The 144,179-nt window shown below is 39.9% G+C and overlaps 3 protein-coding genes and 2 long non-coding RNA genes across 10 annotated transcripts in view; 1 reads left to right on the top strand and 4 right to left on the bottom strand.

The window, feature by feature from the left end:
• Positions 1–8,382, top strand: part of LOC106092877 (uncharacterized) — a 253,719-nt gene extending 245,337 nt beyond the window's left edge. For all 4 annotated transcript variants that reach the window (XM_059365096.1, XM_059365095.1, XM_059365097.1 and 1 more), the window contains exons 6-8: positions 6,099–6,197; positions 6,257–6,367; positions 6,430–8,382. In XM_059365096.1, coding sequence (XP_059221079.1) covers positions 6,099–6,197; positions 6,257–6,367; positions 6,430–8,319 — 2,100 coding nt within the window. In that variant the 3' untranslated portion in view covers positions 8,320–8,382. The remainder of the gene's footprint in view (positions 1–6,098; positions 6,198–6,256; positions 6,368–6,429) is intronic.
• An 89,447-nt stretch (positions 8,383–97,829) lies between these two features.
• On the bottom strand, positions 97,830–99,883 carry LOC106088829 (TBC1 domain family member 20). The gene is made up of 4 exons (XM_013254523.2): positions 99,684–99,883; positions 98,803–99,584; positions 98,630–98,739; positions 97,830–98,565 (listed from the first exon to the last, which is right to left on the bottom strand). The coding sequence occupies exons 1-4, from the start codon at positions 99,739–99,741 to the stop codon at positions 98,352–98,354; spliced, it is 1,164 nt and encodes a 387-aa protein (XP_013109977.1). The 5' UTR covers positions 99,742–99,883; the 3' UTR covers positions 97,830–98,351.
• An 8,472-nt stretch (positions 99,884–108,355) lies between these two features.
• LOC131995683 (uncharacterized) lies at positions 108,356–109,758 on the bottom strand. Its single transcript, XR_009397549.1, has 3 exons — positions 109,557–109,758; positions 108,871–108,994; positions 108,356–108,779 (listed from the first exon to the last, which is right to left on the bottom strand). It is a non-coding gene; the product is annotated as an uncharacterized LOC131995683 (long non-coding RNA).
• A 5,688-nt stretch (positions 109,759–115,446) lies between these two features.
• Positions 115,447–117,186, bottom strand: LOC106088830 (uncharacterized). The gene is made up of 3 exons (XR_001221509.1): positions 116,997–117,186; positions 116,352–116,929; positions 115,447–115,901 (listed from the first exon to the last, which is right to left on the bottom strand). It is a non-coding gene; the product is annotated as an uncharacterized LOC106088830 (long non-coding RNA).
• Positions 117,187–117,305: 119 nt separating this feature from the next.
• Positions 117,306–143,822, bottom strand: LOC106088831 (guanine nucleotide-binding protein subunit alpha homolog). 3 transcript variants are annotated; one of them, XM_059365252.1, is made up of 7 exons: positions 143,533–143,822; positions 143,336–143,474; positions 143,074–143,279; positions 142,888–143,019; positions 118,792–118,931; positions 118,359–118,734; positions 117,306–117,605 (listed from the first exon to the last, which is right to left on the bottom strand). In XM_059365252.1, exons 1-6 carry the CDS (start codon positions 143,815–143,817, stop codon positions 118,377–118,379), a joined length of 1,260 nt encoding a protein of 419 aa, XP_059221235.1. In that variant the 5' UTR covers positions 143,818–143,822; the 3' UTR covers positions 117,306–117,605; positions 118,359–118,376. The 3 variants fall into 3 exon arrangements, with proteins under 3 accessions (XP_059221235.1, XP_013109978.1, XP_059221237.1); XM_013254524.2 differs by lacking the exon at positions 117,306–117,605 and having other exon boundaries at positions 117,727–118,734; XM_059365254.1 differs by lacking the exon at positions 117,306–117,605 and having other exon boundaries at positions 117,727–118,734; positions 143,537–143,621.
• Between the last annotated feature and the right edge of the window lie 357 nt (positions 143,823–144,179).

The following is a 144,179-nucleotide window of genomic DNA, read 5'->3' as shown; positions in this document are numbered from 1 at the left end:
CTGTGTCACATATATGTTTCAAATCGGTTCATAACCTGATATAGCTGTCATATAAACAGATCTGGGGACTTGACTTCTTGAGCTTCTAGAGGGCGCAATTCCTATCCGATTTGGCTGAAATTTCGCAAGACGTTTTTTATTGTTACTTTCAACACCTATGTCAAATAAAGTACAAGTCGGTTTATAACCTGATATAGCTGCAAAATAAACCGATTTGGGATCTTGACTTCTTGAGCCTGTAGAGGTCACAATTATTATCCGATTTGCCTGAAATTTTGTACGACGGATTCTCTCATGACCATTAACATACGTGTTTATTATGGTCTGAATCGGTCTATAGCCCGATACAGCTCCCATATAAATCGATCTCTCTATTTTACTTCTTGAGCCCACAAAGGGCGCAATTCTTAATCGAATTGGATGACATTTTACACAGGTCTCCAACATTTAATTTAATTGTGGTCCAAACCGGACCATATCTTGATATCGCTCTAATAGCAGAGCAAATCTTTTCTTATATCCTTTTTTTTCCTAAGAAGAGATGCCGGGAAAACAACTCGACAATTGCGATCCATGGTAGAGGGTATATAAGATTCGGCCCGGCCGAACGTAGCACGCTTTTACTTGTTTTTTTATTGACATGTGTTTCCGTTGGCTACCTGTCGGGGACGATTTTGTTACAGAAACCTCATTTTTAAGGGTTAATTAATTTGGAAGGTTAGAAAAATTTGCCAATTCAGGTATATACAATATAAGATGCGCCCATTCATAAATGATTATTGAAAAAAGTTGTATAAATAGGTATTCATTGATCGATTTTTTAAAACGTAGAAGAACAAGGAAACTTGGACAAAGAACCTAGCCCAGTTTCAAACACCATTTAGAAGGTGCAACCTGGCAATTGTTGTTGTTAAGTGAACGGCATCGGACGCTTCAAACTTCTTAAGTCCACTACCAAAGAAAGAAGAGAGAGGATCGATCTAATTGCTATAGAGTTTAAGTCTCTATGGAGCAAATCATTGAACTTCTCGCATATATCTGATAAAGCTATTTGTGTTAAACTAACAAAACTGCCATTAAGGAACAGGGGCAAATTTTTCACATATCAATGAGTGCAGTCCAATTCAAATTTAAGCTCAATGATAAGGGGCCTCCTTTTTATAGCCGAGTCAGAACGGCGTGCCGCAGTACGGCAGAAGTTGGGAAGAAGTTTTTACATGTCCGGCATGTCGTTTTTTCAAATGGCATAGTGGCTCACGCAAATGTCGCCAGTGTTAGGAGAAACAACTAAAAGCGTGCTAAGCTCCGCCGGGCCAAATCTAATATACCCTCCACAATGGATCGCATTTGTCAATTTCTATAAATGACTTTTTCAATATATAAGGGCTACATCAAGTTATTGACCGATATAGACCGCACTTGCCAAGGCTGTTAGAAGACATAGAAAAATACCACCTCCAAAATTTCAGGCAACTCGAATTAAAAATTGAGCTCTCCAGTGGCTCAGAGTGTCAAATTGGGATCGGTTTATATGGCAGCTATAACAGGTTATCAACCGTTTTAGACCATACTTGGAACAGTTGTTGGAAGACATACCAAAACGACATTTGTAAACCTAATTGGATAAGAATTGGGCCCTCTAGAAGCTCAAGAAGTCTTATCGGGGGATCGGTTTACATGGCACCTATATCAGGTTATGGACAGTTGTTGGAAGTGATACCAAAACACCACGTGCAAAATTTCAGCCATTTCGGTTAAGAATTGCGTCAAGAAGTCAAGACCCAAGATCGGTTTATATGGCAGTTATATCAACACATGGACCAATTTGTCCCATTTACAATCCCAACCGATCTACACTTATAAGAAGTATTTGTACAAAATTCCAAGCGCCTAGCTTTACTCCTTTAAAAATTAGCGTGCGGACAGACGGGCGGACGGACATGGCTATTTCGACTTAAAATATCATGACGATCATGAGATCGTTATAAACCGAATGACGAAATTAGTATAACCCCATCCTATGATAGAGGGTATAAAAACAACACTTGGAATAATTGAAAGAATTGTTTGACATAACCAAGGTAAAAAGGCGAATGAATGTTCAAAGAATATGAGAACGTATACCAACTACAAGTTGAGAGCAAAGGCCGCATTAGCTATTCCAGCGGCAAACCTGCTGTTGCCAATACCATCCACCCCTCCACGCGAAAGAGGGCAATGGTAGCGACTCTTTCCACACTTATCAACTCAGCGATACTTGATTGATCCGAAAGTAGCACTCACTCATTCGACAATAATACAGATAATCCTTGGGAGGATTACAATGCAACATCACGCGGGATAAAAAGAAGCATAAAGTTGCAAGCTCAAAGCCTCTCGTCCCACGGAGCAGCAACGATTTGCCCCCAGCTTTTCGCTGAGGGCATTGAAATCCCAACCCCTTGTCAGTCAGTAATCCACAAGTCTATATACAAGAAAGCCGCTCGGTCGAACGTGTACTTTAGGGATTTTAGTTCGACTGCTGCAAATGTTCGAAGAGAAAGGTTTCCCCACACCCAAGTTCATCAGTTGCCAGCACCATGTACTGGATCGCCTTCTTCGCGTTGTCATGGACAATGAGCTCTATAGATCGACTAGATCACCAAACATCGAGTACTTCTTTGTGCAGAAATTGATGTCCAATTATGATGAAAGCAGCCTTCATAAATGGTAAAACTCAGACTAAGAAAACACACTGCCGGTGAGACGACATGAAATTTCTTTTCCACCTTTTCCACTCGTGTCTTCCGTCATTTCACAGAGAGAAGTGATTTTCCTTTTGTAAAGTTTAATCAGATGCCTGCAGTGCACGCTGGAGCTCTTGTGGTATTCTAGCTTTTCTTTCGTTTATTCTGATTCCTGATAGCCGGAAAGGCCTTCATGGGGCGATCATTCGTTCAGTAGCCACGCTAAAAGTTTGAAGAACTACCTGTAGCTCTGAATGACTACCCAAAAGCTCTCAAATGCTTGAAAACGCACTGGAAAAAATTGAATCTCCAATCAACATTGCCGGGAGCAACCAGTGTAATGGGCAAGACTTATATAACCCCTGCCGCAACAAGGACAATCAGATTCATTCGCACCAATGACAATGTGGATATTTTTTTTCCTTGAGAGTTATGATGTTGTAAAAGGGTGATTTTTAAGAGCTATAGGAAAGTTTTTCAAAAAAACACATAAAAAGAAAAATGAATGAAATTTTTATTTGAACCGATAGTACGGTCCTTATAATTTAATGTTTGAAGATAATTTCATCCAAATGTTGACGGAGACTGCGCCTCAAATGGTCCATCCGCTTAATCCAATTTTGGCATACTCTTTCCAACATTTCGGCCGGTATCTCACGAATATGTGCTTTAGTGTTGTCTTCCAATGCGTCAATTGAAGCGGTCTTGTCTGTGAAGACATGAACTTAACATAGCCCCACAAAGAAGGTGTTAAATCGCCCGATCTATGCGGCCAATTGACCGGTCCCGAACGTGAAATAAAATATTCATCGAACTCGCCTCTCAATAAGACTATTGTTACGCGTGCTGTGTGGCATGTGGCACCGTCTTGTTAAAACCACATGCAATGCAAGTCAAGCTCATGGAAAGTTAGGAAACATCTAACGATAGCGCTCGTTGCGTTACGACCCGCATCATCCTACAATCATGATGCATTGGTGGATCTTGCAATGCTTCTGGCTAATCTTAACTCCAAAATCGACAATTCTGCTTGCTTACGAGCCAAAAATGAGCTTCGTCGCTCGATGAACTTTCTTAACAGAGCACGAATTTCGATAAAAAAATTCAATAATTTGCAAACGTTATTCGTTTGTAAGACGATTCATCGTTAAATTATAGACCATACTGAAGATGTTTGACAGTGAAACAAAACACGAAACGTGCTTGAACGTTTTAAACCAGTGTTGCCATAAAAATAATAGCTAACAATTCACCATTTATATATGGCTCTAAAGCTTGTGTTCAATGTTTCAAAGTTTTTTTATCGAATCACTTTAAATGTAAGATTTTATCTATTCTTAAATAAAAACTTATCAAAATATGATACAGGGATATGAAGTTGTAAAAAATTCATCACCCCACCATTCATTCATTGTATTGGGCTTGAACAAGCAATGCAATTTATTAGGGACTAGCTGGCCCGATGCGCTTCGCAATACCCTAAAACTGCATTTTTAAACTAATTGATTTGGTAAGTGTATTTGTTATATATACAACCAGACCTTTTATTGCGGCCTTTTTGTCCCGAACGGCATATATGATAATTTTTTGTCTCGGTCGCCTATGATTATTTCGTGGGTTGGGCAGTCGCCAGTATATTTTCCCAAATTTGGATATCAAATTCTTACTCTACGCCGGTCTGACAAAATGTACATTTGCGATTCAGTACCTCTGATACTTGACAAAGGCATTTTCTTCGAGTCCCTTATCGACAATTCTGCTTGCAATTTCCTGTTAAAGCACTTGTTGCCCAATATTAATCGCAAATACATACTCTCCTGTCAAGAATTTCATTCAAGTCCAATTTTCCTAAGACAGTTTATTTCATGTCTATGTTGTGTCGATGGATATATATATTAGGGACCCTCGACACTTGGCGGCAAATTTTTATACAAAATTCTGACTACTCTTAAATACCCTTTATTTGATATCCGAATTGTTCCAATCGGTAAACATGTCCGTTTGGGTGGGTTTTTGGTTGGGGTCATTTGACCCCAAAGTTTTACATCAATTTTGTGATTTTGAGTTATCAAAATTTTGCTTCAATCGGTGCACCCATCTCCGAGATCTAGGGTATTCAAAAATTGGAGAGGTAAAGAGATCAAATTCGTACTCTACTGTCGTAGATCTTTCCTTTTAATCCTATATTGTCCCGATCGACTTATATGTCGTAATGAAGGGTATTTAGTGTGTGGGCGCTCTCTAGACTCTTTGTTCTAAGATTATATAGCAGATTCGTAGTCTACTCCCTGAGACCTTTTATTTGATGTCAATTTTGTGATTTTGGTCATACATGCCCGTTTTGGGTGTTTTGCGATTGGGGAGGCGCCGTAGACACCTTGGACTTAATTCTCATACAAGATACGTACCCTACTTCCAATTATCTTTTATTTGATACCCATATTGATTGCCCCAATCGATAAATATGTAATTTTTGGGATGTTTCTTGGGGTGTGAGGCGACCCCAAGGGACTTGGTGTCAAATTTGTATATCAAGTTGTACTCTACTCTTAAATGCCTTTCATTTGATACTCATATTGTCGCAATCGGCAATCATGTCCGTTTGGATGGGTTTTTGGGTACTCCCATGAAGTTGTATTGACGGCTTCGAACGCTTGACATCGGCAACGGGTCTCGCTGTTGCTTTGTGTGCCCAGGATCGAATTACGGCCGGTATCCGCCGAATTTTCCATTTTAAAGTTTTATGACTGTTAGGGCAAAGATCATTAATTTTTACAATTTTCGTTTGTTTCTCTTTCTCTTGTAACAGGCAAAAACTTGAAAATTAAAAAATTCGGCAGAACCCGGCCGGTATTCGAACCTGGGCACACGGAGCAGCAGCGAGAGCCATTGTCGTTGTCTAGCGTTCGAAACCATTATTACAACTTCCAACAGATGCACAGAATCTACTGCATACCATGGGAGTAGTGTAATTTGATGTAGACAAAAAATCGACCATTATACGAAAACACATGCATTGGGAAAAGCGCAGCTAATAAACAAGTTTGTCGAGCGTGGTTAATGTGGTATTTGTATCAAAGAGGCGTTTTCGCAATAAATACGATACAAAAGCAACATACCAACGTACGGTCCTTGAAGCCGTCACACCTAATATGGTTGAAAAGTCTTCTAACCAAAGGCGAAACGCATCCCATAGCAGTTGGTGTGTGTTGCGATCTCTGGCTTTCCTTTTCCATTTGCAAAGAAAATCTCCGATCATTGAGCTCGCATCGAAAGAGAAACAAACAAAAATTGTAAAATTTAATGATCTTCGCCCTAACAGGCAAAAAACTTGAAAATTAATAAATTTTATCAATACTGTTTTCATTTCAGTATCTGGATGACTTAAAAAAGAGACGTGCGAGAATTATCATTGCAGATATTCAGAATAAATATGCAGCTATTGCAATGTGCGAGGCCTATAAACTAGAGGTAATTAATATTTATTTGGCACGTCTATTGTCAGCTTTGAAAACTTCGCTGTATTGTAGATGACTGCGCATCAAGGATATGTATGGTTTCTACCATCGTGGCTGTCGAGTGACTTTCAATCTCTTTTAGTTGAAGGAAATAACAGTTGCTCAATTGAAGAGCTGGAAGATGTAAGTACAATATCAGCACGTATATGGTTCGATTTCGACTAATAGATTATATCATTCACCAGGCTTTTGAAGGACATTTTAGCATTACACATTCCCCTTATGGAAATAATGAGACTATCATGGAAGAGAATATTTCAATTAAACAATGGAGGGAGTCTTACAGTGCCCGAGTACATGATGTATCAATGTATACAGCATTTGCATATGACGCAGTCTGGGTATATGCTAAGGCGGTAGATAAAATTTTGACAGAAAACAAAAATTCTGTCGAAACTTTTAGATCAAAATCGATGATGACTCGTCTAGTGGATGCAATTTGGGAAACCGACTTTGATGGTCTTTCAGGAAGAGTGCGTTTTGGACAAGGTGGATCGCGTATTACTGATTTGGTGGTTAACCAGTGGCGTAAAAATCAGTCAATTGAAGTAGGGAAATTCATTCCCAAGATTATAGGAACTCGGCGAAATCTTCGAACCAACGGCGGGCACTTAATTATTAGAACGAAATCTATTACATGGTTACCCGATGGAACTCCACCTGGAGATGGTACATATGATTGTAGTTTCTCGTCACTGGCAGAGTTTCTGGATATGGATTGCGAAAAGGCTTCGCTTGCATTCACTACTCTCATTTGTTTTATAGCAATGGTAGTCATATCGCTTATTTCATTTTTGTTCTGGAAACGACGTTATGACAAAAAACTAAAACGTTCAGCCAAGATAATGAAAAATTTTGGAATTGATCTTTTGTCACCTTCTCATATCAACACATTAGATAAATGGGAAGTACCCAAGGAAAACGTTGTCGTTAATCGAATTTTGGGAAAAGGGGCTTTTGGTAAAGTATATGGCGGTGACGCTTTAATAGGCCCTGAAGGATGGACAGCTGTAGCTGTAAAGACTCTAAGAACTGAGGCGTCTACAGAAGACCGACTTGATTTTTTGTCGGAAGCCCAAGCCATGAAATTGTTTAATCATAAAAACATAGTTAAGCTTTTGGGAGTCTGCCTCCAGTCAGAACCAATCTACTCTATAATGGAATTTATGCTCTATGGAGATCTTAAAACTTTTCTGTTAGCCCGTCGCCATATGGTGAATGAAAAAATCAACGATGATTCAGATATAACACCCAAACGCCTTACAATGTACGCTATGGATGTCGCTCGAGGTCTCGCCTATTTGGCTCAACAAAAGTATGTCCACAGAGACATCGCCTGCCGGAATTGTCTGGTGAGCTCCCAAAGAGTCGTAAAAATTGGAGACTTTGGGATGGCGAGGCCTACATACGAAAGCGACTATTATCGATTTAATCGTAAAGGCATGCTCCCTGTTCGTTGGATGGCTCCCGAAGCCCTGGTCCTTGGCATGTTTACTCCCGCATCTGACGTTTGGGCTTTTGGTGTTGTCCTTTTCGAAATAATTACTTTCGGATCTCTACCTTATCAAGGATTGACCAACAATCAAGTATTGGAATATGTTAAAGCAGGTAATTGTTTGGATGTTCCAGCTGGAGCAAAACCTCAGCTAGAGGGACTTTTAAAGTCATGTTGGAATAAGGATACGAAAAAAAGACCCACAGCCTCGGAAATTGTTAAATATATAGCAAAGTATCCGAGCATATTAACACCTTGTTTAGACTTCCCAATTGGCTCAGTCGAGATGACTGAATCAGAAAGCGACCAGTTAGAACTTTTGCCAAAGCCTCGACACAGTTTACAACAAATCAATGATGATGCCTGTAAATCAACAACTACTGATAAAATAAGCAGCGTTATTTGTGATGGAAAAACCAACGATCCCGTGTGTATCGAAATGGACCAGAATAGTAATAAGAGCGGCAATGGTGCGGAACTATACAACACAATTTTACCAACAACACCAGATGGCTACAGCATCATGTCCCCATTAATCAGCCACTCTATTAATCACGTATATCAACAAACGCCATTTTGAGTAATATAATAATATAATTTCATTTTGATGATAGTCTTTCAATAATAATTCGCTTCCAAATTATACATTTGTGTCATTATTTTACATGCATTGGCTTGTAATAGCCATGTTTTATTTGTCAAGTAACGATACCATATGTTAGTCGTCTCTTCATTGTAGTAAAATAAGGTTTTACGTTCATACGAAGAACTACAGTATTCGAGGTTCTTAGGATCTCAGAAAGCAAAGAAATGTATCCAAAATATAAGTAAACAGAATGAAAAACTTGCATGATATTATTGATTTTGTCATAACATATATGAAAACATAAATTAGCCGTTGAGTGGAGCGGACGTGTTTTGACTTCACTCCTCAAAGGGAACTATCCGTATCTCGGAGTACCTATTCCGGTTACGAAAAATTTAAATGCCTTTTTGGAGAAGGCCAAAGACCCAACAGCTGCGGTGGTGGCGTCAGGCCGTAGCATGTTGTCCTCTCCTCCTTTAGGTGTGGGTGCCTTGGCAGCTGTAGTCGAGAGCAATGCTTCAAGCGCACAACTAGTCGTCAGACTTATTAATGAGGAAGAGACGAATAAACCATAGGGATGCACAGTTCGTCCCCAGCCATTAAGTAGAGGTGATGATTCCGACTCAGATTCAAACAATGACAATGAGAGTGTCATCACAGCCGAATCGAGTGACGGCAGAAGTAAGCGATAGCTTTGCTAAGCTCACTAGCAGAGCGGGAACGCGATCCGGAATACGAAGATAAAGACAGAGGAGTATGTACAGGCAGCGCCATCGGGCGAAAGTGCAGGCTGCTGGAAGGGATAGAACTGACATTCCAAGCACTTCTACGGTTAATGATCGGATTTTCGAACATGTGTAGAACTCTGTAGAGGGTCCACCCATACAAATGATGAGCTGCGAGCATAGAGGGGACATCTTTTCGCTGTGTTTTGCATCGGAGGAATGTATTGATACCGTCAATCAGCTCGTTGGTGGGAAAGTGGACATCCCACAGCTCACAGAGGCGACGATCTTAATCAAGGGATGCAGCAGTGAATTTGCGACGGAACGCATGTTGGGATTATGGGGCAAGCAAAACCAAGATTTGGTCCACAGGGAGGAGAAGGAGGGAGGAACTCTCCTTGTGATTGGCATTGATTAAGATTCCGTAACAAGTTTAGCTAAGACTAAAGGCATAGCGCACAACGGGAGCAACGCTGTCTTTTGTCAAGATTGGGAAGACGAGGATAGGCAGACATCTTCATATTGAGACATCAGGCCGGGCAATGGTAGGTGACTCAATAAACAGGGGGCCGACAACGAGACCATCACGGCATCTCTCAATATCGGAAAAACTATGAGAAGAAATGATCCTAATACTAAAATATCAGGCAGTGCAGTGGCGAGAGACCCAATACAGCCTTACAAACAGGAACTCGACGACGGATCCATCACCGACTCAAAGATACGGAATACAGGAAAGTCAATGCAGTCCAAAGAACAGGGAACAGACGATGAGATCATCACCTACTCCCAAGATGCTCATTTACTGGAGGTCCAATGTTTGAGGTAATCCATATAAACCTCCACCGGAGCGGGGCAGCTACACACGCTCTGATGGAGAAAATCAGCAAGAGCAAGATTCATATTGCCTTAATTCAGGAGCAATGGACGACCCGGAACAAAGTTTCTGGACTGAACCATATCAACTACCAATTATTCAATGCTAACACTAGTACTCGGTACTCCCCACAGTTCTCAACATCGGATGCAACAGTGGTGAGACAGGGAGACGGTGGAGCATACCTGGAATCACTTTATCAGCTTTCCGACTCTCCGACACCGCCGGCTGGTGAGGAAAGCAAAACAGACAAGAAACGAGCTACTAATAGGGTGACATGCAAACTCTCACATTTCGGTGGGTAGTACCAAAGCGAGGCCAAGCCCTGGCAGAATTCTTTTATGCTAACGACCAAGTAACACTTAATACGTAATTGGTAACACCGCTACCTTTGTTAATAGGATTAGGGAGGATGTGAGGTTATGTTCGGAAAATCTAATCGATGAGGTTCAGGATTGGAAGGTCTCCATGGAGCATTAATTCTGAGACAATCGCCAAATTAGGTTTGGAATAGCATGGCCAGCGCTGAATCCGAAAAGCTTCCGGAATAAGTTGAAAACCAACTGGACAAAATTCGGAAGACTGCTCAGAAGAAGACTTGAGCAAGAATGTCAAAGAATAGAAGACATTGACGAAAATGTTAACAGGCTTACGACTGCACTGGTGGTGTCTTTCAAAAATAGTTATACTCTTCGGGAAAGGAAATTAGCCCAAGAAAGACCCTTGATTACCGGGGAGATTCGCAATATTGGGAAAGAGGTCCGCAGATTCTATAAGAGAGCACGTCGTAAAAAAGCGGAAGCATATTGGAATGTGTATTACATACAGCTCAAGGAATACAATAAAATGCCAGAGTGATGCTTTTCTGCGATGAAAAAGTTTCTCTCAAAAGCCCATGTCCAAACTGAAACGCTAGAAGACGACATGGAAGTGAGAGCAGATACAACGGAGGACTAGCTGAGGCTTTTGATGAAAACTCAATTTTACAGGATACGACGGGATTCACACAGACACCGGAATCTTGGATGATGTTGGTCGAAGGTTTATCATTACAGAATTAATGGTGAAGGAATCCAAACCATTTAAGTCACCCGGACCTGATGGAATATTTCAGGGATTACTACAGAAGGAGCCAGACAATCTCCAGCCCCACCTGGCCAATATTTTCACAGCGTGCCTGGGACTTGCATATACTCTGAAATCCTGGCAAGAGGCAAGGGTGATATTTATACCCAAGCCCGGCAAAGCCAGTTATGCGACACCAAAATCCTACAGGCCTATGAGCCTTCCGTCCTATCTGATCAAAACCATGGTTCGTATTGTGGAAACCATAATAAAGAGTAGGACATCTAGCGAACTGCTCAAATACAAACAGCATGCCTATGTCAAGGGAAGGTCGGTGGAGACTGCCATGAACGTGGTTGTGCATAAAATAGAAGAATCCTTTGATGCTTAAACGTGCATAAAATAGAAGAATTCTTTTGATGAAAAAAACGTACACGCTAGCGATACGCATTGACATCGAGGAGCCTATTAAATGTGCGAACCGACACACTGATCCAATCCTTAGAATAGTACCGGATGAACCCGGTCCTTAGAGACTGGATAAACCATAGGCTAAGGAACAGGTGGATAAATTGTGTTTCCTAAAACATAAATATAAGGCAAACAAGTAAAAGCGTGCTAAGTTCAGCCGGGCCGAATCTTATATACCCTCCAACATGGATCGCATTTGTCGAGTTCTTTTCCCGGCATCTCTTCTTAGGCAAAAAAAGTAAAAGTGTGCTAAGTTCCGCTGGGCCGAATCTTATATATCCTCCACCATGGATCGCATTTGTCGAGTTATTTTCCCGGCATCTCTTCTTAGGCAAAACAGGATATAAGAAAAGATTTGCTCTGCTATTAGAGCGATATCAAGATATGGACCGGTTTGTATCACAATTGAATTGTTTGTTGGAGACCTGTGTAAAATGTCAGCCAATTCGAATAAGAATGCGTCCTTTGGGGGCTCAAGAAGTAAAATAGAGAGATCGATGTATCAGGCTATAGACCGATTCAGGCCATAATAAACACGTATGTTGATGATCATGAGAGGATACGTCGTACAAAAATTCAGCCAAATCGGAGAATAATTGCGACCTCTAGAGGCTCAAGAAATCAAAATCCCAGATCGGTTTATATGGCAGCTATATCAGGTTTTAAACCGATTTGAACTTTATGTATATTATATCATAACAAAACACGTCGAGCAAAATTTCATTCCAATCGGATAAAATTTGCGCACTCTAGAGGCTCAAGAAGCCAAGATCCAAGATCGGTTTATATGGCAGCTATATCAGGTTGTGGACCGATTTGAACCATACTAGACACACTTGTTGGATATCATAACAAAACACGTCGAGCAAAATTTCATTCCAATCGGACAAGAATTTCGCCCTCTAGAGGCTCAAGAAGTCAAAACCCAAGATCGGTTTATATGGCTGCTATATCAAAACATGGACCGATATGGCCCATTTACAATACCAACCGACCTACACTAATAAGAAGTATTTGTGCAAAATTTCAAGCGGCTAGCTTTACTCCTTCGGAAGTTATCGTGCTTTCGACAGACAGACGGACGGACGAACAGACGGTCGGACGGACGAACAGACGGACGGACATGGCTAGATCGACATAAAATGTCGCGACAATCAAGAATATATATACTTTATGGGGTCTCAGACGAATATTTAGAGTAGTTACAAACAGAATGACTAAATTAGTATAACCCCCATCCTATGGTGGAGGGTATAAAAATGTCACAAGGCAATCCACAAGGGGGCATTTTATCGCCACTGCTTTGGCTGACCACCATAAATGAACCAGTCTGCTACGCAGACGATGTAATAATACTTCTAAGTGGTAACGTTTCGAACCGGCTTTGCAGAAGGGCCCTGCATATAATATATGACTGGGCTAGACCAGAGAAAACTGAAAAACTACTGTTCACGAAGAAGGCGAAGGTGGGCCTATTTGACGCACTACGTTTCCTCAATATAACGATTTAGATGTCTGACAAGGTCAAATACTGAAACTGAATTGGAAGTGTCACATTCAGGAGCGTTTTGAGAAGGCACACAGATGTTGGACACTGTGTAGAAGGACCGTATCAGAGGATAGTCCAATATTTACTTACGCCTCAGCAACGTTCGGATTATAAAACACGTTCAGAGAATATGTCTTGGCATAGGCGGAACGATGAGAACCACTCTCACTAGGGAAATGGAACATCTGGCCAGTAAACAGGCCATAGGGCAATAACAACCAATACGGTAAGATCACGAACAATCTTTGAAGGAGATTAAAGCCTTCTCGGAGGATGGCACGATCCGCTTCGTTTGGTTGCCGGTCCATAGTGGTGTAACTGGGAATGAGAAAGCAGACGATTAGGCAGTGAAGGCTAGGGAACTGTCGTCAATAAACTTGGTTTACCCGAAGCCTTTCGGGTCGACGCAGTCCGAGTTAACCCTGCAACCCTGTGGAACAGCGAAACGGTCGGTAGGACGGCGAAAATCCTATGGGGAATCCAGATCATAAGAAGACGAGGCTTTCGCTCAAAGGAAGTAAACAGAAGGTCAGTATAGCTTTTGGTGTCATAACGAGACACATGGGACTATGAGCTCACTTATGTAAAATCGATGCGGCAAGTGATAGATGTGTAGGGCATGGGGGGAAGATGATGAGACGTTGGAGCATTTCCTATATCATTGCCTAGCTTTCGCGGCTATAAGACACCGACAATTAGGTTGGGACACTAAACCAGAAAAGAACCAACTTAGGGGCGTGGCATGGAGAAAAATTGGGGATTTTGTAGGTTAGGTTTTAAGTGGCAGTCTGCCATCAGACTCACTTAGACGTTTTCGTCCTTTGTGATACCACTGAAACAGTAGTTTCTACCGTTGAACCATCCAGATCGCTTTAAAAAGCCCAATAACTTGCGAATGTTCACATCCGCAAAATCAGACAGGTTCTCAAAGAAATGAGAACCTGAAGTGGAACTCCTTCTAATCGCCAGTGCGGGACACACACACACACACACACAGGTGTTCTATAGTCTCTTTTTCTTCGATGTCCTCACAGCCTCTGCTAAAGTCGTTGCTAGCATTCATTCATTCAGTCTATCACCATGTTTTCCAATTAGACAGTGACCTGTCATGACGGACACAATGACTGAGACATCTGTTCTATGACAGCAAAGCGGTAGACCTCCCCAAGTCTAGATTAAGGCACATAGTTTTGGAATGCTCACAGCATTCTCTTTGTGACTGTGTATCATTCGATGTCCTTTGGCACCCAGAACAGGTGAATTTTGAACTGTTCAGCCATCTCGTTGAGAGTCGGGGGCTATTTTTGTGTCCAGAAATACGTTATCCAGGAATTTAGTGGCTGTCTGAGAAGATTTTTATGCCAATCATCGTAATGACATTATATCTTAGCCATTACACTACTTTCTTAATTGCAAGGTTCTCTGCTTGATCCACACTACAGTGGTCGGGTAACCTCTTTGATATGACCAGTTCTAGATCTTTAGAGTACACCCAACCCAAAGCCCACCTGGTCGTTTAGTTTGGAACCATCCGTAGTCTAAGTAATTTCTGTTACCAGGGATATCGTAGTTCCAATCGGTTCTACCAGGAATAGTGGTACAGTATTTTTTATCAATATAGTAGTCAAAAGAATTGTATAAGGTGGTACAACAAAAAATTGCCTATGAACATTTAATTAAAAAACAGGAAGAAACTTTTCACATTTCAATGAATCGTGTCCGATTCAAGTTTAAGCTCAAGGAATGGGACCTCCTTTTTAGGAGGTGCTTTTTTCAGTGCGACACCTCAAAGGGGAGAAGTTTTTACATGACTTATATATATGGCATAGTACCTCACAAATGTCGCTAACATTAGGAGGAGATAACCACCACCTAAAATTTTTTCCAATGTTCTCGCCACGCGTTTCGCATCACTGGCGGACTTGCTTACCTCTGCGCTCCAATGACAAGAAGTTGACACGACTCTTCCAATACAAGACCATTTCATCGATCATTAAAATATTGGGCTCAAATAAAAGGTATAGGAGCGTTAAAGAGGCCGCTGCGGAGCGGGTTCGTTTCCGGTTCGTTTTCTATAAAATGAAGAATTTCAAAAAAATCTATTAATAACAGGAACTGGGGGAATAACTTATGGCCGTTCCATAAAATGATGACCGGAAAAAAGGTAGTGCAAAGAAGTGTAATTGATAAGAAAGTTGTAATTTTTATGGTGTAACAAGCTGATCGGTGTGATTTTGATTTTGGATGGTGGTTTTGGGGTTACGGGGGAGCCTTTTCCTTCTCCCTGACTATATTCGTAAAATGCTCCCGAAAACCTTTCATTTAAGTCACATTTTGTAATGATCGTCCAAGACACCTTTTTCAGGGCGTTTTGGGGTCAGGGCGGAACCCCAATTACTTGGATCCATTTTTTTAAAAAACAATTCGTACTGTACTCCTGAATTCCTTTCAATTGAGTCCCATATTGTTACGATCGGTCCACTTTTATTATTTACTTTCAGGTAAATGGTGAGGGACCGCCGTAATCTATATATATATATATATATATTATATATTATATATATATATATATATATTATATATTATATATATATATATATATATATATATATATATATATATATATATATATATATATAGCCTATTACTCCTCCCGGAGCCTATTGCACTCCGCCCCCCCAATCTTTGAAAATTTTAAAGACATCGTTTCAGCCGTTTGTGAGTCTATACGGAAAAAACAAATTTGCACACCCACAAACGAACAAACAAACACAAATTAATTTTTATATATATAGATAGAGGCCCAGCGGAGCGGGGCGGATTCAGATAGTATATATATAAATGAATTTGTGTTTGTTTGTGGGTTTGTAAATTTGTTTGTTTGGTATAGACTCAAAAACAACTGAACCAATTTCTTGGACATTTTCGCAGTTTGTGGGGAGTGGTGCGGAAGGGGCAATAGGCTACTTAATTTGATATCGCAAGGGGTGCGGACCCTCCCCCTTACCCAAAAAGTACCACCCAAAAATAAAGTAGACCAATCGTGACAATATGGGACACAAATGAAAGGTATCCGAAGTAGAATACAAATTTGATAACTGAAGTTAGATCCAAGGAACTGGGGGGCCGACCCGACCCCAAACCCACCCAAAAATAGGTTTATTGGACGATAATGACAATATGGGATTCGAATGAAAGGTACTCGGGAGTAGATTACGAATATGGTCAGAAAATAACCTAAAGGGACACTGCGTGATTTAATTAATGTGTGGGGACACAAATAAATGCAAACCGCCATAGCCCCGAAATTCTGACGTTCAGCGTGATAACAGGAGTTGCAAACCTTAACGTTAAGGTCATCGATGGGCAAGACCAAACGACGTGTTGCTAGGCACCACTTCTTTGTTCAAAAGTTTTACATGGTTTATATTGACTGGCAAATTAGTTCTTTACCACAGAAAATCATTTAATGTAGTAATTTGATTTGATTAAAAAAATACTAAATGATGACTATTTAGTAGGTAGGCACCAGGTAGCACTAACATTTAAATTAGCGCCATCTGGCTGTCTTGGATTGGATTTACTTGATCCAATTGGATTTAGCTGATCCAACAGCCAGTAATGAGGGGGCAGAGTGCTAAAAATTAATTATCCAGCATGTATCTTTGTTATGACAACCTATCGATCCATTGAATAAAGAATAATAAAATATAGGAATTTCATTCCGGTTGTTTGCGGTATTATTTTTTAAATTTTCCACTCAAGACAGCGTTTAAGGTAGTTTAATGGCCAATCTTTGCCATAAAAAATAAAAGATATAAATACAAACAAGTAAGAGCGTGCTAAGTTCGGCCGGGCGAATCTTATATACCCTCCACCATGGATCGCATTTGTCGAGTTCTTTTCCCGGCATCTCTTCTTAGGCAAAAAGGATAAAAGAAAAGATTTGCTCTGCTATTAGAGCGATATCAAGATATGGTCCGGTTTGGACCACAATTAAATTATATGTTGGAGACCTGTGTAAAATGTCAGCCAATTCGAATAAGAATTGGGCCCTTTGGGGGCTCAAGAAGTAAAATAGAGAGATCGATTTATATGGGAGCGGTATCGGGCTATACACCGATTCAGACCATAATAAACACGTATGTTGATGGTCATGAGAGGATCCGTCGTACAAAATTGCAGGCGAATCGAGAAGTCAAGATCCCAGATCGGTTTATATGGCAGCTATATCAGGTTTTGAACCGATTTGAACCCTCTTTGACACAGTAGTTGGAAGTAAGAATAAAATACGTCATGCAAAATTTCATCCAAATCGGATAGGAATTGCGCCCTCTAGAAGCTCAAGAAGTTATGAACCGATTTAAACCACACTTGGCACTGTTGTTGGATATTATAACAAAATACTTCGTGCAAAAATTCGTTCAAATCGGATAAATTGCGCCCTCTAGAGGGTCAAGAAGTTAAGATCCAAGATCGGTTTATATGACAGCTATATCAAGCTATAGACCGATTTGATCCATACTTGGTAGAGTTGTTGGATATGATGACAAAACATGTCGTGCAAAATTTCATACCAATCGGATAAGAATTGCGCCCTCTAGAGGCTCAAGGATTCAAGACCCAAGATCGGTTTATATGACAGCTATATCAGGCTATAGACCGATTTGAACCATACTTGGCACAGTTATTGGATATCATAACAAAACATGTCGTGCAAAATTTCATTCCAATCGCATAAGAATTGCGCACTCTAGAGGCTCAAGAAGTCAAGACCCAAGATCGGTTTATATGACAGCTATATCAGGTTATGGACCGATTTGAATCATACTTGGCACAACTGTTGGACATCATAACAAAAAAAGGTCGTGCAAAATTTCATCCCAATCGGATAAGAATGGCGCCCTCTAGAGGCTCAAGAAGTCAAGACCCAAGATCGGTTTATATGGCAGCTATATCAAAACGTGGACCGATATGGCCCATTTACAATACCAACCGACCTACACTAATAGGAAGTATTTGTGTTAAATTTCAAGCGGCTAGCTTTACTCCTTCGGAAGTTAGCGTGCTTTCGACAGACAGGCGGACGGACAGACGGACGGACGGACAGACGGACGGACATGGCTAGATCGACATAAAATGTCGCGACGATTAAGAATATATATATTTTATGGGGTCTCAGACGAATATTTCGAGTAGTTACAATCAGAATGACGAAATTAGTATACCCCCCATCATATGGTGGAGGGTATAAAAATTTCTCTAGAAAAACTAAATTTCCAGAAAAATCTTACTAGTTAAAATGTAAAAATTTTAGAGTAAGAATAAGAAATATATTTTTCACGTGGTGAGAATGAAGGCACAGCGATGCGGGCAGAGCTCAGCTATTTATATATTGTATATATAAATGAATTTTTATTTGTTTGTGTGTCCCATATAGACTCAAAAATGGCCGAACAGATTTTCTTAAAATTTACTTCATTTTTTGGAGTACCCTAAATTTCAAAAACGCCGGATCTCGGAGATGGGTAGGGCGACCTAAAAATAAAAAAATTTATACCAAAATCTAAAGTGGGGTGCCTAGGAGCGCAACCCACCCCCAAAACCCGGCAAATGGATTTATAGACCAATCACTACAACACGGGACTCAAATTAAAGATATTTGCGAGTAGAAAAGGAATCTGATATCCAATTGTGGAACTTAGTGTTTCGTGGGGCACCCCACCCCAATAAAACCCCCCAAATTGGACATATTTACCGCCCACGGTAATATGGATCTTACATGAAAGGTCTTTGGGAATAGAGCACGAAATTGACTTTCACTGTTGGGACCACGTTAATTGGAAAATTGGAATACATTTTCAACAATAATTGGAATACATTTTTAACAATACATTTGTAAATTTGTTTGTTCTTGTTTGTCCGATTTCTTTGAAATATTCACAGATTGTGGGGAGTGGTCCGGAAGAAGCAATAGGCTATATAATATTTATATATCTCAAGGGGACGGTTCCTCCCTCATTCCCCAAAAGTACAATCCAATAAAAAAGTGAAACGATCGAGGCAATATGGGACTCAAATGAAAAGTCGTCGGGAGTAGATTACAAATATGGTCAGGAAGAAGGAATAGGCTATATTGGAAGGTGCAGACCCTCCGCCGTTACATCAAAAACACCACCCAAAATCAAGGTTGACCGATTGGGACAATATGGGTATCAAACGAAAGATATTGAAGAGTAGAATACGGTATTAAAAGTTGGGTCCAAGGAACCCAGGGGCCACTCAAACCCCAATAGTTCCCCAAACAAATATATTGGACGTATGGGATTTAAATGAATGGTATTCGAGAGAAGATTACAAATATGACATAACAAATGATGTCTAAGTATTTGCGGGTCACCCCACCCCCAAAACGACACTAAAAGGAGAATTTTACCCGATCATAGCTATATAAGACTCAAATGAAAGGCATTTGGGAGTTGATAACGAATATGACATTAAACATTGTGTCCAAGAATCTTACCTCCAAAATTATTTGACCAATTAAAACAATGGGGGATGAAATGCTAGATATTTTTGAGTAGTAGTACTATGCCATGTAAAACTTCTCTCCAAAGAGGTGTCGCACTGCAACACGCCGTTCGAACTCGGCTATAAAAAAGGAGGCCCCTTATCATTTAGCTTAAACTTAAATAGGACTGCACTCATTGATATATGAGAAGTTTGCCCTGTTCCTTAGTGGAATGTTCATGGGCAAAATTTGCATTTTATCAATGTTATAGGAGTTAAGCCACTCCAAGCGAGTAGTAGCACTAACATTAAAGTTAGCGCTATCTACTGGTTTTTTTTTCAAAGGCTGTTTTCATATGAATTTAGTTGATCCAATTGAAAACTGTCAGTAAATGGCGCTAATTTGGAGAAACCACCATTAACAAAGAGAGGGCAGAGTGGTAAACATATTTTTTAACTTTCCCAATCTAAGACGGGCCATAAAAATAATTTTCAAAAACACCAGATCTTGGAGATGGGTAGGGCGATTTAATAGAAATTTTGTTGGCACACTTACATTTTCCTAAAATTAAAAAATCCGCCAAATGGATTTATAGACCAATCACTACAATATGGGTATCAAATTATAGGTATTTGAGAGTAGAAAGCGAAACTGATATCCAATTGTGGGACTAAGTGTTTCGGACATATTTTCCTCAAAACGGACATATTTACCGACCATGACAATATGGATCTTAAATGAAAGGTCTTTGGGGATTAGAGCGCGAAATTGACTTTCGCTTTTGACCAAATTGAAGTACATTTTCAACTGAAATTGGGCAGAAATTCCAAATTGAGAGTACTCCTCTCCAACATCGCATTATCGGGCGCAGCGAAGCGGGCCGGACTCAGTCTAGTCTTATATTTAAAAATCAATTTGTGGTTGTTTGTTTGTTTGTTGATTTGTCTGTAACGTATAGACTCAAAAACTGCTGAACCGATTTTCTTGAAATTTTCACAGATAGTGTATTATGATCCGGTGGTGAAAATAGGTTACTACATTCTTTGATTTCTGAAGGGGGGCGGACCTTCCTCCTTACCTTAATTTTCAGGAACGCCAGATCTCAGAGATGGGAGGTGCGATTTAAGCGAAATTTGGTGTGATCTCTTATAGTAACTTAAAAACAAAACTTTGGTATGCAAATTCCGGGTGGGGTACCTTGGGGGGACGACCCACCCTAAAACCTACCAAATATATATATATATAGACCGATCACAACAATATGCGACTCAAATGAAAGGTATTTAAGATTAGAAAACATAACTAATATTCAATTTTTGGACCAAGTGTTTGGGGGCCACCCCAACCTCCAAAACACCCCTAAATCGGACGTATTTACCAACCATGGCAATATGGGACTCAAATGAAAGGTATTTGCGAGTAGAATACGAATTTGAAATCCAAATGTGGGACCAAGTTTCTGGGGTCCACCCCTTTCCCAAAACACCCCCCAAACAGCACTTATTTGCTGAACATGGCAATATGGGGCTCAAATAAAAGGTATTTGAGTGTAGATAACGAATGCGATATCCAAATGTGGGACCAAGTGTTTTGGGAGCCACCGTCTCCAAAAACACCCCCCAAAGAGGACAAATTTACGACCATAGCAATATGGGGCTCAAATGAAAGGTCTTTGGGAGTAAAGCACGAGTCCGATATCAATATTCGGGAAAAATGCCTATGGCGCCACCCAACCCCAATAACACCACCCAAAAAGATGGTATTTACTGACCATTGGAATATGGGGAGGAGAACACGAATCTGATATATATTTTCAGGGGCAAGTCACTGAGTGACCGCTCCATCCCCCATAACAACCCTCAATAAGACATGACAACCCTTAAGGCCCATGACAATTTGGGCCTTAAGAGAGTGGAGTTCGATACTGATAGTTTTTAGGGCCCAAACCGGACATATTTGCTGAATTTTGCAATAAGAAAACAAATTTGATACCTAATTTTGAGACCAATGGCAATAAGCGGATCAAATAAATGATATTTTAAAGTGGAGCCCGTGTCATATGAATGGTTTTGGTGAATAGAGCACGAAATTGATACCCACTTTCGGGACCAATTTGCTGGGGTCTACCCCTTCCGCAAAACACCACACAGCAATTATTTACTGATCATCGAAATATGGGGCTCAAATAAATGTATTTGGGAGTAGAATACGAATGTGATATCCAAATGTGAGGCCATGTATTTGGGGCACTTCCCCCTCCCAAAAACGCCCCCAAAGAATGAGTGCAAATTTACCGACCATGGCAATATGTGGCTCAAATGAAAAGTATTTGAGATTAGAAAACAAATTTGATAACCAATTTTGAGGCGAAGTGTTTGGGGGACGCTTCATCCCATAAACTTCCCTAAAACCAATGGCAATATTGGGCTTAAACAAATGGTATTTGAAAGTAGAGCACTATGCTTATATTTTTACAAGGCTATGTTTTTTCTAAATCGGACATGCATATTTACCGACCATGGCAATATGGGGCTCAAAAAAGAGGTATTTGGAAGTAGTCCACACTCTGGGGGCACACACCACCCCCTAAACCCACCAATCACCACACTACGGGCCTTACCACTCTCAAAATCTCCATGGGAATATCGGGCTCAAATAATGTATTTTAAGAGTGGAGTACATCTTACATTCAAACATAAACGACACTAAACTCTTCGAGCGAATTCTTGGTACAATAAAGATAATATGGGATTCAGATAAAGGCATTTACATTGTTTTGCTATTAGTCAACCAATATACACATACTATTTTTCGTAGAATGGTATATTACTGAAAGCTCTTTAATTGTCGAAAATAAATTTAGCAAATGTAGTTTTGTTCCATATAAAGTAAAAGAAGGCGCAGCGGAGCGGGCCCGGTTCAGCTAGTATTTATATAATGAGAGACAATTCGGGCCATTTTAAATTTCAATCACTTAAAAAAAAATTTGGCCAAAGAATGTACTTCTATATTCTGCGAGAATAGGACATGCTCCAATAAAGTGGTATGCGTTTTCTGGTTCATTTATGTTACATATCCAATAAAGAATACTAGTGTTGTTATTATTTCTAGCAAAATTTTTGGCATTTAGGTCTAGTAAACCGCCCCTAGCTCTAATAATCAAGCCAGTTCCATGAGTATACAGGTGTTTTGTAAGTGTAGAAATCTGGTTTTATTGCAAACATATTCTAATGAAATTCTGAGTTTATTTTATTACCACAAAACTCATTGCGTTTATATGTATTAAGAGCTCTAATAACATCGTTCCAAAATATACTAAGTTGTATGTTGTTGTTGAAAGGAGAGTAATCAATATTTTAATGTATGTTCGACAATTCATTTGCCCTGTAAATATTCAATTCGATAACTTTTTCTGCAAGTATGCGTGGCAATCTTTGCGGGCTTAAACGCAAAACGGTTTATATAACAAAAAATTAATTTTAGAGTGGAAGTATACAGGGTGGAAAGAACAGTTTCTAGGTGAAACATATAATTGGGTGATTTGTTCGGTAGATATACAATTTTTTAACGAAAAAACGTAACAATTCTTCTACACATTCATACTTCTGGAACCCCCAGATTTGTACTGCGTAAAACAGTATGGATCTAGAGCAAGCACTGAAAATTTGATAATTATTACTTCCTGTTATTTTATAGTGAGACAAATATTTTGACGTGATAAGCTTGTTTTCTAAATGGGCATTGAATGGTTAATTATGTGATAATAAGACACCAAATATCATCAATAGCAGTTTTGCTGTTGTCGCGTTCACTTCCCCGACTTTCCGATTTGATTCGCGTATTATGATGTACGTCATGTCTTCGTTGATGAACGAGCGGAATATGGTAAAGGGATACTATGTGGTTCCTACTGGTCCCGGAAAACAAGCAAAGTCGCTGTGCATTTATTGACGATTTCATGAAATTTCAGTACACAGCGGACTTTTTACATGTTCCTTTTCCACTCATTTAAATCTCAATAGAAACTAAACTATTGGTCAGATGGCTTTAATTTTTTTTTTTTAAGTTTCTAGATAATATTTCCTTGTAATACATGTGGGGGTCGGGTATACTTCCAATGGACCATCAAGGACCATCTCCCATATAAACCGATCTTCCGATTATGATTCTTGAGCCCCTACAAGGCGCAATTCTTATCCGAATGAACTGAAATATTACACAATAGCATATTCTTATTCAATATTCTTTGTTTGTCTTAAAAGAGATACTGCGCATAGAGCTCGTCAAATGCGATCCATGGTGGAGGGTATATAAGATTCGGCCCGGGCGAACTTAGCACGCTCTTACTTGTACCAACTGCCACCGACATTTGCGAATAACACCGGAGTACGAAAAAAGCCACCGGTTTGCAGTTCTCTGATATATTAGCATACCCAAGGTCCACTTCGCTACATTTTTGGTTGGTATTCGAGATGACATTACAGTGGACTGCAAATTGCCAAAGTCTACAAATTTTAAATGCCATATTATGAAAAATAAATGGAATAACTACGCTTAAATTTTGTGTGCCTATATCCACGAATATCAAAAATTGTTGTAGTCGATTAATATACATAGTCAAGAGCTTTAGCTAAATTCGTTACGAGAGAACTATTTTGTACTTTTAAGAACCTTAGTGTACGAATTTCAAAGACATTTTCTAGTAAGTAAATGTTTAGCGTTAAGGTGTAGCTGCATCCCAAAGTCAGAGCTCTAGCTCAATCCGTAATGAATGTACTATTTCGTACGTTTTAGTTGAATTAAAAAAAAACTTCTAGTCTCCCAATAAATACTGTCAAAGTGTAACTGTAACACAGTTTTGAGTGTTGTAGCTCAATCGGCAAAGAATGCACTATTTAGTATATACTATCCATCTGTAACTGTATGCCAATTTTGATAGCTTGATAGCTCAATATGTAAATCAGAAAGTACTATTTTAAACGCTTTAGTACCTAAAAAAATTTATAGTCGCCCTATATATACTGTCAAGGAGTAGCTGTATCCAAAATTTCAGAGCTCTAGCTCATTTCAAAAAACGTACCATTTTGTACGTTTTAGTACCTAAATGAACAAATTTCAAAAATATACTTCTAGATGCCCCCTATATACGGTTATGATCTACCAGTTTAGATCAATTTTTAAAAAAGTACCATTGTGTGCGTTATAGTACCTAATTGTACGAATTTCTAGTCTAGTCTAGGCCCGATATATACTATCAAGGTGTATCTGTATCCAACATTTCAGAGCTCTTGCTCAATCCATAAAGATAGTACAATTTTGTGCGTTTTAAAACAAAAGTGTACGTATTTCAAAAAATTGCAGTTGCCGAATTTATACTGTGAAAGGGTACCTGTATCCCAAAATTGTCAAATTTTTAGTTCAAATTGCTAAGAAAGGACCATTTTGTACGTTTCAAAACCTAAATGGATGAATTTCAAAAGATCTTCTAGTAGCCTAATATATACTTTTAAGGTTTCAATTCAAAAACAATAAGTACGTTTCCTTCCATTTCCGGTATGATTTGTTACGACATATTGTATTTTCGTCAAGATTGTCGTATTTGTCGTATTTTTATCAAATTGGGTAATTCTAGATATTGCCGTTTGCTATTTCGTACTATTTTGCACTTTTTGGCACCAAAATGTAGCCATATTTCAGACCTCTACCTAAAGATGTAAAGAATTGTGAATGTATCATTTAGTCACCCATCTAAAATCTCCTAGTTGTACCTACATACCAAATTTCAGATCTCTAGCTCAATCTGTAAAGAATGTACAAAATGGTACCAATTGCGGAACAAACGTGCGTTTTCTCCCGTTACCAGTAATATTTTTCCGTAAAGAGAGTACCAAATGTTACGCTCCGTCTTTTGAGTCCAGTTACATCCTCCTAGCCCTTCCCGTTCGCGCTGGGCAAGCGGTCCCCATTTTCATACTATTTGGTACTTTTTAGTACCTTAACGTAGGAATATCACCAAATCCCGTCTTATTTTGCGCCTACGACCCAAGAGCATGATCCTAGTTTTAGCCGTTTGGGCTGGGAAGTGATCATTCAGTAAGCCAATCAGTTGATAACGCATCTCTTTAATATTTATGTAGAGACGAGCACGACCCACGGCCCGCTTCGCCCCTACTGCTGCCACTTATGTAGTCAACTTTGAATTTACGGTGATTTGTCATAGCAAAATTTAATTGAGCCCCAGGTACACTTTTTAAAAATAATTCCAACCTCTCATGATCGGTGGAAATTACCCCCAGAATATTTCATTTTTTCTGATTCGTTCTACCTCTCATTTGAGGCTTGCGATCAAGCTACTTTCTCCCTTGTGGTTTTTTGGTGGAGGGGCAACCTCGGACAAACCCCCTTTTGTTAATATCGGAAGGTTGTCCATACGTTTGGACAACCAAACCAACAATACAATCTGATTTTTTAAGAACAAGTAAAAGCGTGCTAAGTTCGGCCGGGCCGAATCTTATGTACCCTCCACCATGGATCGCATTTTTTGAGCTCTTTCCACGGTATCTCTTTTTAGGCAAACAAAGGATAATAAAATATTGAATATTGGAGACCATAGTAGAAGTCATTGTGTAAAATTTCGGCCAACTCTAGTAAGAATTGCGCACTTAAGGGGCTGAAGAAGTAAAATAGGGAGTTCGTTTTATAGGGGAGCTGTATTAGGCTATAAACCGATTCATGCCATATTCGACACGTATGTTAAATGTCATTGGAGAACCCGTTGTACAAAATTTCAGTCAAATCGGATAATACTTGCGCCTTTTAGAGGCTCAAGAAGTCAAGATCCCATATCGGTTTATATGGCAGCTATATCAGGTTATGAACCGATTTAAACTATTCTTAGCACAGTTGTTGAATGTCATAACAAAACACTTCATGCAAACTTTCAGCTTAATCGGATAATAATTGCGCCCTCTAGTGGCTCAAGAAGTCACGACCCCAAATAGGTTTTTATGGCAGCTATATCTGATTATGGACCGATTGGAACCATTCTTAATTCAGGTGTTGGAAGTCGTAATAAAACACGTCGTGCAAAATTTCAGCCAAATCGGATAGGAATTGCTCCCTGTTGAGGCTCAAGAAGTCAAGACCCCTGATCGGTTTATATGGCAGCTATATCAGGTTATGGATCGATTTGAACTATTCTTAGTACAGTTGTTGAAATTCATAACAAAACACCTCATGCAAAATTTCAGCCAACTCAGATAATAATTGCGTCCTCTAGTGGCTCAAGAAGTCAAGACCCCAGATCGGTTTCTGTGGCAGCTATATCAGGTTATGGACCGATTTGAACTATTCTTAATACAGTTGTTGGAAGTCATAACAAAATACGTCGTGCAAAATTTCAGCCAAATTGAATAGGAATTGCGCACTCTAGACGCTCAAGAAGTCAAGACCCCAGATAGGTTTATATGACAGCTATATCAGGTTATAGACCGATTTCAACCATACTCAGCACAGTTGTTGGAAGTCATAATAAAACACCTCATGCAAAATAATGAAACACCTCATGCAAACGTCATATGTAGTCTTTAGCCGAAGTATATGCAATCGACTGACCTCCGTGTCAAACAACACCGAGGGCCTAGACCACGAACATTACTCGCCTCTATAAAAACCTCCCAGTAAGTGCGCTCTTAAAAGTCAATCTATCGCTTCATTTCAGTAATCAGTCAGTAACGCGTTTTCTTTAATATGCGAGTATGTATGTATGTAGTGCAGAACTTAGCATGTCCCATAGGCGGACGCTGAACGCACGGGTTCGAATCCTTGCGCGACCACCAGAAAAAATGTTCAGCGGTGGTTTTCCCCTCCTAATGCTGGCAACATTTGTGAGGTACTATGCCATGTAAAAATTCCTCTCCAAAGAAGTCTCGCACTGCAGCACGCCTTTCGGACTCGTCTTTAAAAGAAGGGGCCTCCTTATCATTGAGGTTTAACTGCACTCATTGATATGTGAGAAATTTTCCCCTGTTGCTTAGTGAAATGTTTATGGACAAAACTTGCATTTGCAGATAGATAACCAATCCTGCAACTATTTCGTTCATTGAATGCATATAAATACTGTGACTGATCAGAATCGTTCACAACTGGATGTCTTTTAAATTTCCACATTCATTTTTACACCCAATATGTTCGTTGTCTAAAGGCTCTATTGCACGGCATATAGTTGTCTTTAGACATGTAAAATGTATTACATGTCGAGTGATACAAATGCAACTAAAAAAATATGAAAACGACTTTCAAAATAGCACATGTTATTTTTTCGAATAGAGCTACATATTACTTCTAACAAAAACATAAAGAAATCATCTGTTTTCACAATTTTATGATTTAACCAGATTTCTCACAACTTTAAGAATTTTAACGCGTAAAAACGCAGCTTTTGCTCAAATTTTTGGGTTATATCATACGGAAATTACATATAATTTGACAATTTTGACAAACATTTTAAATTACATGTGAATACAAAAAGTGGCATGTCAATAGACAACTACATGCGCTGTAATAAAGCCCTAAGTTGTGTTTACCTTTTACAGGCACAATATAATTAATGCAAATGCACACATCACTGTCTGTATCCAACAACACTAAGCACACGAAATGGCATAAAGTGAAAGTTGTTTTGAACCACGAATGAGTAAAATTGGAACTAAAATTTAAATTATTATATCTCAGTAAATTTTGACCGGATTTTGGAAAATTTGGCATCTGAAGAAAGCTTAAAGCAAGAAGAATCCGTTTCAGTTGGCCTCACTTCTAAAGCTTCATTTGTGCAGCTATGAATTGACATACAATTTTGGCAAGAAATATGAACGACACATTTCTAGAATAATAGAAAAGTGACTTTCAAAAGAATGCCATAAGGGACAGAATTCCCCAAGTGAAAAAATTTTCTGAAATCGTTTTGGATATATCTGGAAGAATTTTTTTTTATATTTTGGTACGTATGGAAATGTAAGTGTGAGTACTATTCCGCCATCTTATCAGCTTTTCTGTAGCTGGAACACACACCCATAAAATGGAGGCCTACATTTTTATAAACTTTGAGTGCAACATTTTTCACATTTCGGGACGAGATTAAATCAGAAAAGTGGGTTTTAAATGAAAGCCCTAAGGTAGCAGAATCCGCCAATGTCATGATGTTGAATGAATTCGTTTGGATTTCGAGATATTTAATTTTTTTTTTAAATGGGCATGAGAATCTGTTTTAATCTCCTCCGGAAATGTCCAAAATGTGGCCCGGAAGTTTATTAAACTGTAAGCCTCCATTTGGTGGGTGTAAGTTTCAGCTACTGAAAAGATGATCACATGCTGGAATAGTACTCCCCTAGATAGCAACATTTTGAAAAACTCCTTCAAGAATTGTCCAAATTACGGTTCAAAATTGTATGTCATTTCACAGCTGTTTAGACTATAGAAGTAAAACCAACCGAAACGGGTTTTTTCTCGCTTTAAGCTTTTTTTGGATGTAAAAGTTTTCAAAATCCGCTAAAAATTCCCTGACATATTTCTTTATGTTTCAATCTCACCCTTTACTGACTGGAACAGGCCTAAAATTAGTTTAAAAGTTAGGTAACGTGTGTAGGGCATGCGGGGAGATGATGAGCATTTCCTTTGTCATTGCCCGGCTTTCGCGTCCAACAGATACTGGCAGTTAGGTGGAGACACAATATCAGACATGAACCAACTGAGGGAAGTGGTATTGAAAACAATTAAGGATTTTGTAAGTAGCACGGAATTCCTAACTTAAAAGTTTTCCCTTTTAGCTTTTGAAAGATATACATATTTTTTTGCAAAATTCCATCCAGAGATGTTCAAACTGCGGTTCGCATGCCCATTCAGAAAAATTTATATACATACAGGGTGGCTGATGAAAGCCGCTACCAAAAAAAAATGTAATAACTTTTTTTCTATTTAATAATAATAATTTAATAATTAATTTAATTAATTAATTAATTAATTTAATTAATAATAATTTAATAATTAATTTAATAATTTAATTTAACATGAATAAAAGAAAAATGTATTCCATACACCGAAAAAAAATGTAGCAATATTCATCATTGTAGCAATATTCATCAGCCACCCTGTATATCGATTTCTGTGACAGTCAACATTACAACATTGGCGGATTCTGCACCCTTAGAGCTTTAATTTGAAAGCCACTTTTCTGTTTTAATCTCATCCAGAAATGTGCAAAATGTGGCCACCAAAGTTTATAAAAATGTAGGCCTCCATTTTGTGGGTGTTTGTTTCAGCTACGGAATAGATGATCGCATGGTGGAATAGTACTCCTCATTTACTTTCCATACATACCAACATTTTGAAAAACTCCATCCACTTTTCTGTTTTTATCTCCTCCAGAAATATCAAAAAAGTCCCAAAGTTTATAAAAATGTAAGCCTCTATTTTGTTTCAGCTACAGAATAGATGATCACATGGTGGAATAGTACTCCCCTTTACCTTTACCACACATAAGAAAATTTTGAAAAAATTCCTTCCAGAAATGTCCAAACTGTGGTTCGTATGCCCAACATTAAAAACAAAATATCTCGATTTGGATAACGATTTCGGAATTTTTTCACTTTTGGGAATTCTGCTCCCTTAGGGCTTTCTTTTGAATGTCACTTTTCTGTTTTAATCTTTTCTAGAAATGCCCGAAAAACTCCTTGAAACTTTGTTTGCTTCAATCTCACGCATTCCTGGTTCAAACCAACTTTACACCCTTTTTATTTCGATCCCCAAGAATTTTCTGTATCTCGTAATAGGTAGTTATTTTCGAAGAAATTTTTTATGTCACCCAAGGATAGCTACTATAGTGTAATTCATAAGGAGGTTGATGATCTATACCTGTTTGCAGTTAAGCGGCAGATCTAGAGCCCCGGAGTAGGCTTAGAATGGACTCCAAAGACCCAAAACTGTGGTGGTAGTGTAAGACCGTAGCATGTTGTCTGCTACTGAGACCTCGACTGGTGGAGCGGTTGTACCAGGCTCCACTAGCCGACAGATGACTAGTCAGGGGCTTTCGACGAAGGCACCCGGTCCGAGTCATAAGGACGAGGCCAAACCTCGTCCACTGCTGCCAGCGGCACAATACAAGAGTGTGCCGCTGCCAGCAGTACCTCGCACTCGATCTCAAGTGTCGTCTCAGGTATCTGATTAGAAACCTCGTTCATTCCTTCCTGGTTTCCTATCGTTGCCTCGATTATACCGCGATGGTATGAGCTGCTCCTATCCTTAATCCATTCTCCCATCGCCTTAAGTCTCATAATGGCAGTGGCTGCCTCACACTTAATCTCTGCTCCGCCTATGCCAAGATAACATATTCTCTGAACGCTTTAGTAAATAAAGCGATTAATTGGTATGGCAATTTAAAACCATGCTCAAGGAGACAGCAACCAACATCATAAGCGAATTCGAAGAGAAATTGTCCGAGATAAGAACCAATTTATATAATGTTAACACTCGCGTATCCAAATTAGAAAAAGTAGCTGGCGAGATTAACCACACCAAATCCGAATTAGATGACATTAGAATCCAACTCTTAAGCTGGAGTTACATGCCACGCGAAGCACTTATGCGTACTTAAGTAATTATATGCGCCCTCATGCGTTCTTTGGGTTGAGTTATATGCCATGCAAGGCGGATTAAATAAGGTAGTCTCACGTGAACAGCTGGTCAGGTATTAAGATGTCAAATTTTTGTTAGCTTTGTCTTCTTTCACGCATATTCTCTGCTCATTTACGCACACGTATACACACATGCACACAAATTTCTTTGTGTATGTTGGCAAAATGTCGATCAGCTTGATGACAAGATGGCGGATTGCACCATATGATTTGTGGTTGTTGTTCAAATGAGACCACCTTAATTGTCTCGCCATACATACATACATATTTTGCTGCGCATGAATTTCTAAAAAACAGCTTATTTATATAATTTCAAAAGTTAATTTCAATGGGAATTGGCAATGATGTGGTTCAATACGATTTTAATAAAAACAAGTAAAAGCGTGCTAAGTTCGGCCGGACCGAATCTTATATACCCTCCACCATGGATCGCATTTGTCGAGTTCTTTTCTCGGCATCTCTTTTTAGGCAAAACAGGATATAAGAAAAGATTTGCTCTGCCATTACAGCGATATCAAGATATGGTCCGGTTTTGACCACAATTAAATTATATGTTGGAGACCTGTGTTAAATGTCAGCCAATTCGAATAAGAATTGCGCCCTTTGGGGGCTCAAGAAGTAAAATAGAGAGATCGATTTATATGGGTGCTGTATCGGACTATAGACCGATTCAGACCATAATAAACACGTATGTTGATGGTCATGAGAGAATCCGTCGTACAAAATTTCAGGCAAATCGGATAATAATTGCGACCTCTACAGGCTCAAGAAGTCAAGATCCCAGATCGGTTTATATGGCAGCTATATCAGGTTATGAACCGATTTGAATCATACTTGGCACAGTTGTTGGATATCATAACAAAACACGTCGTGCCAAAATTCATTGAAATCGGATAAGAATTGCGCCCTCTAGAGGCTCAAAAATCAAGACCCAAGATCGGTTTATATGACAGCTATATCAGGTTATGAACCGATTTGAACCATACTTGGCACAGTTATTGGATATCATAACAAAACATGTCGTGCGAAATTTCATTCCAATCGGAAAAAAATTGCGCACTCTAGAGTCTCAAGAAGTCAAGACCCAAGATCGGTTTATATGGCAGCTATATCAAAACATGGACTGATGTGGCCCATTTACAATACCAACCGACCTACACTAATAAGAAGTATTTGTGCAAAATTTCAAGCGGCTAGCTTTACTCCTTTGGAAGTTAGCGTGCTTTCGACAGACAGACGGACGGACGGACATGGCTAGATGGACATAAAATATCACGACGATCAAAATATATATACTTTATGGCGTCTCAGACGAATATTTCGAGTAGTTACAAATTAGTATACCCCCCATCCTATGGTGGAGGGTATAAAAATTCTCTAATGTACGGAAAACAAATTTGAAAAAACAATTTTGAACAGTAAGCATATTAAAATCATATCTTTTGCGCCCTGAAACGCGTTCAAAGTTGAGAGTTGGTTAACTTCTCTCAACTATCTCTCAGGTACGTGTGTGCATTTGTTGTGTAAAGGCTTGTACTATATTTTCTTTTCGCGATATTTTTCGCCGATATCTTTTTTTAGATAAGAGATTTTATTGCAGAAAAACTTGCTGATTTCATTCAGTACGACATTCCCTCAGTACTTACGGCAAAATTTGAATAAAAATTTTTATTTTATTGTTGTTGTATCCGTAATGTTTCAAAAAAGTAATCGTGAACAAACGAGTTTTCAACGGCGAAAAACGAACATAGTACCAGCCATAACTCACACAAAACATTAATTTTTTCTCACATGCACGCGTAAGCACGCATAAGTGATGCGCGAGGTATGTAACTCCACCTTTAAGGCAAGATATATGTGAGACACGAGTTAATGGAATTGTAGCTCCCATTAAAACAATCCATCGCCTTCAAAATAGAAACAACACCAAAACCCCAATTCACCGGATGGCGTAATCATAAACAAGTAAGAGCGTGCTAAGATCGGCCGGGCCGAATCTTATATAACCTCCACCATGGTCGCATCTGTCGAGTTCTTTGCGCAATATCTGTTTTTAGGCAAACAAAGTATAATGAATTAGGACGGAGGAGCAGCTATATCAAGTTATAGTCCGATTCGGGGCTCAAGAAGCGAAATTGGAAGATCGGTTTATATGGGAGCTGTATCAAGCTATAGATCGATTCTGACCATATTGTATGTTGAAGGCCATGGGAGGAGCCGTTGTACAAAACTTGTGCCAATTCGGATGAGAGATGCGCTCTCTAGAGGCTCAAAGTCAAGACCCAAGATCTGTTTATATGGCAGCTATATGAGGTTATGGACCGATTAGGACCATACACAGTTGTTGGAAGTGATATCAAAACACTATGTGCAAAATTTTAGTCAAATCGGAAGAGTATTGCACCCTCTAGAGGCTCAAGAAGCCAAGACCCAAGATCGGTTTATATGGCAGCTATATCAGGTTATAGATCGATTTGAACCATACTTAGCACAGTAGTTGGAAGTGATATCAAAACGCTATGTGCGAAATTTCAGTTAAATCGGATAAGAATTGCGCCCTCTAGAGGCTCAAGAAGTCAAGACCCAAGATCGGTTTATATGGCAGCTATATCAGGTTATAAACCGATTTAAACCATACTTGGCACAGTTGTTGGATATCATAACAAAACACTATGTGCAAAATTTCATTTCAATCGGATAAGAATTGCGCCCTGTAGAGGCTCAAGAAATCAATACCCAAGATCGGTTTACATGACAGCTATATCAAAACATGGACCGATATGGCTTATTTGCAATCCCAACCGACCTACACTAATAAAAAGTATTTGTGCAAAATTTAAAGCGGCTAGCTCTACTCCTTTAAAAGTTAGCGTGCTTTCGACAGACAGACGGACGGACGGACATGGCTAGTTCGACTTAAAATGTCACGACGACCAAGAATATATATACTTTATGGGGTCTTAGACGCATACTTCGAGGTGTTACAAACAGAATGACGAAATTAGTATTAAAGACAACATTTTTTTCTTAAAATCTGTTTCTAGCTATAAGAAGATGCACAACAATAAGTTATTATTGAATTCTATTGGCTTCAGATCTTCATCATAATATTATACCAACGAAAACCTCTCTAATACAAATTACAAGTTCCTGCAAGATGCGATACATTGAAAGAAGAGAGGTCTTATAAAGTCTGCATACATATTTAGAGGACTTGGTTACATTAAACGTTTCGATGGTAACGAGCCAATAACAATTATTGATAATTTTCGTGATTCGGAAGAAATACCTTATACAGAAATTTGAAGTTAGACTTACAATACGAATGTTCATAGCATTGCTGATTTTTTATATCAAATTTACAACTTATTATTCTAAAGGTTATTTGTTGCTTTTTTCCTTGTCTCTCTGAGACATGGTTACACACTCCATACCAGATAGTTTGATAAACTTGGATGGATATACTGTATTCAGATCTGATTGATAAGTGTTGCAATATATGCAAGGAATACGTTAAAAGCCCAATTCTGATTTAAAACTAATCCTGAGGAGCAATCTGCCCCTTGTTTGTCAATTTCACTGAGTCAAAGACAGTGGAGAAGTTTTCGTACCGTGACTTCGCAAATTTTTACTGTTCTGCCTTAGATGAAAGGATTCAGGAAAACTATTGGAATCTGTCGATAAGAAATTAAGCTTTCATCAAGATAACATTGGACTTATGCAACAGTCCCTATTCGGTCTAAGATGAAGAAATCGGATACTAAGCAGTGGTTTTATTCCACTATTAGGAATTTTATTCGTAACAGGGACCTACCCTACTCCAGGTGGAAACGTTTTAAAACGCCTGAACTTCATGAGGAATTCCGCACGGTAAGAAATAAAGTTAATGCACTCATTAGTGATGCAAAATTACGATATTATTCATCCTAATATTATTCGGCAAAGGCAAACACGGTGGTACACGCAAACCGGGAAGACCAAAAGCCCGATGTAAAAATCAAATCGAGTTGTGGGAGACACCTCGAAACTTGGTGTCAGCGCAGAAGATCGAGGTGCTTGAAACGCTATTCTACGTTCGGCTAGTGGAACAAATATTCTTTCATAGCCAACTAAAGTAAGTAATATTATTCGGCGTTAGACACGAAAGGCAAATGGAGGGTTATAAACGATATCGGAATTAGAACATCTAAGATAATTTCTAATTACCATGGTGATATAAATGAATTGAATTAAACTTTTGTTAATATTCGGACCTTAGATATAGAATCGACTTTTTACCATGACACATAGGCTTCCGGAAAGCACAAATGTTGATTGCAGTTTTGAGTTCAGATGTGTATCACACGACGAAGTTTTACGTAGTCTTAGATCAGTCAAATTAAATGCTATTGGTCTTTATAACATTGATTCAAGATTCATTAGAATATTAGTTCCTTACCTTCTACCTTATTTTACTTTTCTCTCCAGTGCATATCCGACTATTTGGAAAAGATCAAAGATAATCTCATTCCCTAAATCGAATAGTGATTTCCGTCCGATTTCTATATTATGTTACCTCTCGAAAGTTTTCGAAAAGATTTCGTGCCCATCATAGTTGCGTTAGTGCATTATTTGAAGTTTCGAAATTAATTTGAAGTAAAATTGATGATGACAATGTTAGATTTCTCATCCTACTGGAATCTCGTCATTCAAAGGCTTTCGACTCAGTTGATCATCATAACTTATATATGAAGCTCACAAGATTTTCAATTTCAGCGATACTTCTATTAAATTGGTTTAATCATAACTTAGTAATTGGCAACAATCAGTGTACGAAGGGGATTCAATATCAGAGCCAATTCTAGTGCCCAAGGGAGTTCCACAAGGCTCAATAATTGTTCCGCTCCTTTTTTCGCTCTACGCAAACCATCTTTCTACCCAGCTGGTGCATAGCCAAATCCTTATGTATGCTGATGACGTTCAGTTATTCCTTAGCGGCTCTGTTAGTAATATTAGTGAATGCGTTGCAAAACTCATCGAGGACCTGCCCTGTCTCTATAAGTGGGCTACAGCAAATGGTTTATTTCTGAACCCCCAGAAATCAATTGTTTGTTATTCACAAATATAAAAGATTTAGTTTGCGAAACCTGGATATCACTATAAATCAACAGAAAATTGATATTATTTCCAGTGCTAAGAATTTAGGTGTGATTTTTATACCCTCCACCATAATATGGGGGGTATACTAATTTCGTCATTCTGTTTGTAACTACTCAAAATATTCGTCTAAGACCCCATAAAGTATATATATTCTTGATCGTCGTGACATTTTATGTCGATCTAGCCATGTCCGTCCGTCCGTCCGTCTGTCTGTCGAACGCACGCTTACTTTCGAAGGAGTAAAGCTAGCCGCTTGAAATTTTGCACAAATACTTCTTATTAGTGTAGGTCGGTTGGTATTGTAAATGGGCCATATCGGTCCATGTTTTGATATAGCTGTCATATAAACCGATCTTGGGTCTTGACTTCTTGAGCCTCTAGAGTGCGCAATTCGAATCCGATTTGAATGAATTTTGGCACTACGAGTTTTGTTATGATATCCAAAAACTGTGCCAAGTATGGTTCAAATCGGTTTATAACCTGATATAGCTGCCATATAAACCGATCTTGGGTCTTGACTTCTTGAGCCTCTAGAGTGTGCAATTCTTGTCCGATTGGAATGAAATTTTGCACGACGTGTTTGTTATAATATCCAACAACTGTGCTAAGTATGGTTCAAATCGGTCCATAACCTAATATAGCTGCCATATAAACCGATCTTGGGTCTTGACTTCTAGAGCCTCTAGAGTGCGCAATTCTTATCCGATTGGAATGAAATTTCGCACGACGTGTTTTGTCATGATATCCAACAACTATGCCAAGAATGGTTCAAATCGGTTCATAACCTGATATAGCTGTCATATAAACCGATCTTGGGTCTTGACTTCTTGAGCCTCTAGAGGGCGCAATTCTTATCCGATTTGAATGAATTTTGGCACGACGTGTTTTGTTATGATATCCAACAACTGTGCCAAGTATGGTTCAAATCGGTTCATAACCTGATATAGGTGTCATATAAACCGATCTGGGATCTTGACTTCTTGAGCCTCTAGGGGTCGCAATTATTATCCGATTTGCCTGAAATTTTGTACGACGGATTCTCTCATGACCATCAACATACGTGTTTATTATGGTCTGAATCGGTCTATAGCCCGATACAGCTCCCATATAAATCGATCTCTCTATTTTACTTCTTGAGCCCCAAAGGGCGCAATTCTTATTCGAATTGGCTGACATTTTACACAGGCCTCCAACATATAATTTAATTGTGGTCCAAACCGGACCATATCTTGATATCGCTCTAATAGCAGAGCAAATCTTTTCTTATATCCTTTTTTCCCAAAGAAGAAGAGAAAGGAAAAGACCTCGACAAATGCGATCCATGTTGGAGGGTATATAAGATTCGGCCCGGCCGAACTTAGCACGCTATTACTTGTTAAAAGTTCTTTAACTTGGTCAAATCATATAAATGCTGTAGGCTGGCAGACATATGAAAAACTGCGTGCAGTGTGGATAACACACTCTTATACACCAATCGAAATTCAAATTCTGTTAGCAAAGACATTTCTGGTCTGATCTAAGGGTGTGAACTTTTTTCAAACTGCGATTCGCTTAGCCAACGAAAATTAAATGTAGCATTCAACAGCATTATTAGGTATGTTTATGGTATAAGAGGGACTCAACATGTTTCTCACTTGGCTACTTCCCTTTATGGCTTGGACAATCTACTTAGAACTAGATCTCTTCTATTCTTACATAAAATTATATGGAATCAAACTCCTAAATACCTCTATAACAAATTAATATTTGCCCGATCTAGAAGGGGTAGAAGAAGGAACCTAGTATCTGAATGACAGTTTTATACAAATACCATACGTCTTTGGAATACTTTTCCTCACAATATCCAAAACATCAGCACGGAAAAATTTAAAAAAAGACCCAATTTTCTTCGAAATTATCTGTTTTTAAATTCTAGTTTTTTCTTTTAAACAATATTATTTTCTAACGTATTCTTGAGTTTTTTTTACTATATCACAACATTCTTTTGTTTGTAATTATTAAATTTGGAAAGGCAGCAGGCACACACAGAGAAAAGTTGGTACCAAACGTGCCCAACTAGTCATCAGACTAAGTAAAGGAAGAGACGGATAAATCAGAGGGATGCACAGTTCGTCCCCAACCTTTAAGTAAAGGTGGTGTTTCTGACTCGGATTCAGACAGACCGAGAAAGCGATCCGGTGCACGACGTAGGAGACAGAGGAGTATGTACCGGCAGCGTAATCGGGCGAACGTGCAGGATGCTGGAAAGGATAGAACTGAAATTCCAAGCACTTCTACAGAAGCTGGAAAAAATCAGATTTCCTGAAGAGCATAACACGGCTAAAATGCTGAAAAAGAAAAAGAAAAAGAGCTCCCCGCTTTCAAGTACTCTGGAAAACCAAGCCAGCCATCCCGCAATGGAGACTCCAGACAGTGTCCTGAGGAGGTAGACAAAGTCCTAACAGGAACGAAGGAAGCGCGATCGACCCCTGAGTCTTCTTGGGGAACTGTGACTTCCAAAAGGAGGCCATCACGGAAGGGAAATGTGGTCGCTGTGAATGGTAAGGAGCCGTCCTCTTACGCCAGAGTGGCAAGGAAGCACAACAGAGATGAGCTGAGTTACTCAGTCATCAATATCGACAGTGCATCCAGTAGGATTCCACCAGATCATCGGATCAATCGGATTTTTTAACATGTGTGGAACTCCGTACAGGGTCCACCCATACTAATGATGAGCTGCGAGTTTGGAGGGTACATCTTTACGCTGCGTTTTGCATCGGCGGAATGTATTGATACCGTCAAACAGCTCGTCAGAGATATTCACACTCCCTGGGAGGGCGCAAAGCTCGACCTGGTGAGAAAGATAGCCCAGCTCACGAAGGCTACGGTCTTCATCAAGGTATGGGGCAGTAAATTTTAGGTTTCTTGGGCAAGCAAAACCAAGATTTGGTCGTGAAGAAGTAGGAAGTCTTCCACAGGGAGGAGAAGGAGGAAGGTACTCTCTTTGTGGTTGGCATTGATCAAGTTTCCGTGACAAGTTTGGCAAAGACTAAAGGCATGGCGCACTATGGGAGCGAAGCTGTCTTTTTCAAGATTTGAAAGACTAGGATAGGCAGAAATTTTCATTCTGCGACATCAGGCCGTGCAGTGGCAGGTAACTCAACACCGCTCAACAAACAGGGGGCCCACAACGAGACAATCACGGCATCTCTCAATATTGGACAGACTAGGAGAAGCAAAGGTCTTAGAATTAAAATATCAGGCAGTGCAGTGCCGAGAATTCCAATACAGCCTTACAAACAGGAACCGGACGACTGAGCCATCACCGACTTTAAGATTCGGAATACTGGGATAGGTAAAGATCCTCATATTGAAACATTAGGCAGCGCAGCTACAGGAGACTCAATGCAACCCAACGAACAGGGAGCCGATGATGATACCATCACCTACTCCCAAGAAGCGCATTTACTTAAGATTTGGAAGGCTAAGATTCTAGTATTGGAACATCAAGCAGTACAGGGAATGGAAACCCAAAAAAGCTTAACGAACAGGGACCCGACCATGGAACCATTACCAACTTTATAAAAAGTCGGAAGACTAGACTAGGCAAAGAACCTAAAACGATGACATCAGGCAGTGCAGTGACAGGAAAGTCAATGCAGGCCAAAGAACAGGGAGCAGACGATGAGATCATCACCTACTCCCAAGATGCCCATTTACTGGAGGGCCAATCATTGAGGTAATTCAGCTAAACCTCCACCGGAGCGAGACTGCTACACTCGCTCTAATGGAGAAAATCAGCAAGGGCAAGATTCATATTGCCTTAATTCAGGTACTCGTACTGGTACTCGGCCGAGAACCCTCGTTATGTGTCATAAAAATTTTAATTATATATTTTCCCCAGAGTTGTCAACGTCGGATGCAACAGACCGTGAGACAGGGAAACGGTGGAGCATACCTGGCATCACTTTATCTGCCTTTCGACTCTTCGACACTGCCACCCACTTCGGAGCTGAAACGGCTGGTGAGGAAAGCAAAACAGACAGGAAACGAGCTACTAATAGGGTGCGATGCAGACTCTCAACACATTTCGTGGGGTAGTACCAACATTAATAAGCGGGGCCAAACCTGGCAGAGTTCTTGAATACTAACGACATAATAACACTAAATATTGGTAACACCGCTACCTTTGTTAATAGGATTAGGGAGGAGGTATTAGATGTGAGGATATGTACAGAAAATCTGATCGATGAGGTTCAGAATTGGAGGGTCTCCATGGAAAACTCTTTCTCTAACCATCGCTACATTAGGTTTAGAAGAGCACGACCAGCGCCGAATCCGATAAGCTTCCGGAATAAGCTGAAAACCAACTGGACAAAATTCGGAAGGCTGCTCAGAAAAACACTTGGGCAACAGGATTACGACTGCACTGGTGGGGTCCTTCGAAGACAGTTGTCCTCTTCGGATAAAGAAATCAGCCCATGAAAAACCCTGGATGACCGTGGAGATTCGCAATATTAGGAAAGCGATCCGCAGAATTTTAAAAAAACACGTCGTAAAAAAGCGGATTTTTATTGGGATGTGAATTACTCACGGATCAAGGAATACAATAAGATTACCAGAGCGGCAAAACGTGCCTCCCGGAAGCTTTTTTGCGAACAGGTCGATAGCGTTAATGACGCCGCCAAGATAAAAAGTTTCTCTCAAAAACCCATGTCCAAACTGAAACTTTAGTAGACGACATTGGAGTGAGAGCAGAGACAACGGAGGACATGTTGAGGCTTTTGATGAGAACCCATTTTCCACAGGAGACGAAGGGACTCACTAATAACGGAATTTATGGTGAAGGAATCATTGAGGAGCTTCAAACCATTTAAGTCACCCGGACCTGATGGAATATTTCCGGCGAAACAGGCAGACTATCTGGCGCCTCGTCTGGCCAAAATTTTCACAGCGTGCATAGAACTTTCATGTACTCCGAAAGCCTAGCAGGAGGCAAGGGTGGTGTTTATATCCAAGCCCGGCAAGGCAAGTTATGCGACATCAAAGGCCTACAGACCCATAAGCCTTACATCCTTTCTACTTAAAACCATGGATCGTATTGTGGACATCATGATAAAGAGTAGGACATCCAGCGAACTGATCAGATGCAAACAGCATGCCTATGTCAAGGGAAGGTCGGTGGAGACTGCCCTGCACGAGGTTGTGCATAAAATAGAAGAGCCCTTCGATGCCAAAACGTATACACTGGCGGTATGCATTGACATCGAGGGGGCTTTTAACAATGTGCGGACCGACACACTGATCCAATCCTTAGAACAGTACCGGGTGGACCCGGTCCTTAGAGACTGGATAAACCATATGCTAAGGAACAGGTGGGTAAACTGTGTGCCGCATGACATAAATATAAGGAATAAAGTGGCACAGGGAACGCCACAGGGGGCTTTTATCGCCACTCCTATGGGTGACCTCCTACAGACCCATAAGCTTTACATCCTTTCTACTTAAAACCATGGAACGTATTGTGGACATCATGATAAAGAGTAGGACATCCAGCGAACTGATCAGATGCAAACAGCATGCCTATGTCAAGGGAAGCTCGGTGGAGACTGCCCTGCACGAGGTTGTGCATAAAATAGAAGAGCCCTTCGATGCCAAAACGTATACACTGGCGGTATGCATTGACATCGAGGGGGCTTTTAACAATGTGCGGACCGACACACTGATCCAATCCTTAGAACAGTACCGGGTGGACCCGGTCCTTAGAGACTGGATAAACCATATGCTAAGGAACAGGTGGGTAAACTGTGTGCCGCATGACATAAATATAAGGAATAAAGTGGCACAGGGAACGCCACAGGGGGCTTTTATCGCCACTCCTATGGGTGACCACCATAAATGACCTATTACGGATGCTGACTGATAAGGGATTTGAAAACGTCTGCTACGACGATGTTATAATACTTCTAAGGATAAGGGTAAGGATCCGAACGAGCTATGCAGAAGGGCCAAAAGGGTCTTGCATATGGCATATGACTGGGCTAGACCAAGTGTTCTCAATGTCAACACAGAGAAGACTGAAATATGCCTGTTCACGAGGAAGACGAAGGTGGGCCAATTTAACGCACCACGTTTCCTCAATAAGACGACTTCGATATCTGACAAGGACAAATACTTAGGTGTGATCTTGGACAGGAAACTGAATTTGAAGTGTCACATTTAGGAGCGTACTGAGAAGACTCACAGATGGTGGGCACTATGTAGACGGGCCGTAGGGTCGAAATAGGGCCTGAATCCGAGGATAGTCCACTGGCTCTACAGGAGCGTGATTAGACCAATACTTACTTACGCCTCAGTAGTTTGGTGGACTGCTATGGAGAAATAGTGCAACATAAGGACCATACAACAGGTTCAGAGAACATGTTGTCTTTGCATAGGCGGAGCGATGAGGACCACGCCCACTAGGGCACTGGAGACTATTCTAGATATCCGACACATTGACATACAGATACAGAGGCAGCCACTGCGGCTATGAGACTTTAGGCGATGGGAAAATGGATTGAGGATGGGAGCAGCTCATACCATCGCGGTATAATCGAGGCGACGATAGGAAACCTGGAAGGAAGGGAAGAGGTTTCCGATCGAATACCTGAGATGAACCTTGAAGTCGAGTGCGAGGCACTGCTGCCATCTGCACAGTCTTGAATTGACGGAACCCTAGTATTGAGGGTGCAAAGCCCGACCTGGTGAGAAAGATGGATATAGCCCAGCTCACGAAGGCTACGGTCTTCATCAAGGTATGGGGCAGTAAATTTTGGGTTTCTTGGGCAAGCAAAACCAAGATTTGGTCGTGGAGAAGTAGGAAGTCTTCCACAGGGAGGAGAAGGAGGAAGGTACTCTCTTTGTGGTTGGCATTGATCAAGTTTCCGTGACAAGTTTGGCAAAGACTAAAGGCATGGCGCACTATGGGAGCGAAGCTGTCTTTTTCAAGATTTGAAAGACTAGGATAGGCAGAAATTTTCATTCTGCGACATCAGGCCGTGCAGTGGCAGGTAACTCAACACCGCTCAACAAACAGGGGGCCGACAACGAGACAATCACGGCATCTCTCAATATTGGACAGACTAGGAGAAGCAAAGATCTTAGAATTAAAATATCAGGCAGTGCAGTGCCGAGAATTCCAATACAGCCTTACAAACAGGAACCGGACGACTGACCCATCACCGACTTTAAGATTCGGAATACTGGGATAGGTAAATATCCTCATATTGAAACATTAGGCAGCGCAGCTACAGGAGACTCAATGCAACCCAACGAACAGGGAGCCGATGATGATACCATCACCTACTCCCAAGAAGCGCATTTACTTAAGATTTGGAAGGCTAAGATAGGCAAAGATCCTAGTATTGGAACATCAAGCAGTACAGGGAATGGAAACCCAAAAAAGCTTAACGAACAGGGACCCGACCATGGAACCATTACCGACTTTATAAAAAGTCGGAAGACTAGACTTGGCAAAGAACCTAAAACGATGACATCAGGTAGTGCAGTGACAGGAAAGTCAATGCAGGCCAAAGAACAGGGAGCAGACGATGAGATCATCACCTACTCCCTAGATGCCCATTTACTGGAGGGCCAATCATTGAGGTAATTCAGCTAAACCTCCACCGGAGCGAGACTGCTACACTCGCTCTAATGGAGAAAATCAGCAAGGGCAAGATTCATATTGCCTAAATTCAGGTACTCGTACTGGTACTCGGCCGAGAACCCTCGTTATTTGTCATAAAAATTTTAATTATATATTTTCCCCAGAGTTGTCAACGTCGGATGCAACAGACGGTGAGACAGGGAAACGGTGGAGCATACCTGGCATCACTTTTTCTGCCTTTCGACTCTTCGACACTGCCACCCACTTCGGAGCTGCAACGGCTGGTGAGAAAAGCAAACCAGACAGGAAACGAGCTACTAATAGGGTGCGATGCAGACTCTCAACACATTTCGTGGGGTAGTACCAACATTAATAAGCGGGGCCAAACCTGGCAGAGTTCTTGAATACTAACGACATAATAACACTAAATATTGGTAACACCGCTACCTTTGTTAATAGGATTAGGGAGGGGGTATTAGATGTGAGGATATGTACAGAAAATCTGATCGATGAGGTTGAGAATTGGAGGGTCTCCATGGAACACTCTTTCTCTAACCATCGCTACATTAGGTTTAGAAGAGCACGACCAGCGCCGAATCCGATAAGCTTCCGGAATAAGCTGAAAACCAACTGGACAAAATTCGGAAGGCTGCTCAGAAAAACACTTGGGCAACAGGATTACGACTGCACTGGTGGGGTCCTTCGAAGACAGTTGTCCTCTTCGGATAAAGAAATCAGCCCATGAAAAACCCTGGATGACCGTGGAGATTCGCAATATTAGGAAAGCGATCCGCAGAATTTTAAAAAAACACGTCGTAAAAAAGCGGATTTTTATTGGGATGTGAATTACTCACGGATCAAGGAATACAATAAGATTACCAGAGCGGCAAAACGTGCCTCCTGGAAGCTTTTTTGCGAACAGGTCGATAGCGTTAATGACGCCGCCAAGATAAAAAGTTTCTCTCAAAAACCCATGTCCAAACTGAAACTTTAGTAGACGACATTGGAGTGAGAGCAGAGACAACGGAGGACATGTTGAGGCTTTTGATGAGAACCCATTTTCCACAGGAGACGAAGGGACTCACTAATAACGGAATTTATGGTGAAGGAATCATTGAGGAGCTTCAAACCATTTAAGTCACCCGGACCTGATGGAATATTTCCGGCGAAACAGGCAGACTATCTGGCGCCTCGTCTGGCCAAAATTTTCACAGCGTGCATAGAACTTTCATGTACTCCGAAAGCCTAGCAGGAGGCAAGGGTGGTGTTTATACCCAAGCCCGACAAGGCAAGTTATGCGACATCAAAGGCCTACAGACCCATAAGCCTTACATCCTTTCTACTTAAAACCATGGAACGTATTGTGGACATCATGATAAAGAGTAGGACATCCAGCGAACTGATCAGATGCAAACAGCATGCCTATGTCAAGGGAAGCTCGGTGGAGACTGCCCTGCACGAGGTTGTGCATAAAATAGAAGAGCCCTTCGATGCCAAAACGTATACACTGGCGGTATGCATTGACATCGAGGGGGCTTTTAACAATGTGCGGACCGACACACTGATCCAATCCTTAGAACAGTACCGGGTGGACCCGGTCCTTAGAGACTGGATAAACCATATCCTAAGGAACAGGTGGGTAAACTGTGTGCCGCATGACATAAATATAAGGAATAAAGTGGCACAGGGAACGCCACAGGGGGCTTTTATCGCCACTCCTATGGCTGACCACCATAAATGACCTATTACGGATGCTGACTGATAAGGGATTTGAAAACGTCTGCTACGACGATGTTATAATACTTCTAAGGATAAGGGTAAGGATCCGAACGAGCTATGCAGAAAGGCCAAAAGACGGGCCGTAGGGTCGAAATGGGGCCTGAATCCGAGGATAGTCCACTGGCTCTACAGGAGCGTGATTAGACCAATACTTACGCCTCAGTAGTTTGGTGGACTGCTATGGAGAAATAGTGCAACATAAGGACCATACAACAGGTTCAGAGAACATGTTGTCTTTGCATAGGCGGAGCGATAAGGACCACGCCCACTAGGGCACTGGAGACTATTCTAGATATCCGACCCATTGACATACAGATACAGAGGCAGCCATTGCGGCTATGAGACTTTAGGCGATGGGAGAATGGATTGAGGATGGGAGCAGCTCATACCATCGCGGTATAATCGAGGCGACGATAGGAAACCTGGAAGGAAGGGAAGAGGTTTCCGATCGAATACCTGAGATGAACCTTGAAGTCGAGTGCGAGGCACTGCTGCCATCGGCACAGTCTTGAATTGACGGAACCCTAGTATTGCCATCTGGAAGATCATGTTACACGGATGGATCAAAGCTAGAGGACAGAGTGGGCCTGGAGGCTTACATTGAGAACCCAGGAAATTAGATCTGTTTTAGACTGACTGACCATAATACAATCCTGCAGGCAGAGATCCGGGCGATCACGGAATGCGTGAAGTGGTGTGGTGCAAACGCCCGGACGTTGAGTGTGAAAATCTTTACCGACAGTAAAATTGTCGTAAGGGCATAACAACCAGGACGGTAAGGTCGCGAACAGTCTTGCACTGTAAGAAGGAGATTAACGCCTTCTTTCAAAAACCATTTATTTAAACCCCATTTATTGCCATTGGTTTAGGGGAGTTTACACGATAAGGCGTCCCCCAAACACATGGCCCAAAATAGGTTATCAAATTCGTTTTCTAATATTAAATACCACGTATTGGTCGAAAATTTTTTACCCTTTGCGGGGTGTTTTGGGAAAGGGGTAATCCCCTAAATACATGGTCCTACATTTGGATATCAAATTCGTATTCTACTCCCAAATACCTTTATTTGAGCCCTGTTTTGCGATGGCCACTAAAAAATTGCTGCTTGTGGGGTATTTTGGGAAAGGGGTTGACCCCCAGAAAATTGGTTAATCTCCACATTGACATGGTCGGTAAATATGACCGATTTACGGGTGTTTTGGGGATTGGGGTGGTCCCCCAAACACTAAGCCCGGAAAATATATCAGCAACGTGCTCTATTCTCGTATATATATATATATATATATATATATATATATATATATATATATATATATATATATATATATATATATATATATATATATATATATATATATATATATATATATATATATATATATATATATATATATATATATATGTAAAATGGATGTTTTGGGGACAGAAAAAACCTATGGAAATTATGGCATACATCGCTTCGTTTTTATTTTCCCATACGATGTATGCCCATTTTTCCACTCTAACACTTCGAAATGTCAACATATATCAGATTTATTATAAAACGTATATTATGAGGACACTATTATATAAAATGTTTACTTCCGGGACATGTCCTCGATGTATACACTTTATTAACAAGTGAAAAATTTGCCACCTTTCACTCATACATTCTGATTTTCAAAAAATCAACTCTGCGTTATCAGTTAGTCGAGTCTGCAACCATACATCATTGCGTATCCATTTAGTCAAGTTTTCAGCCATTGTATTATCAACTTTGCGTTATAATTTATTCTACCTTTCAACCTTTCTCTATCGAAAAAGTCTTTTATGGATAATTTTAAACGCAAGATGGAGTTGCACACTGGGCCAAGCGGCAAAAAGAAAAATGGAAATAAATCAGCAACTTTTTATTTGTTGATCTGAGCGGTAAAAAATGTTTTAGACATTTGTAGAAGAGTACATAGGCTTTCAGGAAAATGGAAAATGTAGGTCAATATATGTAAAACAGGGTGTCAAAATTAACCACTTTCCACTTCTCCAACCTTTTAAGATTTATAACTTTTAATCTACTGTACCGATATCCATGGTTTAGGACTTTGGAGAAAGAGCTCGACGAGGTCTAAAAAAGCATGCATAATATGATAAGGATATGAACAATTTAGTTTTAAAATGTCAAAATTTTGCATTGGTTTCTTCAGTGTTGTTTCTTTATAACTTCGTCAATTTCTTAGCTATATACTGAAAGTTTCACCCAAATTGTGCCAGTATAGTATAGATAAAATAAAAAAAATAATCATTCCAATATATTTAGCGGTTTAAATATGGCATCGATTTTAACATGAAAAATATTTTGTTCTTCTAAAACTAGCAAAGTTTTCCATAAAAGATACTCCTATTTACTTGAAGTTTTCTTAAACTTTGGTTATCAAATCATTAGCATTTTTCTTTTCCATTTTCATAAAGCGGAGCCAATAAGAAAAGTTTTAAATGCTAATTTGACTCTTTTCAAAATCAAACCACCCCTTTATCTTAAAGGCAATATGGCCATTTTTTAAACCTTGCACCACTACTACGGTATAGGGTATTATAACTTAGTGAATTTGTTTGTAACACCCAGAAGGAATAGAGATAGACCCATTGATAAGCATACTGATCGACCCAGAATCACGTTCTGATTTGATTTAGCTAAGTCCGTCTGTCCATCCATGCATGTTAATTTATTAAAATCGGTTCAGATTTCAGATTTTTTTAGCTCCCATATATGTTCGTCCGATTTGGAATGATGTTGCAATAATGTGGTCATTTGCTATATGATTTTCCCAAAATGTTGGCAAGTAGTTTTTCCTTATAACACCTGACAATGTTGTTGTGTTTTAAATAAATCGGTTCAGATTTAGATATAGTTAACATATATATGTATCAATCGACTTTTGCTTTTAAGGCCATGGTCAGCGTATATCTTGACAGATTTTTTCAAAATTTGGCACAATGCATACTTTTATGACTGTTTTTTACTATGTGTGCCGATTTTGTTCGATTTAGATTTAGTCATAGCTCCCATATAAAGTTTTGTCCAATCTTGACTTATACTGCAATAATTCGATTATTTGTGTTAATTGCAACTCTTCGGATCACTAGTAAATATAATAACAATCGGTTCAGATTTAGATATATGTGCCATTTATATATATCTCCTCATTTTCAGTTTTTGGGCCGTTGCAAGCGCATTTATGAACCGATTTCCAAAATTTGGTCCAAATTCGTCACTTCAATTGTAAGCAAATTTAAATTTCGAAGACTTCGCCTATATTGCATACCCCATTTGGTGTATGGTATCAAAAGGTCGTTTTTGAACGACTTTAGACCGTCCTTACTTGTTTTTACTACATTTCAAAAGTTTCCAAAAGTTTCACGGTGATTTTTTTATTTTAACTTGAATGTTAATATGTTTCCAACAATTTAAGAAATGTCTCGCCATAACCCAGCCATAAATGAGGTCGTGGTAACCAAAATACGTTATAAATAAATTGTCACTGCTAAAAACCAAGTACTACGTCATATTTTATTGCACGTAAAGTGTGATTTTTTAAGAGCTATAGTTTTTCAAAAAAAAAAAAAAAATCTTGAAATCTTTATTTGAATCGATAGAACGATGCATATAATTTAATGTTTGAAGATTATTTCATGTAAATGTCGCCCATGACCGCGCTTCAAATAGACCAACCGCTTAGTCCAATTTTGGCATACTCTTTCCAACATATCGACCGGTATCTCACTAATAAATGCTTCTATATTGTCTTCCATTGCGTCAATTGAACCGGGCTTTTCTGTATAGACATGAGCTTTAACATAGCCCCACAAAAACTAGTCTAAAGGCGTAAAATAGCACGAAATAGGCGGCCAATTGACCGGTCCCGAACGTAAAATAAAATGTTCACCGAATCGCCTCTCAATAAGTCTATTGTTACCCGTGTTACCCATGTGGAACCGTCTTGTTGAAACCACTTGTCATGCAAGTCAAGCTCATGCATTTCTGGTCAAATAAGTTGGGTATCACCTCACAGTAGCACTCACCTTTCATAGTTACGTTACAATGCGCCTTATCGTTGAAGAAGTACGGTCCAATGATGCCACCAGCCCATAAACTTTTTCTGGATGCATTCACTCCAAAATCGGCAATTCTGCTTATTTACGTACCCATTGAGCCAAAAATTATCTTCGTCGCTCAATGGAAGAAGCGCACGATGAACCTTCTTAATAGAGCATGGATAATAAAATTCAATAAGTTGCTAGCGTTGTTCGTTTGTAAGACGGTTCATGGTTAAATTATAGACCAAACTGAAGATGTTTGACAGTGAAACAAAACACGAAACGTGCGTGAGCTGTTTAAACCAGTGTTGCCAAAAAAATTATGCTAAAATTCACCCTTTATATATATGTAAGGAACTTTAATTCTGCATCACTCCTTTTAGAAAACACAACAAGAATCATGAATATATCTCTATCCTATCCGATTTTATGTAACTGGCGACACAAAAGTCAATTTTTGAAAAACGTAAAATTTTCCAATTTTTTTTTTTGTTGCCGTCATCATTACACATAAAAATCGACCGCATTATTTACGCAATATACCTTATTTTAATGGAAGTATAAATCATTCCCAAGCTCCGAAACTTAACTAAACTCGGTGTTAAAATCTTTTTTTGGAGAGGTTGGACCGATCTGGACCATATTCGGCACAGTTGTAGATAGGTCTCGCCGTTCCAAATTTCATTGTTGGCTATTGTTGGCCAAAAACTTTAATATAGGTAGAGATACAGCGTGTCAAATTTTGTCTCTTTTGACCTCCCCAACATTGTGTAGCCTTTTGAATATAGCTACCATTAAGACCGGTATATACATTTTACATTTATATTATTTTGAATAGTATCTTTTTTACTACAGGAGACTTCGATTAAGGACTACTTATATCTTGATGTAGACCGATCTCCCGATTTAATGACTTACATAAAAGCAGCATTGATTTCCCACACACAGTGAGTTGCGATACAATCTTCGATATAATTACTGAGTATGGTCTAAGTCAGACTGTATCTCACTATAGCGCCCAAACAGACTGACCTCCACATTAAAGGTATTTTGTTCAAAAAGCCGCACTTATTGATAAATTTCGCTGAAATTTGGCACAATAAGTTGCATTAAAATCTGCGCCAGATTTGGTTCTTGAGTTAAGATTTTTTATTTAACATATTCTGAAAATCAAATGGAATTTTTGAATTTCTATTGAAATTTTTTTGAGTTTCAAATGGAATATCTGAATTTTAAAAGAAATTTTTTGTTTGTTTCTCTTTCGAGACGAGCTGAATGATCGGAAATTGAAAGTGGAAAAGGAAAGCCAAAGATAGCAACACACACCAACCACTATGGGACGCGTTTCGTCTTGCATGCATAATTTTCCCAACGAATTATTCAGAATTTATGGAGTTTCTGAATTTCAATTGGTATTTTCAGAAAAACCCTTGAAAGTGGTGTAGTAGCATATTTCAAATTTCATGAAATAAGTGAATTTCTATTGAAATATTCCGATTTTCATATTAGTATATGAATTTCAAAAGAAGTATTCTGAATTTCAACAGGAATATCTGAATATCAAATGAATTTCAAAAAAAAATATCTGAATATCAATGAAATTTCTGAATTATAAAAGGAATTTCTGAATTTCAATTAGAACTTGGAATATCTGAATTATATTTAAAAGTGGTGTAGTCTGATTTTCAATTGAAATATTCCTAATTTTAATAGAAATATTCCGAATTTCAAATGGAATATCTAAATTGCATTTTACATTTTCTGAAATTCAAATAAAATTTCTGAATTTCAAATAAAATATCTGAATTTCAAATACAATATCTGAATTTCGAATAAAATATATGAATTTCACATGGGGTGTCTTAATTGAAAATAAAATATTCTGCCTTTCAAATGGAATATCTGAACACCATATGGAATTTCTAATTTTTAAATTGGTATTTTCTGAAATACTCTTAAAAGTGGTGTAGTCAGAATTCCAATTGGAATCTTCTGAATTATAATTGAATTCGAATGGAATATTTGATTTTCAATTGAAAAATTTTAATATCTCAAATTTTAATATTTCAAAAAATTTCAAAATTTATGAAATGCAAATAAAATATCTGATCTTCAAATGAAGTATCGGAAGTTCAAATAAAATATCTGAATATCATACGGAATTTCTGAAATTCAAATTTACTACCTGAATTTTAAATGAAATTCTTAATTTAAACGGAATTTATCAATTTCAATTGGGTTTAATCTAAATTACATTTGAATTAAAATATTCTGAATTTGACCTGAATTTGAAGTTCATACAGAATTTCTGAACTTCAAACGAACTTCTGAATTACAGATTGAATTTCTCAATTTTAATTGGTATTTTATGGAGTCTGAATTTCAATTGAAATATTCTGAATTCTAATTGAAATTTCAAATGGAATGTCTGAATTTTATTTCAAAAAACTATCGCAATCTTAATTGAAATTATTAAATATAAAATATAATATCTGGAATAGAATATCAAATGGAATATGTGAATTTCAATTAATATATTTTGAAATTCAAAATATCTGAATTTCAATCGAAATATTTTGTTCATAAATGGTGATTTTTTAGCTATTATCTTTTCGACAACAGTGGTTTTCACTGCTCACGCACGTTTCGTGTTTTGTTTCACTGTCAAACATCTTCAAATTGGTCTACAATTTAACCATGAATCGTCTTGCTAACAAACAACGCTTGCAAATTAATTAATTTTATTATCAAAAAAAAGTTATCTGTTAAAAAAAGTTCATAAGCAGAATTGTCGATTTCGGAGTCGAAGATCAGAAAAAGTCACAATTTGGTGTGATTTATGGGCTGGTGGCATCATTGGTTCGTACTTCTTCAAAGATGATGCGAATCGCAACGTACATGTAAATAGTGAGCGCTACCGTGAGACGATATCTAACATTTTTTGCCCAAAAAACAAGAGCTTGACTTGCATGACATATGGTTTCAACAAGACGGTGCCACATGCCAAACAGCACGCGTAACAATGAACTTGTTGAGAGTTAAGTTAGGTAAGGACTTTATTTCACGTTCGGGACCGGTCAATTGGCCGCCTATATCGTGCGATTTAACGCATCTAGACTTTTTTGTGTGGCCATGTTGAAGCTCATGTCTATACAGACAGGCCCGCTTCAATTTACGTATTTTAAGAAAACATTAAATCATTTATTCGTGAGATACCGGCCGAAATGATGGAAAGAGTATGCCAAAATTAGACTAAGCGGATGAACCATTTGATGCGCAGCCACGTTCAAGGTTTGCATGAAATAAATTATATGGACCGTTCTATCGACCCAAGTAAAGATTTAATGCATTTTTCTGAACTTTTTTTAAAAAAACTTTCCCACAGCTTTTAAAACATAGCGCCTTATAATAATAAATATTCTGAATTTGAAATGGAGTGTATGAACATCACATAGAATTTCTGAGTTTCAAATAAAATATCTGAATTTTAAATTAATTTTCTGAATAAGAAATGGAGTTTCTGAAATTCAATTGGTATTTTATGAATTACACTTCAAAGTTGTGTAAGCTGAATTTCTGTTGAAATATTCCTAATTTTAATTCAAATATTCTGAAATTCAATTGAAATATTCTGAATTTCAAAAAATATATTCTGAATTTCAAATAAAATATCTGAATTTTAGATGGAATATCTGGATGTCGGATGGAGTATCTGAATTTTAATTGAAATACTCCGAATTTTATATGGACTTTCTGAATATCAAATGAAATTTTTGAATTTGAAATATAATATGTGAATTTCAAATGAAATTTCTGAATTACAAATGGAATTTCTGAATTGCAGTTGGTACTTGGAATATCTGAATTACACTTGAGAGTGGAGTGGTTTGAATTTCAAATGGAATATCTGAATTTCAAATAGAATATATGAATTTTGAATGAAATTTCTGCATTATAAATGGAATTTCTCAATTTCAAATGGTATTTTCTGAATTATACTTGAAAGTGGAGTAGTCTGAATTGCAAATGAAATATTCTGAACCTCAATTGAAGTACTCTGAATTTCAATTGGTATATTCCAAATTTTAAATGAAATATCTGAATATAAAGAATATTTCTGAATTACAAATAAAATATTTGAATTTAAAATAAAATTTCTGAATTATAAATGGAATTTCTGAAATTCAATTGTTAGTTTTTGAATCACTCTTGAAAGTGGCATAGTCTGAATTTCAATTGAAATATTCTAAATTTCAATTGAAAGATTCGGAATTTTAATTGGCATTTTCTGAATTTCAAATAAAGTATCTGAATTTCAATTTAAATATTTTATATTTCAAAAAAAAATTTTCTGAATTTCCGATGAAATTTCTGAATTTCAAATGAAATTTCCCATTTTCAAATGAAATTTCTGAATTTAAAATGAAATTTCAAAATTTTAAATGAAATTTCTGAATTACAAACGGAATTTTAAATTTCAATTGGTATTTTCTTAATTACACTTGAAAGTGAGGTATTCTGAAATTCAAATGGAATATCTGAATTTCATGTCGAATATCTTAATTTCAGATAAATTATCTGAGTTTAAAATGAAAATATCACAGTCCTTTCTGGTAATCAGCTGATACGACATGTTAATTTTTCTGCGCTAAAAATTTTTTCCTTAAAATATTAAATTATGGTATTTCTAATAAATAATAAATGTAGAGTTGCGTTTGTTTCCAACGAATGCCTTTCAAATATCTAAGAAATGCTACAGTTCTCGATTCGGCCAATCGATATCAAGCGCTCGATAGAGATGATATGGAATCAGCAAGTAAAGAAGATGGTGAAATTACTATAACATGAAATACGTTTCCACCAATTGTTGTTGGCCAAACTATGATCTTTTCTAAAATAATCGCTTGGTTGGGGTCGCAGTACTAGCTCCAAAAAATATCCATCGGAACAAAAGTAATTTCAAGACGACGAGATATATATGATTGAATTCGGCCGTCATCAAATTTCAAAAAAGGAAATCCGCACAATTAAATTTTTCTATGGAATCGTTGTGAAGTGGCCCAATTAAAAATAACAAAGGTCCCACACAATTTGCGAAATGTGTAATGTTTGGTCATGGCTCTAGGAATTGTCACCGAACAGTTGTCTGTCCTGCATGCGCCGGTAACCATGATCTCCCAGTTTGTACTTTGAATCAGACTCAACGCAATGGTCCTGTTTTGTATAAATATTTTAACTGTTCCAAGAGAACCTAAATAATGTGAACCATAAGGCTGATGATCCAAAATGTCCATGTAGACAAGATTACATGCGAGTTACGAACAAAATTTCCTGTGGTACACGATGTGTGTATGAATATTACATAGAACCAGATGATTTCCCTCAAGCTGGTTACAAAAACAAAGGTTTGTCTTCTCGATCAGCTGTTGATAATCCAACATGTTAATCTAGAACACAGGGTGGTAAAATTTTAGTGGGTTAAGAACCCCATATGTTCAAACAGCTGGCCGTCAATCAGCTAGAAATTTTTGTACTCAACCATTTGGCAATTGCAACCTATACTCTAACGTTACAAGGCAAGGCAGTCAAGTAGACGGTGCGGACGACTTAAAGATGATGAATTTGTTATGATGATATTTACTTTTAAGCTATTGATCGCCTACAACAGTGCAGAATAGGTATGATAAATTCAGAGTTTTAGGAATGATGTTGCGTCATGCTTTATAATTCATTCAACATAAATCAGATTCATGTTATACACAGGAATTGCCGAGACATAACGACAAAATGCAGCAATTATGCAGCTGAATTTGCTGAATTTTGCTTTTTACAACAAAATCATATGTTTTTCTCTTAAATTAAACATTTCTCAAACCTCATCATAAATTCAAGATGGAAGGTTACAAAATCTACAGTAATGATCGGTTAACTCATGGCGGCTGCGTGTTCATTGGAATTAGAAAAGCTGTCGAGCACAATTTTTTGGCTAAAGATACATTTAATTAAGGGGAACAATGTTATAATAACACCTGCTTATACCCCACATTAGAAGCCTAACATTAAATATGACTTAATAAAGTTAAATAGAAAAAATTATGATGTTTTAATTTTTGGCGACTTTAACGCACAACATACAAGATGGAATTGTGTAATGAGTAACACCGCTGGGAACGTACTTTATATTGGGTTGCCCAAAAAGTAATTGCGGATTTTTAAAAGAAAGTAAATGCATTTTTAATAAAAATTAGAATGAACTTTAATCAAATATACTTTTTTTACAATTTTTTCTTAAGCAAGCTAAAAGTAACAGCTGATAACTGACAGAAGAGTCACAAGCTGTGAAAAAATTTGTCAACGCCGACTATATGAAAAATCCGCAATTACTTTTTGGGCAACCCAATAAATATCAAAATCAGTCCTGTGTACATGTTAATTATCCTCCAAATCCTACACGGTTCGCCCAGAATTCTATTCCAACAATATCTCATCTAGAGACTCACTCAAACGCCCTTTCTTCAGACCACGTTCCCATCACTTGTTGCATACGAGGGTTGTCTTTTATATTTCGGGATTGGACAACCTTTGTGGTGTAATCTCCCAACTAACAGCTCTATCGTAAAGCTTGACATTTTTGAAGTTATACGTACTCAGTACGTTTCGACATACGAGCGATATTTGTGTTGTTTAGAGTTACATGAACGATTTTTAGCTTAATTTTCATTTTGATGTATGATTTGAACTGGTGAATTTTTGCGTCATAAAAAGTATTTTCATTGATTAGTCTTTATTAAAAAAGCATATTATAGATACGTTTCAAGTGAAACTTGAACAAAATATGTCAACCTAAAAGGGTGCAATACATGCCTCAAAATAGGCAAGTTTTTATTAAAACAATTAGAAAAACCCCGCGAGTTCTCAGCTAAGTCCCCCGCAGGGCTAATATTTTTTACTTCATATGTTTCCTAAACTCATGCACAAAATTTTTTGAACCAAACCATATTTATAGCCTCCACAGAAAATTTACTAAAAAATACCGATTTGGAATCTATTTTTGCCCGAAATGGGTATTTTGGGTATCTCTGTAAAAAGTTTTGGGCAGAACTTATTTATGGTTTATGGTGGGGCCAGCCCTATGCGAATTAGCTTGAAACTTTAATATAAGTTTCGTTTTCTACTCCCAAATACCGTTAATTTGAGTCCAATATTATTACAATCGATCCACTTTTAATTTAGGGTAGTTATTTTTGGGGCAAGGATCCGACCCGCTTCCGATATCAAAAATTTATGTAGCCTATTATTGCTTCCAGCCCATCCAACACAATCTGCGGAAAATTAAAGAAAATCGGTTCGGTCGTTTTCGAATCTCAAAAAAACGGACGAGTAAACACGCTATGACTTTTGTATATAGAGAGATATTTCTTTCTATGTTATAGTTATAATGAGCCCAATAAAATTGACCCTCGTTAAAGAGTAGATGTCGTGGTACTAAAATAGCAGAATTCGTTATAGCGCTCTGGTTTAATTGCGGCGAGTACATGAACTATTCCGATCTTAAATCTGTATGACTTTGGCAACATTGCGGCGATACTCTGAACTAGTGCAAAAATCAACCCTGAGTTAGTAACATTAAAACGGTATTTTTAGATTGAATTTCATTTTGATTTGGATTCGTGACAAAATTTACAATGACGTGCGGCAAAAAGTGTCCACATGCGATAATTCAGTTAAAAGTTATGCAGCTTAAAAATCAAAGAATGCGCAAAGATAGTTTTTTTCCATTTTTTGGTCAAAAAGAGTATTTTCATTATTTATTCTTAAATGAAACAAGTAAAAGCGTGCTAAGTTCGGCCGGGCCGAATCTTATATACCCTCCACCATGGAGCGCAGTTGTCGAGTTCTTTTCCCGACATCTCTTCTTAGGCAAAAAGTGATATAAGAAAAGATTTGCTCTGCTATTAGAGCGATATCAAGATATGGTCCGGTTTGGACCACAATTAAATTATATGTTGGAGGCCTGTGTAAAATGTCAGCCAATTCGAGTAAGAATTGCGCCCTTTGGGGGCTCAAGAAGTAAAATAGAGAGATCGATTTATATGGGAGCTGTATGGGGCTATAAACAGATTTAGACCATAATCAACACGTATGTTGATGGTCAAGAGAGGATCCGTCGTACAAAATTTCAGGCAAATCGGATAATAATTACGACTTCAAGAGGCTCAAGAAGTCAAGATCCCAGATCGGTTTACATGGCAGCTATATCAGGTTATGAACCGATTTAAACCTTATTTGACACAGTGGTTGAAAGAAAAAATAAAAAATAAAAATGTCATGCAAAATTTCAGCCAAATCAGGTAGGAATTGCGTCCTCTAGAAGCTCAAGAAGTCAAGTCCCCAAATCTGTTTATATGACAGCTATATCAGTTTATGAGCCGATTTGAACCATTTTTTCACACTTGTCGTGCAAAATTTCATTCCAATCTGATAAGAATTGCGCACTTTAGAGGCTTAAGAAGTCAAGACCCAAGATCGGTTTATATGGCAGCTATATCAGGTTATGGACCGATTAGGACCATACTTGGCACAGTTGTTGAATATCATAACAAAACACGTCGTGCAAAATTTCATTGTAATCGGATAAGAATTGCGCACTCTAGAGGCTTAAGAAGTCAAGACCCAAGATCGGTTTATATGGCAGCTATATCAGGTTATGGACCGATTTGAACCATACTTGGCACAGTTGTTGAATATCATAACAAAACACGTCGTGCAAGATTTCATTCCAATCGGATAAGAATTGGGCACTCTAGAGGCTCAAGAATTCAAGACCCAAGATCGGTTTATATGCCAGCTATATCAGATTATGGACCGATTTGAACCATATTTAGCACAGTTGTTGGATATCATAACAAAACACGTCGTGCCAAAATTCATTCAAATCGGATAAGAATTGGGCACTCTAGAGGCTCAAGAAGTCAAGACCCAAGATCGGTTTATATGGCAGCTATATCAGATTATGAACCGATTTGAACCATACTTGGCACAGTTGTTGGACATCATAACGAAACACGTCGTGCCAAAATTCATTCAAATCGGATAAGAATTGCGCACTCTAGAGGCTCAAGAAGTCAAGACCCAAGATCGGTTTATATGGCAGCTATATCAGATTATGAACCGATTTCAACCATACTTGGCACAGTTGTTGGATGTCATAACAAAACACGTCGTGCAAAATTTCGTTCCAATCGGATAAGAATTGCGCACGCTAGAGGCTCAAGAAGTCAAGACCCAAGATCGGTTTATATGGCAGCTATATCAAAACATGGACCGATATGGCCCATTTACAATACCAAACGACCTACACTAATAAGAAGTATTTGTACAAAATTTCAAGCGGCTAGCTTTACTCCTTCGGAAGTTAGCGTGCTTTCGACAGACAGACGGACGGACGGACGGACGGACGGACGGACGGACGGACGGACGGACAGACGGACGGACATGGCTAGATCGACATAAAATTTCACGACGATCAAGAATATATATACTTTATGGGGTCTCAGACGAATATTTCGAGTAGTTACAAACAGAATGACGAAATTAGTATACCCCCCATCTTATGGTGGAGGGTATAAAAAAGAGCTTAAATACCAATATATTTTTTTGTAAAGAGGAAATACAATATTATGGATAATTTTCAAGTGAAATTTGAACAAGCTATGTCAACCTAAACGGCTGCTTAAGTTTATTTAGGATGGGCCATTTATTTATTAAACAATTGGAAAACCCCTCGAGATCTCAAATGCAAAGCCTAGATCCCCATTAGCTCAAATATTTTTTTACTTCATATGTCCCCTGAACCCATGCAAACAATTTTTTGCACCAAACCATATTTGTAGCCTCTACAGAAAATTTTCTAAAAAAATGCCGATTTGGAAACTATCTTAGCTCTGTAAAAACTTACAGACTAAACTTAATTTTGGTATTTTAAATACACTTATATCTGGAAATATAATACAGAATTATTAAGATATCTTTATTTGTTTTTTTTTTTTCTTAGAAATTTTCAGCGCTATTCAGCAAAAAAAAGAATTTTGTAAGTTGGACCACAAATGATGATTTGGCAGCCCGAACAATTTTTCTTAATTCCGAGGTGACCAACTTAAGGGTCTTGCGGCGAAACGCTTACACTACGTAGGGCCTTGACCATTTGAAAATTGAAATAGTTATGTCTATCTGTTTTCATAAGGCATGTTTTCTACTAGTTTTTTTCGGTTTTATCCCGCTGTATGTTGCCTCGATCGGTCTATATGTTCGTTCAAGGTTTTTGTGGAGGGGCGAGTCCCATGCGAATTGGCTTGACCATATTTACAACCTTCACAGAAAATGTACTAAAAAATTCCGATTTGGAAACTATCTCTGCCCAAAATGGGTATTATGCGTTTCTCTATAAAAAGTTTCGAGCAGATTTTATTTTTGGTCTTTAAAATTCAAATAGTTTTCTCTATCCGTTCTCACATGGCATATTTCCTACTAGTTTTTTTCGGTTCTATCCCACTGTATGTTGCCTCGAACGGTGTATATGTGCGTTTGGGATTATTGTGGTGGGGCTAGCCCTATTCGAATTAGCTTGAAATTTTAATATGTTTTATTTTCCACTTCCAAATACTGTTAATTTGAGTACAATATTGTTACAATCAATCCACTTTTAATTTTGGTGGTTATTTTTAGGGTAAGGGAAAGGCTCCGACCCGCTTTCGATATCAAAAATTTATATAGCCTATTATTCCTTCCAGACCATTTTACACAATCGGTGGAAATTTCAAGAACAACGGTTTGGTCGTTTTCGAGTTTCGAACAAACAGACAAGGAAACACACTATGACTTTTATATACAGAGCGATGCTGCTTTCTATGTTATAGTTACAATGAGCCCCGCGTAAAAAGTAGATGTCGTGGCACTAAAATAGCCGAATTCATTACAGCGCTCTGTTTTAATTGCGGCGAGTACACGAACTAATCCAATATTAAATCAGAGTGACTTTGGCGACATTGCGGCAATACTCTGAACTACCACCCTGAGGTGGTAACATTGAAACAACAGGGTTGATTTTGTAGGTTGCTGTTTAACACGTTACCATTCTGGCAACACGATGAGCAAAAATAATATTAAAAAACCACTTATTTTTTATAGAAAACAAGTGCATATGTGAAAAACAAGTGTTATTTTAGTGATAAAAATTATGGAGAATGTAGAAAAAGTCATAAAATCGTAAAGCAAAAAGTGTCCCCAATGTATCGGTGTCCTCAAAACATCCATAATATAGACGGAAATTTTGGGGACAGTCCCCAAAGTATACAAATGTCCTCGAAACATACATTATACAGAAAAATTGTCCCGATAGTATCCATTTTACATATATATATATATATATATATATATATATATATATATATATATATATATATATATATATTTGAACCCCATATTGCCATTGGCCTCAAAATTGGATATCAAATTCGTTTTTAAATCTCATTTAAAATCCTTATTGCAAAAGTCGGCAAATATGTCCGGATTGGGGTATTGGCCCTAAAAACTTTAAGTATTTAGTTCCACTCTCTTGGCTTGAGTTGGCCTTGAAAATATAAATCGGATTCGTGTTCCACTCTAAAAACCCCCTTATTTGAGCCTCATATTTCAAAAGTCAGCAAATACTTACTATTTGGGTGGTGTTGTGGGGGTGGGGTGTCCCCATAGACACTTTTCCCAAATATTGATATTAGATTCGTGCTTTACTCCCAAAGACCTTTCATTTGAGCCCCATATGGTTATGTTCGTAAATTTGTCCCCTTTGGGCGATGTTTTTGGGGAGAGGCTGCCCTCCAAACACTTGGTCCCATATTTGGATATCAGATTCCAATTCTAAACTAAAATACCTTTTATTTAAGCCCCATATTCCCATGGTCAGTAAATAAGTCCTGTTTGGGGGTGTTTTGGGGAAGGGGTCCACCCTGCTGAAACGTGGTTCCACATTTGAATATCAGATTCGTATTCTACTCGCAAATACCTTTCAGTTGAGTCCCATATTGCCATAATCGGTAAATATGTCTGATTTAGGGGTGTTTTGGGGGTTGGGTTTGTGTTGTGGGGGTGGGGTGGCCCCATACACACTTTTCCCGAATATTGATATCAGATTCGTGCTTTACTCCCAAAGACCTTTCATTTGAGCCCCATGTGGCTATGGTCTTAAATGTGTCCCCTTTGGGGGAGGTTTTTGGGGAGAGGCGGCCCCCCAAACACTTGGTCTCATATTTGGATATCAGATTCTAATTCTACACTCAAATACCTTTTATTTAAGCCCCATATTCCCATGGTCAGTAAATAAGTCATGTTTGGGGGCTGTTTTGGGCAAGGGGTGGACCCCCATAAACGTGATCCCACATTTGGATATCAGATTCGTATTCTACTCGCAAATACCTTTCATTTGAGTCCCATATTGCCATGGTCGATAAATATGTCCGGATTGGGATATTGTCCCTAAAAAATATAAGTATTTAGTTCCACTCTCTTTACGAACCAAATTGTCTTGGTGAGGAAATACGTCCTATTTGGGGGTTGTTATGGCGGTGGGACGTCCCCTAGACAGTTGGTCCCTAATTTTGATATCAGATACTTGGTCTACTTCCAAATACCTTTAATTTGAGCCCCATCTTTCCATAGTAGGCAAACGTGACCGGCTTGGGGGTGTTTTGGGGGATGGGCGGCCACTCAGTGAGTTGGCCTTGAAAATATATATCGGATTCGTGTTCCACTCTAAAACCCTCTTATTTGAGGGGTGGGGTGGCCCCATAGACACTTTTCCCAAATATTGTTATTAGATTCGTGCTTTACTCCCAAATACCTTTTATTTAAGCCCCATATTCCCATGGTCATTAAATAAGTCCTGTTTGGGGGTGTTTTGGGGATGGGGTCCACCCCCCTGAAACGTGGTCCCACATTTTAATATCAGATTCGTATTCTACTCGCAAATACCTTTCATTTGAGTCCCATATTGCCTTGATCGGTAAATATGTCCGATTTAGGGGTGTTTTGGGGGTTGGGTTTATGTTGTGGGGGTGGGTGGCCCCAAAGACACTTTTCCCGAATATTGATATCAGATTTGTGCTTTACTCCCAAAGACCTTTCATTTGAGCCCCATGTGGCTATGGTCTTAAATGTGTCCCCTTTGGGGGAGGCTTTTGGGGAGAGGCGGCCCCCCAAACACTTGGTCTCATATTTGGATATCAGATTCTAATTCTACACTCAAATACCTTTTATTTAAGCCCCATATTCCCATGGTCAGTAAATAAGTCCTGTTTGGGGGGTGCTTTGGGCAAGGGGTGGACCCCCAGAAACGTGGTCCCACATTTGAATATCAAATTCGTATTCTACTCGCAAATACCTTTCATTTGAGTCCCATATTGCCATGGTCGGTAAATATGTCCGATTTGGGGGTGTTTTTGGGGTTGGGGTGGTCCCCCTAGCACTTGGTTCGACAAATAGATATCAGATACGTTTTCTTATCCTAAATACCTTTCATTGAAGTCCCATATTGTCGTGATTGGTCTAAATATATGTTTGGTAGGTTTTAGGGTGGGGCGGCCCCCCTAGGTACCCCATCCGAAATTTGGATACCAAATTTTTATTTTTAGGGTACTATATGAGAGCACACAAAATTTCGCCTAAATCGCACCACCCATATCCGAGATCTGGCGTTTCTGAAAATTAGGGTAAGGGGGAGGGTCCGCCCCCCTCCAGATATCAAAGAATTTAGTACCCTATTTTCACCACGGGATCATTATGCATCATCTGTGAAAATTTCAAGAAAATCGGTTCAGCCGTTTATGAGTCTATAAGGAACACACAAACAAACAAACCTACAAACAACACAATATAATTTTTATATATAAGATGAAACAAAACTATTTAAAAAGAAACGAATAGTATTTTCATTGGTATACCTTAAATAAGCAAACTTTCCAAAAACTTTTACGACCATCTTCCACTTGTTTCTTAATAATGTTGTTGTAATTGCAAGACCAAAAGCAAAACACTAGCCTTCACAATCGTTATTACTTCGTACAGATTTATTGCAATAACTTGCTATGAAAGAAGCATTTTTTATTTATTTTATTTATATACAAACTTTATTTTTGTACAAACTGTATATTTATGTAAAATTTTTTCCTTATTTATGCATCCACAAATAACAAATTGTTTTCCACCCCGGGTAAGTAAAGGGTGATTTTTTTGAGGTTAGGATTTTCATGCATTAGTATTTGACAGATCACGTGGGATTTCAGACATGGTGTCAAAGAGAAAGATGCTCAGTATGCTTTGACATTTCATCATGAATAGACTTACTAACGAGCAACGCTTGCAAATCATTGAATTTTATTACCAAAATCAGTGTTCGGTTCGAAATGTGTTCATTCACCTTAACGTTGCGTCCAACAGCATCTTTGAAAAAATACGGTCCAATGATTCCACCAGCGTACAAACCACACCAAACAGTGCATTTTTCGGGATGCATGGGCAGTTCTTGAACGGCTTCTGGTTGCTCTTCACTCCAAATGCGGCAATTTTGCTTATTTACGTAGCCATTCAACCAGAAATGAGCCTCATCGCTGAACAAAATTTGTCAAAATTTGAACACATTTCGAACCGAACACTGATTTTGGTAATAAAATTCAATGATTTGCAAGCGTTGCTCGTTAGTAAGTCTATTCATGATGAAATGTCAAAGCATACTGAGCATCTTTCTCTTTGACACCATGTCTGAAATCCTACGTGATCTGTCAAATACTAATGCATGAAAATCCTAACCTCAAAAAAATCACCCTTTACATGTGAGCAAGATCACTAACAAACACTTAGTTACAACTAGATGTTTGGCGATTGAGTTTACTTCACGTAAGAAAACGGCTTGTGCTCAACGACTGTGAATGTGCTCTTTTTGGGCGTCGTGAAATGTTAATTTGTTCTAGATGACAAATTTTTCCTAGCGAAACGAAAATTTTTCATCAATATTCTCCGCTAATTATTTTATATGGAGTTTCATCGCGAAAACCGAATATTATACCAACCTTTTGTCAGCATCTTCCACTTGTATCCGTGCGCTAGCACGGTACTTCGACAGAAGCAGTTAGGAAGACGGGAATGGTAGACGCAGAGCCGGCTTTCTTTCAAAGAGTAGTCTCTGATCATCGTTATATTAGTTTCAGCCTTGGTGAAAATAGTGCAGAAATGGTCTCTCGGCTAAACAGAAGAAAGGCGGATTGGGATAAATTTGTCTAGACCAGAAAAGAAAGTGGAAACTACGGAGGATATCGACGTAGTGATCAAGCGGATCACAAAGGCCCTGAATGACTCGCTTGTGTCAGCATGTCCTAGTGCCAAGCCTGGGGGCAAAAAGGTGGACCCCAGAGCTGGTTGGTCTAAAGAAGGACTGCAGAAAACTCTTCAACAGAGCAAAAGCCACAAGAGCACCACCATCTATAAGACTGAGCTAAGAAAATAGAGTTTAGAAAGGCCCAGAACAAATCCTGGGTAGAATTCTGCAGCTCCGTGGAGGATACATCTTAGGCCTGTAGGCTAAGGAAGATTCTGTCCTCGAGACCTATTACGGTGGTGTATATTCAGAAGTCAGAGAATGCATGGGCAATCTTTAGCAGAAGAACGCGTCAAGGAGGTGTACTGTCTCCTCTACTTTGGAATATAGCCATTAACAATATATTATTGTCTCTGGAAGAAAAAGTTTAAAAGAGGTCTCGCATGCAGATAACGTGACAATTGCTGTTAGGGGAAGTTTCCCAGCATTCAAAGATATATATTTTTGGACGCACTACGTGCAACAGCAAAGTGGGCTACCGAAAGTTGCCTACAGTGCAACCTGTCACCTTGGGAGGAGAGAATTCCTGGGTGTTTTGCTGGACAGGAAATAGAACTTCAAATCCAACTTTTTTGAAAGGGCATGAAAGGCAACTGTTGGCCTTTACACCTGCAAGAGAGCCATTGGCAAAAGTTGGGAGTTTAGACCGCATGTCATGCATTGGGTATATACTGCATTTGTCAGACCTATAATGCTATATGGTGTTGTGGTGTGGTGGGCAGCGCTCCAAAAGTCCACCTACTACTCAATACTTAACCGGCTTCAAAGGATGGCTTGTTTGTGCATCACAGCCGCACTGAGGACGACACCATCTGATGCACCGAATTAAATGCTACATCTTATGGCTGTGGACATTGTGGCTACCCAAATTGCTAGGACCACAGCGAGGTTAAGGGAGCTTTCTCATTGGTCATTTGGCGGCTACGGATACTGTGTTAGCCTTGATACAATATCCGATGTTTTGGGCAGTGTGGATTACGCCCTACCTTAGCCGTTTTTTTGATAAAAATACTGTACCACTATTCCTGATAGAACCGATTGGAACTACGATATCCCTGGGGATGTACGTGGAGATCCTTGCAATTAAGGAAGTGGTGGAATGGCTTAGATATAATGCCATTACGAAGATTGGCATAAATAACTTCTCACTAACTTACTTACTTAAATTGGCTATGACAGAATATTTCTTCCACTAGCCAAACGTCTCTGACACCAAGTTTCGAGGTGTCTCCCACAACTTGATCTTTCTATCGGGCTTTTGGTCTTCCCGGTTTGCGTGTACCACCGTGTTTTTTTTTTAAAAAGACTTTTTTGCTGGAGCATTCCGATAACATGACCTAGCCAACGCAGCCGTTGTATTTTGATGCGTGTATCTATGCTATCGTCGTCATACAGCTCGTGGTTCATACGTCGCCTATATTCTCCGTTAACGGCAACTGGTCCATATATTTTACGAAGAATCTTTCTCTCAAATACTCCAAGCACTGCCTCATCTGCTTTCACAAGTACCCATGCCTCAGAACCATATAACAGCACGGGTAGTATCAGTGTCTTGTATAGTGTAATCTTCGTCTGTCGAGAGGTGGCCTTGTTTCTAAACTGCTTACTTAGTCCATAGTAGCATCTGTTTGCCAGTATTATTCTTCGCTTAATCTCAAAACTGGTGTCATTCGTTTCGGTTACGGCGGTGCCGAGGTAGATAAAGACTGACTGTCTCAAAGTGGTGGTTCCCAACTTTCTCCATTTTCTTTATCTGCTCGGTTGTGCAAGGCTTTTTGGGCGTTGAAACCATCCATTTCGTCTTATCTCCATTTACTGCCAGACCCATTTTCACTGACTCTCTTTGATAAGGCCCAATTTTCTCATTGAGTTTAGGTTTTAATCTTTCACACAGTACGCTCGAAAGTATCATGTATGCGATGGCGAGGAGACTTATTCCTCTGTAGTTGGTACATTCCGCCTTGTCTTCTTTCTTGTGTACGGGACATAGTATGCTGAGGTTCCAATCATCGGATATGCGTTCTTCTAGCCAGATTGCGCAGATAAGCTGATGCTTACATCTTATCAGCGTGTCGCCTCCGGTCTTAAATGGTTCAGCGGGTAACCCCGTCGGTAACCCTGCCTTGTTGTTCTTTAGTCGGGTTACTGCTACTTGGACCTCATTCTGACTAGGAGGTAAACATTCTTTACCATCATCAGGGATTGGTTTTGCGGTATCCTCTTCGCCTCAAACATCGGACACTAGCAGTTGGGTAAAATGGTCTTTCCATATCCTCAGCATGTTGTCTGTGTCACTTACCAGATTTCCTTCTTTGTCTCTGCAGGTGGATGTGCCTGCACCAAAGCCATCGGTTTGGTGTTCAATTCTTTGGTAGAATTTCCGGACTTCATTCTGACTCCTGTACATCTCAATTCGCTCACACTCATGTCTTGCCATTTCCTTTTTCTTTCTGCGGAATAGACGTTTCTCCTCTCTCCTTTTCTCCCGATACCTCTCCTTCATCTGGCGCGTTGCTACTGATTGCAGGGTTGTTCTATATGCCGCATTCTTGGCGTCAGTAGCATCTCGACACTCTTGGTCGTACCATGGGTTTTTTGGAGGAGTCTTCCGGTACCCAAGTACGGATGTCGCGGCATTTTCCATGGAGTGGGCAATAGTTTGCCACTGCGCCATTATATCATCGGAACAAGGAGTGCTTCCATGAAACAGTTGGGTCAGTCGAGTGGAGTATGCTGCTGCCATTTGTTGTGTTTGCAGCTTTTCAATGTCCAGCTTCCGTGCAGTGTCAGATCGTACTTTCCTCGCCATGTTCAAACGGGTGCGAACCTTTGCTGCAACAAGGTAATGATCCGAATCTATATTCCCTCCACGGATCGATCGTACATCTAACACGCTGGATGAATGCCTTCCATCTATCACAATGTGATCAATTTGGTTTCTAGTGTTTTGATCGGGTGACAGCCATGTGGCTTTGTGAATATTTTTATGTTGAAATCTAGTGCTAACTACCATGTTCTTTGCCGCGGCGAAATCTATCAGCCTCAACCCATTACTGGACGTTATCTCGTGGAGGCTAAACTTTCCGACTGTTGGACCAAAAATGTCTTCCCTCCCTATCTTCGCATTAAAATCTCCCAGAACGATTTTAATATCATGGGCGGAGCAGCGTTCATATTCTCTCTCTCTAGGCGCTCGTAGAAAATATCCTTGGTCTGCTCGTCTTTGTCTTCCGTCGAGGCATGGGCACAAATAAGGCTGATGTTGAAGAATTTGGCTTTTATGCGGATTGTGGCTAGCCTCTCATCCACCGGAGTAAAGCTGGAGGCAAGGTGTTTGAGTCTCCGACTAACCACAAATCTGCAGCCAAATTCATGTCTCGTATTATAGCAGCTATAGTAAAGTTCGTTACCGTTTGGTGTTGACAGCTAAGTTTTCAGCACCAGGCCCGAAGGACAATGAATGATAAATGGTCACAAAGAGGGGGCTGTGAACATTCCAAATCTATGTGGCCTGATCTAGACTTAAAGAGGTCTACCGCTTTGCTGTCATTGGCTATACCAGATGTCTCAGTCATTGTGTCCCTCATGACAGGTCACTGTCTAATCGTAAAACATGCTGACAGACTGAAGGTTGGCAACAACGACTTTTGCAGAAGCTGTGAGAGCGTCGAAGAAGAAGAGACTGTAGAACACCTTCTGTATGTGTGTCCCGCACTAGCAGTCAGAAGGAGTTCCACTTTTGGTTCTCATTTCTTTGAAAACCTGTCTGATTTAGCGGATGTGAACGACGACTTGTTTCGCAGCGACTGTGGTTGTGCTTTCAATGGGCGTCTCGAAATGTAAATTTTCCCTAGATGAAAAAACAAGTTATGACGAAACGAACACATTTCGGCAGATTTTTCCGTTTGTTTTTTTTTTTATACGACGCGAAACCCGAATATTGTACCGGCCTTTAAGAGTCGTACTATGTTCTTTTAGGTGAACAAATTTCGGAAATCCGTTTTTTCACTTATTAAAACAGAGATGCCGTATTGTAAAATTTAGTGATTTGGCGTTTAAACCGCTTTTTTCGTAAAAATACCCATGGCAGCATTGGTAAAGGTCAAATGGTATGTATTTAAAAAAAAATATTCCTACATAAAATTCGATGGTTTTCATATGAAGATGCCTGTTGCTGTAGTTCAACATTCGTACCGAAGCTTTGCCGTTGCCACAAAAGCCATTGCTGAAGTCGAGTAAATGACCAGAAATCCTACGCATGGGGAGAGTATCGTACACATTAGCGAAGGTAAGTGGAGTTTTAAATTAATACTTTCCAAATTTTTATTTAAATATTTTGTGTATAGGAGTCCGCTGAAGTTGCTGCTCTACTGTCATAGGACAAAAGAATTGGCTTTATTGTAATGGAGAAATCAATGCCGATAAAAATACATGCAAAAATTGTTGACGAAACCTCGCTCTGAGAGAATACCAAGTGACAGAAGTTAAGGACGCTGCTACGCCCCAGCGCCAGGATAACAATGTTGATTTTGCTCTGAAGTCTTCTTTCATATGAAAACAAATATATTAACAGTCTTCAACCTATAATGTACTTCAACTTTTTCTAAGGTCGCAAATTGTTGGTGTGTCCATACTTCTTTTTGCGACAGTTATTAGCATGGGTATGGAGAGGAGCGTAGCACTTACGGCCACCGCCTGTTTCATCGTATGTATGCTTCCACTATGTATGATGTTCACTAAAATGCTAAGGCAGTTTCTGTCGATGATAATGGGAAGACGATGGCGGCTGTTTGTGCGAGTGAGTTGATTACGTTGTCGATGTTACTGAGCTATGTTTGGCAGCAAAGTGGGCGTCTTTGGATTTGCTCTGCAAAAAACGCAAACAAGCATACTCCTATTAAGTTAGTTTTTAAAAGTAAATTAAGAACAAAAAAATCAATTTTAATTTTAGAATACTCCTGGACAAGTCCAACGCAAGGCATATAAATGTTGCATCGAAGCAAATAATAAACGTACCTTAGAAGCTGTTGGAATAAAGAATTTGTGTTTGAAGTCGTTGTGGTGTCTTTTGTTTAGGTGGTAATGGAATTTTGGACTATTTCTGCATAATCCTGGAGGCTGTGTAAACATTATATTGACATCAACTGCTTTTGCAGAATCGGAAGTGTGCCAATAAAAAATCTTTAGTTAAAACAATTGTTTAATACTTGGTTACGGTATGCAACATTTTATCTCAGCATGTGTGGCGTAATAATAGGGAATATTAAATTTATATTCAAGATATATTTATTTACAGATATATTTATTTACAGGAAGTGGCAGTTGGCACAGGAAGTGGCAGTGGCACACACAACCAAAACTCGTTGACAGATAGTGCACACTCTCCTAAATTGGTTCATGGCTGGTATTGTGTCCCCACCTAAGTGCCGGTATCTGTTAGACGCGAAAGCCGGGCAATGACAAGGCAATGCTCCTACGTATCATCACCTTCCCCGCATGCCCTACATATGCTTTCACTTGCAGCACCATTTTTACATAAGTGAGCTCGTAGTCCTATGTGTCCCGTTATGACACCAATAGCTACACTGACCTCCTTCCTTCCCCACATGCCCTAAACATGCTATCACTTGCCGCACCGATTTTACATAAGTGAGCTCGTAGTCCTATGTGGCCCGTTATGATACCAATAGCTATACTGACCTCCTTTATGCTTCCTTTCAGTAATAGCCTCGTCTTCTCACGATCTGGATCCCCCATAGGATTTTCGCCATCCTACCGACCGTTTCGCTGTTCCACAATGTTTCATGCGCATGTATCGCCCACTCACTTAACTCGGACTGCGTCGACCCGAAAGGCTTCGGGTTAACCAAGTTTATTGACGGCAGTCCTCTGGCCTTCACCGCCAAATCGTCTGCCCTTTCATTTCCCCTTACTCCGTTATGGCCCGGCACCCAAACGATGCGGATTTTCCCATCCTCAGGGAAGTCGTTATTCTCCTTCTTACATTTCAAGACTGTTCGTGACATTACCGTCCTGGTTGTTTTTGCCCTTATGACAATTTTACTGTCGGTAAAGATGTTCTCACTCGTCGTCCTCGCGTTAGCACCACACCCCTTCACGCATTCCGTGATCGCCCGGATTTCCGCCTGCAGGACCGTATTATGGTCAGGCAGTCTAAAACAGATCTCAGTCCCTGGGTTCTCAATGTAAGCCCCCAGGCCCACTCTGTCATCTAGCTTTGATCCATCCGTGTAACATGATCTTCCATATGCCAATACTAGGATTCCGTCAATCCAAGACTGTGCCGATGGCAGCGATTGCGCGGCACTGGTTCAAGGTTCATATCAGGTATCCGATCGGAAACCTCTTCCCATCCTTCCAGGTTTCCTACCGTCGCCTCGATTATACCGCGACGGTATAAGCTGCTCCTATCCTCAATCCATTCTCCCATCGCCTAAAGTCTCATAGCCGCAGTGGCTGCCTCACACTTAATCTGTATGTCAATGGGTCGGATATCTAGAATAGTCTTTAGTCTCCTAGTGGGCGTGGTCCTCATCGCTCCGCCTATGCCAAGACAATATGTTCTCTGAACCTATTGTATAGTACTTATGTTTAACTTTTTCTCCATAGCTGTCCACCAAACAACTGAGGCGTAAGTAAGTATTGGTCTAATCACGCTCCTGTAGAGCCAGTGGACTATCCTCGGATTCAAGTCCCAAGATCACACCTAAGTATTTGACCTTGTCAGATATCGTAATAGGTCATTTATGGTGATCACCCATAGGATGGCAATAAAATGCCCCCTGTGGCGTGCCCTGTGCCACTTTCTCCCTTATATTTATGCCATGGGACACCTTTTCCTTAGCATATGGTCTATCCAGTCTCTAGGGACCGGGTCTACCCGGTACTGGTCTAAAGATTGGATCAGAGTGGCGGCCCGCACATTGTTAAAAACCCTCTCGATGTCAATGCATACCACCAGTGTGTACGTTTTGGCATCGAAGGATTCTTCTATTTTATGCACAACCTCGTGCAGGGCAGTCTCCACCGACCTTCCCTTGACACAGGCATGCTGTTTGGATTTGAGCAGTTCGCTGGATGTCCTACTCTTTATCATGGTGTCCACAATACGTTCCCTGGTTATGAGTAGAAACGACATAAGGCTTTTGGGTCTGTAGACCTTTGGTGTCGCATAACTTACCTTGCCGGGCTTGGGTATAAAAAACACCCTTTCCTCCTGCCAGGCTTTCGAAGTATATGAAAGTCCTAGGCATGCTGTGAAAATTTTTGCCAGACGAGGCGCCAGATAGTCTGCCTCTTTCTGCAGTAACGCCGGAAATATTCCATCAGGCCCGGGTGTCTTAAATGGTTTGAAGCTCCTCAAAAATTCCTTCACCATTAATTCCGTAATTATAAACCTTCGATCAACGTCATTATTCCAAGATTCCGGTGTCTTCGTGAGTCCCTTCGTATCCTGTGGAAAATGGGTTTTCATCAAAAGCCTCAACATGTCCTCCGTTGTTTCAGCTCTCACTTCCTTGTCGTCTACTTAAGTTTCAGTTTTGACATGGATTTTTGAGAGAAACTTTTTTATCTTGGCGGAGTCATTAACGCTATCGACCTGTTCGTAGAAAAGCTTCCAGGAGATACGTTTTGCCGCTCTGGTAATCTTATTGTATTCCTTGAACCGTGTGTAATACACATCCCAATAAACTTCCGCTTTTTTACGACGTGCTCTGTTAAAAATCTGCGGACCTCTTTCCCAATATTACAAATCTCCCCGGTCATCCAGGGTCTTTCTTGGGCTGATTTACTTTCCCGAAGAGGACAACTATCTGCGAAGGATCCCACCAGTGCAGTCGTAATCCTGTTGACATTTTAATCAATCTCTTCTATGCGTGGACAATCTAAATGATCTTGCCCAAGTCTTCTTCTGAGTAGCCTTCCGAATTTTGTCCAGTTGGTTTCCAACTTATTCCGGAAGCTTATCGGATTCGGCGCTGGCCATGCTATTCTAAACCTAATGTAGTGATGATCAGATAAAGAGTGTTCCATGGACACCATCCAATCCTGAACCTCATGGATCAGATTTTCTGAACATAACCTCACATCTAATACCTCCTCCCTAATCCTATTAACAAAGGTAGCGATGTTACCAATATTAAGTGTTATTATGTCGTTAGTATTCAAGAACTCTGCCAGAGCCTGGCTCCTCTTATTAGTGTTGGTACTACCCCACGAAATGTGGTGAGAGTTCGCATCGCACCCTGTTAGTACCTCGTTTCCTGCCTGTTTTGCTTTCCTCACCAGCCGTTGCAGCTCCGAAGTGGGTGGCAGTGTCGGAGAGTCGAAAGGCAGATAAAGTGATGCCAGGTATGCTCCACCGTCTCCCTGTCTCCGACGTTGACAACTCTGGGGGAAAATATATAATTCAAATTTTTATGACAAATAACGCAGGTCCTCGACCGAGTACTAGTGTTAGCATAGAATAATTGGTAGTTGATATGGTTCAGTCCAGAAACTTTGTTCCGGGTCGTCCATGGCTCCTGAATTAAGGCAATATGAATCTTGCCCTTGCTGATTTTCTCCATCAGAGCGAGTGTAGCAGTCTCGCTCCGGTGGAGGTTTATCTGGATTACCTCAATCATTGGTCCTCCAGTAAATGGGCATCTGGGGAGTAGGTGATGATCTCATCGTCTGCTCCCTGTTCTTTAGACTGCATTGACTTTCCTGTCACTGCACTGCCTGATTTCATCGTTTTAGGTTCTTTGCCTAGTCTAGTCTTCCGACTTTTTATAAAGTCGGTAATGGGTCCGTCGTCGGGTTCCTGTTCGTTAAGCTTTATTGAGTTTCCATTCCCTGTACTGCGTGATGTTTCAATACTAGGATCTTTGCCTATCTTAGCCTTCCAAATCTTAAGTAAATGGGTTATTCGTTGAGTTGCATTAAGTCTCCTGTCCCTGCGCTGCCTGACGTTTCAATATTAGGATATTTACCTATCCCATTATTCCGTACCTTTAAGTCGGTGATGGATCCGGTGTCGGGTTCCTGTTTGGCAGGGGCGACAGACCCAATACAGCCTTAGTATTGGGTCTATCGCCACTGCACTGCCTGATATTTTAGTATTAGAATCTTTGCTTCTTCTAGTCTTTCCAATATTGAGAGATGCCGTGATTGTCTCGTTGTGGCCCCCTGTTTGTTGGGCGGTGTTGAGTCACCTGCCACTGCACGGCCTGATGTCGCAGAATGAAAATTTCTGCCTATCCTAGTCTTCTCAATCTTGAAAAAGACAGCTTTGCTCCCGTTGTGCGCCATGCCTTTAGTCTTTGTCTAGGTGGATCCTCTACAGAGTTCCACACATGTTCGAAAATCCGATCGTTAACCAGACCCTACACTTGGGACCGATGATTTCGTGGAATCCTACCGGAAGCACTGCCGATATTGATAGCTGCATAAGTCAGCTCATCTCTGTTGTGCTTCCTTGCCACTCCGGCGTAAGAGGGCGGCTCCTTACCATTCTCAGCGACCATCTTCCCCTCCGTGATGGCTGTGGCCTCAGTTTGGAAGTCACAGTCCTCCATGAAGACTCGGGGGCGTTTCCTTCGTTCCTGTTCCGATATTGTACCCCTCCGCAGGACACTGTCTGGAGTCTCTATTGCGGGATGGCTGGGTTGGTTTTCCCAGAGTACTTGAAAGCTGGGAGCTCTTTTTCTTCTTCAGCATTTTAGCAGTGTTATGCTCTTCGGGAGATCTGATTCTTTTTCCAGATTCCGTAGAAGTGCTTGGAACGTCAGTTCTATCCCTTTCAGCATCCTGCACTTTTGTCCGATGGCGCTGCCTGTACATACTCCTCTGTTTCCTTCGTTGTGCCCCGGATCGCTTTCTCAGTCTGCGTGTGAGCTTAACAAAGCCATCGCTCCCTTCGCCATCGTCCAGCTGCCCTCATCTCTCGATTCGGCTGCGATGACTGTTTCATTGACACCGTCGCTCTCTGAATTCGAGTCGGAAACACCACCTTTACTTAACGGCTGGGGACGAACTGTGCATCCCTCTGGTTTATCCGAAATGTGCTTTTACTACCCATTTTTGCCGTTACAGTGAGTTGCATGAATCGCTCAACATCTAAGTAAGGACCAGGTCTGACCAAAAATGCAGCTGCCATGTAGCCCTGTTTTCCTATTGAAGTTTTTGAATGCTTAAAAGCCGCATTTCTTACCCAGAATTTACGAAATTTGGAAGAAATCCCTCAACACTCATTCCAGTTACAGTCAACATCAGAACATTCACCCTTATTACTGAAATTTGTTGCAGTGAGACCCCTTGTAACCGTATTTAGCTCCTCGACACTCATAGTTTTATTCTGCACTCTTAGCGGATACACAGAAACGACAAAAGTGAAATAACTTTAAGTCATCCCCGGCGATTTGTTCAGTAATTAACTTGGTATTTATATGTTTGAAAAACCTAACAAAAATTGAGGACAGCCCACCAACCTACCAAGAGAATAAAAACGTACCAATTTGGGAACGTTCCAACAAAGGCAACACTGCTAACAACATTGAGTTACAATGAGGTCCTCAGCGATAGCGTTTTTTTTTGTGTGTTTCATAGCGACTGTGATTTTGATTTTTTTGGGCATCGCTTAATGCAAAATTTCCAATAGTTGAAAAAACAAGTTATCGTGAATTGAAAACATTTCGGCTATTTTTTTTTAACTGTTTTTATAAGGATTGTCACCGCGAAAGCGAACGTAGTACCACCCTTTAGAAGGTAAATGCAAAATTTGCGAAATTATCGCTGGTATTATGGTCCTTTTTCACCGTTGAAACCCCATTTTTTCGTGATAACTTTTTTGAAACACTTCACAAATAACAATGATAAAATAACAATTTATTAAAATTTTAACATAAGTAATGAGAGAATGTCCTACTGAATGGAGTCAGCAAGTTTTTTTGCTTTAAAATCTATTATCTAAAAAAAGTAACCGGCGAAAAATAGAACGAAAAGCGAATATAGTACCGGCCTTTATTTGGACAATTTTGAAAAATTAAAACATTGTATACTTCCAGACACCAAGGAAATAGAAATTATCGGTTTCTTGAGTATTTTGATGGAATCATCCTCATCGGAGAGCTACGATGAAACCAACACCGTTCCTTCGAATTTGCTAAAAAGGGAAGCTGCTGCCATGGGATTGAGTGGGCATGGCTGGACAGTTAAAAGTGACGATTGTGGGATTGGAAAAGTTAATGCAAATTAGTCTGCCAATCGGGAACGGATACAGATATCTTCAATGATAACGCAGTGTCCGTAGCTGCCACATGACAAAATAGAAAGCTCCCTTAACCTCACATCAGTGGTCGCAGCAATTGGCTAGCCACAATATCCAGAAGCAACGTCCAACGTTTCTTTGTCAGTACACCAAGTGCTGCGGACAAGGGGCTTGAGAACGTTGTTTCTACATTTGTGTACGGTGATGGCATGTAAAGCAGCTGTAGTCCTATGCAGCCTTCGAAATGCATGCTCATGCTCGGCGAATGGAAATTGTCCAACGGGAGGAGTAGTCCCTCATGCGTCTTGGCTACTGATAAGAGAAGGGAGATGGGTATATACGACTTCCCCTTGCTCGTGTCTTTTCCAGGTTTAGGTAGCGGGATCACACTGCCCATCTCCCAAACTTTGGGTACTATAATAATGTTCAGACAGTCCGAGGACAGTTGTAAGGTACTCGACTCCAGGCAGATCCAGATTCTTCAGCATCAGTGTAGAGATTTCGTCTGGGACCAGCACCTTGCGCGTCTTGACCACACGGATTACATTCGTAGCTTCGTGCATGGTAAATTACGATGATTGTCCAGCGGTACGGTGATCACGGATACGACGAATGGCTCCCCTTCTAGCCTTGTTACTCTCGGGTCAATAAATTGACGTTTGCAAATTGCAAATTTTGCCCATGAACATTCCACTAAGGACAGGGGCAAACTCTTCACCTATGTTTAACGTTTATCTAAGTAAAATACCTCACAAGTATCGCCAGTATATTCTATTTTAAAACGATAGTTTTCATAAGCAAGCAAATAAAAGACCAACCAAAACAAAAATTAGCTGTTGTTCTGCAAATTTTCAATGAAAGTCGTCCGCGTACTTTTGCTTGCAAATTTTTTAAAGAGAGTAAAATGGATCTTACTTTTCTGCAAAATTTTTACTGGAAACGCGAACAGACCTAATGTCATTTTTTAATTGACATCTTGTTGTCGAATTGCACCATATGTTTCGTGGTTGTTGTACAAATGAGACCACCTTTAATTGTTTCTAGTGCTAGTGCGTGAATATTCCCCCTATTCCAGTTGGCGATGGCTTAGTCGAATTTCGAAATTTAAAAAAAAAAAATGCTATTATGGTTGTCGAAGACGAAAATTCGTTTACATTTTTGGTATCACATAAGTCGAATTCGACTGTCAAATTTGACGAAAGCGATCGATATATAAGTTAATTGCATTCTAAACTACATCGCGCCTGTTCATCGAAGGAGTATGGAACCAACTGTTATAATTTTTTTTTTATTTACCGCAATATTTTTATACCCTCCACCATAGAATGGGGGGTATACTAATTTCGTCATTCTGTTTGTAACTACTCGAAATATTCGTCTGAGACCCCATAAAGTATATATATTCTTGATCGTCGTGACATTTTATGTCGATCTAGCCATGTCCGTCCGTCCGTCTGTCTGTCGAAAGCACGCTAACTTCCGAAGGAGTAAAGCTAGCAGCTTGAAATTTTGCACAAATACTTCTTATTAGTGTAGGTCGGTTGGTATAGTAAATGGGCCATATCGGTCCATGTTTTGATATAGCTGCTATATAAACCCATCTTGGGTCTTGACTTCTTGAGCCTCTAGAGTGCGCAATTCTTATCCGATTGGAATGAAATTTCGCACGACGTGTTTTGTTATGATATCCAATAACTGTGCCAAGTATGGCTCAAATCGGCTCATAACCTGATATAGCTGTCATATAAACCGATCTGGGATCTTGACTTCTTGAGCCTGTAGAGGTCGCAATTATTATCCGCTTTGCCTGAAATTTTGTACGACGTATTCTCTCATGACCATCAACATACGTGTTTTTATGGTCTGAATCGGTCTATAGCCCGATACAGCTCCCATATAAATCGATCTCTCTATTTTACTTCTTGAGCCCACAAATGGCGCAATTCTTATTCGAATTGGCTGACATTTTACACAGGTCTCCAACATATAATTTAATTGTGGTCCAAACCGGACCATATCTTGATATCGCTCTAATAGCAGAGCAAATCTTTTCTTATACCCTGTTTTGCCTAAGAAGAGATGCCGAGAAAAGAACTCGACAAAAGCGATCCATGGTGGAGGGTCTATATGATTCGGCCCGGCCGAACTTAGCACGCTTTTACTTGTTCTATTATGAAACTGTCGAAGGCGAATAAGTTACAAAATACCATGAATGTGAAATTCGCCTTCGATTAGGACTGCTGTCAATTTTCACCTTCGACAACGGGAATAAGAGTGATTAACCTTAGAGAACGACCTTCACCCATCGCACCTGATAAATCTGATGAATCAGGCCGACGTAAGGCATAGCACAACACTGCTACAAAAACAACTCTATCTTATGGACCGGAACGAGATTGCTTGCTTAAAGGATCTTGACGACGATCGCCACCTGCAAATACAAATGTGGCTACAACAACATATGCATTATTTCCCCTAATTGTTCGATGCTGCCATCAGGGATGTAGACAGGGGGTCTCGGGCCCAAGCCCGAGGCCAGGGACGCCTTCAAATTATTTTTCTTAAGAAACAAAATTTTGATCAAATTTTTTCAAAAAAAAAATTAATGATATTTTTCTAGAGACAAAATTTCAGCGTAATATTCTCTTATGACAAAACTTCCGCACGGGCCGGAATTAAAATTTTTTCTCAAGACAAAATTTTTATTAAAAAAAATTATTAATTTTTTTCTAAAGACTACATTTTAATACAATTTTTAAGGAGTAACTTTCAGCGAAAAACTCTCTAAAGACAACCTAACCTTATTATTTTTTAAAACCAAAATTTAAATTTTGCATAAAAATTTTTAAAGTCTTTTAGTTATACTTATCTGTCCCAAACAACATTTTCTTAAAAATTTTTTATAGAGAATTTTCAATAAATATTTTTAAAGGCAAAACTTTTAACCCTGGCCCTCGATTCAGTTGTCCGACTTGGATGAAATTTTATGTCTATATATATTGGATAACTGACTGATCAACTCCCAGCCCGAACGGTTAGTCATGAAATTTGGCACGAATGTGGGTCATGAGTTGTAGGCGCGCGATAAGACGGGCTTTTGTGATACGAAATGTTGACTCAGCGCGAACTGGCTAGAATTATGATTTTGCGAAAAAATAAGATTTGGTGACAAAAATTTCTCAAAATAGTACCGGAAGTGGGAAAAATGGTACGTTTAGAACCGCAATTGGTGCTTTTTGGTACCTTATTTGTTAATTGAGCTAGAGCTTTCAATTTGGGAATTTAGTTACACTATGGCAAACTAAATTGTGACGCAAAAAGAGTTTTTGGACATTTAGAAACTAAAAAGTACTAAAAAAAGTTACAAAATAGGTGAACTTTACATATGGCGAACGGGTAGAGCTGGAACTTCGAAATTTGGCTTAAATGTTTTTTGTTACGAAATAAAGGAGGTAGATAGAAACAAGTAAGAACGTGGTAAGTACGGCCGGGGCGACTCTTACATATCCTCCAACATGGATCGCTTTTATCGCGTTCTTTGCGCTGTATCACTTTTTAGACAAACAAACAACAATGACTAAGATCTGTTATGCTATTCGAGCTATATAAAATTACAGTCCGATTCGGACCATAAATGAATTGAATGCTGAACTTTGTAGAAGTCAATGTGTAATATTTCGATGCATTCGGATATGAATGAGCCTTGTAGGGGCTCAAGAAGCAAAATCGGGAGATCGGTTTATAAGGGAGCCGTATCAAGCTTTAGATCGATTCAGACCATGTTGAACACGCATGGAAGAAGCCATTGTACAAAATTTCTGCCAAATCGGATTAGAATTTCGCCCTCTAGAGGCTCAAGAAGTCAATATCCCAGATCGATTTATATTGCAACTATATTAGGTTATGTACCGATTTGAACCATACTTAACACAGTTGTTGGAAGTGATACCAAAACACCTCATGCAAAATTTCAGCCAAATCGGATGAGAACTGCGCTCTCTAGAGGCTCAAGACTCAAGAACGATTTTCATGGCAGCTATACTAGGTTATGAACCGATTTGAACCATACATAGCACAATTATTTTAAGTGATACCAAACATCACATGCAAAATTACGATTTATCGATCGATTTATATGGCAGCTATACCAGGTTATGAACCAATTTAAACCATACTTAGCACAGTTGTTGAAAGTGATAATTAAACACCTCATGCAAAGTTTCAGCCAAATCGGACGAGAACTGCGCCCTCTAGCAGCTCAAGGCTCAAGAACGATTTTCATGGAAGCTATGCCAGGTTATGAACCGATTTGAACCGTACATAGCACAATTATTGGAAGTGACACCAAACATCACATGCAAAATTGCAGCCAAATCGGATAAAAATTACGCCCTCTAACAGCTGAAGAAGTCAAGACCCGAGATCGGTTTATATGGCAGCTATATCAGGTTATAATGTCATGACGATCAAGAATATATATACTTTATAGGGTTTTAGACGCCTATTTCTAGGTGTTACAAACAGAATGACGAAATTAGTATATCCTTTGGTGGAGGGTATAAAAATATGAGAAATAGTAATGGAAACGGATGAAACTTATGTTTAGCACCGTATTTGGTACCACTTCATACTTTCTTTACGGATTAAACTAGAGCTCTGAAATTTAACATGTAGATTGTACTAAGTAATATATGTAGGCTGACTAAGTAATTTTTTAACAAATCATACATTTTGGTACCAAAGAGTACGAAAGAGCTTATTTACTTTTACAGTGAACGGAGAAGGGTAAAATTAAAAAAATTGCTGAAAATTATCGATGTTTTGACAAATATACGATAAGTTGTACTAAATATGCAGCGTTGAAATCGTAACAGGAGTGGTATAAAAAGTACTTAAATGCTGTAATTGGTACTATTAAGTACTTTCTTTATAGATTGAGATACAGATCTGAAATTTGGGATACAGGCATATCTTGCCAGTATGTACCGGACAACTAGCAGATTTTGTTGATATTAGTTCATTTTGGTACTAAAACGTACAAAGTGGTACTTTATTAACAGACTGAGCTACGCCTGTGAAATTAAGGATACAGGTACATCGAAGCAGTATGTAACGGATGACTAGAAAGCTGTTTTGATATTTGTACATTTAAGTGCTAAAACGTACAAAATGGTATTTTATTTACGGATTGAGCTAAAGATCTCAAAATTGCGATATAGTCACACCTTGACAATATTTGTGGGCCGACTAGAGGTTTTTTTAATTCGTAAATTTAGGCACTTAAACCTTCAAAATGTTCTTTCATTTGTTTCCAAAATCCCTACAACAAAATAATAATTTTCGTAATATTTTTGACCATTAAGCAAAGAAAGCTGGATTTAATGATAATAGAACCTGCTGTCAAAAGAAGTAGGATTATTGTCATAAATTTATTTTTTTTATAGAAACCATCAAATGAAACATTAAAACGGGTTCCAGAAATCTCACTCCTAAGAATTTTGAGAAATTTTTTCATTTGATTTTTGGGATATAAGCAATTACCGACTTTTGACAAGCTAATTTTCCACCAAAACATGATTGGAAAAATTGTTGTAACTAGTTTCAGTCGTATACTAAACGCCAACCCAAATTTCATTACGATACCTCTATCCTAACTCGAGCTAGAATTTTTCTAAGGCAGCTCTATTCTTGGGTATTTTTTGTAGTTAATGCGAACCTGAGCAAACGGAGCAGAGCCGTTGTCTAACGTTCGAAGCTATTAATACAACTTCCAAAAGATATTTGCACTGTTGTTGTTGTTGTAGCAGTGAGTTATACACTGAGGCGGCACCCCTTGCCGATGAAGAACTCCATCGTGTCAATCCGGTATTTGCACTGTGTTAACCATCAGTGTAAAATTCAGCTCTGACTTTATGACCAAATGTCAACGCCGATGTGTCAGTTCCTGCAACCAATAGCCACCAACATTTTCAAAAAAAAAAATCATGCATTTTTACCAATTTCACAGTAACAAGAGTTTTGGCAATTTTTGATTTTTAAAACATGTGGCCCCCAAAATAAAATCCTGGGTACGTCCCTGGTTGCCATATAGACCGATCTCCCGACAGATAATTCGCGACCCAGCGTTTCACGCATGGCTGGAGGGATGATTTGGCGATGTTCTCTAAGAGTTTGGCATGGCTGACCGTGTCCAATGCCTTTGATAGGTCCTGTGATACGAGGACCGTCCTATCACAAGGCCTGAGCTGATGGAAGCCACGGCAAATGTGTGCGGATATGCCTTCTACGAAATCCATGCTGATGATCGGCGAATGGAAATTCTCCCACAAGGCTCGGGAGTACCCCAAGCGTCTGTACGACTCCCCCATACTCAGATCCTTTCCAGGCTTCAGACAGGACAGTTTTAAGGTATTCAACTCCAGGTAGATCCAGATTCTTTGGCATAAGTGCAGAGATTCGGTCGGGGCTTTATTGGGCATCACTCTCGAGATGCCCAATAAATTGACGGTTGAACAACCTGGCGCATTTCTTCGGATCAGTCATAGTTACGACTGTTATAGTTATGACTGAGGTCCAGTCATCCCGTCTACTGGGGATCGAGAGTAACTTAACAGTCTGCCAGTACCACTGCCCGGCACGGGATAGCTGTGAACACCATACAGGCTGGAACATTGAGGTCCGATCTGTGTGGTGTTCATTGCTGCCACGAAAAGCTTAGCTGGAAGCTACTGGGCGCGGCCAAAGATTACGGATAGTAAAGGGTGATTTTTTTGAGGTTAGGATTTTCATGCATTAGTATTTGACAGATCACGTGGGATTTCAGACATGGTGTCAAAGAGAAAGATGCTCAGTATGCTTTGACATTTCATCATGAATAGACTTACTAACGAGCAACGCTTGCAAATCATTGAATTTTATTACCAAAATCAGTGTTCGGTTCGAAATGTGTTCATTCACCTTAACGTTGCGTCCAACAGCATCTTTGAAAAAATACGGTCCAATGATTCCACCAGCGTACAAACCACACCAAACAGTGCATTTTTCGGGATGCATGGGCAGTTCTTGAACGGCTTCTGGTTGCTCTTCACTCCAAATGCGGCAATTTTGCTTATTTACGTAGCCATTCAACCAGAAATGAGCCTCATCGCTGAACAAAATTTGTCAAAATTTGAACACATTTCGAACCGAACACTGATTTTGGTAATAAAATTCAATGATTTGCAAGCGTTGCTCGTTAGTAAGTCTATTCATAATGAAATGTCAAAGCATACTGAGCATCTTTCTCTTTGACACCATGTCTGAAATCCCACGTGATCTGTCAAATACTAATGCATGAAAATCCTAACCTCAAAAAAATCACCCTTTAGAATGCTCGATACGGAGTAGCTGCTAATGCTGTCGCAGACAATTAGCGGTATAGAGTGGAAAGTCTTAGCGAGAGGCCGGGTGGCACCGGCTCTTGCTTAAATACTGAGGGCCTATGATGCTTGATGCGGCATGGCGAGATATAGGCTTCTTTTAATAACCAATGGCCATCATGTTCACCCAGCGATCGGTCGTATAGACCGGAACGAGCTTGCTCGCCTATAAGATCTTGACGAGGATCGCCACCTCCACATGGAAATGTGGATACAACAAAAACAACCACTGCATGCGCCGGGAAATTGAGCCGCACTTGGGGTATTCGACCGGCTGGTATAAAGCGAGGGGCAGCTGTGTTAATGATGTGTCTGAATTTTCTCTCGGCAAACACTTGGAGCAATCTAACTTAGGCAAGCTGTGGTCTGCTGTTAAGTCACTCTCGAACCCCGATAGATGGGATGACTGGACCTCAATCACTTTTGGCGACGTAACCGTGACTGATCCGAAGAGATGCGCCTGGTTGACAATTTACTGTGCATCACGAGAATGATAGGGCAAGGAGGAAACCCATTGGCTGTATCCGTGGTCTCCGAGCCGATGGACAGCCATCACAATATATCGTGGGCGAAGTTACGAATGTCGTCCGTGGCGCCAAATCATCTAAGGCGTTGGGCCCCGACGGCCCAACGGTCTATTATCGCATAGACCATCCAAATCATCATCTTGTGGATAGATATCCACCGTCCAGAAGCCTTAATGATCTAATGCGTAAGATTCAGCGCTACAAGAGAGAATCTCTTGATCAAGCGGCATATCATAGCTACCGAGTAAATGTAGTCCTTGGAGAACGACCGCCTCCCATTGCACCTGAAGAAATTGACCTCCCCCGGCAAACCGGAGTAGTTCTGGCCCAACTACGTTCCGGCAGATGCAGCCGTCTCAACTCCTACAGAGCAAGGATCTCGGATCTCGTTAAATAAATAAATATTGACTGTATTAAAAGATCGGAATGTATCCACCCCATACACCGGTTACACCTTACACAATCCCATGGCAGCCGATTGTACGCACCGGATTGACCCGATGGAATCCTCATCGGCAAGGGCTGCCGCCTCAGTGTACGTGTTCGTCTTTTTTCGTCATGGGAGAGGCACATCCCAGAGTGCCTTCTCCGCACGCTTCTGGTCCGTGCCGGGATTGAAAAGAACCCCGGTCCCTGGTTCTGTTCGGTTTGCCAGAACTGCGTTCATCATCGGTCGGTGTCGGTGAGGTGTAACCGGTGCATGGAGTGGGTGCATTTCCGTTCTTGCTCTGGCCTAACTTCACTACGGGAGTATAGTCATACTGGCTATGTCGCAAGGTGCTGTGCGAACATAGCCAGCAGTGGGTCACAAGCGTCGCCGTCGTCGCCTTCGGCGTCGGACTATGTGACCCCCCCGACCTATCCCGTACGGCAATTTATGCAACGACAGCACCCTAGCCCTACTATTGCCAGGCCAGTGCCGGGATGTGTATCGTTCTTGCAGTTAAACTGCAACGGACTGCGTGGCAAGATCGATGAGATCGTAGACTTTATGAGTCGGAAGAGCATATCGGTCGCAGCGATCCAGAAGACAAAGCTGACCAACACCTGCAGCTTGCACAGTTGTCACGGTTACAATGTGCTACGTAAGGATCGCTTAAGGAATGGAGGTGGGGGATTGGCGTTCGTTATACACCATTCCGTGCAGTATAGACCTATCTCGCCTGCGCTTGACGCTAGTGACCCATACATGGAGTGTATGGGGGTAGCAGTCAGGTCTGGTACTGCCGAGATAGAGATACACAACGTGTATATACCGCCGGTTGGTAGCTTTGTCCCGATTTATGGCCAGGCTTACAAACCCGACATAAGTGGGTTGCTATCTGGCCATAATCGTCTGGTTCTGGGGGATTTTAATGCGCATCACACGTCATGGCATTCTCCCCTAGGTAACGACCAGCGTGGCATAGCTTTGGCAGAGCATATAGATAGCTCCACGTTTTGCACGGTGAATGAGGATGACCCCACTAGGATTACGAGGAGGTGCAGCAGTTCGCCAGACATCAAAATTGCATCCCCTGATCTCCTGAGAGACGTATCCTGGCAAGCCGTCATCTCTTTGGGGTCAGACCACCTCCCCATAATTCTCACCATCGACCGACCACCCGTCTTCATAACCTCCAAGCGCCGGACGTTCATCAATTATAAGAAGGCCGATTGGACTGGCTTCAGAGAGTATACCAATCGCCGCTTCAGTGAACTGCCACCCCCCTCTGATGTGCTTGTGGCCGAGAGGAAGTTCCGGGACATCATCAACGCAGCAGCCGTTCGCTTTATACCAGCCGGTCGAATACCCCAAGTGCGACCCAATTTCCCGGCGCAAGCAGTGGTACTCGCAGACGAGCGTGATGGGATTCGTGTTATGGACCCCGCTAACCCCAGAATCAGCGAGCTGAATCTGGAAATAAACAATTGCGATCAACGAACATAAACGGAATTTGTGGCTGGAACACTTGGAGCAATGTAACTTAGGCACCGGTGCAGGCAAACTGTGGGCCACTGTTAAGTCTCTCTCGAACCCCGGTAGACGGGACGACAGGACCTCAGTCACTTTTGGCGAGATAACCGTGACTGGTCCGAAGAGGTGCGCCAGGTTGTTCAACCGTCAATTTATTGTGCATCCCGCGAGAGACAGGACAAGGAGGAGAGCCATTCGCCGTATTCGTGGTTTCCGAGCCGATGAACAGCCATCACAATTTACCGTGGGCGAAGTTACGAATGTCATCCGTGGCGCCAAATCTTCCAAGGCGTTGGGCCCCGACGGAATCTCTACATTGATGCTGAAGAATCTGGATTCACCTGGAGTTGAGTACCTTACCACTGTCCTCAAACTGTCATTGAACACTCGTATAGTTCCCGATGTCTGGAAAATGGGCAGAGTGATCCAGCTACTGAAGCCTGGAAAAGACCTGAGTTTGGGGGGAGTCGTACAGACCGATCTCCCTTCTCTCACCAGTGGCAAAGACGCTTGAGGCATTACTCCTCCCGAGCCTCGTAGGAGAATTTCCATTCGCCGAGCATCAACATTGATTTCGGAGACTGCACAGCACAACAACAGCTTTGCATGCCATCACCACACACATTTGCCGTGGCTTCAATCAACCCAGGCCATGTGATAGGACGGTCCTCGTGGCACTGGACCTATCGAAGGCATTCGACACGGTCAGCCATGCCAAATTATTTGAGGACATCGCCAACACGTCCCTCCAGTCAGGCCTGAAACGTTGGGTCGCGAATTATCTGTGTGGCCGCCAGTCATTTGTGGAATTTAGGGATAAGAAGTCAAAACACCGTAGAGTGAAACAGGGAGTTCCCCAAGGTGGGGTGATATCTCCGGCTCTGTTTAACCTCTACCTATCCTCCATCCCACCTCCTCCAGACGGCATAGAGATCGTATCATATGCGGACGACTGTACGATAATGGCATCAGGCCCCCCACCCATTGATGACATCTGCGATAGGTTGAACGTCTACCTCAACGAGCTTGCCTCATATTTCGCTGCAAGAAATCTGAAGATATCCGCCACCAAATCTTCAGCCACACTGTTCACTACAAATACGCGTGAGGTGAATTCTGAGCTGACTGTGATGGTTGATGGAGAAATGATTCCGACCATCAAGTGTCCCAACATACTTGGCGTCACATTTGACAGCTCCTACACTTTCTCCCCACATGCCACAGCAATCTGCAATAAAGTCAAAAGTAGAAACAAGGTCCTCAAGTCACTCGCTGGCAGCTCTTGGGGTGCCGACAAAGAAACCTTGTTGACCACGTACAAAGCAATTGGCCGGTCTGTGGTAAGTTATGCAGCGCCAGTGTGGTCACGTCAACTTTGTGACACGCAGTGGAATAATATTCAGATCTGTCAGAATGCCGCCCTCCGAACTGCGACGGGCTGTCTCCTTAGTTCTCGTGTGGACCACCTCCATCAGGAGACAAAGATCCTACCAGTGCGAAGACATAACTACATGCTGTCTAAGCAATACCTTTTGGGCTGTTATCGCAGAAATCATCCAAATCATCGTCTTGTGGATAGATACCCACCGCCCAGAAGCCTTAAGGTAGATCTACACGATCTAGAGCGTGAGGTCCAGCGCTACAAGAGAGAACCTCTAGATCAAGCGGCATATCAAGCGGGTCTGAACAACATTTATGCAGACACGGTAGCAGACGCGTTAATTGGCTACCGGGTGAATGTAGTCCTTGGAGAACGACCGCCACCCATTGCACCCGAAGAAATCGACCTTCCCCAGCAAACCAGAGTGGTTCTGGCTCAATTAAGTTCCGGCAGATGGAGCCCCCACAGAGCTAGGATTGATGCCGACGTGCAAGATGTATGTCCCGAATGTAACCAGGGACCGCACGATACACGTCACCTGTTTAACTGCCCCTTCAGACCCACTCGACTCAGACCCAGATCCCTGTGGACGCACCCCATCTTAGTCGCAGAGTTCCTGGGTCTTGACATTCAACAGAATTAAGCAGACGAAAGATAGAACACAATAAACTGCTACAACAACAACAACAACCTCACCGACAGATGATGGAGGCGGTTCTTGAAAACCGAACAGAACCGGGGCTTCTTTTTAATCCCGACACGGACCAGAAGCGTGCGTAGAAGGACGTGCCTCCCCCATGAAGAAAAAAGGACGAACACGTACACTAAAGCGGCATCCCTTGCCGACGAGGATTCCATCGTATCAATCCGATACGGCTACCATGGGATTGGTCACTAAAGGTAACTCCAAGTCCTAAAGCAAAATCTTTAATGCAAGGCTTAAGCCAACCTTCAAAAAGTTGGGGGGAACAAAATCGGCGTCATCGAAAACAAAATTCTTAGACAAATGTCCGCAATATATTACAGCTAAAGTTAATATATATATATTTCTTTTTAAATAAGATACACTATTAATAAAAAATAAAATCCAGAAAACAAATGCTTAACCAAACCTACGATACACTTTTCGAGTAATAGTAAAAAAACAAAACCTTTTCTATATTTAATATAATATAAAAACTTAATTAGTTCACTTTACCTTAATTGGCTATGACAGCCAATTAAACATTATTTGTTCACTTGTTATCACAAAATATTAAAAACAATACGAGTTCAACATAACGGTTTCAACGAAGTGTACATGTCAATGGCAACACTACGATAAATTTTGAACGTTTAACTATGTTAAACTTTTCAAAAATGAATTATCCCTTATTCCGCTCTGGGTTATACAAACGCAAAATTTCAAATGGCGATAAAACATCATAGAACAATACAGTACTTAGATTCATAAATTTACGCAAGTATATTTTCGATTTATTTCGCGATTGTTTAGATTTCTAAACATGGGATATTAGTTGATGTGTGTCATGGAAATGTTTTAGCCTTGAGAACGAATAGATAAGATACTTTCCATTTTTTGTTTATTTTCATGAGGAACCCTCGTGTTCCCGTATTCCCTCAGTTTAGCTGCACCAAGGCAACCAAAAACCCCACACGAGCTGCTAAGTCAGCGCATTGGACACCTTATTCTAGACACCTTATTCATTTGGTTGCACCCAAACCAACTACTTACAACCATTCATGGGAAACCTTCATGCTCCCGTATTCCCACAAGTAACACGAGCCGCCTATTCAACACCCCACTACAGGTTAATAGCCCAATATTCTACACGGGCCACTGTGTCAGCAAGAAATGCAATGGCAACGTTGGCAGAGCGACAGCGGCGCAACATAATGTGGTGGCTTAGTTTTAAGTAACAGCATTATTGTAAGCTCAGTTTTTAACTCATACTCAATGAATAAAGTTTAATCCAGTCATTAAAAATAATTTATAAGGATGAGATTTTGAAGAAATAAATGAGTATCAAAAAAGTACTCCGGGATTAAACTCGTTTTATTCATTTGGTCCTTCGAACCTTCGGTACGGTTAAGTGTGTTTAAAGTAAAAGTTGGTGATTCTTGCAAAGTAGTAAAGAATAAACAAAGATTTAATACACGTATCGAATCAGTGTAAGTGATTTAAAATTGAAAGAAAAATGTTCACAAGGAGTCAATCGGATTCTCTGTTGGAGAAATTGAAAAACCTTGAACATTTGTTGGCAGTAAAAGCAGTTGACCTCGATGTGGAGGAAATGTTACTGCCAGTTGTCAAGAAAAATAGAAAGTGGCTGCAGGAAATCATTGTAGGCTACAACAAGTTAAACAAGGATATCGGAAAGTCGTCCAGTGGGCATGAAGAAGAGGTCCAGGAGCTGCAAAGACGAGTAGAAGAAGCAATTAGCAAAATGGATAAAATTGTGCAAGGGTTTGAGCAGCAAGAAAAAGGAGCCTCAGCCAAAGTGGCAGCTAATCAGGACGCAGAGATAACGCAAGGCAGTGCGGAGAAAAAATTAATGGTAACGCAAGGTGCAGTTGCATTGGCACCTAGCGAACAAACGGCAAATGAGAGTAACACCCAGCCGAGAGATCAGGCAATTAGCAGAGAGCAAGAAAAGCCTGTGTCGAAGCTAAGAAGAAAATTTGAATTGAAGTATAGAACTATTACAAGAAAGCTGGAAGTAATAGAAAGCAGATTGCCAACTGCGAATAAAAGTTATTTAAATATGCAATGGCTGGCGTTGCAATCAGAGTATGGACAACTGGAATCAATAGTGGAAATAATTATTGATGATGATGACGAAGATGATTTAGACATGATTGAAGCTTGGGACTGTATCAGGGAAAGATACGTGGATGTCTGTGTGGAAATTGAAGAACGTGTGGAAACAATGCAAAATACAGGATCAACAAGTTTAATTAGATTGGAAGAGTTAAAAGTGCCCATATTCAGTGGGTATATCAACGATTGGAATTCCTTCAAAGAAATATTTACAAAGTTAGTAGAGGAGGACAGAAGGCTATCGGAAGTCGAAAAATTTTATCGACTTAAAAGTGTGGTGAAAGGTGATGCTGCTCGCTTAATACAACATCTTCAAGTGACAGGGGAGAACTACAGTGCGGCATGGAAGATACTGGAGCAGAGATACGATAACCGGCGGCTGTTATTCTGCACATTGTTTGACAAGATCATCGACCACGGCATAATAAATATTCAGTATAGCAACAGTATAAAGCAGCTATTGGATACGGCTACGGAATCATTACATGCATTGAAAGCTATGGGAATGAAGGTAGACGAGGCAGATCCATTCATTGCTCGGATCCTTATTAGAAAGCTAGATAAGGAAGGATTGCTGAAATATGAGCAATGGGTCCAGAAATCAAAAGAAGTCCAAAGGCTAGAGGATGTCCTGTCTTTTCTGGAGCAGCAATACTTGGCTTTGGAAGCGGTATACAGCAAAAAAGGAAACACGCATCAAAGAGCAAAAACAACACAGTCATACCAAACAACTCAACGATCGTGCGCATTTTGTCAAGCATCAGGACATGGGTTAAAAGAGTGCTACAAATTTTTGAAACTGCAACCAGCTGAAAAAGGTGCGTGGGCACAAAAAATGAAAATGTGCAAAATTTGTTTGAGTCACCCGTCGGAAAAGAAATGCTTCAAATTTAACACCAAGTGCGAAAAGTGCGGCGGAAAACATATTACTATGCTTCACGTCGAAGGAAACAAAACGCAGGAAACTCAGAGATCAAACTCCAAAGCTCAATTAATCATGGAAGGCAATGCTGTCACTCTGTTGGCAACAGCACAAATACGAGTAAAGGCTGCAAGTGGTGAGCAAATTTTAATGAGAGCCTTAATCGATCAAGGTTCTCAACGCACTTCAATATCGGAAGAGGCAGCCCAAATACTGAGGTTACCCAGAAAGAAGTTAGTAACAGATTTAGTGGGTCTGGGTAACACGACAGTCGGCAGATCAAAAGCCATCATGCAAATTGAAATCAAACCACGGTTTGAGAGCGATGCGGTTCATGTTATAGATGCTATGGTGTTGTCAACATTATCTTCAGCGCAACCTGATAGAAATTTGAACGTCAGTGTGGAGAGCTGGCGAAATTACTGTTTGGCTGATCCGCTGTTCTATAAGTCCGATAGAATTGACTTATTAATTGGTGCAGATTTATATCATGAAATCATTCAAGAAGGGGTAGTCAAAATTGGCTCTTTGTCTGGACAAGAGACGTCACTTGGTCTCATAATCTGTGGTTGCGTTTGCGGACATGAATCTGGAAATGCCGTGATGGCGGTTACGAAAGAGCTGGAAAGATTTTGGGAGATGGAGGAAGTATGTGAAGATGACGACGTCAAGGAAGATCGATGCGAGCAGCTCTTTACAACAACAACAACAATAAATGAGGATAAGAGATTGGTGGTGAGATTGCCGTTTAAGGAGGATATCGAGTTGGGCGCATCAAGGAAAATGGCGTTAGCACGTTTTTTAAATCTTGAAAAAAGATTGGAAAAGGATGAAAAGTTACAGAAACAATATTGTGCTTTTATGAAGGAGTATTTGGAGATGGGGCATATGAAAAAGGTCTCAAGAAGAAATAGTGGAAAGTACTATTTACCACATCAAGCGGTGATAAGAGAAAGCCATCTTACAACAAAAGTTCGGGTGGTATTTGATGCTTCAGCCAAGACATCGAATGGTAAAAGCTTAAACGACGTACTTGAAATTGGTCCAAAACTACAACAAGATATATTTCAAATTCTATTGAAATGGCGATTATGGAGATTTGTCTTGGTAGCGGATGTGGAGAAAATGTATCGACAAGTGTTAGTAGCAGATAAAGATCAGTCATACCAATGCATATTGTGGCGCGAGAATAAACATATGCCAATTGAGGAGTTTGCGCTAACGACTGTTACCTACGGAACAGCATGTGCTCCATTTCTGGCAAAACGAGCTCTAATTGAAATTGGAAAAGAGTGCAGCGAACGGAATCCAAAGATTCAAGCCATCATAGAAAATGATTTTTACATGGATGATTTGATGACAGGTGCTGATTCAGTACAGGAATGCATTGGAATTCATCATGACATCAGCCAACAATTGGATAAGTTTGGTTTCAAGCTGCGTAAATGGATGTCTAATGAAAATGACATATTGGAAGCAATACCAAATGTTGGCGAAAATGAAGTCATTAGGATTGAGGAAGGCGAAACAATGAAAACGTTGGGTGTTCAATGGGATCCCCATACAGATAATTTTGCTTTCTATTTTCAGATCATTGAAGATAACAAGTTGACTAAGCGGAAGGCGCTTTCCACACTGGCCAAGATATATGATCCTTTGGGTTGGCTGGCTCCTGTAACCATTCTAGCCAAGCTATTCATTCAGCGACTATGGGTAATGGATATGGCATGGGACGACCAGTTAAGCTCTGAGATGATAAAGGAATGGGATGTCATCATGAGGAAATTGCCCGACTTAGCAGAAATCCGAATACCGCGTTGGTTGTCTACCTCATCACTAATGGAAATAGAACTGCATGGTTTTGCTGATGCTTCGGAAAAGGCGTACGCAGCTGTCATATACATCCGGGCCGCAAACAAAGTTACGTTGGTAGCAGCAAAATCTAAGGTAAACCCAGTGAAAAATAGGAAAACACTGCCAAAACTTGAATTGTGTGCAGCGCATCTGTTGGCTAAATTGATGCTTAATGTGGAAAAGTTAATAGTCCAAAAACAACAGAAATATTTATGGAGCGATTCAACTATTGCTCTAGCATGGATCGCAAAGGCTGAAAATATTAAAGACAAATTTGTTCGGGTTAGAGTAGAGGAAATTAAGAAGTCTGTTCCTGGTGCCGTATGGGGTCATGTGCGATCCAAGGAGAATCCAGCGGATGCTGCATCAAGAGGGATGAAGCCAGAGCTGCTAAAAGGAGATGAGTTATGGTGGAGTGGTCCACATTGGCTGCTGGAGAAAAACAATTGGCCCATATCGACGGTTCAACCCTTTGTTGGAGTTCTAAAGGAAAATAAACAGGAAGACGATGTCATCATGCAGTTAATTACGAGGATTTCTAGCTACAAAAAACTCATAAGAATTATAGCATATGTGCGAAGATTTATTGAACGTGCTCAGCGTAAACCAGGAAAAAATGAATTAACTGCGGAAGAAATAAACGAGGCAGAGCAATTAATAATTACGAGCGTGCAGGCAAACCAATTTTCGTTAGAGATTTCGTGTCTAAGGAATGGCAGCGAAGTACCGACGAGGAGCAAGATATGTGGACTAACACCGTTCATTGATGCAGCTGGAGTGTTGAGAGTTGGAGGCAGGCTGGAGAATTCTGGTTTAAGCTTCAACAGAAAGCATCCAATTCTATTGGGGAAAGGTTGTCTGGTGGATCGAATAATTGATGGCATCCATACAGAAACGCTACATGGAGGTGCGAAACTCATGGAAAATGAACTACGCAGCAGATATTGGGTGATTGGTGCCAAAAATGCCATCAAGAGAGCAGTTCGGTCATGCGTCAAATGTTTGCGTTATAGGCGAGAAACTGCGGCTCAATTAATGGGTAACCTACCAGAAAGCAGAGTTTGTGTGTCTCATCCATTTGATCACACAGGAATTGATTATGCAGGTCCTATTCAAATGAAGGTGTCTAAAGGAAGAGGACAGCGAGCTTACAAAGGATACATAGCTGTATTTGTTTGTATGGCAACCAAAGCATTACATTTGGAGGCAGTCAGCGATCTAACAACAGAAGCGTTTTTGGCTGCGCTACGGCGATTCTTCAGTAGAAGAGGAAAAAGTAGCCATATATATTCGGACAATGGCACTAATTTCGTGGGAGCGGCAAGACATCTGGATAAAGAGTTCGTCAAAGCGGTGCAGCAAAATTCAGACGTGGCTCATATATTAGCATCTGAGCGAATACAGTGGCACTTTATTCCGCCCGGAGCTCCTCACTTCGGAGGATTGTGGGAGGCTGCCGTGAAGTCTGTGAAGCACCATTTGAGACGGGTTGTTGGTGAAACGAAATTAACGTATGAGGAAATGGCAACGTTTTTGTCGCAGATAGAAGCTGTTCTCAACTCTCGTCCCTTGTGTCCACTCAGTGAGGACAACTGCGAGATTTTAACGCCAGGACACTTTGTAGTCGGAAGACCATTGCTAAGTATTCCAGAAAGAGGCGTGGAGAATAAACTGGGATCTTTAGACAGGTGGAAAATAATTCAAAGAATGCGGGATGATTTCTGGAAACAGTGGCGCAATGACTATCTGAGTAGTCTTCAGCAGAGAGTAAAATGGAAAACTCCAGTACCAAATATCAAGGTTGGACAGATGGTGATAGTGAGGGATGAAAATACTGCTCCTGGAAGGTGGCCTTTGGGAAGTATTGCGGAAGTACATAAAGGCAAAGATGGAAAGGTTCGAGTCGCTACAGTAAAGGTCGCTAAACAAAAGGGGTTGTTAAAACGGCCCATACACAAGTTATGCCCGCTGGAGATATTCGCTAATGGTGGTGAAAAGGAAGCCGACATTGAAGTGTCGCAGACATATATTTGCAAATTACCTCAAAAAAGAAAAATAAACGTAGCAATGATGTTATGGATGATCATGGCAATGATGGCAAGTGTTCAATCGATGTCAACCTCAATTACCGGCGGTGCGATAAAAGAATTGGGAAATGACACAATCATTTATATGGATAAAATTGGCAGAATCAACCGAGTAACATCGTCATGGAACCTTATGACATATTTCGATCTGCACGGGTATTTTGTCACGGTGAATCATCTGGATAAGGGTCTAGAAGCGTGTAAATCATTATGTGTTCGGCTGAGATCGTTCGAGCAGCAGTGCGACACGCAGATGGATATTATGACGAACAGACTGAACACTATAGATGAGAACCACTTGTTACTCTCACACAAAAAACGTCAACGAAATAAAAGGGCTCCTTTAGAGTTTGTTGGGTCTCTTTTCCACATTCTTTTCGGAGTAATGGATGCGGACGACAGAGAGAGTATGGAAGCAAATATGAAAAATGTACTTGAAAATCAGCACAACTTGAAATATTTGGCTGAGAAGCAAACGTCTGTGGTGGAAGCAACGCTTAATGTGCTGAAAAAGACCACGGATGAAATAAATGGACAGTTTAAAGAGCTGAATGAGAAGGTGCAAAACATAAGTCAGATGCTGAACACTGACTATTCCCTCTGCAAAAAGGCGATGGACTTCTTCGCGGTAGCCGATCAACTTAGCAGCTTGTTTACTGAAGTGGAACATATTCAAGCCAGGGTAATTGGCTTATTAATTGACATCAACCATGGAAAAGTAAATCCAAATTTAGTACGGCCAAACCAGTTGCAGGCAGAGGTGATGAAAATAAAGGATCAGCTACCTAAAGGACTAAGGTTGCCTGGTGAGAAGGACAATGTGTTGCAGGCAATATACAAGGTGATGACGGCGCATGGTCTGCTGGTGGAAGAAAAATTAGTGATTGACGTGCAGATTCCCTTGGTAGAAAAATCATCAGCAGAAATATTCCGCGTCGTACCACTGCCGATGGTGAGAAACGGAACCGCAATGGTAGCAGCTTTAAGACAGCAGTTCCTGGCCTACAACTATGAAATGGATGCTTATCATCTACTGTCGCAGTCATTGATGAACCAATGTCAGCTAACTGGTGAAGATGAATTTCTTTGCAGAGGCAACTGGGCCTGGGAAGACGCCAACGATCATTCATGTGAGCTAGCAGCGCTTAAGCCAACAAGTAAATATGGCTGCCAGTTTTTGAAGACTCAGAACAGGAATTTTTGGATTGAGCTGAAGACAAGAGGGTCATGGTTGTTTAAAACTAAAGATCAAGTTTCGGCCCATATTCTATGTGCTGAGCGCACTAAAGGAGTATTTGAATTACCAGGCCTAGGTATCATCACTCTCCAGCCTGGGTGTACTGCTAGGATTGGACGAACCGTATTAACTGCGTCACAAGAAGCAAAAACTGAGATGTCCTATAATTCCACATCATATATCTTGAGAGAGGTGAAGGACATAGCGATGGTGGACGAGCTAAACTACAATAAAATCGATCATTCGTCAACGATTCAAGGATTGGAGGAAGAAATTAAAATGATGAAGGCGAATCCGATCCACCTTAAGGAGCTATCATGGCATCACATCAGTGGTCATATTTCACTAATCTTAATAATATTATTTTTAAGTTATGTAATCTATAAGTATTTAACAAGAGAAAGTAACATAGTTGTTGTTCGTCCTCGGGATGTTTAGATTTTAACATATATATTTGAATTACAGTCCATTTTGCTGAATTTTTACAGTTTATAAGTAGAGCTATTTCATAATTAGTTTTGGCCGCCCGCAGAATGTTTAGATTTCTAAACATGGGATATTAGTTGATGTGTGTCATGGAAATGTTTTAGCCTTGAGAACGAATAGATAAGATACTTTCCATTTTTTGTTTATTTTCATGAGGAACCCTCGTGTTCCCGTATTCCCTCAGTTTAGCTGCACCAAGGCAACCAAAAACCCCACACGAGCTGCTAAGTCAGCGCATTGGACACCTTATTCTAGACACCTTATTCATTTGGTTGCACCCAAACCAACTACTTACAACCATTCATGGGAAACCTTCATGCTCCCGTATTCCCACAAGTAACACGAGCCGCCTATTCAACACCCCACTACAGGTTAATAGCCCAATATTCTACACGGGCCACTGTGTCAGCAAGAAATGCAATGGCAACGTTGGCAGAGCGACAGCGGCGCAACATAATGTGGTGGCTTAGTTTTAAGTAACAGCATTATTGTAAGCTCAGTTTTTAACTCATACTCAATGAATAAAGTTTAATCCAGTCATTAAAAATAATTTATAAGGATGAGATTTTGAAGAAATAAATGAGTATCAAAAAAGTACTCCGGGATTAAACTCGTTTTATTCAGCGATAAACCGGTTATTTTTCCCCAATTCGACGTATGTGATACCAAAAATATAAAGAATTTTCGGCTTTGACAACCATACCATTTTTTAATAGCTTCGACTATTATATTGCCAACCGGAATAATATCAGAATGAATCAATCTGAATACTTACAACGATCTTGGCTACACAAAAACGATATTCTTTTTCCCCTAAATCCGATGTCGATCATTTACACATTTGTGAAAATTATTTGAAAAAAAATCACTTTTTTTACATAAAATAGTTACATCTTATTAAACGTCAACAATGCTATTAACTTGGGCCACTGCGAAAAATAATACATGTATTCTAATAATTTGCTTACTTTAAATGCTTATGTTGAGATACTTAGAGAAGTGCAAGAGAAACGAGAGTTGCATTTGAAAAAGCACTTCAAAATAAGTTAACACAATGACAATCCAATCACTACGCCGCAATATGGTGGACCTGCATGTCTGAGCGAAAGTTTAACATATGGCAGCATTTTTTGTAACACTCAACTGATACCAGTAGATAAGGTCTGGTTTTTATAGTAGTATGCACAAAATCCAACAAAGATGGAAAATGCTGTCGTAACAAAAAACGCCTTTGGTGTTACCATCTGGCGTAGCCAATGATTAAGCACATAACTCCCTTTGGTGTGGGAACTACCAAATGATCGCTTGCGCCTTTCCAAAGCTAGTCGTTCTTCTCGTTGTCTTTGTTGTCTTCTACAAACACAGGCAAAAAAGTATATAAATATTTTTTTTCACAATTAGACTTGATATCACTTACTCTAATTTGATCAATTTTTCCACTTCCTTTTCAATGACACTCAGGGAGTACTTTTTGTAAAGACTAGATGACACTTTGAGGAGATCTTCAATAGGCAAATCATCTGGTAGCTAAAGCAGAAAAATAAATGAAGTACTTATTATACTTTAGTACAAAATGATCCAAATTCTTACCTTTGAGAGAAGACAATGTATCGATGCCATGTCACAGTCTTCAGCAAGTATTTCTTGAGATCTGTATAAAATGATTGCAGCAGTAACGAAAATGGGTGAATAAATTGGAGATGCCAAAAAGTAGTCATATAGTCTAACAACTGATTTGTAAGAGTTTAAACTGTGACCAAACCATGTCAAATACCACGGTAACGCGAATAATGTACCAACAGATGATTTTTGCAAAAACTGAAATAGATTCGGATTCTCGAAATTAACGATAGGCCATATAAACATGAGCCTTCTCTGAGTTAAATCCATAGTTTCTTGCATGCATTCACAAAAATGGGTTATTGAAAGCTCTTCCATTACTGCAAATGCAACTTCCTCACCAACAACTAAAAGAAAAGTCACCGCGACATCATGATATCCCTGGTAATATCGTAAATATGGATATTTGTTTATAACTCTTAATATTAAGACCGTCAACTGATCTTGGAGAGCAATACGTTGTTCATAAGGTATACCAGGAGGGAAACGTTTTAGTGAGCGGTTAACGTCTAACACAACTTGATTATATTCCGGATGACTTTGAAGTTCGCTCAACTTTGGCGCTCGTTCCAGCGTGGAAACGTCAACACCCACAAGAAGGGGCCACAGAGATCTTCGAAGTTCGTCTGTGACCAGACCATAATCGGTTATGGCTAAATTTCTCAAGACCTCCAACGAAATTTGTTCTTGCTTCTTATTCAATAAATGTTGGATGTATTCCCGCTTTGCTTTTTCTGCGAGACTTTCTGGACCTATACAAAAAGGCTGCTTAATTATATTTGTTCATTGATTTACATCTGAAACTAATTTCGAAATATTTGAAGACCAGTTCAGATCAATAAAAAACTCACGCTTGTCGAAACTAAGTTCTTCTGGCTTATTTATTTTTATAATGTCCTCTTTTGACATGCTTATTTTTCTGTTTGCGATTTAGTCACCAGCTTCCACGTCTAAATATTTTAATAAATCAGATTATTCCCAAAAATTAGTAATTCAATGATTAAGCCAGCTGTGTTTTATTATAATCGTTTTCGTTTAATAGATAGTAAAATACGATATGCGAAATCATCGATATATCGGTGGTACATAAGTGGAGATTACACGGTACATCTAACTATTATTTATCGTCGTGTGTACGTGTTGATTACAGTTTTTGCCAAAAACGGTACATCGATTTTCTCTTTACGTAATGATTACACACTTATTTGTAAATGGTAAGCTATGACTGATGGTTTTGTGTACATGTGACGCATACACTTTTGCTTTTACCAATACTATACAATGACGATGCATCAGATGTGCCATGTAAAGTCTGCATTACAGTTTCTCCCAGAGACACTAATAGCCATGACATAATTACCAGGTAGTGTACCGTAAACAGCACTTTCTCGCGAAGTGCATTATCTGTCAACGAGTTTTGGTTGTGTATGTGTATTATAGTTAAGAACAATAACACACAAACAACGAAAAATTGCGCGAACTAGTAACATACGCAAAATCAGAGTTGCACTAATCGCTGATTGTGACAGATAGTGCACTTAATATTTTGTTGTTGGGCAACGAATATATCTTGCTAACAGTCTTAAGGCTGGTACTAATTTCGTTTTCCACAGTTGAAAACACACATTTTTCTCGGTTACTTTTGTTAAACACTACAAAAATCTCAATGAAAACATAATACTTTTATGACTATTTTTTTCATAAGTAATAAGAGAATGTCCCACTGAATGATATCACCAAGTTTTTTCCTTCAAAATTTAGTATCTAAAAAAAGTAGTCACGGAAAAACGTCGCGAAAAGCGAACATAGTACCAGCCATTATTCACAAAATAATATAAAATAGGTTTATAAACCGAAAACAGACAAATTTTGTCTCTTTATTGTTCACAAACGAATAATAGCCCATTTTTCCTAAAAAAAAAAAACTATTTTAAATTTGAAAACGTTATTATATGCCCAACCCTAACAGTTCAATAATCCTATTTTTATGTACATTCAAAAAAATTACAAAATGGGTTACAGATGAAAATTTATATTAAGTCAACAGCCAATGAATCATTGTCACAGAGCACAACAATTCGATTTCCGACTATGCGAAGAATTCCTGCCAATTTTGTTCACAAAATTTTATTGATAAATTATTTTTTTATTCTTTAATATAAAATAGCAAAAATTGTTTCTGTACTGACTCAATTTTATTTCTGTGAATAGTGCCAACCGGATCCCAAACAACGGATCCATATTCAAGTGTACTTCGGACAAGAGAAATATAAAAGTTCTTAGTAACTGAAAGATCATCAAATTCTTTACTCCATCTTATATGTTGTCTAAAATTTAATTTACGATCTAAGAGGATGCCAAGATCTAGAAAAGTATCTTCTATGTCAATTTCACAACCCTTAAGATGATAACTTTTTGACAAGTGTTGCGTTCTACAGAAAGACATTAATTTACATTTCGAGATAGAACTAGAGAAACATGTAAATAAAAATGTACCATAAAATTTACGCAACACCTCCTTAATATTATTAGATTTTAATACATACTGCCAAACGATATTGGATAAAAAGAAAACTATTTAATTTTACATAATCTGTTTTAGGAAAAAAGTAGGCTCTATCGGTCTTGACGACTTGCTTAATAATTTGTTCTGAGTTTTGAATATACGACTAACTTGAAACATACCATAATTAAGCAAAGGTTAAATTTTATCACTACTAACAACATTAGCAAAAAATGGGTTGATAACATTGCTGTCAATCTGTTTATTCCACGAAATTGATGGAAGTAAGAAATAAGAGGATTTAGATAACTTAAAAACAGATATCATAGCAGATAAATGACTATCATAAATAGTAGAAAAAGAATTTGGTGGGATGTAGGAGCATGTAACAAATAAAAAGGAATTCTTTATAACTACTTTCACTGCTAAAAATTCAATATTATCAATATTAGGTAAGTGAATTTTATCAGAAGTAAATTCTAAAAAAAATTGCAATCAAAACTCCTCCAGCTTTTTTTGACTTACTATTACGGTTACATCGAAAAATTTGATATTTTGAACATAAAATTTCAGAGTAGTTAGTATTACATTTGAGCCAAGTTTCAGTAAAAATTATAATATCATAAATAACAAAACTATCAGTGTACAAGGAAGATAATTTCTAACATTCTGGTAAAGTGCAGATAAAAAATAATTAGGTGGAGTAATTAGTTTTTTGGAGTTTCAATCGAGGATGAAGGTAAAACTACAAAATAAATTTGTGAACAACGGTTCAAGGTAGTCAAAAAGTTGGATTTACCACGTATTCAACAACGTCTTCCGGTACCAATATTTTAAATGAGGCTATTCTACGCTTCTCAACAAATTGAAATTTTATAACTTCGACAATAACATTTTTGTTCAGTTTCCATTTTACGTACGATACGAGTTCATCAGATGATGTTTTACCAGCGAAACGCGAAGCAAAAATAGTATTTTTTTGTCCATTAAAGATAGATGTTACGGGAGTTGTAGATGGTATTGTAACAGGTGACGTAGCAGAAGAATAGAATATATTGGATTCAGAAGGTATTGTGTTCACTGCATCCTTACCATTTGGGATGAGGTTTGCAGTTGGAAACTAAAAATGTGTAGAAGCGCTATTTACGGCGGCTTCAGTTGTTCCACCCCACGTTGATAGAAGGAACTGAAGTTGTAGATTTAGTTGAGACGATATTATTGACATCAATGGGGTTTTTCTTTTCCTTAATGAGTCGAAAGGTGATTTTAGATATTACTCAAGATAAGCGCCATTAGTGAACATATCTTTATATATCGCAAACTTTTCAACAACAAGTTCATGACTTATGACTTTGCATTCTTAAAAAATGTGAAAAATTCAGCATCATAAATTTTATATATTTGGACAGCACCAACGAAGTCCTTTATACTCAAGTAAGTTGTCTACAGTGCGGGCGGCTAACCCCACGTACTTCAAATGATATAATGATAAACAAAGCCAACATATCAATTTTGCAGTTCGACTTGGAGCAACTCATTATTATAACATTCAATCCCTAGTGGGGTTTAAGTAGCAGAAGTGAATAAAAGTGGCTTTTCGAGACAGCAAACAAATTACAAAAAAGCTTAGCGTGTTCAGCAACCTTTGGTGTGGTGAGTAGAGTAGAGCAGAGTTGACAAATAAAGGATAGACACAGAGCAGCAACGATGACGACAGCAATTACAACAACACCGAGGTAAGACAATGCTTTGATGGTTTGCTCAAGAGAGTACAATAACATATTAAGGAACAAATATGCTCTTACTCTTGATTGCAAAGAACAAACAGCAAATAAGAAAACACAATCAACCACGAAATTAAGAAAAACCCTTCATAAATTTGCACCACAGCTGGTTAAAAGCGTTTTCAAAAATTTGTGAAACACAATGATACCTGTTTTTGTATCTTTTGAGCTGGTTTTTAGTAACTTTTAATTTATTTAACAACAGATATAGATGAGAACAGTATGCGTAAACAAAAACACGTCCGTGCGGCCAATAAATGTTAACGAACAACTTTGTTTAGAACATATTTCAACATGTCACGTTTAGGTCTAATAAAAAGATGAAATATCAGAAAGGTGGATTTTTTCATCCATAATGTACATTTTCATTCTTTGTTTTCGCTATTTTTGAATAAATTGAACATTTCAGTTAATACAAAATTTCATGAAATGCCAGGTATAGTAAACAAACAAACTCGGATCCCGAATAATAACCGGTTCGTGGAGCAGAAAAAACAAAAATGTTATTTTTGAAGATGCAGATTTTTTTTTGTTAAGTTATGTATTTTTTACCAAAAATCTAGTTTTGATGTATATTTCATACGTTATTACATTGAAAATGAGAATATACATGCTCATAATTCTTTTTTAACCCGGATTTCGGATATATTCAAATAGCCACTAAATGAAAATTACTATGGAAACAGAAAATAATGCTAGAACAAAACGAAAATTTGTTGATAAACCTATTTTAACTATTGGCTTATTATTAAACGTTTTTGAATACAAAATTTTAAAATGGATTTATTTATTATTTTTATTTATTAGACAATAACTGTTCAATATCAAAAGTGCATTTGAAACCAACAATAACTTCTTTTTATGAATAAGGCTGTAAGTGAATAATAATGTATCCAGCGACTTTTTAAAGAGGCACAAAGTGAAAATATTAGGAATAAACGAACGAAGCATGGCGAAACAATTAAAGGTGGTCTCATTTGTACAACAACCACAAATCATATGGTGCAATCTGCCGTCTTCCCATTAAGCTGATCGTCGTTTTACCAACACACGCAAACAAATTTGTCTGAGTATGTGTATACGTTTGCGTGCATGAGCGGACAATATGCGAGAAAGAAGATAACAACAAAGAGAACGCAAACAAAAATCTGACATTTTAATACCGTCAAACCCGGCAGTTTGCGTGAGACAACCTTTTTAAATCCGCCTTGCGAACAAAGCATATTTAGAGAACAGGAGATTTCAAGAGAACTGTGTATGAACAACAAATGTGATTTTGCATGTTTTCAATCTATTGTGGACATCTTTTTGCTTTAAGGCAGGTAGATAATTGATTTAGCTTTTCGCAATTATTTTCGCCGATTACTTTTTTAGTTAATAGATTTTAAAGCAGAAACAACTTGCCGACATTCCCTCATTACAAATTTTACATAAAAACAAACAAATTTTAATAAAATTGTTATTTTATTTGTTTAGTATTTCAAAGAAGTAATCACAAAAAAGGGGTTTCAATGTTGAAAAATTAACATAGTACTACCGGCCAAAACCTAACGGTCTTATTCATAAAACTTAATGAAGCTTGAAAATAGCTTTATTTGACAGTTCTATAAAGGAATTATACATGGCGAAACAATTAAAGGTGGTCTCATTTGTGCAGCAACCACAAATCATATGGTACAATCCGCCATCTTGCCATCAAGCTGATCGACGTTTTGTCAACCCACACAAAGAAATTTGCGAGCGTGTGCGTACATGAGTGCGTGTGAAAGAAGATAACAACAAAGAGAATGCAAACAAAAATATATAATCTTAAAACCGTCAAACCTGGCCGGCTGTTAACAGCTGTTTGCGTGAGACCACCTTTTTAAATCCGCCTTGGGTATTATGTATACTAAATTGGACACTTACAGAAAAATGTTTGCTGAAAATAGCAAACACTGTCTGCAGAATATTAGTAGTTAATTTTGCTATCATTGTAGCAGTAGTTCTGTTATTACAGCATTTGAACTGCAATTTAAGAGTAGCAGGTTTACTGCTGAAATGTCCGTTGTTAGCTGAAAATGGCTGCTGCTTAATTATGAAGGGAATGCTAGAAGAAAAAAAGAACACATATGTAAATGTGTGTCTCAGCGGATAATTATAATCACACCTGAATGTATACTTTCCATAAGCTTTTTTTAAATTTAGATGCCAGTCATGTACACATTAGTAGAGCAATAACAAAAAATGTGAGGCAGCTCAGACACATTTCGAAATGTATGCAAATAGATGGATCTGGTAGCTTTTTTACAGTTATATACCACATATTAAAATCATCTCTTCCAACAAAATGTCTAAAAAAATTCTAAAAAATCCTGAAGTAATCAAAACAAATAACTGGCAACCATAAAAATTAGCATATAATTTTTTTTCAGCAGACTTGTGTACCCAAAACAGCAGATTTTTTTAGTTGAAATAGCAGTAAGAAATGTTTACTAATACAGCAGCTCTATGTTTGCTGAAACAGCAGTAATGTCCGCTCTCTCATTTTCAGCAGACAAAAACTGCTGTTTTAGCAAACATTTTTGCTATTTTGAATATATGAAACACGTATTCGCGATAAATGAAACGCGTGATCATTCTTGTTTAATACAAAATCACAATCAATTTATTTATTAGGGGAAACGGCAATGCTCCGCCGTCTTACAGTTGCCATACTATATACAGATCTGTATTACATTACCATATTGTAACAAACTATTACGTATCCAAAACATCTCGGCTAACCTGACCATACAATCGACCTCGATTGTAACTTAAATCATAGTAATTCATCATCTAAAAATTCATAATCTTCATATTCACTCGTATCATCTTCATTACAATCACTAAGGCTGGCAGTGTTGCCCTCAGGATCTGTCAAGTTCTCCGTCCCTTCATCATGTTCCAACGGCATTTTCAATCGACTTGAGTCTACTATGCCGACCTAAGGCATCTGTGAGATCTGACAGTTGTCGACGTGCGATATCTCGTATCCGTCGTTGCCCAATTCCCTCTGAACGACGTATGACCCACGATATTTCGGTATAAGTTTGTTTTTCACCCCCGCAAACGTGTCAAAATTCTTCAAAACCACTAAATCCCCCGACTTGAACGTCCTGGCGGGCCTATGGTGGTTCCTAAAATACTCAAGGTTGTAGAACTGAGATCTCCTAATAGCCTCCGACGCCTCCCCTCTATTCGAGGTCCTTTGTTTGTGTGTACTATAGTTAAAAACCATAACAAACACAAATAACAAAAAATGGCGCAAACTAGTAACATACACAAAATCAGAGTTGCACTAATCACTGATTTTGACAGATAGTGCACTCAATACTTTGTTGTTAGGCTGCATCTACCAGTAAATGAATTTATCTTTGCTGTATCCAATAATGCAGAGCTGTAGCTCAATCTGTAAAAGAGTGTAGCATTTTGTACGTTTTGGTACCTAAATGTGCGAATTTCTAAAAAATCTTCGCCCGGTATATACTGTCAGGTTGTACCTGCACGCCAAATTTCAGAGCTCTGCTCAATCCGTAAAGAGAGTACCAAATAGTACAGCACTATACGTACGATTTACAATAAAACCTATCGCTATAGTCGACAATTACGTACTTTTTGCAAATTTTGGTACCAAAATGTATGATTTGTGAAAAAAAATCATTTAGTCACTCAATATATATTGGGTTGCCCAAAAAGTAATTGCGGATTTTTAAAAGAAAGTAAATGCATTTTTAATAAAACTTAGAATGAACTTTAATCAAATATACTTTTTTTACACTTTTTTTCTAAAGCAAGCTAAAAGTAACAGCTGATAACTGACAGAAGAAAGAATGCAATTACAGAGTCACAAGCTGTGAAAAAATTTGTCAACGCCGACTATATGAAAAAACCGCAATTACTTTTTGGGCAACCCAATATTTCCTAGTTGCACTTATATGCCTAATTTGAGAACTCTAGCTCAATGCGGTACTAAACGTACATTTTCCCATCTCCAGTAAGTATGGGCGACCGATTACTCCGTATGAAAGCTAGGTCAACCAAAAACCCTCAAATAGTGATTCCACTTATTAGAAATTCTATTTATATAAAGTCGTTTCTAAGTTAGAGTTGCTTGTTTCCGCTATCTTTACGTATTTTTTACAGTGTAAAAATGTATTCCGCCTAAAATTGTTCGAATATTTTAACCGTTTAGTACCTGCCCCTTAGTTACAATTGACCGACTTTCATTGCATCTTCATGTACAATTTTGTCGCTTACTATCATCACTGACCTCGTTAATTTCTTTTGGCAATTGTACTTCATAAATATATTTTTTGTGTATTACGGCTGGGGAGCCAATTTTGTTCGTATGGCTTATTGTATTAATTCGAAATTAATAAATAAATAAAATAAATCATTAAAGCAAAAATTCAGAGTTCTAGCTCTTAAATTAGGTTAGGTGGCAGTCCGCCATCAGGCTCACCTAGACGTTTTCGTCCATTGTGATACCATAGGAACAGGGAGAGGGGGAGATGCCTTCTACTTTCTTCCGTTTAACCATCCAGCTCTTCTAAAAAGCCCAATAACTTGTTCACATCCGTTAAATCAGACAGGTTCTGAAAGAAATGAGAACCTGAAGTGGAACTCCTTCTAACTGCTAATGCAGGACACACACACACTTCTTCGATGTCCCTACAGTTTCTGCAAAAGTCGTTGCTGGCAACCATCAGTCTGTCAGCATATTTTCCGATCAGACAGTGACCTGTCTTGACGGACACAATGAATGAGACGTCTGTTCTAGCCAGTCCTTCGGGCCTGGTCCTGGAAAACATAGCTTACATGTCGTAGAGGCATAACCACAGATTTCAGTTTTCCTGGAATGTGTAAGGTAGTTCCTAGTCTCGTAAGCTCGTCCGCTTTACAATTCCCTGAGACATCTCTGTGGCCCGGCACCCAGAACATGTGAATATTGAACAGTCATCTCGTTGAGAGATCTGCGACAGTCGAGGGCGGTTTTTGAATACAAGGATCTCCGCACTACACAGTCCAGTGGTTGGGTAACCTTCTCGATATGACCAGTTCTAGTTTTTAAGAGTACACCCCACAGATCACCTGGTCGTGTAACAGCTTTCATTACTTCCATTTGCTACTTCTGTTATGCCACTTTATGCTTTATGCAATTGAAGAATGCTCAATATATGGAAGCACAAATTTCTGAAATGCTTGAAACAGTCGATTGAATGGATTGGATAAAAAATTTTTATTGGGAAGCTTGCCGGATAAATACAATTCCATAATTACTGCTCTAGAAGTTCGTGGTGGTGATGATTTGACGTTGGATCTCGATAAAGAAAAACTCATTCAAGAATACAAGACAAGATGGAACTGTTGTCAAGAAAGTTAGTCACTAAGTAGTGTAGTGAAGATGATAAATAAATCAACTTTAAAATGATATGGATGCGGTTAGATGAGTCATATGAAGTTTAGCTAAGAAGACATCAGATAAAATGGACACAAAGGTTTGTAATGAATTTTGCATGAATTCTGGGGACAAATTGAGCTAAGACAAGAGGTAGATTGATTCTGGAGCGAGCTCCCATATGAGCAATGATCATCACTTCTTCACATCTTTGAATACAGAAATCGGCGGTGATATTTACCTTGCAAATGGAAAGATTATTGAATCAAATGGATCTGGTGACGGAGTATTATACTGTAATGGAATGAAATTGACAATTAAAAACGACTTACATATATGTTCCGGAATTAGAAAGTAATTTATCTGTTTCGATAGTTGAATTACAATCTGCGTCTGATAGACTGGTTCCTTGGCTTAGGGAGATATTCTCTGAGGGTATCAGGGTGTCATATATACCTGTGGGATGGAGGGACACGAAGGTCATTTTCATTCCGATAGCAGGAAAATCTTGCCAAACAAAGGCGGACGATTTTCGCTCAATTAGTCTGTCATACTTAATGCTAAAGCCACTTGAGAGGTTGATAGAAATATATCTTAGGGCAAAAATCCCTGGAGATCGCCCGTCGCGGCAGCAGCATGCGTATAGTAAAGGAAAATCCACTAAAACAGTCCTTCGCGACCTAGTCGGCTACATAGAGGGTTATCTCGCATAGAGGGTTATGTCGGCTACATAGAAGGTTATCTCGAAAACTATCGATATTCGCAACATTCGATATTTCTCAAAAAATATCTATAACTATCGATGCTATCGTTAATTAAAGTAACTTTAAAGCAAAAAAAAACTACATTTCAGTCTCAAGTTCCTAGTTTTTGCAAAATAAAACAAGAAAGGAAAGAGTTCAAAGGAATATAGACAAGTTGACCGACGAACCGTCAATGAAGCGTGCTAGGAAAAGTTATAAATGGTCCGTCTGCCTCAAGGAACTCAGAGTCAAATTAGACATCAGTTCATACATACTGCTGGAACGCCGTGATTTTTGCGGCAACTGCCATCGCCAGGAAGTTAACCTAAAGAACCACATAACATCGGCCCAATGAATTCGCTTGCTTGTCCAAAACCCTTGCCCTCAAGGAAAGACTTCGGTTACATGCAAGTCCACGCGAGTACACGAGTCCGCAATAATATTTTAATGCCTATTGACGCCTTCAAGCAGTTCAAATGTGAGAAATGTTCATCGCGCTTTTCTAATCCGTCAAACTTGAAAGCTCACATGCAGGGCCCGAAGTATTTGCTATTGAGAAAAAATTAAATTAAATTTTTTCTAAACAAAACATTTCAAAACATTTTAAATTGACAAAATTAAATTTTTAATAATATCTACAGAGACAACATTTTGATCAGACCATGACCATTTTAAAATTATGTTTATTATGTAAAAAATTTTAATAAAAATTTTTTAAACAAATTTTAATGAAATTTTTGCTAAACAAATTTTAATGAAATTTTCTCTAAAGACAAAATTTCAGTTTGATTAAATATTTTTTAAAGTTTTTGATTATGCTTCTCTGTCTCAAATAGAAACATAAACAGTATGTAAAATCAAAAAAGAAAATAAAAGAAAAATAAAAAAACTTCTTTTTATTTCCTAATGTTTTTACAAAAAATTATTTATATAATATTTGATGGATTTAATTACATTGACATAAAATAGCACCTGCTAGCTTATCGCCATAATTTTTTTTTAATATAGAAAACATCAAATGCAACAATACTCTAATATGTATTCCAGAAATCTTACTCCTAAGAATTTTGAAAAAAATTTTTGCTGGATATTTTTTAAAGTAAGAAATTGCCGAATTTCGACAAGGCAGTACCGGCAGTACCAAGTAGCGATCAAAAGTTTAAAAAAAATTGAGGTATCTTTACCAATTATAAAGTAACAGAAGAATTTTGGCAATTTTCTATTTTGAAAAAACGTGGGATTACTTGTTTATTTTCACATTTGTTGCCAGACATTTGCGCCCTCTAGTAAATCAAAAGGTCAAGATCCATGATCGGTTTATATGGCAGCTATATCAGGTTATAGACCGAATAAAACCAAACTTATCACGGTTGTTGAAAGTCAGAACAAAATACCTCATGCAAAATTTCAGCCAAATCGGATAGGAATTGCGCTCTATAGTGGCTCAAGAAGTCAAGATCCAGGATCGGTTTATATGGCAGCTATACCAAACATGGACCGATATGGACCATTTACAGTCCCAACCGACCTACACTGATAAGAAGAATTTGTGCAAAATTTCAAGCGCCTAGCTTTACTCCTTCGAAAGTTAGCGTACTTTCGACGGACGTAGCTAGATCGACTTAAAATGTCATGACGATCAAGAATATACCTTATGGGGTCTTAGACGAATATTTCCAGGCGTTACAAACGGAATGACGAAATTAGTATACCTCATCCTATGGTGGAGGGTATAAAAGAAAGGATTCCAAGTTATCGTAAGCCGAATATTTAGAAAAATTTTCAGAAGGTGGAACTTTCCTCCTTCTGGTCGGTTACTTTTCGTTTTGAACTTTCGAAAAGCCTCTTTTTACCTCCTCTTTGTGCGATTTTTGTAATCTGTGCGACACCTTTGTAATCTGTGCGATTTTTCCTGTATTCTACAGTGTAATAGAATGGTTTTTCGCAACTTAAATTTCTACTTACGTTAAGTTTTTGTATGTACTTTTAAATGTTTTCAATTAAATTGTATAAACCGGCTCAACTACTTCACGAGCTAGGTTTGATACCAAAGTGTTGGATGTCTGTCCCGATTGTAATCTGGGACACCACATGTCACCAGGTCAACTGCCAGCCAAAGCTATTCCCCATAGAACAAGATCCCTCCGGATGTACCTCACCTTAGTCGCAGAGTACCTGAATCTGGATATTTAGCAGAACCGAAGACGAAAAGATGAACACAACTCACTGCTACAACAACAACACTAGAAGCACCTTTTGGTCTTTGTATCCCACGTGATTGCCTTATGATATGGGTCTATGAGTAGACAAATCTCTAAACGCACAACAATTAATGTTAATTTGGGAAGTACACAAAGCTAACAACGTCTTGAATATCTAGTTATATTTTCAAAAATATATTTTAATATGTAGTTAAGCACACTCCGCCAGATAGTATGAAATATGAACACTTATATATTTCCAGAAAAAAATGTCTGCTAGAAATTAATTAATTTCTTTCAATTCTCAATTTAACTTTTTTTAAGTTTTAAAGTCTTTTAATTGAAATTAACGAATTTCGAAACTTTGTCAAAATATCGAGGAAGTAGTTCTTTTCAGCAGGAGATAAAAGTTGCTTACAGTGGCATTTGTCTCCTTGGGAGGAGAGAATGTATAAACTGTAGATGTCAGAACTAAAATGGTAAATAGTTGTTGTTGTAACCGCATTTTCATGTGGAGGTGCCGATCCTCGCCAATCTCCTGTAGGTGAGCAAGCTCGATCCGGTCCAAAGGGCCGATCGCCGCGGGAACATGGTTGCCATTGGTTTTTTTAAGGCGCCAATACCTCGCCTTGTCATATCGAGCATCATACGGACTCAGCAATTGTGCTAGAGCCAGTGCCACCCGACCTCCCACTGCTATATGATGTTGTGGTCTGGTGGAGGGTGCTTCAAATGTCCACTTACTGCTCCATAGTCAATCGGATTCACAGGATGGCTTCTTCGTGCATCACAGCCGCATTGAGGACGACACCATCTGATGCACTCAATTTAATGCTACATCTACTACCTATTGACATTGTGGCTAGTCAAATTGCTGAGACTACTGATAAGGGAGCTTTCTATTTGGTCATGTGGCGGCTACAAACACTGTGTTATCCTTGATACAATATCCTATGTTCCAGGCAGTGTTGATTGCACCCTACCTGAGCCGTTTTTTGATAAAAAAAAAAATACTGTACCACCTGGTAGAAAAATTGGAACTACGATATCTCTGGTAATAGAAGTTACATAGATTTCTATACGGATGGTTCTAAACTAGACGACCAGGTCGGCTTTGAACCGGACATAGGTTACCCGGCCACTGCACTGTCTATCAAGCGGAGATTCTTGCAATTAAGGAAGTGGTGGAACGGCTAAGATATAATGTCATAACGGCGATTGGCATAAATATCTTCTCAGACAGCCGGGCGGCCATTAAATCCCTGGAGAATGTATTTCTGAACACAAAAACCGCCCTCGGCTGTCGCAGATCTCTCAACGAGATGGCTAAACAGTTCACAATTTACCTGTTTAGGGTGCCGGGCCACAGAGATATCCAAGGAAATTGTAAGGCGGAGAAGCTTGGATAATGGAATCTGCAGGTATGCCTCTAGCGACATGTAAGCTAAGTTTTCAGGACCAGGCCCGAAGGACAACGAATTATAGATGATCAAAAAGAGGGGGCTGTGAGCATTTGGCCTAATCTAGACTTAAAGAGGTCTACTACTTTGCTGTCATTGGCTAGAACAGACGTCTCAGTCATTGTGCCCACCATGACAGGTCACTGCCTAATCGGAAAACATAGTGACAGACTGAAGGTTGGCAGCAACGACTTTTGCAGAAGCTGTGAGGGCATTGAAGAAGAAGAGACTACAGAACACCATCTGTGTGTGTGTCCCGCACTGGCAGTTAGAAGGAGTTCCACTTTAGGTTCTCATTTCTTTGCGAACCTGCCTGATTTAGCGAATGTAAACATTCGGAAGTTGTGGCAATAAATATGTTCTTACCACGACTATAGCAGATATTGTATTGTGTACTTCTTAAGCGACAAAAATTAAGCTCTGGAAAAGATATGAGAATACGTCGAATAGGTTTTGAGAACTGATAGGGGTGGCGAGTTTAAAAACAAAGACGTTGATAAATATATGAAGAGCAAAGGAATTGTTCAACAATTTACAGCTCCTTATACACCTGAGCAGAATGGTGTAGCAGAGAGGAGAAATAGCAGTCTTATCGAGATGGCTCGTACAATGATGATTCAATCTGGTTTACATTTGAAATATTGGCCTAAAACAGTCAATGCTGCAAACTACTTGCAGAACAGGTTACCATCTTAATCAATTGGTAAGACCCCCTTTTAACTCTGATGCTCTAACCCCCCATCAATGGAATACATTAAAGCATTTGGGTGTGAAGTTTATTATCATGTCAATAAGAAATTTCGACAAAATTTTGACACTGTAGCAAAGAAAATCAGATGCAAATCAACAATCGAAGAAAATTCAGCAAGTGATCACACAGTTTTGCAAGATGAAGAAACAAATATCAGGAGATCTACAACTGCGAACAAAGGAAAGTTGCCCGCTAGATATGAGTGCAACAATGTGTCCATATTTGAGCCAATTACTTACAAGGAAGCTATTCAGCGTCCCGAAGCTGAATATGGCTTTATGCCATGGAAGATGAAATACAAGCAATGCATGAAAAAACACTTGGGAACTGATGCAATTGCCCAAAGGGAGAATAGCAGTATTGTGCAAATGGGTCTACAAAGTAAAGACTCTACCAATTGGAAGTTGCAGATATAAAGCGTGCCTTGTAGCAAAAGGTTTCTCGAAAAAATATGGCCAATACTACAATGAAGTTTTTGCACCGGTGGTGAAGCAGTCGACTTTCAGATTGTTGTTATCAGTCGCTCAGTCGGAAATGTTGACAACTACACGAAGGGTGAGAATGATAACATTGTATATTTGCTCGTTTACGGTGATGATATACATGTTTTTTCAAAAAGTCATGCACTGCTCCAAAATATTACAGATATTTCCAAAAAAAATTCAAGATAAATGATCTTGGTCTTTTAAAATTGTGCTTAGGAATACAAGTAGAAGAGAATGGTACATCAACAAAATTTTAAGATTATGATATGGCAAATTCAAAACCATCAAAAATGCCTATGGACGTCTGATACCCAAAAGCTGTCAAACAAAAAGATGTAAAGGAATCAAACTGTTTGTTTAGACGAGTAATAGGATCAGCGAGATATTATTGTCGCAATGTGTCATGTCCAACGAAAGTAGGCAGGACCGAAGTTAAAAGGATCATGAAATACCTGGATGGGATCAAACATCTGAAGCTTAATATAAATTGTAGAAACATGCAACTAATTGGAAATGCTGATGCGGATTTTGCAGGCGAAGTTAATGGTAGAAAATCCACAAGCGGTTACGTATTTCAACTTGGAACAGCCACAATTTCATACGCAAGTAGAAAGCAAAAACAAGTTACTTTGTCCTTAACTGAAGCAGAATTTGTTTCTTTGGCTAAAGCAATTCAAGAAATATCATGACTGCGAATGGCATTCAATGACACCAGCTTAACATAACAGATATCACCATGAAAGGATATAATCGAAATGTCTTCAAATTGTTAGATTCTGAGAAAATTGATCTTCGTACAAAACACATTGTCGTCAAGTGCTACTATGTACGAGAAGTTAAGCAATCAAATGAAGTCCAATTTGAATACTGCCCTACAGCAGAAATGTTGGCGGATCTTCTAACAAAACCTTTACAACATAACAAATTAAGCAAATTTGATCGAATGATTGGACTCGAATAATGATTTATTTTTTAAGCTGAGAAGGGGTGTTAAGGTATTAGTTATTTAACCTGTTATAAAAACACTTTGTAAAATGATGGCGGATCTTCTAACAAAACCTTTACAACATAACAAATTAAGGTAATTTAATCAAATGTTTGGACTCGAATAATGGTCTATTTTTTAAATTGAGAAGGGGTGTTAAGTTATTTGTTATTTAACCTGTCATAAAAACACTTTGTAAAATAGAAACATTTTTTCAATCACAATTGCTTTAATTTCTCTGTTGAAATATTTGGATACACAATTTTGTAAAAAAAAGTATTCATTCTGAATTCTATCGTTTAATAAACTCTTTTATCTGTTTACAAAATTTGAGTAAAAATATCACGTCAATGTTTTTTGGATAGATATAATCTTCCAATAAGTGCCACCTGGACTTTCACTGAGACTTTCCACTCGATGTCGCTGATTGTTTGCGACTGCAGTTACAGGTACTTCGTATGGAGCAATCCACTATCCGTAACCTGCGGACGCACGCGGTAGTTGTCAGCACATTGATTACAAAAAAAAAACAAAACGACTGAAGTACAGAAAGCTTACGAAGACAGGCGGCTATGGCTAAGCCGAATTAGGAAGAAGTTCAACCGTACACTGCATCACTACCACATCTATCGAACCACCACCTTGGGCCCTAATTCCTCTGGGAGTCGCTACCTCCTCGCCGCCGGCCGTGCTCAGTCCTGGGGCGGTTCTTTCCCGTTGGAAGTAGGCTTGGTTTCGCTGCCATAAAAGTAAAAATAAGGTAGCTTAAAAGAATAGTAAGTGAAAAGAAGAATAGCAAAGGTATTTAATAAAAGAAAAATTAGAGTGAAGCTAATCTCAGGAGCAGTCTAAGATGTAATTTGACTGCCATTCTCTACCCACCCAACCATGCTGACGAATTCTTCAGCCCATTTTATCTTCCACTACTGTATGTCCTTCACCTTTCGTGAGATATAAAAAATGTTTAAAACATCTTTATAATATATTCAAAAATTAATAGTAATCGATTTGTGGCTATTAAAGGTATAAAACTTAGTCCAATGAAAAGTGATTGTATTAAAGGTAATCTAAGTTTATACATAAGTTAAAACTAAACCTAGCATTTAGTATAGATAAGTGTCGTGAATTTGTGTTATTATAAAAATGTGGCATAAGCATAACAAATTAAATAATATTATGAAAACTCACCAGCTAATATCCATGATGTCCTAGGCCTTCAGACGTGGGATTTGAAATTGGGTGGTTATAAAAGTTAAGGCTTCAAATTTGCTTTGCTCGTGCACCAAAATAACATATAAATTTAATAATTGTCTTGTATGTAATAATGGGGAAAATAAGCTAAATTTATATACTATAAATAATTCTTGTTTTATCTCCAATTGAAAAAGAATGAGAATCCCCAGAATTCTTTAATTGACACAATTCGGTAATAGGGAAATGCTGTGTCCATTGAGCTCCAATAAAACTATGGACGGGAAGACTCTAGCATTTGATGTATTGATTTGACAAGTCAGGGTTTTAGGTCAATTTTGGGTTCATTGAGCTCTAATCAAACCATCGATTAGAAGACTCCGGTCTTGATATTAGTAGAATCAAAAATCTCAATAACCGCCTTTAAAAGGCATCAATTGGGCTTTGGGACCGATTATATAATAATTAGGGGATTGATGTCAAAGGAAATTTGGGACCAATACAGATAATTTGAGATTGGAGTTTTCCTCTTCTTTTGTTCGTGGACAGCGCCGATTCACAGAGGAATCGGCGATCTGCGATAAAATAACGGGGATGCAATTTAGAGGAAAGAACTTCAATATTTAAAGATTAAATGCTTACCCAAACAACAGGAAAATAAAAATTAGTTGAAAAATTAATTTCGTCGTCCGAAATTTTAAAATAAGATTTAGTATGCTTGTGATCCTTTTATCTCCTTAAAAATTATTCAATTAAATCTTCGAATATTTCTTTTTTTTTCGTATAAAATATTTTCTGGCACGTCTAACACCAATCGTCTTTCAAATTGAAATAAAAATGAAAATTTTCTGTATAGACATATAGACAGCTTTTAATTTCAAAGCACATTATGTTTTAATAAATAAAACAAAAATTTAATAAAATTTATTATTTCCCAACAAGTGTGTAAAATACTAGGAACTGTAAATAAAAGAGGTCACACACATTAGTGGCATCGTACCGCATTCCCATTTTATGTGTAATTTAAAGAGGTTGCCACTGGTATGCATTCGTCGCAGGTTGTTAGGGAAATTGTGTCCGAGCCGAAAATCTTTTGGGCGATAAGAATTTTCGACTCATTTAAGTCGCCAGGCACTGATGATGTATCACCGGTTGAATTAGGAAGATATAATCTGCTTGTATCAGCATGTCAGATATACCTGTAGGATGGAGGGTCACGAAGGTCATTTTCATTCTGAAAGCAGGAAAAGCCTACCACACGAAGGCGAAAGATTATCGTTCAATTAGTCTGTCATCCTTTAGAAAAAATGGAAAATGAAATCTCGTTTTCTTAGAAACAACAATTTTTCTTAAAAAAAACAACATTCACAAGTTTAATAAATACTACGTTATATACGTGCACTATATATGTACGTATACACTTTAATTCGAATCAGTTTATCGCATAAAAAGTTTGAGTTGGACGATATACAACGAAAAATAACCACTAATTAGATTTAATTGTAGGTAGGCTTGGCCCATTTTATAAAAAGATTCGTAATAATGATTTTTACAATGTTGTACTTAGAATGTTATATTTTCTCAGAATGTTTCCGACTTTTATCAAAAATTTCAGTTTATTTTATAATTTCCGGTTTATTGATACCTAAAAGTCAATAGTTTGAGTACTCTCTGGTACTTGATACACATTAAGTTACATTTAATTAAACTGTAGTTCGTGGATATATGTATATATTTTTTTAATTTGGTGTAAGCTTTGGAATTACCTTTTATCGAAAGAATGAAAATTGTAAAAAATATATTTAATACAATACAAAAAAAAAAATAATACATAAAACGTGTAGTTAATCAAATTCTTCGTAAAGCTTAATCACATAATTGAAAATTAGAATTACTTTTATATTTTGAAATAAATACTTTGCAGATTGCTTGGCACTGTTTTCATGTGTGTTTAAAGAGGAATAAAAATCATGACGATAACACCTTTAACGTTTATTTTTATACCTGTTTATTAGTTATCTTTCACTGCAACATTAATGCATTCAAGTTTCGTTGTAATATTGTATCTTTAACGGAATTAAATACAATATTAATATTGCGGGTGTCTATGGCTGTGGTAAAATGATGATATGTTCGACTTTGTTGGGATTTTCTCACAGTCATAAACATTTGCAAAATGAAGTTTTGCACATCCAATAGAGAGTGTGGGTTACCGTGAAATTGAGGATAGAACCAGCGAATATCAGTCTCTGGATTTTTAACTTTATACTCCAATAAATCCATTTTATTTAAAAACAAGATAATCGAAATACCCTTAAATGTGTTATTATTTACAATTGTATCGAAAATGTTTCTTGACTCTTCCAAACGATTCGTCATTCTGCAAAGAAATAAAACATTTGATATATATAATTATTTATTAAATAAAATAACAAACCTATCTTCGGCCAAGACTTGATCAAATTCCGATGTGGAGACCAAAAATATTATTGATGTAACAGATGAATCAAAACAACGTGTCCATTTTTGCCGCTGAGTACGCTGTCCACCAACGTCCACAAACACAAATGGAATGTTCTGCAAAAGAAAAACAGAATTAATATCTTATACGAGGGTTTTATAATTGTTTTATTTTATAGTTTTTCAAAATATTCCCCATTAGGATCTATACACTTTTGCATGCGTTTGAACCAGGGACATAGCCAGGGGGGCCTCGGGCCCGAGCACCACCCCCAAAATGATTTTGTCTAAAGAAAAAATTGAAATTAAATGACAAAATTTCATATTTATAATTTGTTACAAAGAAAAGATTTTGCTGAGGCCAGGGCCGTTTTGATATTATTTTTCTGAAGAACAAATTTGTAATGAATTTCTTAGTAAAAACAAAATTTTAATCAATTTTTTCTGAACTAGTTTTAATGAAATTTTTCTAAAGACAAAATTTTTATAAACAAAAAATGTTTGTAAAGATTACATTTTAATGAATTTTTAAAGACTAAATTTCAGCGAAAAACTCTCTAAAGACAACCTAACTTCGATATATTTCTTAAAGCCAACTTTCAATAAAATTTTGAATTTTGCTACACTACATTTCGCAAAAACATTTTTATAGTCTTTTTAATTATGCTTATCCCCAGCACCATTTTCCTAAAATTGTTTCTATAGACAAATTTCCCCCCTCGAAATTATTTTTTTCTTAGGACAACATTTTAATTAAGTTTTTCCTAATGACAACATTTTTATAAAAAAAAATTTTTGTTAAGACTACATTTTAATTCATTTTTAAGGACTAAATTTCAGTGAAAAACTCTAGAGACAACCTAACCTCGAGATATTTTTTAAAGCCAACTTTCAATAAAATTTTGCATTTTGATACACTACATTTCGCATAAATATTTTTATAGGTTTTTAATTATGCTTATCTATCCCCAGCACCATTTTCCTAAAATTATTTCTATAGACAAATTTCAATAAATACTTTTCAAGACAAAATTTAAATCCATTACGCCTGATCCTCAATTCCGTTGTCCGATTTTGATGAAATTTTATATATTCATAATTTAGAGAATGTATATTGACGTAACATTTTTTTTAATATTTAAAATTTTTGGAAAAAAATCTTATTTCCTAAGCCCCTACAACAATAAAATTATTTTTTTATTATTTAGTATTTTATGATCATTTAGCGAAGAAAGCTTAATTTAATGATTTTAACAGAAATTATGATTATATTTTTATAGAAATTATCAAATGCAATAAGAAATTAAAAGTATTTGCTGGGATATAAAAAATTGCCGACTTTCGACAAGCCAATTTTCCCCCAAAACATGACGGGAAAAATTGTTGTAACTGATTTACTCGTCCGCTTTACGCTAATCCAAATTCCATTACGATACCTCTTTCCTAAATCAAACTAAAATTTTTCTAAGGCAGCTTATTTCTGGGTATTTTTCGTCACTAGTCACTTAATGTATTTTTTTTTAAACAATAATTGCAATGTAATTTTTTCAAAAGATAAAATTTTTGTGATTGTTAATAAAAATTTCTTAAGCCAAAATCTTCGTGGAATTTTCGTGCCGAAAATTTTTTTCTATAAATTGTTTCGAAAGACAAACATTTAACAATAATTATTCTAAGATATAATTCTTTATAAATTTTCTTTTAATTCTGGTTTCTTATTTGAATTGAAATGTTATTTGTAGGAAAAAATATTACTTCACAAATGTCTTTAAATGAAATACTTTGCTTGTTGGTTTAAAAAAAACTTTTCCAAATATTTAACTATTTTAAGGATTCTCAAACACAACATAAATCCCCGAAACGATTACCCAGATTAATATAAACCATCTCCTTTTTTTGGAATTCACAATACAGTACAGTACAATACAATCCCATGGCAGCTGGTTGTACGTACTGGATTGACCCGATGGAGTTCTTCATCGGCAAGGGCTGCAGCCTCAGTGTATAACACACTGCTACAACAACAAAACAGCAATTGATATGGAGGTCATAGTGATTAAGGGACAAAAACTCTAGTAGAAATTTGTTAGTTCTGTTGTCTTTGACCGCAGATCTGAGCACAGTGGAATATTATTTAAAACATTTTAAAATTTACTTTTTGAATTTTTACATTATACCCTCCACCATACTCCTTTCGTCATTCTGTTTGTAACTCCTCGAAATATTCGCCTAAGACCACATAAAGTATATATATTCTTGATCGTCATGACATTTTAAGTCGATCTAGCCATGTCCGTCTGTCTGTCGAGAGCAGGATAACTTTCGAAGGAGTAAAGCTATCCGCTTGAAATTTTACACAAATACTTCTTATAAGTGTTGGTCGGTTGGGATTGTAAATGGGCCATATCGGTTCATGTTTTGATTTAGCTGTCATATAAACCGATCTGGGATCTTGACTCCTTGAGCCACTAGAGGACGCAATTCTTATCCGATTTGGCTGAAATTTTGCATGAGGTGTTTTGTTATGATTTCCAACAACTGTGTTCAGTATGGTTCAAAATGGTCCGTAAACTGATATAGCTGTCATATAAACCGATCTGGGATTTTGATTTCTTGAGCTTCAAGAAGGCCTAGTTATTATCCGATTTGGGTGAAATTTTGTACAACGGCTTCTTCCATGACCTCCAACATACGTGTCAAATATGGTCTTAATAATTTTCGCTACTTTCCATTCGGACGGGAAATGCCCATTGTTGATATATTGGTTGAAGACAAATGAAAGCTATCCCGGCACGGGGTAGCTGTGAGCACCACGTAGACTGGAACATTGAAAAGCTTAGCTGCGAGTTACCACGCGCGTCCACTGGTTGCGGATAGTGGAATACTTCATACGGAGTAGTGTCAAAGTTGTGAGAAAGCTGTTAAGTCATAAAGTTGTGAAAACAACTTAATTTGGGGTTGCTTTCATTTAACTGACAACAAAAACAGCTGGTTTTATTATGTTTTTGCTAATCAAAAAATAACAGTGCTATTTTGAAAATTGATTTTCATGTGTTAGTTTCATTTGTATCACATTATGTGTGCAACTTTAACAACAGACTATTTGACATATCATAAGACAAGAACATGTAGTGCGATGGCATCTTTAGGGATGAGTTTCAAACAGCTGGTATGCAGTGGGTTCAAAACAAAGGTGATGCTGGACGCTGAAAAAGCAAATTACAAATTTTCAAACTGACCAAAAAAAAATATATTGCGTATACAATTCTTGAAAATAAACAATACACCAAAATGGAAAAAAATTGAAACCTAGTACTGACTTCGACTTTTCACCCAAACAACTGTCAAAACGCATTATAAAAAAATGATAACGAAGACAATGCGAACACATTCCGTGGAAGTGGTACCAAGTTCTAAGAGCAAATTGTCAGCGATATGCCGCTGTGCCAACACAAATTTCGCTTCAATTAATTGCTCGCGAAATGGGCACCAATCAACTCTGATCAATGCTGTTATCCTTGTTGTGTGTTGTTGTTAGAATTTTGTTTTTTTTTTTTTTTTTGACGAAGAATAGAGTCTCGGATTTCGCAATAATTTAATATCCGAGTAAAAAAATTGACATAGTCAGCTTCAAATATATCTCGGATAAGACATATATGGATCTAATTAGATCCAAATGGATCTGCCATATCTTATTATATATAATTATATCTGATGTTATATGTAACTATATCTGGTAGTAGATATAATTGGATATGGGGCCAGATATAATTATATCTGCTATATATAATGATTAATATCTGATTGTTGGTTGTTGTAGTTGTTGTAGCAGTTTATTGTGTACTATCTTTCGTCTTCTTGATTCTGTTGAGTGTCAAGACCCAGGAACTCCGCGACTAAGATGGGATGCGTCCACAGGGATCTGGGTCTGAGTCGAGTGGGTCTGGCCGGGCAGTTAAACAGGTGACGTGTATCGTGCGGTCCCTGGTTACAATCGGGACATACATCTTGCACGTCGGCATCAATCCTAGCTCTGTGGGAATTGAGGCGGCTGCATCTGCCGGAACGTAATTGAGCCAGAACCACTCTGGTTTGCCGGGGGAGGTCGATTTCTTCGGGTGCAATGGGTGGCGGTCGTTCTCCAAGGACTACATTCACCCGGTAGCCAATTAACGCGTCTGCTACCGTGTCTGCATGAATGTTGTTCAGACCCGCTTGATATGCCGCTTGATCTAGAGGTTCTCTCTTGTAGCGCTGGACCTCACGCTCTAGATCGTGTAGATCAACCTTAAGGCTTCTGGGCGGTGGGTATCTATCCACAAGATGATGATTAGGATGATTTCTGCGATAACAGCCCAAAAGGTATTGCTTAGACAGCATGTAGTTATGTCTTCGCACTGGTAGGATCTTTGTCTCCTGATGGAGGTGGTCCACATGAGAACTTAGGAGACAGCCCGTCGCAGTTCGGAGGGCGGCATTCTGACAGATCTGAATTGCTTTGTACGTGGTCAACAAGGTTTCTTTGTCTGCACCCCAAGTGCTGCCAGCGAGTGACTTGAGGACCTTGTTTCTACTTTTGACTTTATTGCAGATTGCTGTGGCATGTGGGGAGAAAGTGTAGGAGCTGTCAAATGTGACGCCAAGTATTTTGGGACACTTGATGGTCGGAATCATTTCTCCATCGACCATCACAGTCAGCTCAGAATTCACCTCACGCGTATTTGTAGTGAACAGTGTGGCTGAAGATTTGGTGGCGGATATCTTCAGATTTCTTGCAGCGAAATATGAGGCAAGCTCGTTGAGGTAGACGTTCAACCTATCGCAGATGTCATCAATGGGTGGGGGGCCTGATGCCATGATCGTACAGTCGTCCGCATATGATACGATCTCTATGCCGTCTGGAGGAGGTGGGATGGAGGATAGGTAGAGGTTAAACAGAGCCGGAGATATCACCACACCTTGGGGAACTCCCTGTTTCACTCTACGGTGTTTTGACTTCTTATCCCTAAATTCCACAAATGACTGGCGGCCACACAGATAATTCGCGACCCAACGTTTCAGGCCTGACTGGAGGGACGTGTTGGCGATGTCCTCAAATAATTTGGCATGGCTGACCGTGTCGAATGCCTTCGATAGGTCCAGTGCCACGAGGACCGTCCTATCACATGGCCTGGGTTGATTGAAGCCACGGCAAATGTGTGTGGTGATGGCATGCAAAGCTGTTGTTGTGCTGTGCAGTCTCCGAAATCCGTATTGATGCTCGGCGAATGGAAATTCTCCTACGAGGCTCGGGAGGAGTAATGCCTCAAGCGTCTTAGCCACTGGTGAGAGAAGGGAGATCGGTCTGTACGACTCCCCCAAACTCGGGTCTTTACCAGGCTTCAGTAGCGGGATCACTCTGCCCATTTTCCAAACATCGGGAACTATAAGAGTGTTCAATGACAGGTTAAGGACAGTGGTAAGGTACTCAACTCCAGGTGAATCCAGATTCTTCAGCATCAATGTAGAGATTCCGTCGGGGCCTAACGCCTTGGAAGGTTTGGCGCCACGGATGACATTCGTAACTTCGCCCACGGTAAATTGTGATGGCCGTTCATCGGCTCGGAGACCACGAATACGGCGAATGGCTCTCCTCCTTGTCCTGTCTCTCTCGGGATGCACAATAAATTGACGGTTGAACAACCTGGCGCATCTCTTCGGATCAGTCACGGTTAACTCGCCAAAAGTGACTGAGGTCCTGTCGTCCCGTCTACCGGGGTTCGAGAGAGACTTAACAGTGGCCCACAATTTGCCTGCACCGGTGCCTAAGTTACATTGCTCCAAGTGTTCCAGCCACAAATTCCGCTTATGTTCGTTGACTACCCTGTTTATTTCCAGATTCAGCTCGTTGATTCTGGGGTTAGCGGGGTCCATAGCACGAATCCCATCACGCTCGTCTGCGAGTACCACTGCTTGCGCCGGGAAATTGGGTCGCACTTGCGGTATTCGACCGGCTGGTATAAAGCGAGCGGCTGCTGCGTTAATGATGTCTCGGAATTTCCTCTCGGCCACAAGCACATCAGAGGGGGGTGGCAGTTCATTGAAGCGGCGATTGGTATACTCCCTGAAGCCAGTCCAATTGGCCTTCTTGTAATTGATGAACGTCCGGCGCTCAGAGGTTATGAAGTCGGGTGGTCGGTCGATGGTGAGGATTATGGGGAGGTGGTCTGACCCCAAAGAGATGACGGCTTGCCAGGATACGTCTCTCAGGAGATCAGGGGATGCGATTGAGATGTCTGGCGAGCTGCTGCACCTCCTCTAATCCTAGTGGGGGCATCCTCATTCACCGTGCAAAACGTGGAGCTATCTATCTGCTCTGCCAAAGCTATGCCACGCTGGTCGTTACCTAGGAGAGAATGCCATGACGAGTGATGTGCATTAAAATCCCCCAGAACCAGACGACTATGGCCAGATAGCATCCCACTTATGTCGGGGCTGTAGGCCTGGCCATTAATCGGGACACAGCTATCAACCGGCGGTATATACACGTTGTATATCTCTATCTCGGCAGTACCAGACCTGACTGCTACCCCCATACATTCCATGTATGGGTCACTAGCGTCAAGCGCAGGCGAGATAGGTCTATACTGCACGGAATGGTGTATAACGAAGGCCAATCCCCCACCTCCATTCCTTGAGCGATCCTTACGTAGCACATTGTAGCCGTGACAACTGTGCAAGCTGCAGGTGTTAGTCAGCTTTGTCTCCTGGATCGCTGCGACCGATATGCTCTTCCGACTCATAAAATCTACAATCTCATCAATCTTGCCTCGCAGTCCATTGCAGTTTAACTCCAAGAACGATACATTTCCCGACACTGGCCTGGCAAGAGATCGGGGGGTCACATAGTCCGACGACGAGGACGCCGAAGGCGACGACGGCGACGCTTGTGACCCACTGCTGGCTATGTTCGCACAGCACCTAGCGACATAGCCAGTATGACTATACTCCCGTAGCGAAGTTAGGCCAGAGCAAGAACGGAAATGTACCCACTCCAAGCACCGGTTACACCTCACCGACACTGACCGATGATGAAGGCGGTTCTGGCAAACGGAACAGAACCAGGGTCCGGGGTTCTTTTCAATCCCGGCACGGACCAGAAGCATACGGAGAAGGCACTCCGGGATGTGCCTCTCCCATGACGAAAAAAGACGAACACGTACACTGAGGCGGCAGCCCTTGCCGATGAGGATTCCATCGGGTCAATCCGGTGCGTACAACCGGCTGCCATGAGATTGTGTGATTGTTGGTATTAACAATTGGTAATATATGATGTATGGGAGTTTCTTTTGATAAATGTAATATGGGTACAGAATGTAAAATAATAAAAATATTTTTAATTACATTTGCCCATTCTGCCAATTAAAGGTGGTTCGTTGTTTCTCGTCCAAAGTTTTTTAAGACGATTTTTGCTAAGAATATTTTATCAGATTCAAAAAGAACAGTAGATGCTGCACATTATGTAGCACTCACTGTTTCAAATTTCATCGAAATCGGATGAAAAATGCTCCTTTTATGGACTTAATATGCTATTTCGGGAGATCGGTCTATTTGGCAGCTATATCTAAATATGGTCCGACCTATGCTGCATTCGACAAATAAATGTAGATGTCTAATAAAACTCACTGTTTAAAATTTCATCGAAATAGGATGAAAAATGCTTTTTTTATGGGCTCAATATTCTATTTCGGGAGATTGGTCTATATTGCAGCTATATCCAAATATGGTCCGATCTGGACCACATTCAACAAAAGGGTGTAGGGGTCTACCAAAACTCACTGTTCCAAATTTCCCCGAAATCGTATAAAAAATTATCCTTTTATGGGTTCAATAACCTGCACATGAACGATATGTGAATGCAACCCCAAAACAAAGAGTAAGAGTAAACTCAAATTCATAACCACTTTCTAAGAGTAGAAAAAAAAGAGTATTGACGAGAGCAAAAGACGATGCTGTTTGGTAGTTAACCCTGTGGTAAATGCCAGCCAAAAATAACTGATCTTGAACGCATAGACTACAAAAAGAATTTTGAAAAATTTATATAGGCGCTATAGCAACAACAATAAATTTAAAACAATGATATATTTTCGAACCTAAACAAGAAGCAAAAAAATTTCGAGATTTATGACGTTTACTACTTTTTATACGTTTAATACAAGTATATGACGTTTTCGATCTTTACAAATTTAAAAGGTCGGTTAAAGCAGTCGAAACTTTTTATCGCCCAAGTATTTTCGGCTCAGACACAATTTGCCCAATAACCTTCGACGAATGCATGCCAGTGACAACCTCTAGAGCCACGTTGTTCGCTGGAGAGTTTCCCGGGAAATGTGTATCAACGAGTAGTTTTAGTGTTTCCTCACTAGACATTCTCCATACATTATTTGACTTCTGAATACATCCCACCGTAGTAGGTCTCGAGGATAGGATCTTCCTTAGCCTAGAGGCCTCAGATGTATCCTACACGGAGCTGCAGAATTCCACCCAGGATTTGTTCTGAGCCTTTCACAGCCCGCCCTTGTATTTTCTTAGCTCACACTAGTAGACGTCCCAATCATGTGCTGCCCTTGTGGCTTCCGCTCTGTTGAAGAATTTTCTGAAGTCCTTCCTTAGAACAACCAGTTCTGGGGTCCACCATAGCGGTCGCTGTTTGCCCCATGGCTTGGCAGTAGGACATGCTGACACAAGCGAGACACTCAAGGCCTTCGTGATCCGCTTGACCATTACGTCTTTATTCTACGCTTCTTTTCTGGTCTGGAAGGGATAGTCGCGCAGAATGTGGAAGCACCACTTCCTACAACGAAGCTCTTTTTCCCTGCAGAAGCGGCTTCAGCCAAAAACCTTGGAGGCGGAATCTCAGAATCGTGTGACATATATAGGGAATCCAGTCAGCAATAAGACTTATTTATTTCAAGGTTGGATACTACTGAATCTTCAGTGCTTGGCGACGGAAAAAGAAAAACAATTAGACTAATCTTTGCAAGAATACAAGCCCTGTGTCTCACATTCCCCGTACCCTTGTGTAGATTAAATCCAGGAATTCTCAGTCCACAAATCATTCCTACACACACCCATGGTTCATCTTCACAAGATTCGTTCGATCTTGTCATGAGAGTCCTGATTCTCCAATCCTACTGCTTCTATAGACTTTCAGCTTAAACTTGTTGAATCCGTAGGATACAACTCCATTCGACTTGTTGAGGTCTGCGATGCAGCCGGAGTTTAGTACGAATACTGCATGTCACCGGTCGCCATCACCCTCATCCTATCTAACAATCTTCCAAATCCAATGGCAGCCGGTTGTACGCATCGCCAAGGTCTGCCGCCTCAGTGTTAGTGTTCGTCTTTTTTCGTCATGGGAGAGGCACATCCCAGAGTGCCTTCGCGACACGCTTCTGGTCCGTGCCGGGATTGAAAAGAACCCCGGACCCTGGTTCTGTTCGGTTTGCCAGAACCGCCTCCATCTTAGGTCGGTGCCGGTGAGGTGTAACCGGTGCATGGAGTGGGTACATTTCCGATCTTGCTCAGGCCTCACTTCACTACGGGAGTATAGTCATAATGGATATGTTGCAAGGTGCTGTGCGAACACAGCCAGCAGTGGGTCATAAGCGTCGTGTCGTCGTCGCCTTCTGCGTCCTCGTCGTCGAACTATGTAGACCCATCTCGCTTGCGCCTGGCGCTAGTGACCCCTGCATGGAGCGCATGGGGATAGCAGTCAGGTCCGGTACTGCCGAAATAGAGCTATACAACGTGTACATACCGCCGGTTGGTAGCTGTGGCCCAATTAATGGCCAAGCTTACAACAACGACATAAGTAGGTTGCTATCTGGCCATAATAGTCTGATTCTAGGGGACTTTTATGCGCATTACACTTCATGGCATTCTCCCCTAGGTAACGACCAGCGTGTCATAGCTTTGGCAGAACAGACTAAAGGCTCCACGTTTTGCACGGTGAATGAGGATGCCTTCACTAGGATAACGAGGAGGTGCAGCAGCTCGCCAGGCATTTCCATTGCATCCCCTGATCTTCTGAGTGACGTATCCTGGAAAGCCGTCATCTCTTTGGGGTCGGACCACCTCTCCATAATTCTCTGAGCACCGGACGTTTATCAATCATAAGAAGGCCGATTGGGCTGGCTTCAGAGAGTATACTAATCAAAGCTTCAGTGAACTGCCACCCCTCTCGGATGTGCTAGTTGCCGAGAGGAAATTCCGAGACATCATTAACGCAGCAGCCGCTCGCTTTATACCAGCCGGTCGAATGTCCCAAATGCGGCCCAATTTCCCGGCACAGGCAGTGGTACTCGAGCGTGATGGAATTCGTTGTATGGACCCCACTAACCCCAGAATCAGCGAGCTGAATCTGCAAATAAACAGGGTATTAAACGAACATAAGCGGATTTTTTGGCTGGAACACTTGGAGCAATGTAACTTAGCAAGCTGTGGTCTACTTTTAAGTCACTCTCGAACCCCAGTAGACGGGATGACAGGACCTCAGTCATTTTTGGTGAAGTAACCGTGACTTATGCGAAGAGATGCGCCAGGTTGTTCAACCGTCAATTTATTGTGCATCCCGAGAGTGACAGGGCAAGGAGGAGAGCCATTCGCCGTATCCGTGGTCTCCGAGCCGATGAACAGCCATCACAATTCACCGTGGGCGCAGTTACGAATGTCATCCGTGGAGCCAAATCATCCAAGGCGTTAGGCCCCGACGGAAACTCTACATTGATGTTGAAGAATCTGTATTTACCTAGAGTTGAGTATCTTCTAATGTCCTCAACCTGTACTTGAACACTCTTATAGTTCCCGATGTCTGGAAAATGGCCAGAGTGATCCCGCTACTGAAGCCTGGAAAGGACCCGAGTTTGGGGGAGTACAGACCGATCTCCCTTCTCTCACCAGTAGCAAAGATGCTTGAGGCATTACTCCTCCTGAGCCTCGTAGAAGAATTCCCATTCGCCGAACATCAACGTGGATTTCGGAGACTGCATAGCACAACAACTGCTTTGCATGCCATCACCGCACAGATTTGCCGTGACTTCAATCAACCCAGGCCATGTGATATGGGTCCTCGTGGCACTGGACCTATCGAAGGCATTCGACACGGTCAGCCATGCCAAACTATTTGAGGACATCGCCAACACGTCCCTTCAGTCAGGCCTGAAATGCTGGGTCGCGAATTACCTGGTCACAAGTCATTTGTGGAATTTAGGGATAAGAAGTCGAAGCACCGTAGAGTGAAACAGGGGGTTCCCCAAGGTGGGGTGACATCTCCGGCACTGTTTAACATCTACCTATCCTCCATTCCACCAGACGGCATAAAGATCGTATCATATGCGGACGATTGTACGATCATGGCATCAGGCCCCAACCATTGTTGATATCTGCGATAGGTTGAACGTCTACCCCAACGTACTTGCTTCATATTTCGCTGCAATAAATCTGAAGATATCTGCCACCAAATCTACAGCCACATTGTTCACATACGCGTGTGCGTATTTTGTTCACTACAGAAATGTACGTGTACGCGTGAGGTGAATACTGAGCTGACTGTGATGGTCGATAGAGAAATGATTCCAACCATCAAGTGTCCCAAAATACTTGGCGTCACATTTGACAGCTCTTACACATTCTCCCCACATGCCACAGCAATTTGCGATGAATTCAAAAGTAGAAATAAGGTCCTCAAGTCACTTGCTGGCAGCACTTGGGGTGCAGACAAAGAAACCTTGTTGACCACATACAAAGCAATTGGCCGCTCTGTGGTAAGTTATGCAGCGTCAGTTATGTGATCTCGTCAGCTTTGTGGCACGCAGTGGAATAATTAATATTCAGATCTGTTCAGCTCTACAAGAGAGAACCTCTAGATCAAGCGGCATATCAAGCAGGTCTAGACAACATTCATGCAGACACGGTAGCAGATGCGGTAAATGGCTACCAGGTGAATGTAGTCCTTGGAGTACGACCGCCTCCCATTGCACCTGAAGAAATTTACCTCCCCCGGTAAACCACAGTAGTTCTGGCTCAATTACGTTCCGGCAGATGCAGCCGCCTCAACTCCTACAAAGCAAGGATTGATGCCGACGTGTAACATGTATGCCCCATTGTAACTAGGGACCGCACGATACACGTCACCTGTTTAACTGCCCGGCCAGACCCACTCGACTCAGACCCAGACCCTGTGAACGCACCCCATCTTAATCGCAGAGTTCCTGGGTCTTGACACTCATCAGAATCAAGCAGACGAAAGATAGAACACAATAATCTGCTACAATAACAACAACAACAACTGCTATCGATTTTCGCCTTCGACAACGGGAATAAGGGTGAATACTAAGTATTTGTATACCTGATAAAAACATCTTACGTATAATAGGTTCCTTAGCCAAAACAAATAGTAATAGTAAATGAAAGGAATAACAATACGATTCAAACCATTTACTGGTGGTCAGGTTTGTAGTACAAAGTAACATTGAAATATATCTTATATATAAAAATCAATTTGTGTTTGTTTGTTTGTTTGTTTGTTTGTATGTTTGTGTGTTCCTTATAGACTCAGAAACGGCTGAATCGATTTTCTTGCAATTTTCACAGATGGTGCATAATGACCCCGTGGTGAAAATAGGGTACTACATTTTTTGACATCTGAAGTCGGGGCGGATCCTCCCCCTTACCCTAATTTTCAGAAACGCCAGATCTCGGACATGGGTGGTGCGGGTACCTAGGGAGGCTGACACACCCTAAAACCTACCAAACATATATTTGGACCAATCACGACAAAATGGACTCAAATGAAAGGTATTTAGGATAAGAAAACGTATCTGATATCCAATTGTCGGACGAAGTTCCAAGGGGACCATCCCAAGCCCCAAAACACCCCTCAATCGGACATATTTAACGACCATGGCAATATGAGACTCAAATGAAAGTAGAATTGGAACCAAGTGTTTGGGGGGCCGCCTCTCACAAAGGGGAAAAATTTACGACCATTGCAATATGGGGTTGAAATGAATTGTCTTTGGGAGTAAAGCACGAATTTGATATCAATATTCGGGAAAGGTGTCTATGGGGCCACCCCAGCCCCCACCACACAACCCATTGAAGTATTTTCTGACTATTGCAATAAGAGGGGTTTTGAGTGGCCGCCAATCCCACAAAACACCCCCCAATCCGGTCATGTTTGCCGACCATGGAAATATGGGGCTCAAATTAAAGGTATGTGGGAGTAGACCACGTATCTGACATCAATATTAGGGGCCAACTGTCTAGCGGACGTCCCACCACCATAACAACCCCCAAATAGGACGTATTTCCTCACCAAGACAAATTTGGTCTTAGTTCATAGTTTTAAGGGCCAATACCCCAAACCGGATATATTTGCTGACTTTTGCAATAAGGAGTTTAAATGAGATTAGAAAACGAATTTGATATCCAATTTTGAGGGCAATGGCAATACGGGGTAAAATTAAATGATATATAGATATATGAGAATAGAGCACGTTGCTGATATATGTTCCGGGCTTAGTGTTTGGACGACCACCCTAATCCCCAAAACACCTCTAAATCGGCCATATATACCGACCATGTATTGGGGGGTAGAGCAAGAATTGATACCCACTTTCGGGGCCAATTTTCTGGGGGTCAACCGCTTTCCCAAAATATGGGCTACAAATAAATCATATATAGATATACGAGAATAGAGCACGTTGCTGATATATTTTCCGGGCTTAGTGTTTGGGGGACCACGCCAATCCCTAAAACACCGCTAAATCGGCCATATTTACTGACCATGTCAATGTGGAGATTAAATGAAAGGTATTGGAGGGTAGAGCAAGAATTGATACCCACTTTCGGGACCAATTTTCTGGGGGTCAACCCCTTTCCCAAAATACCCCACAAGCAGCTATTTTTTAGTGACCATCGCAAAATGGGGCTCAAATAAAGGTATTTGGGAGTAGATTACGAATTTGATATCCAAATTTAGGACCATGTATTTAGGGAATCACCCCTCCCCCAAAACACGTCGCAAAGGGTAACAAGTAAAAAGGCGTTAAGTTCGGCTGGGCCGAACTTTGGATACCCACCACCTCGGGAATATATGTAAACCACCTTTCATCAAAATTCGGTGAAAATTTCATACCTTATGTCCCATATCAGTTATATCAAAATATGTTCCGATTTGGACCAAATACTAAAAGTACACTAGCTATATCTAAAAATAAACCGATCTGAACCATATACGACACGGATGTCGAAACGCCTACCATAAGTCACTGTGTCAAATTTCAGTGAAATCGGATTATAAATGCACCTTTTATGGGTCCAAGAGCTTAAATCGCGATATCGGTCTATATGGCAGCTATATTCAAATCTGGACGGATTGCAGAAGGACTTCGAAGAGCCTAACCAAACTCACTGTCTCAAATTTCAGCGACATCGGACAATAAATGCTTCTTTTATGGCCCTAAAACCTTGATATCGGTCTATATGGCAGCTATATCCAAATCTGAACCGATATTGCAGAAGTATGTCAAGGGGTTTAACTTAACTCACTGTCCCAAATTTCGGCGACATCGGACAATAAATAATCATTTTATGGGCCCAAAACCATAAATCAAGAAATCGGTCTATATGGCAGCTATATCCAAATCTGGACCGATCTGAGCCAAATTGAGGAAGGATGACGAAGGGCCTAACACAACTCACTGTCCCAAAGTTCAGCGAAATCGGACAATAAATGCGCCTTTTATGGCCCCAAAACCTAAAACCGAGAGATTAGTCTATATGGCAGCTATATCCAAATCTGAACCGATCTGAGCCAAATTGACGAAGGATGTCAAAGAGCCTAACACAACTCATTGTCCCAAATTTCAGCAAAATCGGATAATAAATGTTGTTTTTATGGACCGAAGACCCTAAATCGGAGGATCGGTATATATGGCAGCTATATCTAAATCTGAACCGATCTGAGCCAAATTGACGAAGGATATCGAAGGGCCAAGCACAACTCACTGTATTAAGTTTCAGCAAAATCGGATAATAAATGTGGCTTTTATGAGCCTAAGATCCTAAATCGGAGGATCGGTCTATATGGCAGCTATATCCAAATCTGGACCGATCTGAGCCAAATTGAGGAAGGATGTCGAAGGGCCTAACACAACTCACTGTCCCAAATTTCAGCAAGATCGGATAATAAATGTGGCTTTTATGGGCCTAAGAACCTAAATCGGCCGATCGGTCTATATGGGGGCTATATCAAGATATAGTCCGATATAGCCCATCTTCGAACTTAGCCTGCTTATGGACAAAAAAGAATCTCTGCAAAATTTCAGCTCAATATCTCTATTTTTTAAGACTGTAGCGTGATTTCAACAGACAGACGGACAGACGGACGGACATGTGTAGATCGTCTTAGATTTTTACGCTGATCAAGAATATATATACTTTATAGGGTCGGAAATGGATATTTCGATGTATTGCAAACGGAACGACAAAATGAATATATCCCCATCCTTCGGTGGTGGGTATAAAAAATTTTCGACCATGCCAATAAGTGGTATTTAAGATTAGAAAAGGAATTTGATAACCTATTTTGGGTCATGTATTTGGGGGACGCCTCATCGTGTAAACTCCCCTAAACCAATGCCAATAAGCGGTTTAAATAAATGGTATTTGAGAGAAGAGCACGATGCTGATATTTTTTCAGGACCAAGTGCGTGGGAGACCACCTCACCCCCGAAAACACCCCTAAATCAGATATCATGAGAGGGCCGAAATAAAGTATTTAAAGAATGGAGTACACTTTACATCCAAACTTAAATTCGTAGACCAATAAAAATCATTTGGGATTCGGACAAAGGCACTTATATTGTTAAATTGTTAGTCAAGCGATATACTATTTTCGTAGCATGGTATTTCACTAAAAGCTCTTTAATTGTCGAAAATAAATATTCCAAGGAAACTTTTGTTCCATATAAAGTAAAAGAAGGCACAGCGGAGCGGGCCCGGGTCAGCTAGTAAATGCCATAAAGACCGATCTGCCAATTTAGGGTCTTAAGCCCATAAGAAGCCGTATTTTGCTATTATGCTGAAATTTAGAGAAATTTAGATTAGATTTCCTGTTATCCGAAACAAATTTGGTTCAAATTTTTTTTATATATTATCCCTAAAGTGACTTGTGTAAGGCTTTTCGGTACCTGAACCGAAAATGATCTAAATCTGCCCATGCTTGGACATTAATATACATATAGTATGTTTATAACAAAATGGGAAAAAAATATATCCGTGGTGACGGGTATCCAAAGTTCCGCACGACCGAACAAAATTGTTTTAAAAAATTTGGTTAGGAATTGCTTGCGGTATATGCTTAAAAAGTAAAGTCGGATAAACCATTTATATAGGAGCAATACAGACGGAATCAGACTATACTTGGCAAGGATGTTGGAGGTTATAAAAGAAATCATTATGCAAAATTTCAGTCAAAATAATAATTTTGCCCTCTAGAAAACTGGAGTCGGAGGGCGTAGGTGAAATTATACACAATTTCAGGCAACTCAGATAAGAATTACCTCTTCCAGGGGCTCAAGAAGTACAATCGGGAGCTCGTTTTATATGGGAGCTATAAACGGTTATGGACCGTTTGAGACTATACTTTACAAAAATTTTGGAGGTCATAAAAGAAACTCGTTTGCAAAATTGGATAAGAATTGTGCCCTCTAGAGGCTTAATAAATCAATTCCAGAGATCAATTTACATAGGAGCTTTATAAGGATATAGTTGATATAGACGGCGATCAAGAATACATATAATCGGAGTTGAACATTGTTTGATATTGTAAACGTACTAGGGCACAAAATTAATATATCAACCCATAGATCACGGTGTCAATTTAAATGAGCGGGAGCGTAGCGAAAGAAAAATTGCTGGAGCAGAGAGGAAAAAAAGTACCCGCTTCGGATCCCTGATTAATACTGTTAACATAATTAGGAAGCCGGCACGGTATAGCTGTGAGCACCACACAGGCTGGAACATTGAGATCCGATCTATTTGGTGTTCATTGCTGTCACGGAAAGCTTAGCTGCGGGATACCGGGCGCGTCCACAGTTTGCGGATAGTGATATGCTCCATACGGAGTAGCTGCAACGGCAGTCGCGGACAATCAGCGGTATTGAGTGGAGAGTCTCAGTGAGAGGCCGGGCGGCACCGGTCAAGGTTTCTCTCAAGCAACACTCCCAAACATTTGAACTGATCGACGAAATCGAATCTCACTTGTCCCAACGAAACATTAATATCCACAGCGCGCCCGCAGACAATATGGTCTTAGTTTTACGTGGATTGATTCGAAAAGAATTTTCTTCAGTCCATTGTAATATGTTTATAAGACAATGGTTAATATGTGACTATACCCCATTCTATGGTGGGGTTCTATACTGGAACCTAACTTGCTAGTTATGGATAGGTCGAAAAAGGGTGCTTTGGTGTTTACTGATGGCAATCCACTGACCATCATTGCCATATCCTCTACACTTTCATTCCCCCTTACTCCGCTATAACTCGTCACCCAAACGATGCGGATTGTGCCATTCTCAGAGAACGCGTTAATCTATATCTTACATTCAAAGACTGTTCATGACCTTACCGTCCTGGTTGTTATTGCCCTCGTGGCCAGTTTACTGTCCGTAAAGATGTTGACACTCGACGTCCTCGCGTGAATACCACACCACCTCACGCATTCTGTGATCGACCGGATCTCTGTCTGCAGTATTCTATTTAGGTAGTCGAAAACAGATTTCAGTCCCTGGGTTTTTAATGTAGACCCGACTTGCTAAAAATTGTTTATAAAAAGGGCAACAACTCAAAAATTGTGATTTTTTTAACTTTGGGTTTTTAAAGCCTCTAGCTCCATCTATTTTCCGTTTGTTTACTTTTTTAACCTCATTGCCTACTCCTTCATTTGACACCCATATTGCATAGGGTTGAGAGGTTCGCATTTTTAAAAATTCATAATTTGCTCATTAATTCCTTTCAAATTAAACCCATTTTTGGCTAGGCTGGAACCCATAGGGTTGTTTTCTCGCGTCATTGCCATTAACAGGATTCAGATTCGTGTTCCTGGGGCCAAACAACTGGGTATCAATTTTCATTTGAATCTTATTGTGTTCCAAAAAGTTCACCTTTTCACTAATAAGGACGTAGGAAAGGCTTGCTTCTTATTGAATAAAAAATTTAAGTAGTCGTATACATTTCTTATTTTCGCTTCAACATCTCTTGTTAAAAATAATAGTCGAGAAGTTGAATGTTGCAAAAACCGTGTTTTTAGAATTAAAGCCTAGGTTAGGTTAGATTTAAGTGGCAGTCTGCCATCACACGTTTTTGACGAATGCTTAATCGGCAAGAGCTGCCGCCTCAGTGCACGTGTTCGCCTTTTTTCTTCATGGGATAGGCACATCCTGGAGTGCCTTCTCCGCACACTTCTCTTCTTCTACGTCCTCGCAGCTTCTACAAAAATCATTACTTGCAACCTTCAGTCTGTCAGCAAGTTTTCCGATCAGACTGTGACGTGTCATGACGGACACAATGACTGAGACGACCGTTCTAGCAAGCAACAGTAAAGCAGTAGACCTCTTCAAGTCTAGACCAGGGCACGTAATGCCCACAACCCCGGCACCCAGAACAGTTGAATTTTAAACGGTTTAGCCATCTCGTTGAGAGATCTGCAACATTCGAGGGCGGTTTTTGAATTCAGAAATACATTCTCCAGGGGTTTAATGGCTGCCTGGCTGTTGGAAAAGATATTTTTCCCCATCGTCGTTATGACATTACATATTAGCTATTACACCATTTTTTTATTGCAAAGATCTCCGCCAGACCACAACACCCTATAAAATACACTTATTGTACACTGAGGCGGCAACCCTTGACGATAAGGATTCCATCGGATCAATCCGGCGCGATAGAACCCAAAATACTGCTACAAGAACAACCATATAGAAATAAAGGTCTGACAACTGCAGTTGTTGTTGTTGTAGGCACATTTTCACGTGGAGGTGGCGATCCTCGTCAAGCTCATGTATATGAGCAAGTTCGTTCCGGTCCAAAGAACCAATCGCTGCTGGAAAAATCGAGCATCACGAGCACTCAGTATTTGTGCAAGAGCCGGTGACGTCCGGCCTATCACTGAGACTCTCCGCTCGATACCGCTGATTGTCCGCGACTGCAGTTGCAGCTACTTCGAATGGAGCATTCCACTATCTACAACCACACAGATCGGACCTCAATGTTCCAGCCTGTGTGATGCTCACAGCTATCCTGTGTCGGGCAGTATATACCCAGTGCATGATACACGGTTTAAAACCTCAACTTTTGCCAATAGCTCTCTTGCAGGTATATTGGGAAGAGTTGTCTTTCTTGACCTCTCCAAAATATTTGATTTGAAGTTCTATTTCCTGTCCAGCAAAACACGCAGGTATTTTGGGCTTTCATTTCCTCCTCCCAAAGAGACAGGTGCTACTGTAGGTAACTTGTTTTTCTTTCTGAAAGAACTACGTCTTGCATGGATTTACGCCTGGACCACTTTTTATAGCCCACTTCGCTGTCGCACGTAGAGCTTCCTGAAGTATATCTCCTAGAGTGCTGGGAAACTTTCTCGTAACGGCAATTGCCACGTCATTAGCATACGCGACCACTTTTACACCTTTTCTTCCAGAGACAATAGTATTAAACTTTCTTACGGTAGTGTTGGTGCCTAGAAACTTCAGCTCTTTCATGATGGGCGTCGATTTTACATTATTGAAAGCACCTTCAATATCAATAAAAGCTAGCATTGTGTATTTCTCGACGGCGAGAGAACCCTCCATATAGACGACTAGGTCGTGAATGGCTGTTACAGTGGACTTGCCCTTACTGTATGCATGCTGTTGCCGAGACAGGCGATCTCCAGGGATCTATGCACTAAGATATGTTTCTATCAACGTCTCAAGAGTCTTCAGCGAAAAGGATGATAGACTAATAGGACGAAAATCTTCCGCTTTCGTAAGGTAAGGTTTTTCTACTGTTGGAATGAACATGACCTTTATGTCTCTCCATCCCACAGGTATATACGACATGCTGATACACAATCCCATGGCAGCCGGTTGTACGCACCGGATTGACCCGATGGAATCTTCATCGGCAAGGGCTGCCGCCTCAGTGTACGTGTTCGTCTTTTTTCGTCATGGGAGAGGCACATCCCGGAGTGCCTTCTCCGTATGCTTCTGGTCCGTGCCGGGATTGAAAAGAACCCCGGACACTGGTTCTGTTCCGTTTGCCAGAACCGCCTTCATCATCGGTCAGTGTCGGTGAGGTGTAACCGGTGCTTGGAGTGGGTATATTTCCGTTCTTGCTCTGGCCTAACTTCGCTACGGGAGTATAGTCATACTGGCTATGTCGCTAGGTGCTGTGCGAACATAGCCAGCAGTGGGTCACAAGCGTCGCCGTCGTCGCCTTCGGCGTCCTCGTCGTCGGACTATGTGACCCCCCGATCTCTTGCCAGGCCAGTGTCGGGAAATGTATCGTTCTTGGAGTTAAACTGCAATGGACTGCGAGGCAAGATTGATGAGATTGTAGATTTTATGAGTCGGAAGAGCATATCGGTCCCAGCGATCCAGGAGACAAAGCTGACTAACACCTGCAGCTTGCACAGTTGTCACGGCTACAATGTGCTACGTAAGGATCGCTCAAGGAATGGAGGTGGGGGATTGGCCTTCGTTATACACCATTCCGTGCAGTATAGACCTATCTCGCCTGCGCTTGACGCTAGTGACCCATACATGGAATGTATGGGGGTAGCAGTCAGGTCTGGTACTGCCGAGATAGAGATATACAACGTGTATATACCGCCGGTTGGTAGCTTTGTCCCGATTTATGGCCAGGCTTACAAACCCGACATAAGTGGGTTGCTATCTGGCCATAATCGTCTGGTTCTGGGGGATTTTAATGCGCATCACACGTCATGGCATTCTCCCCTAGGTAACGACCAGCGTGGCATAGCTTTGGCAGAGCATATAGATAGCTCCACGTTTTGCACGGTGAATGAGGATGACCCCACTAGGATTACGAGGAGGTGCAGCAGTTCGCCAGACATCAAAATTGCATCCCCTGATCTCCTGAGTGACGTATCCTGGCAAGCCGTCATCTCTTTGGGGTCAGACCACCTCCCCATAATTCTCACCATCGACCGACCACCCGTCTTCATAACCTCTGAGCGCCGGACGTTCATCAATTATAAGAAGGCCGATTGGACTGGCTTCAGAGAGTATACCAATCGCCGCTTCAGTGAACTGCCACCCCCCTCTGATGTGCTTGTGGCCGAGAGGAAGTTCCGGGACATCATCAACGCAGCAGCCGTTCGCTTTATACCAGCCGGTCGAATACCCCAAGTGCGACCCAATTTCCCGGCGCAAGCAGTGGTACTCGCAGACGAGCGTGATGGGATTCGTGTTATGGACCCCGCTAACCCCAGAATCAGCGAGCTGAATCTGGAAATAAACAATTGCGATCAACGAACATAAACGGAATTTGTGGCTGGAACACTTGGAGCAATGTAACTTAGGCACCGGTGCAGGCAAACTGTGGGCCACTGTTAAGTCTCTCTCGAACCCCGGTAGACGGGACGATAGGACCTCAGTCACTTTTGGCGAGATAACCGTGACTGATCCGAAGAGGTGCGCCAGGTTGTTCAACCGTCAATTTATTGTGCATCCCGCGAGAGACAGGACAAGGAGGAGAGTCATTCGCCGTATTCGTGGTTTCCGAGCCGATGAACAGCCATCACAATTTACCGTGGGCGAAGTTACGAATGTCATCCGTGGCGCCAAATCTTCAAAGGCGTTGGGCCCCAACGGAATCTCTACATTGATGCGGAAGAATCTGGATTCACCTGGAGTTGAGTACCTTACCACTGTCCTTAACCTGTCATTGAACACTCTTATAGTTCCCGATGTCTGGAAAATGGGCAGAGTGATCCCGCTACTGAAGCCTGGTAAAGACCCGAGTTTGGGGGAGTCGTACAGACCGATCTCCCTTCTCTCACCAGTGGCTAAGACGCTTGAGGCATTACTCCTCCCGAGCCTCGTAGGAGAATTTCCATTTGCCGAGCATCAACACGGATTTCGGAGACTGCACAGCACAACAACAGCTTTGTATGCCATCACCACACACATTTGCCGTGGCTTCAATCAACCCAGGCCATGTGATAGGACGGTCCTCGTGGCACTGGACCTATCGAAGGCATTCGACACGGTCAGCCATGCCAAATTATTTGAGGACATCGCCAACACGTCCCTCCAGTCAGGCCTGAAACGTTGGGTCGCGAATTATCTGTGTGGCCGCCAGTCATTTGTGGAATTTAGGGATAAGAAGTCAAAACACCGTAGAGTGAAACAGGGAGTTCCCCAAGGTGGGGTGATATCTCCGGCTCTGTTTAACCTCTACCTTTCCTCCATCCCACCTCCTCCAGACGGCATAGAGATCGTATCATATGCGGACGACTGTACGATCATGGCATCAGGCCCCCACCCATTGATGACATCTGCGATAGGTTGAACGTCTACCTCAACGAGCTTGCCTCATATTTCGCTGCAAGAAATCTGAAGATATCCGCCACCAAATCTTCAGCCACACTGTTCACTACAAATACGCGTGAGGTGAATTCTGAGCTGACTGTGATGGTCGATGGAGAAATGATTCCGACCATCAAGTGTCCCAAAATACTTGGCGTCACATTTGACAGCTCCTACACTTTCTCCCCACATGCCACAGCAATCTGCAATAAAGTCAAAAGTAGAAACAAGGTCCTCAAGTCACTCGCTGGCAGCACTTGGGGTGCAGACAAAGAAACCTTGTTGACCACGTACAAGCAATTGGCCGGTCTGTGGTAAGTTATGCAGCGCCAGTGTGGTCACGTCAACTTTGTGACACGCAGTGGATTAATATTCAGATCTGTCAGAATGCCGCCCTCCGAACTGCGACGGGCTGTCTCCTAAGTTCTCATGTGGACCACCTCCATCAGGAGACAAAGATCCTACCAGTGCGAAGAAATAACTACATGCTGTCTAAGCAATACCTTTTGGGCTGTTATCGCAGAAATCATCCAAATCATCATCTTGTGGATAGATACCCACCGCACAGAAGCCTTAAGGTTGATCTACACGATCTAGAGCGTGAGGTCCAGCGCTACAAGAGAGAACCTCTAGATCAAGCGGCATATCAAGCGGGTCTGAACAACATTCTTGCAGACACGGTAGCAGACGCGTTAATTGGCTACCGGGTGAATGTAGTCCTTGGAGAACGACCGCCACCCATTGCACCCGAAGAAATCGACCTCCTCCGGCAAACCAGAGTGGTTCTGGCTCAATTACGTTCCGGCAGATGCAGCCGCCTAAATTCTCACAGAGCTAGGATTGATGCCGACGTGCAAGATGTATGTCCCGATTGTAACCAGGGACCGCACGATACACGTCACCTGTTTAACTGCCCGGCCAGACCCACTCGACTCAGACCCAGATCCCTGTGGACGCATCCCATCTTAGTCGCGGAGTTCCTGGGTCTTGACACTCAACAGAATCAAGCAGACGAAAGATAGTACACAATAAACTGCTACAACAACAACAACAACATGCTGATACAAGCAGAGTAAATCTCCTTAAGGCAAGGGGCCATTCTCTCGGACACAGTATGTAATTTAACGCGTAATACATCATCAGGGCCTGGCGACTTTAAGGAGTCGAAATTTTGTATAGCTCAAAAGATTTTCGACTCAGACACAATTTCTCCAATAACCTCCGACGAATGCATACCAGTGACAAACTCTTCTGGCGTCACGTTGTCCGTTGGAGTTTCCCGGGAAATGTGTGTCAACGAGACATTTAAAGCCTAACGATAGGGTAATTCGAAATAAAGCTTAAAAACAGGCATATACGAATGAAAACGAAATACATGTATGTAATCGGCTTAAAGTCTTTGTTAAAATCATGTCTTAGTTATTAGCTGTACTCACTTGAATTTTAACAGAAAATTCATATACTCCTTTAGTTGCTCTGCGGCAGTGTAGAATGTCTTTCTTTGTAGGGATGTAATCGTGTGTAGCCAATCGGTCGATATCGTCCAAAAAATAATTGACTGAATCACTCTTAAGAAAAAAAAAGTTAAACATTTAATGAAATCTCTATTGGAATAATATTACGATTTGAAATTCTCTTCGGCGCTCGTATGCTCGTCTGATTCCACGGTCTTGCCAAAGACGTTTTATAGTTGCAGCGTACTGGATAAATTTGTCAGCCTCAATTGAGCTACACTCCATATATTTCGTGTCTAATGCATCCCTTTCTCTATCGCTATTACCCCAAGGAATTTCCAACTTTTCTCTAGCATCGATCAAAACTTGCATACCTAAAAAAAAAATCATGAAACACCAACAATTTATTTGAAAACATATATATACTTACCACGTATAACATTTTGATATATCACATGTTGGTACTCTTTTATAAGTTCTGGCTCGAAATTTACGCCATGTATTATTCTCATTTGTTTTAAAAATGTGGACTTTCCCGACTCGCCTGCTCCAAGTAATAATAATTTTACCTAAATATAAATCACTCATTCAACACAAGCAATTGTTTTGTTTGTATTGTCTACATACTTGCCGACGAAACGTTTGTTTTTCCTTTTCTAAAAATTTGTCAATTTCTTTAGATTTGCAACGCTGTTCCAGTTCTTCAGGTGTGTTCCTTAGACGTATTAAATATTTAAGAAGTTTACCAAAACAACGCAAGCAAGAAAACCGAGAAAATTGAAAACGACTACTTGGTCCCAGACTCGATGCATTATTTGGCACACTGGGATTGCGATGATCTTCCATTAATTGTGTGGTGCCTATATCACCACAGACAGCGTCTGTTATTTCGCCAGTGCTGACTATATTCATATCTGTGCTTTAATACCATATGACAGGTCGGCATAAAGTACTGATTTTCATGATTCTGGCTATGCTTTCCCTTATAACATTATTTTTAAATAATAAAAGTCTTAAAATATTTCACAAATACGTCGTAAATCAAAACAAACTTGTCAGTCTTTCTTTTCGCCAACAAGAGTACGAAGCCGGATGAAAAATTACCGGAGTTTCTATAAAATGAGGACAAACTTCATTCATCAAAAGACCAGTCCAGGCAGAAGTGAAAAGTTTGAAAAAATAACATTTAGAATTTAAAGGAGTTGAGCATTCTAAGCAAAAAATATTGTAAGACACCAATATTTATAATTTTAATCTTTATAACAATAATAAAA

This window comes from Stomoxys calcitrans, chromosome 3 (assembly GCF_963082655.1).
Source record: "Stomoxys calcitrans chromosome 3, idStoCalc2.1, whole genome shotgun sequence".
Lineage (NCBI taxonomy): Eukaryota > Metazoa > Arthropoda > Insecta > Diptera > Muscidae > Stomoxys > Stomoxys calcitrans.
The sequence above is the reverse complement of the archived record's forward strand: the minus strand, read 5'-3'. Positions and strand labels throughout refer to the sequence as shown.

What these genes read in the sequence shown, in the direction of transcription:
- LOC106088829 (XM_013254523.2), bottom strand. Translation starts at nt 99,741, where the DNA reads ATGTCAAAAGAGGACATTATAAAAATAAATAAGCCAGAAGAACTTAGT. An exon ending in AGAACTTAGTTTCGACAAGC is followed by an intron (nt 99,585 to 99,683) that starts GTGAGTTTTTTA and finishes CTTTTTGTATAG; the next exon opens with GTCCAGAAAGTCTCGCAGAA. An exon ending in TACATTGTCTTCTCTCAAAG is followed by an intron (nt 98,740 to 98,802) that starts GTAAGAATTTGG and finishes TTTCTGCTTTAG; the next exon opens with CTACCAGATGATTTGCCTAT.
- LOC106088831 (XM_059365252.1), bottom strand. Translation starts at nt 143,817, where the DNA reads ATGAATATAGTCAGCACTGGCGAAATAACAGACGCTGTCTGTGGTGAT. An exon ending in AACAAACGTTTCGTCGGCAA is followed by an intron (nt 143,475 to 143,532) that starts GTATGTAGACAA and finishes ATTTATATTTAG; the next exon opens with GTAAAATTATTATTACTTGG. An exon ending in GCCGAAGAGAATTTCAAATC is followed by an intron (nt 143,020 to 143,073) that starts GTAATATTATTC and finishes TTTTTTCTTAAG; the next exon opens with AGTGATTCAGTCAATTATTT.